This window comes from Tachypleus tridentatus, chromosome 10, assembly GCF_004210375.1.
Source record: "Tachypleus tridentatus isolate NWPU-2018 chromosome 10, ASM421037v1, whole genome shotgun sequence".
Taxonomy (NCBI): Eukaryota; Metazoa; Arthropoda; class Merostomata; order Xiphosura; family Limulidae; genus Tachypleus; species Tachypleus tridentatus.
The window spans coordinates 94,391,743-94,535,921 of NC_134834.1; the positions used below are offsets into that span (position 1 = coordinate 94,391,743).

At 36.1% G+C, this 144,179-nt stretch overlaps 2 protein-coding genes across 2 annotated transcripts; both read right to left on the reverse strand.

Moving 5' to 3' along the window:
- Positions 1-30,955: 30,955 nt before the first annotated feature.
- On the reverse strand, positions 30,956-105,962 carry LOC143228408 (uncharacterized). The gene is made up of 14 exons (XM_076459674.1): positions 105,875-105,962; positions 105,488-105,604; positions 93,066-93,205; positions 90,493-90,652; positions 87,664-87,764; positions 65,141-65,272; positions 63,383-63,471; positions 51,242-51,323; positions 45,693-45,755; positions 43,611-43,707; positions 42,419-42,499; positions 39,495-41,018; positions 37,828-38,769; positions 30,956-35,302 (listed from the first exon to the last, which is right to left on the reverse strand). The coding sequence occupies exons 1-14, from the start codon at positions 105,960-105,962 to the stop codon at positions 35,280-35,282; spliced, it is 3,639 nt and encodes a 1,212-aa protein (XP_076315789.1). The 3' UTR covers positions 30,956-35,279.
- On the reverse strand, positions 96,253-106,156 carry LOC143229903 (uncharacterized). The gene is made up of 2 exons (XM_076462769.1): positions 106,076-106,156; positions 96,253-97,669 (listed from the first exon to the last, which is right to left on the reverse strand). Exon 2 carries the CDS (start codon positions 97,653-97,655, stop codon positions 97,257-97,259), a length of 399 nt encoding a protein of 132 aa, XP_076318884.1. The 5' UTR covers positions 97,656-97,669; positions 106,076-106,156; the 3' UTR covers positions 96,253-97,256.
- Between the last annotated feature and the right edge of the window lie 38,023 nt (positions 106,157-144,179).

The following is a 144,179-nucleotide window of genomic DNA, read 5'->3' on the forward strand; positions in this document are numbered from 1 at the left end:
TTAGTTGAATTACCAAAGGTTTTTTTAGAGACATTTGGTTCATGTTTCCTTGTACTAAATCATGAACGTAATGAGTTTTTACTAACCACGAAAAAATAACCTCTCTCTTGATGCAATTATGTTTCAGTATACTGCTACTATTTTAATTACTAAGAAGAGTGTCCTATGTTTTTATACTTGAAACACTTTTAGGTTAGGATGTAAGTTTCTTATGTAGTATCTACTACATCATGTGGACTATTTAGGCATTTCTTTAATGAAGAGGTGAGGTGATATGCTATTTTGAGCAGATTCTTATCTGTTGATAGGTTCCATCACCACAGTTGTTTGAAGAAATTGCTCTAAAGTAGCAATTCTTTAGTTGTAGATGCTACTTGGATTGAATCTAATTAGGTTTTGTCAATACACCCTTGAGGATAGCTATTCCATACTCCTCAAACATAAAATAGTTGTATAAGTAATGTTAAAATCATCTTATTTAAATAAGGTAACAGATGATAACATATAAAAGGGATATGTAATCATAAGGTACAAAGTAAAAGTGGTTTCTTCACTGAATTGCACTCTGACAAAAGTGCTGCAATGGAACTCCATAAAATAGAGGGAGGAGGACAGACTGCTTTGGTCAGTGCTAAATTTCCATAGCATGTAAACTGATTAATGTCAGTCACATATACTTTTGAATCCATGGTCTTTGTGCACATTGTGTAGGACAAATTGGTAAAATCTTCAAGACCGTTTCCAAACTCAGATGACTATGAATAAACTAGTAACTATTAATAGATTATGCCCTTTTTTTGCATTAGATTTCTAACTTACTAGGTTTAGCACTTTTGGTTACTCAGTAAAATTGTTGGCTTTTCCTGAGTTGTTACTTTTATTTGCTTTAGATGTGCTATCATACTGGACCGGGTGTACTTGTACCTATAATATAATTTTTTTTTGTCTGAAAGGTGTATGTGATTTAATGATCTTGCATCTGGAAATGGGTGCAACAGTTAAGATTTTTGTTGGACTTGTTTTGTAGGCAGATCCAGCAATCAAAGTGATCTGTCTACGAATGGTCATACATGTTGCTCTAGGTCATTTAGTTGTGGTGTCTCGAACATTTTGTCTAAAATTCACGAGTACAAATTGAGAGAGATTCTGGTATGTTTGTCCACGTTGCTATTTGATCCAGTGAATGATCAGCTGTTATTAGTCTCAACCCAGATATTTTTTAAATCTGGTTCATTAAAAAACCTGTGGACTTGTATCATTATCTTTAACAAAAATGAATAACATAAACTAATTTTCTTTATGAATGACTTCCTCGGTCTTTCTTTATTTACTTCAAGCTTCTCTCTGAATGTCTTGTAATATTAATGGTTATTCTAAGACCTTATGAGTAAAATTACAGTAGATATACCATATCAAATGCCACTGAGGATTCATTGGACCGACTGGGATACGACAGACATTGTAATAGTCTAGGCGCTATTGATATGCTATTGAATTTGTTGGTAGATTAGAGAGAGTAGTTGAATTATATGTATATAAACACTAATTTCAGAATTTTTAAGATTCTTCTATTAATTTTGTCTATCGGTTTTGTGGCTTCAAAAGTGCCCAAAATAGCTTTAAGAATCCATTACAAAAAACATACAGACGTCGCTTCAAAAACAAAATTTAGTCAGTATACGAGGTGTGATAAAAAGAATTCTAAGACATCACGTTGAAGGGGATAGCATAAAAAAAATATGTATATTATTCTTCCGAAAATGGCAGGAATCCTTTACTGTTATGCGACTAAGTTCTGCTTTCACATTATTATGGATTGTTGGAATTTCATCAAATCGCTTTCAGGCCCAGTATAGCCAAGTGTGTTAAGGTGTTCGACTCGTAATCTGAGGGTCGCAGGTTCGAATCCCCGTCGCACCAAACATGCTCGCCCCTTTTAGCCGTGGGGGCGTTATAATGTGACGGTCAATCCCACTATTCGTTGGTAAGAGTAGTCCAAAAGTTGGCGGTGGGTGGTGATGACTAGCTGCCTTCCCTGTAGTCTTATACTGTTAAATTACGGATGGCTAGCGCAGATAGCCCTCGTGTAGCTTTGCGCAAAGTTCAAAAATAAACTTTCCTTTCAACTTACTTTTGATTTTTGGGAACAGAAGAAAAACAATCATACGAGGCAAGACCGGCAGAATACGGGGTGTATTGTATCAGGATTTTTTTTTCTGCCAAAAATTCTTGACCAGACGCAGCAGTGTGTGAAGGCACGTTGTCATTATGATGAAACCAGTGACCATTCTCTTGCAGCTCGCAGTGGTTTCTTCTTTCTGCCTCAAACGGATTAAGACCTCTCCATAAAAGGCCTGGTGAAATGTCTTTCACCTTAGTGACCGTTTCATCAGTGGACGATGCCGATATACTTTCTCCTAGGTTTAAGAATGAGTAATGAATGATGATGACCACAAAACCTTTACCATAAGCTTCTTAGGGTGAAGAGCTCGTTTTGGTGCTTTTGTTGTTTTTTTTATAGTAAGCCATTACCCTGATTGTCGTATGCATTTTTTTTTTTTATCGCAGGTGACAATTCTGTGAAGATACACGAGTCGTTTTTGTTGCGGGAAACAAATTTCACCTATTGTTTGAATGTTTTCAGTCAGTTTGTGATGTACCCGTTTATCAAGTTTTTCACCTTACCAGTTGCTTCAAGATGTCGATAAACTGTCATAATGAACACTTAGCTTGTGGTAAGTTCTTTTATGGTTTGGCGGGTATATGATTCAATTGAGACCTTCAGTTCTTCCTCATTGATGGTTGAGAACTGCTCCAAGACTCATTTGCAAGGCTTGTGTCACCAGAACGAAATATTCTGCACCTATGCTGTTATGTGCGCTCATTCGTTGTGCTATTACACTATGTAACAAAATTTTTACGTTTTCTTGTTCCTGGGCAGAAAGTGTTATTTCCCAATTGCTTATGCTTGAGGTAAATGGAAAAGACCTATTTTTCTCATCAAACTTTGCTTTTGTGATCTGGGTAATTAAATTTTCAAATTTACCCATTTTCCAGAACATTTCAGGTAGATTCAGGGCTGAGTAGCTGATTGAGAATTTTCTCGAACTTTCTAGAATGTTGTAGAGCTTATGAGAATTTTCCAGAACTTTCCGTAAAAATATATATACACACATATATTACTCACCACTAACCACTTCAGTTTAGCTCTTACTGCCTAAGTGAACACACAGACCTATCTGATTTTATCAGAGATGGCATCAAGAAACTGCAAGCGTTATCCAAACACATTCTGCTATGTACGAGGGCTGTTCAAAAAATACGCGGACTGTTTGAATTGCGCGGCTCCAGTTGGTTCCAGGGGAATCCGCTTGGTGTCGCTAGTTTTGCACAGATCAGATGATTACGACGCCATTTCCCTATTGCAGATATCTTTGTTTGTGTATTAGCTATGCGGTTTTAAGTGAAGTGCGATTTTTTCGTTTGGTGGATTTCAGAATGAATGACCTGAAGGAGCAACGACTTGCTGTGAAATTTTGTGTTAAACTTGGAAAATCTGCGACTGAAACTTTTGCTATGCTTAACACGGCTTACGGTGATGTTGCTATGAAGCGTACAGCATGTTTCAAGTGGCATGAACGTTTTAAGGATGGTCGACAGTCCATTGAAGATGATGAGCGTCATGGACGTCCTTCCACGTCGACAAAATCAACACCCTGGTGCGGGCAAATCGACGTCTGACTGTCAGGGAGCTTGCTGAAGAGTTGGGATATCAGTTGGATCTTGTTACGAGATTTTGACCGAAAAATTGAAGATACATCGCGTTACTGCGAAATTTGTGCCTCAGAACTCGTGAGTTTTTTGCCAAACATTCGATCACTGTTCTTTCCCACCCCCCTACTCATCTGACCTTGCTCCTTGCGATCTTTTCTTGTTCCCCAAACTCAAAAGACCCTTGAAAGGAAGAAGATTTGAGACGATTCCCGAGATTAAGGCAAATGCGACGAAGGAGCTGGAGGACATTACAAAAGAAGCGTACCAGGACTGTTTTAACAAGTGGAAACACCGTTGGGATACGTGTGTGCGTTGTGGAGGAGAGTACTTTGAAGGAGTCCCAGACCTGTAACTTCTAAATAAAGTACATTTTGTTTTATGACGTCAGTCCGCGTATTTTTTGAACAGACCTCGTATGTGGCCAATTTATCAAGACAAGAGCGAAAAAGTTCTCTGTGACAGCACCTGCTAAAATGTGTAAAGCCTACAAAGCATATTTCGGCATGCATGTCCGGGATCGAGACAAACCTTGGGCACCTCATTTTACCTGCGAGCACTGCAAAAAACTCGAAGGTGAGACGGACAATATTTGTTCCCCTGAATAGTAATATTTTATATTATACAAAGTTTAGACCTTTTAAAATTTAAATATCTTTATTTTTTAATTTCCAATAGTGTAAAAAATATCACATATAAAATATTTTGCATGAACGTCTTACACATTAGTTGTGGATGAAATAAATTTATTATTCATAATAATTTTATTTTGCCCTTTTGCAGGATGGTACAGCGGAGGAAAAGAGAGCCATGAAGTTCGCTATTCCAAGAATTTGGCGTGAACCCACTGACCACTCAAGCAATTGCTACTTCTGCATGGTGGACCATTCAAAGCGTCGGGCTGGCAAGAATGCATCTGCTGTCATGTATCCGGACCTTCCATCATCCATCGCCCCAGTGCTACACTGCCCTGAGCTTCCTGTACCCACTCCGCCAGAGATAAAGCAGCCATCCTCAAAAGAGAGCAGTAAATCAGAAGAGGAGATGGACGTTGAAGATCCAGATTACAATTTCAGAGGTGTAGCTTGAAAGAGAAACCCATACTTCCCCAACCAAAGAGACCTCGATGACTTTATCAGAGATTTTGATCTAACAAAGTCGAATCCCGGCTTTTAACATTTAGGCTCAAGGAGTGGGGCTTGTTAGATGAAAGTGTGCAAGTCGCAAGTCAGAGGAAGTGTCACGACATTTTCGAGCTTCTTCACTCATGAAGATGGGCTTTGCTTCTGCCACGATGTATCCAGTCTGGGCAAGGCAATTGGGAATTGCCTGTAACCCGAACGGGTGGCGCCTCTTCATTGATAGCTCATCCAGATGCCTCAAAGCTGTGCTGCTTCATAACGGGGATAAGTATCCATCTCTTCCATTGGCTCGTTCGGTGCACCTCAGAGAGCAAGGCGAGCGCTTCCACTAAGATATACTGGGCTTTGAACGCCGCTACCAAGGAGCGTATAAGGAAAACATGATGGGAGACTGTATTTGGGGGCTGATATATGAAAGTGATTTACATTACAGTCACAGATCTCCAAAAACTGCTCACTTCTAAACATTTTTATATATTTTTTATATAAATATATGTAATCTTGATTTATTTCATTTGTTGGATTATTCAGACCTTATGTAAATGAAAATGTGCAAATTTGCGCGTTTTTACATAGAAAATAAGTCAATTTCAAAATTTCATTATCCAGGTTACAAAAACAAAGTTTGAAGAGAATAATGGCCATTTTCTGTACTTTTACAACATAAGCAATTAAGATATAACACGTACTATCCAGGAATAAAATTTGTTTTACATAGTGTTATCAAATGCATGGTTGATTTTACGAGCTGCTGTCACCGCATTGTGACCAAGCTTGAACATGTGCAAGAAAGTTACACGAATATCGATTTTATCCATGGTGACAAAAATCAGTGTAAATATAAGTTAGTTTCTGAAATAAGAAAAATAAATTAAGCTTGAAATGAACCAGACAATATATTATATTATTCTGACAAATTTAGGTTAATGATTCTCTTTCAGCCACTAAAAATCGGGTTTCAAGTTTGCACATGAAAACCTGACATTTCATTTGCAACAGCCTGTATGTTATATACATAACCCATAACAATACAGGACTACTCTCTCACGGAAACAACTAAATATTCATAAAAGATGTAGCCCGGCATGGCCAGCTGGGTTAAGGCGTTCGACTCGTAATCTGAGGGTTGCAGGTTCGAATCTCGGTCGCACCAAACATGTTCACCCTTTCAGCAGTGAGGGCATTATTATGTGACGGTCAATCCCGCTATTCGTTGGTAAAAGAGTAGCCCAAGAGTTGTTGATGATGACCAGCTGCTTTCCTTCTGGTCTTACACTGCTATATTAGGGACGGCTATCGCAGATAGCCCTCGTGTAGCTTTGCGCGAAATTCGAAAACATAAAAGATGTATGGTTTAAATAGTATTTTACCAACTACTTCCCTTTAATTCTGCCTGATCCGAGTTCGAATTCATTAGCACTAACATACCGTGACGCACTTACATCCTTTATTCCTTTCTATATATAATTTCTGTAACATTCACACTAACTGTTTCAAACAGTTTCAAAATTATTATTTGTCCCAAATCTATATTGGTTATAATAATCAAAATATTAAAAGAATATCTTTAAAGTTACAAGCTAAATTTGTGACTTGTAAATTAATTAACGTATATTCATATCATATTATAATGGAACTCTTGCTTAAATGATACTGGAAAAACGTTTTTATTGCGCGATGTGCAATTCCCAAATTTCGCTAAATTTTTATCCTGTGTGCATCTAGATATGCAATAATGGTCTCGATTTTCCTGTTTCGCTTTTATTTCCCGTCACGAAGAACTTTTGTTTTTATCCATTCGAATGTACAGGAAAGATTTGACAGCTGAGTTTGCTGCGTGTGTAGTGGAGTGAAATGAAGGTGAAGAGGTCGCACGCAGATTCGACGTTTATGGAGTTATAAAACGACGAATCTCGTGAGAAACGTTCTGTAATACCAGACTTTCAAGTATGTACCGAGTATTCAAGCGAAAAACTCATTTGTGGCCAGAAATTCGGAAAAAAAATTGGGAAACTGTTCTAGAATCGGTGTTACTTGTTTTCAAACACGCGGAGTACAATATATGACATTGTGGATATAATTGTTTTTCACGAATTATAGAGTTACAAAACGAGTAATAACGTCATCACCATTAATTAGCACATTGCTGACGACCAATGGCTAAGTAAATGTCTTTTGTCTTTGAACAAGAAAAACAAAAATTAACGTGTTGCTATACAAGGCTGCAAATCGCTCACAGCCACCATGCACTATCATCCTTATGAATTTCTGTATTCTAAGTGAGCACTGGTGCCATGGATAATCAGCTACTTTTTAAATTCTACATTAATATTTTAACTTGGATGTTTGGTTACTGGTCATGACATAATGATGACGCATCTTGAAAATTTCTACAGGATATAGAGAACTAATAATGAATTAGAACTGGCAGGCTGCGCGAGTTCAAATTAATCGGTTCAGTGTCCATTAAGAGTTTGGATGAGTTAGTGAAAGTTAGAGCCTGCTCTCCAGTGATGAAGTTACTAAGTTAGCGTGCATGTTTTAGATCGATTTGCGAAGAAATTCTTCAAATAAGTGATATGAGCTTTAATGGCGAATTAGGTGTACTTTAGCTTCGAGATTCAAGTTAAAATGTTTGTGAAATTAGGCCTACTAATGAACGTTGAGCGTAGCCTGTATACACCATTACTGAAGTTAATGAATTAATTCGTTTTCGTTAAATGTAGTGGGTTTCGAATTATTTTCTTTTATAAATAACCTGCTTATTGACACATTTTATAACCATATTAAAGAACATAGAAGGGCCATGTCAACTTTTCTTGTGTCTTCTGGCCATGTTCCACGGTATTATTAACAAGAACAACTTTGTTGGTTATTCCACATATTTTAACAAACGCAACATAAACCCTAAACATGATTCCTAAAACAATTTTCCATTCGTAGTTATAAACTGGTCATTATTTGTAGAACGAAATTACGGTACTAGTAAGAGTGGGCTATAATTTCAGATATTGAATTTTGAGGTTGATATATATTTGAATAGTTATTGCTGTGAACATTGTATTACTTACCATGCATACTACCTGGTCTTCAGGGTTTCTTTTTGACGTACAATTAATGGCTACGTTTTCTAGTTTTGATAGCCTATCAGCAAACAAATTATTTACTTATAATTGGACTTGAAGTTATGATTACTCACGTCCATTTTACAAGAGAAAATTTGAATAAAAATTAAAATATTCCTACTCATGGGTTGAGTATTATCACTGATTTACATAAGATGAATTATGTTTTGTAGTTTAAAACGTTTTCCGATTTGGAAAAATATCGCCTGTTCTAGCAACATTGCGGCACGGCATGACCAGGTGGGTTAGGGCGTTCGACTCGCAATCTGAGGTTCGCGGGTTTGAATCCCCGTCGCACCAATAATGCTCGCCCTTTCAGCAGTAGGTACGTTATAATATGACGGTCAATCCCACTATTCGTTGGTAAAAGGGTAGCCCAAGAGTTGGCGGTGGATGGTGATGACTAGCTGCCTTCCCTCTAGTCTTACACTGGTAAATTAGGGACGGCTAGCACAGATAGCCCTCGAGTAGCTTTGTGCGAAATTCCAAAACAAACAAACAAGATAAGAAAATTTTATATTGGTTTATGAGTGTGCATTGAGATGAATGATTTTGTCGTTGTACTCTCATGTTGTAATATTGTTGTTGTTTTTTTCTCTGATACGTTCTTTTAAATTATCTGGTAAAAATAACTTTAGCGTCCAGTCCACGTACGATAACAAACTGGTTTTACGGACTCCATAATATTTTATTACAGACTTGTATACTTTGTGATTTATTATAGGCCTACATTTATAGCCATCCAAATTACACCATAGTTATGTAAAAAAATGAAATTACTTGTACAGAGTAACTTGATATGTACCATATCTAATACAGACCCAAAATGTAAACACACTAATTCACTTTACCAGCTGAAGAACAAGAAAAACCTATATTCTTAACACTTCAACATTTCTCCGCATGCTTGTTTACTTATTCGCTAGCTAACAGGTATATATATCTAATATTTGTTTTACTTATAGAAAATCTCATGATCATTAAGTTATTATTACGACCATAGCTTTCTCTAGCAAACAGATAATAACACATTAAAATATAGCTCACAATATTAAACTCCAAATTCTAGGGGCATGTCGCAAATCAACAAAAACTTGTAATTACATTTTACGAAGCCCGGCATGGCCAGGTGGTTAAGGCACTCGACTCGTAATCTGAGGGTCGCAGGTTCGAATTCCTGTCGAGCCCAACATGCTCGCTATTTCGGCCATGGGGGCGTTAACACACGAAGGTCAATCCCACTATTCGTTGGTAAAAGAGTAGTCCAAGATTTGGCGGTGGGTGGTGATGACGAGATGCCTTCCCTCTAGTCTTAGACTACTAAATTAGGGACGGCTAACCTAGGTAGCTCTCGTGTAGCTTTGCACGAAATTCAGAACAAACCAAAGATTTTACGGTTTTGTAAGAATTACGTATTAAAAATACTAGGTTGTTGACCTTTAGTTACAGGTGATGTTTTTGTTTCACTCTTAAAAACACCAGATATCGTATGAAATTTATTATTGTATTATTTTTCAGTGTAAAGTGTTTAAATATTTTTAGAAATGTAGATATATTAATATAATATAATATTTAGAATGAGATGCTGCCAAGAATTATTTTTAATTAATCGAGAAGTACTATCAGCTTTACTGTAGTAACGTCAGCTCAAATAATATGAATACCTCATTTTACTGAGTTCGAACTTCATTATAACACAACCCAAGTGCTAAACAAACGAGGCGAAGGACGTAATATGCGGGCGTAGTGTAAATATCCTACCTTCTATAACAATACAGAATTATTTTATATCATGGATTATTTAGTTGCGGTAACACATGGCCCATAGTTTCTAAAATCATTTTGCTTTAGTTTCTTCATTCTTTGCTCTGTAAGTAGGTTTTATCTCGTTTTCCCACAGGGACATTTGAATGTTGTGTATAAACCCTAGGTTGAACGAATCAAAAATATCTTTTGCTGGCCAAGCGTAACATTAACTGAAACTGACAACCGACCATGCTGTAAGGGATCATAAGTCACGAAATAATGCCGCCCACTAGAAACAAAGTGAGTTAATCTTCAAAATCTGGGCGCGCTTTTTTTTTTAGTTTAATTTTCCACTAGTCAATTTACCTTTCTCGTACATCGTGTTTGGTTTCGGGATTTACAATTTTGAGAGAAAAGATTAAACAAACCTAAACATCACGTAGAAGAGGAAGGGCTTCTTATTGTCTGTGAGGGTGTGGGGGTAATTACCGTTGTTTTCTTGTTGTTGCTGATACTAATGTAACAAAGATTTTTATTTATCTAACACGCATAGTTATGGCCCGGCATGGCCAGGTGGGTTAAGGCGTGCGACTCGTAATCTGAGGGTCGCGGGTTCGCATTCCGGTCGCATCAAACATGCTTGCTCTTTCAACCGTGGGGGCGTTATAATGTGACAAGCTAAGTTAGGGACAGCTAGAGCAGATAGCCCTCGAGTAGCTTTGCGCGAAATTCAAAAAACAAAAACAAACACATTGTCGTCTGGTTTCTTTAATTCACTCTTAAAGAAACAAAAAACAGTCATTACCCTCATAAAACTATCTCGATAGTCTTGAAGAAACCTGGTAATTTTGCGAGTTTTATTGTTAAAACTTCAAAGGAGATCTGTTTGATCCAACTCACGGCGCTATACTAAGATACCAATAAACAAATTCTTAGTATTATAAGTGGCTGGATCTGCTTTTACGGGCGTAGTCATAAACACTGCTAACTTCCTTAACTTATAACTTATGTTATAAACATCATAGCTATATTTCATAGCTATATTTCATAGCCAAGAGTGTTAAGGCGTGCGACTCGTAATCTGAGGGTCGCGGGTTTGCATCCCCGTCGCGTCAAACATGCTCGCCCTTTCAGCTGTGGGGGGGTTATTACGTGACGGTCAATCCCACTATTCTTTGGTAAAAGAGTAGGCGGTGGGTGGTGATGACTAGCTGCCTTCCCTCTAGTCTTACACTACAAAATTAGGGACGTCTAGCACAGATAGCCATCGAGTAGCTTTGTGCGAAATTCACAAACAAATTAATCACTACTGAGTTAGGCTCCAGATACATTCTCATATCATTGTACATGCCTGTTCTCTATAATCAGCTCGTCTATACAAAGATTGAAAAGTTATAACAATCAACAAAGAGACGTCCACCAAGGTTTCTGAACTTTTCATTACAAGAATATCAACCTTACGAAGTCTATTCAAAAATACGCAAACTGTTTGAATTGCGAGGCTCCAGTTGGTTCCAGAGGAATCCGCTTGGTGTCGCTAGGTTTGCACAGATCAGCTGATTACGACTCCATTTCCCGATTGCAGATATCTTCATTTGTGTATTAGCTACGCGGTTTTAAGTGAAGTGCGATTTTTTTCGTTTGGCGGATTTCAGAATGAATGACCTGAAGGGGCAACGACTTGCTGTGAAATTTTGTGTTAAACTTGGAAAATCTGCGACTGAAACTTTTGCTATGCTTAACACGGCTTACGGTGATGTTGCTATGAAGCGTACGGCATGTTTCAAGTAACATGAACGTTTTAAGGATGGTCGACAGTCCATTGAAGATGATGAGCGTCCTGGACGTCCTTCCACGTCAACTGACGACCCACACGTCGACAAAATCAACACCCTGGTGCGGGCAAATCGACGTCTGACTGTCAGGGAGCTTGCTAAAAAGTGTGGGATATCGGTTAGATCTTGTTACGAGATTTTGACCGAAAAATTGAAGATGCACCGCATTGCTGCAAAATTTGTGCCTCAGAACTCGTGAATTTTTGGCCAAACACTCGATCACTGTTCTTCCCACCCCCCCTACTCACCTGACCTTGCTCCTTGCGATTTTTTCTTGTTCCTCAAACTCAAAAGACCCTTGAAAGGAAGAAGATTTGAGACGATTCCCGAGATTAAGGCAAATGCGACGAAGGAGCTGGAGGACATTACAAAAGAAGCGTACCAGGACTGTTTCAACAAGTGGAAACATCGTTGGGATAAGTGTGTGCGTTGGGGAGGAGAGTACTTTGAAGGGGTCTCAGACCTGTAACTTCTAAATAAAGTACATTTTGTTTTATGACGTCAGTCCGCGTATTTTTTGAACAGCCCTCGTAAGTATAGCGATAAAGAGAACAAAAACCAGTCTGCTTACTGTGCAGCTACTTACTATACACTTCCATTTCACTTTTTGTTTTCACTACGCAAATAAAAGAAATTTTTATAAGTTTTCTTGAAACATATGAATAGAGTAATAGAAGGGGAACATTGTGTGAAAATCAGCAGTAAATGGCACATTGTCGAGAGTTCTTGTTATTGGAGAAACAAGGAAAAAATGATATTAATTTAGATTAACATGTTACACCTCTAAATATCACAGTTGTAGTACTGTATTTCCTGACAAACCAAAATTTTTTTAATGTTAGTTTTAAAGCGAATTATACCAGTTTGAAGCCACTCAGATCGATTTTATTTTAAGATATTTACCAATTTTAATTTTAACAACTGGTGTCATAAACACGGATAATCTTAAGTCTATAAGCTTTCACCAACGTGTTACAGTATAGTTTGAATTTCAGGCAAAGCTACGTGAGGGCTATCCGAGATAGCTGTTTCTAATTTATAACGGTGATAGACTAGAGGAAAGTTAGTTAGTCAACACCACCTACCAACAATTCATTAACTAATAGTAGGATTGACGGTTACATTATAATTCCCTTACAGTTGAAAGGGTAAGTATGTTCGGTGATGGGGATTCGAATCTGTGATCTTGACATTGCGAGGCGAGCGCCCTAACTACTAAGCTTTACGAGATCATGTGTAACACCAAATCTTTGCATAAAGACGGATCGCTCTTCTTACTTGCTCAGTTGAATGATATAGTTTTTGTTGATGTGTAATATTCTGCGAATAGCCTGTTTTGTTTTTAAGAGCCATAATATTAAATTAGTTATTAAAAAAACAAAGCTTTCAAAACGCAGCAAATGACAACAAAAGAACTCTGTATCTAATTATACCACTCTGATGCTTCCAAAAATTAAACGTCAGCTTAACTGGACTTCTTTAAGTTCAGTAATCAAATTTTCTCGCTACAGTTCATCTACAAGTGCAATACACCATGCAAGTAAGTTTGTATTTCTTTCGGAGTTCATAATGTCGTTATTGTCCAATACTGGATTTAACAGTAAAAACAAGCAGTCCATAATGTTCAGTGTATGCAGAACTAGGATTACAGACTGATGTAAAATGTATTATATAAGAGCTAATTAAAGCAGCTTTGTACTTCGGTCTATGCTTAAAGTCGGCAATAGAACTGAAACAGACACTGTTTGACAGCCAATGATAGTTTGAAATCCTTTAAATGCAACGCAAAAACGCGTTGCAGTTTTGTTAAATCTTTGCTTTTAGCTCATTTGATTACTTAATTATTAGAAACAAAAGAGTTGTTTTATGACAATAAACTGTTTTCAAGGTCAAAAGGTTACATAAAAAACAACGAGAATGTAAAAAAAAATATGAATAATCTTTCTCCTTTTGTTTTTCTATGCATAATAGAAAACGTGTCACGTGTTTCTCAATGATAAGTGTTTTATTTCAGAGTTGGGCTGGTTTTTATTAATACACTCAAATTTCACGCTGTTTCTTACAGTTTTTGTGCTTCACAAAAGGTGAGTTCCTAAATAAAAGAATGAGTTAAAAGTACGAAGAAAGAATGAAAATTGAGACGTGAGAAAACATATTCTGTTTCGTAACTTCCGGTGTTTTTGTGTCAGGAGCTTTGTTTAAAAATTATTGTGATCCTATTGGAAGCTCCTAATGAAGTCTTATAGCGAAATGTACACCATATAGAATACTTAAGTAAGAATAAAAGCACATAGTAGAACCATTGAGATTGTTTAGTGAAAATTGCAGTCTGTCAGACTTGGCGTTATGAACAGGCAATATATGCAGATACCTACGGTGTTAAGTTTTCTGAGGTTCCAGTGTTAGTAGAGGTTCAAGAATTATTACTGTCTAGAGAGCTTAGAGAATTCACGAATGAGAGGAAACTTTATATCTTTTATTAAGTTAGTAACGAGGTTTAGGTTTTGATATAAAATTACGTAAGCTGCTTACGTCATTTTTTTTTCCATATTCTTCTCAGTTTGTCCATTTAGGGTTACAAATCAGAGATATTTAAAATATTATTCCACATCTACCTTTCATCAACTATGGCCCGGCATGGCCAGGTGGTTAAGGCACTCTAGTAGTAATCTGAGAGTCACGGGTTTGAATCCTTGTCACACCAAACGTCCTCGCTCTTTCAGCCGTGAATGCGTTATAATGTGATCGTCAATCCCACTATTCGTTGGTAAAAGAGTAGCCCAAGAGTTGGCGGTCAGTGATGATAACTAACTGCCTTCCCTCTAGTCTTACACTTTTAAAGTAGTGGACGGGTAGCGCAGGTAGACCTCGTATATCTTTACGCGAATTTAAAAACAAACAAACAATTTATCAATTACAAACCGCTGAAACACCACAGCTCATTCGCTGGGCTGAACAATGAAAGATAACATTTTATTTTAATAATACTTAAATATGCATTTTAAAATAACTTGAACACTACAGCGCGAAGGTTCAAAATAGAATCATAGGTATTTTAAAACTCACCATCGACTGAATAGCTTAATAAATGCATATTTGTTCGAATCTGAAATTATATAAACACACTATATTATTCATTTTTGTAATTTTTGTAATTTTAGCTGCTACTTCAATACGAGGATATTTGTTGAATCAAGTAAAACTATATTAGCTTTGTAATATTTAAATAAAATACTTTTCAATAAAAAACAGATGCAACGATCCCATTAAATTGCGTAGTATCTTGTACCAGTAAAGTTCCTTGAAATATTCAATAAAGACTACAATTAATGATAGTTTTGTTTGTTGTTACGCACAATGGCCCGGCATGGCCAAGCGTGTTAAGGCGTTCGACTCGTAATCCGAGGGGCGCGGGTTCGAATCCCGGTCGCACCAAACATGCTCGTCCTTTCAACCGTGGGAGCATTATAATGTAACGGTCAATCCCACTATTCGTTGGTAAAAGAGTAGCCCAAGTGCTGGCGGTGGGTGGTGATGACTAGCTGCTTTTCCTCTAGTCTAGCACTGCTAAATCAGGGACGGCTAGCGCAGATAGCCCTGGAGTAGCTTTGCGCGAAATTCAAAAGAAACAGAAACAAACAGTTTCGCACAAAGTTACAGAGTGGGCAATCTGTCCTTTGCCCTCCAGGGGTATTGAAACTCTGTTTCTAGTAGTATAAGTCCACAGACATTCCACAGTGTCACTGGGAAGCACAGAGTGATGGTGTTACTTATGTGTGGCAATATAAACCACAAAAGGTCCTCTCACAGAGTGTCTTAGGACATGAATGGAGTTTATGTACTGTTAGTGACAGTTTTGAGTCCCCTAACTGCAAATTATCGATCTTTTGAGCTAAAACATTAAAATTCTTCAAACTTGAAGTTTAATGAACTTAAGTAAAGGTGTAAAGGACATTATAATTATTTATTGTATATTTTATTACACCATTAAGTATTTTTTGCTCATTTATGCATTTTGAAATCGATTAATTGTTTAATGATTTGCTCTTCGTGGAGTTAGCTGAGAAATTTAATTTTTTATTAAATTCTGAAGGTTAGGTTCTTTTCAAACATTAAACTAAAAAAACTAAAACAAGAAAAAATAATATATTTTAAATAATCAAAACTTATCCTGTCAAAACTAAATGTTAATTGTTTAACAGTTTTATGCTGTCATATTGAATAATACAAACTGTTGAAGAAAAAATATATATACGTATATCTGTATATGTTATTTTTTGTAACCGAATTATACTATTGCAGTGTTTTTTTAAGCCTACAAAAATAATTAACTAAAGCTTTCATTAATAAGACTTTAACGTATGAAAAACTAGGTTTAAACATTTACTGAACTTTCAGTATCGTGTTTTTATTTTTTTTTAATGAGAAATTAATGTTGGTACATATTTGTTATATCTTTATGTTGATGGAAATGGCTTATATTTGTGGTTTTTGGATAGTTCAACAGTGAAGAAATTGCCTTGATAGTCAGAAATCCTGTGTTCATGTCCCATTCCTCAAGCCTTTTTTCACTTGACTTTTTTTTTCATTAGGTGCTTATTTGTGGAAGTTTCCTTTCATTAATTAATAGCAGGATTTATCTTAATTACTTTCATAATGAGAACTTACAGTTAACTTATCCTGAACAAAGGATAACTGTTGGCTTAAGTTTCTTAAACTTATTTATTTACTGGGAGATTAATGAGGGTTGACGAAATGAAAATGTTTTGGAACATCATATATAAATGAACGTTATTTCTGCTAGAAATATTAATAATTGCAAATCTAACATTTTTCTTGCTTATTGTGGATGGAGACATGCAAAAGCCAACAGTTTATTTATTTAGTTCTGTTTTAATATCATGATATATATATTTATTTTTAATTTGAAAATACATGAAGCGTGTTTTATATTTTGTACACATTCAAATAGACATCTTGTCGTGTACAAAACTGTTGGGTCTTATTAGGTTTTTTTTATTTTTCGTTTTATCATTTAAATGGAAATATTCTGAGATTTTGTACGACAGTTTTTAGACTTCTCCGATTAATTAAATCCTGCTTTTAGAAAGTAAAAAATATATTAATTTTTAATTTACTGTGGTTATCAATTAAAAATAAGTAAACATATGTATAAATTTAAGAAATCTTTCTATGGGAAAAACCAACTTTGTCTTAACGATTCTTTTTACTTTATATCTTTTCTAACGTATCAACGTATTTTTATGAAGACGTTTTAATTCGATCTAAAATCAGAACGTTGTCAAATTTGCTTTTACTGTTTGATGTTGTTAAAACCAAAAAAAAAAAAAAAAACTTTTCTGATTGTTTAAGAAGAAATATTTAAGAGACAGTTAAGAGAATTCGGAATAGAGTAGAAATGAATGAAATTATGAGGATATTCTACAAGGTGGTCCGTAAGTCCCTACTCATCCATATATCTTATGTATCCAGTGTATCTGTGTGCTGTCCCTCATTCTCGCTGCATAATATTATGCGACACCATGTTCTGTGAGACATTTTCTTCAACATAGCAGGGGTTATTGTTCCAAATGCCGCGATAACAGCTGCCTTTAACTCATCATCAGTATTATAACGTTGTTTAGACACAATATGGATGGGTGGGGACTTACGAGCCACCCTGTATTAAATAATAAATACTGCGGGAATAAAAGAGGTAATTATTTCATTTACGTGTCTTTAAATGTGTTATTCCATATTTAAATAGAGACGATCGCACATCAGACTTATTGGGAACAACTCAGGGTTGTGCTAATCCAGAAGTCAGGGTATTTATATTGGTCGTCAATGTGTCTGCTGTTGTCTATGTTTTTATAACTACAGATATCGCACACTGCATGTTATAACAGATCTTGTCTCATGTTTGATAACCATACCTCTTGACAAATTTACCACAGATACTATATTGTAGGTGGTTGTTGACTTCAAAGGTCACAGGCACAAAAGCTCACTGGAGTGACGTCAGTTGATTAGCAGGTATGTGGTCAACCATTGTTGTCTTTATTCTGTTTTCTTTGATGAACACGGTTGTTAAGTTCGATGTGTGGTTAAAAGGTTATGAATCTTTGTCAACATCATATACGTGTTATTGTTTTGTTCATGGTAAAAAGCTATATTCTCAGTTTCATCCTAATGGCTTTTCAGGTTCACACTTCTTTTTACCCACCACAACCTTTATGTTGCAGGTAAAGCCATTGCTTCAATTGGTTCGAAGCGTAATTTGATAGCCCATTGGAATTATAAACTTTATGTTTTATTTTCCCCTCTTGCGCAGAGAATATTAAGAGTTTACTTCTTTCAAATGAGAAGTTTTATACCATTTTTACTTCTTTGTTGCAAGTTCGGAAAGGCTGTTACGTCATCTTCCAACCATGCATCTACTCACAGCGTTACTGCACGAGGGAGGGTCAAGAATACTCAGCGAAACAAAAGCACAGACGCTGAGCATGATCAATAGCGCCACCACCCATCTTATCTTTAGCGTAAACAAATCGATTAACCCATTGCAGAATGCAAATATCTTACGTTTACCAAGAAATTCCCAGCATCTATATATTTTAACAAGAAACTTAAAACCTCGCCTGTAGAACTGCACGAAGAAAGGAAATAATGTTGAGGAACGGAGTTAGGCCTACATTTTATTGAACTTGTATTTATCATGTATTCTCAAAACGGCTGGTATGGGTATTAACACTTTAATTAAAATGAAGTACAGAACAAAGTTTCGACTTTCTTACCTTCTTAGATCATCTTCAGGCTAACAAAAAGAGTTTTCAAGAGCTTGCAGTTACAAACTCGCTTTGTTAACCTGAAGATGACCTAGGAAAGTCGAAACGTTGCTCTGCACTTTATTTGAATTAAAATTTTAATAACCACACCGTCTTGAAAATACATTTTTACTTCAAGTGGATTTCTCTCATCGTAAATTACTTGTATTTAATGTGTTTTGTTAAATTTCTTTCTAGAATTTCGCGTAATGTTGCTGGTTAGAAAATTATGTTCCTTATTGAGGCTATTGTTGACACAGGTTTTGCTTAATACAGCGAGTGCTAACAAATAATACGCACGTTCTTGTTTCTGTGCTGTTATTTTGTTGCGTATTTTATTCAGTGTTGAAATAGATAATTAATAACAAGTACCTCGCTGGGGCCATTTTGAAGTGCATCTCACCTGATGTTGTCGATAAATATATCAAATGATCGTAGTTTTGATTGTCATTCGAAATGTGCTAGACATATCGTAATTTCACACATGTAGGCCTAACGTTATTAGAAATATATTACGATTTATTTATTTGGATATTCGCAGAAAAGCTACACATAGACCAACTACGCTAACCATCGTTAATTTTGGGCTGGGAGATCAGAGAGACAACTAATTCACAACATCACTTGCCAATACTTGAATTACTCAAGTCCAATGTCGGTATTTGCCCCTCACTCTTATAATGCACCCATAGTCTCAAATGTCGGAGGATTATTTTGTGGAAACAAGACGCGCACGACGAAACCTTGGATTCATAGCCTGACACGCTAACATTTAGACCACGCCTGGCCTCAGTATATTAGAAATAAAACAACAACAACTAATGCAATAAAAATAGTTTGTTTGCTTGTTTGTTATTAAACATAAAGATACACAATGGCTATCAATGCTGTGCCCACCACGAGTATCGAAACCGGAGTTAGCGTTTTAAGCCTTCAGATATATTTCCGAGCAACTGGGTGTCAAATAAAAAGGAAACAGTGTGGTATTTAAGGTATATTTTAACTAAAAATAAAAACTCGTTGTCACTTTTTATGCATGATAGTTTTATGTAAGTAGGCTTACGATGAACGTAAGAACTGTTTGAACCTTATAGTTAGTTTTTACTGAATTATGACTTTGTATGGCATTTAGTTTCTCGTAAGAGGAACGAAAAACTGAGCCAGTTTCAAGTTCGGCTCGATCCGAGTTAGATGAGAAAGAAAATTCTTTAGGTACAAATATTTCCGAGTTCAAACATCAAGAAATATTTTTAGGTCCGACCATGTTTGCTAAGACAAGGTCTATTCCCAATTGGCTCAGCATGGCCAGGTGGTTAGGGCGCTCGACTCGTAGTCTGAGGGTCGCAGGTTTGAATCACCGTCACACCAAACATGCTCGCCCTTTCAGCCGTGGGGGCGTTATAATGTGCGGTCAATTCCACTATTCTTTGGTAAAAGAGTAGCCCGAGAGTTAGCCTTCCCTTTAGTCTTACACTGCTAAATTAGGGACAGCTTTGCGCGAAATTTAAACAAACAAACCATTCCGAATTAAGCACGTGCACACAAATTAATGTATATATGATCTGATTAAAACTCGAGTCCGTATGTCGGGGAAAGTTCCTTCACATACAAAGCGCATTTTCATGTACAAATGGGCAAAACTTTAGTATTAAGTAGTGATGTATTTAAATCGAATATCTACAAATCAAAATTTTATTAACAATTTGCCCATCAAAGATTGATTGATTGAGTATTTGGAATTAAGCACAAACTTATACAATGGGTTATATGTGCTCTGCCCATCACGAGTGTCGAAATCCGGTTTCTAGTGGCGCCACCAAACTGATGAGACGATAGTCTCGGTTATATGTATGAGTTTGTATATTTTGTATACTTACAAGAAACGTGGTTCGTGCATAATTTGAATATTAACACTGTACATCAGCATTTCATCTCTGACAATGATCTTAAATAACTGATAACTCCCATGTGTTTAAAATTATGTTATTGTGGGTGTACATAAGATTTGAAGTACAAACAAAATCGATATTAGAAGCATTATAATGTTTCCTGTGTCCAGTTATTTTGTGTTCAAAACATTTGAATAATAAGACGATCTACGTTTTTATCGAAAATATTCACAAGTTTAACAAAAAGGCTTTGACACGAAGTATCCACAAATGATCTGATGGATAACATGAGACTAGAACAATCATAGGTCATTTTATTGGTTTATCATAGCTATGTAGCAATGATACATACATGTAGTTTACGCCTTAAGAGTTCACTGTTTGTTTTTGAAGTACAAAGCTACACGCTGCACCATGGGCTATCCGAACTTTTCCCAGCACAGGTATGGAACCCCAGTTGTTTAGTGTTGTAAGTTCGCAGACATACCGCTATGCCACTGGAGGGGGACTAGAATTTGTTGTTTTCTTTGCATGTACAGAGTGGCCCGTAAGTCCCTACCCATCCACATTGTGTCAAAACAACGTTATAATACTAATGATGAGTTGAAGGCAGCTGTTACCGCGGCATTTGGAACAATAACCCCTGTTATGTTGAGGAAAATGTCTCACAGAACATGGCGTCGCATAATATGATGCAGCGAGAAGGATGGACAGCACACAGATACACTGGATATATAGGATATATGGATGGGTAGGGGCTTACGGGCCACCTTGTAGTTTGGTTTCGATCTACTTGTTTTAAGCCAGTGAGACAGCGAAGGGAGGGAGTTACAGCTGTAAAGGATTTTTTTCTCAATGGATATTAAACTAATGGATTAAGTAGTGATATGTCGGTGTTTTCGTTCGAAACAAATACCTACAACATACTTTTATATTTAAATGGACATTTAGTGTGGTTTGGAATATCCTACATAATTACAGATCAAACTTTATTTGTCATATGCATGTCTCATATATTCTGATTTGGCAATACATTAATGTTTTGCAGTTTATTTTTGAATTTTGCGCAAAGCTACACGAGTTAGGTTATCTGCGCTAGCCGTCCCTGATTTAGCAGTGTAAGACTAGAGGGAAATCAGCTAGTCATCATCACCCATCGCCAACTCTTAGACTATTCTTTCACTAACAAATAATGTGATTGGCTGTCACATTAAAACGCCCCCACGACTAAAAGAACTAGCATGTTTGGTTCGACGGGGATTCGAATTCGCAACCCACAGATTACGAGTCGAGCGCCTTAACCACCTGGTCATGACTGGTTGCTTCTTTTATAGCATTCTGATGTTCTTAACTGGCCTGTTTATTGGCAAAATGATACGGGTATCTGCATGTATAAAAGAAAGGTGAAATCAAAAGTTGCTAAAGGGTATTTTTATTGCTTGGGAGCTCAAATGACGTAATATTTTCACTATGTAATGTTAGAGAAGGATAACTTCAATATATGCCACTAGGGGCTGTAGTTAGAAATTGTGTTACTATGTGTGGATACTTTCAAAGTAGCTTTCCAGTGGCACAGCGATATGCTTTTGGGCTTACAACGCTAACAACTGTATTTCGATATCTGTGATTGGCAAAGCACAAATAGTCAGTTGTGTAGCTTTGTGCTTAATGCTAAACAAACAAACAAATAGTTTCAAAATATGTTGCTAAGAGATGGGTAGTTCAAAATTGTGTTACTAAGGTTGGGCAATAAGATCAACACCATATAACAGTTTAATGTGTAATCTACGTAGAGCTCTATTTTTGTGTTAAAATATAAAACTAAACTGGATATGTATTGTAAATGTTACGAGAACACTTTTTTACTTTCTATAGTTCTAAATACGATGTTATATTTTGCATTATCACTGGGTTAACTCTATAGTTTTTTTCAATTATAGTAATAAAAAAGAATTTGACTGCACACAGTTAATTATCAATGGATATATACTGTTATAACTTACAATTATTCAGGATAGAGTGGAGAAAATAACAGATGGAATAGAAAGTTTTACTGAAAAAAACGTAAAAATGTATTTAGAAGGTTTGAGGGAACGCACAAAGAAAATTTGAAATTGTTAAAATGAGGAAAAGTATTTTTAATCTTACCATGAAAATTATTTTGCACGCATACTGTTTAAAACAATACACCATATACTCATGGACTTATTTTATTGTATTAAAAATATTTCATTATTAAGTATGATTTTTATGTGAAAGACTTACAATGTTAGCTAAAACACTGCTAAATTTTGTGAAGATATACTTACTATATCCGAAGTTAGAAGTATTAAATCTATAGATTTAAACAAGCACAAAGAGACACAATATCGGTCAACTCGACCGATCCCCTTTTGAGAGAGTTAACAATTATTGTTTTATTCCCTTTTATTGCTCTTCGAACAATGTTTAACTACTATCTGCTTCACAATAAGTTGTAAATTACTCGCAGCATGTGCAGGTCAAGTTATGCTATCGAATTACATTACCCACGTGCTATTTGTATAGAAATAATTTTGCTCCCACTAATTCTAGTAACACTTATATAGAACTTCGTAAAACTTTTTTTTTTTCAAACAAAGAACTTATAAAAGACGAAAATCTAATTATATTTGTAATTTTTGAGAATTTTTAATCTATAAACTAAGTGAAATAAATATCAATAATTACCATGTTATGGTTAATCATGAAGCACTACATTACTGAGGCAATTGGTAGGTATGATTTTTTTACATAAATAACTCATGTCACAGACTTAAAATTGACAGACTTTTTTAATGTTGCAGCGGAACCTAAATGATATAAAACAATATAGAAATGAATATGCAATATATGTAAAACAAACATGATACATATATACATTCAAGCTGTTTATGAAAATACTATTTAAGACAAACAAGAAACACGGATGATTCGTTTCCACACACATACATAGATACTATCCTGTTGAAGGATTCTTGCACAATGTTTCACATGGTTTTAAAGTTCTAAGTAGAGCAATTACTTAAATATTTAATGTATCCAATGATGTGTATATTTTATAACTTGCTGTCAGTGTCTAGCACATGATTAATGTTCAAAGGTCAGATAATTCTTGGTCGCGTTTAGATTCTTACCAACTTGAGAGACAAGAAGATTAAAAACATCTACATTAATAATGTTGCCAAAAGCAAAAGAGACAAACAGTTCTATATATAACTAGACACATTAAAAAAAAAACTTTTACATTAAAAATGTTAGCAAAGACAAAAGAGATGAACAGTTTTATAACTATTTATACATATTTTTCAACATCATTTGACATATAGATAATTGATAATGGCACTGATAAATATTAAATTAGCCATATTCTCTAACCCACAACTTGAATCAATAACCATTCTATATAGTCAGTTGAGATCGTAATATCAGTTAACTCTAAGATTTACATTCCGTTTTGTAAGTGTAAGAAAACACATCCGTGGAACTAAGTGTTATACTTTGAATTAAGTGCACCAATGTGGGTCATAAGAAACCTAATGTTAGAGAAAGAGATATAAAACAGACACTTGAAGCTCTGTAATACTAAAATTTCATTAATTAAAAACAAACATTTAAAGCAATAAAGAAATCTAGTATTGATTTACGGTATTTTCTCACAGATTATGGTGCATTTAATAGTCGTGATATTGATTATGCTTTCTGTGGAGTCAACGCCACTAGACGCTTGTACAATATAAAGGTTGGAAAATGCTTTAAATATGTCGATACCACATCATTGTTTCTTTGGATCAGTAGCTACTTTGCTGTGAGTACACTGTTGGACGTACAGTTATGTTTACTAATACGATTTCTGATTTAGACTTTTCAAACGCAAAGATTTACCCATAAGATTTACCATCCAGTTATCTCCTTAAGAAGCCATGAAAAAGTAGCTCTTGTTTTACGTAAAACGTGTAGAAAAGAAATCACGAACCACATGTCACAACTGAAATAACGAATGAGGGTCTATTGTCATCTAGGTGACGGAAGAAGTTAAAAAAGTTCTTGGGTATTGATACCAGGCCATGAGTATTTACAAAGCTTATAAATTTAATTCTAGGTTGTCTAATCTTTTCAGAGAATATATGAATATCTCTCTTTTTTTTTTACTCTTTTAAATAGGAAGTCCAGGATGATATGTGCACTACAACATGACAGAATCACAACAACCTAGTTTACATCCACGCTGAGCAAGAAGGTGTTTGCTTGAGTCTGGAACGTATCCATAGTAACCTGAAAGAAGGTCGCACCTGAGTCTATACATATAAGATGTCCATAGTACCCTGGAAGAAGGTCGCACCTGAGTCTGTACATATAACATGTCCATAGTACCCTGGAAGAAGGTCGCACCTGAGTCTGAAACATATTCATAGTACTCTGGAAGAAGATCTGTTTCCAAAGTATCCCTAAGTTCAAACAGGGGTCATAAAAGTGTAACTGAGACAAAAGTCAACTGAAGTATGCAGCCAGCTTTTGTAAAATAGTATTATACACGAATATTTGTCTTTTTTACTTTTCACTGGAAACACATACAAACATATTTGTTTGCAAGACCAGACACAGACAATTTTTTTTGTCCACTATTCACGCTTTCCTAAAAATATTTAGTTTTCATTCACAATATTTTTCATTCAAATACCTTAAGAGCTGTACAAAACAAAAGTCAGGTTTAAATAGATAATTCATGGAAATAACTACAATCAACCTGTTTCAGGTGTTTGACAATTAAAGGTTTTGATGAGGTGCACCTTCATTCGATACATGAAAGACATTGTTCGTACGAACCTTACATCAACATTTATAAACATACACAACACACACAAGTTTGTTTCTACTGTATAACATAAGATCAATTGAACATTTATATATATATATGTTACGTTAGGAAAAGTCGAAATACTTACGCCGTTTTTGTTTGAAAAAGAAAGAAACCTAACGCAATATTTTAAGTATGATTTCTTAAATATTTTTGTTTGTTTGTTTTTGAATTTCGCACAAAGCTACTCGAGGGCTATCTGTGCTAGCCGTCCCTAATTTAGCAGTGTAAGACTAAAGGGAAGGCAGCTAGTCATCACCACCCACCGCCAACTCTTGGGCTACTCTTTTACCAACGAATAGTGGGATTGGCCGTAACATTATAACGCCCCCACGGCTGAAAGGGCGAGCATGTTTGGCGCGACGTGGATGCGACTCAGATTACGAGTCGCACGCCTTAACGCGCTTGGCCATGCCGGGCCAAGATTTCTTAATCTGCGAAAGGTCAATCATAAATGACGACAGAAGGGCTACAATAGATGTGTGACTCAGGTGAAAAACATTTTGTTCGGCATACATCTGAACGTAGGATTGATGTACTCCTGTCCTGTTATAATATAAACGATATCCCAATCTTTCCTGTTTAAGTCTAAACAAATAATTATACATCATCTTAAAATATTAAAAAAACTTACTTGATACCTGATTTTAACAGTCAAGAGTGTTCTTAGCTTTTGCAACCTAGAATCGGCCATTCTTCAACCGAGTGCTGGCATTGGCAGGACAGCGTCGATCTTTGTTCTACACATATTTTATATAAATAAAAAGCTTATTTTTCATGACTCCTTAACAGGATAAATGGAGCATAGAGGTTTCTTGATGGTCAGGTCGACAGTAGTAGTAAACATAATTGTATGCAAACAGTATTTATTGACGTTAAGATAGAGTGATGTATCACGTTCTTTATATTGCACAAGAGACTGTCGGCACTTACTCTACCTCGAACGCAGAACAGATGTGAAATGATGAATTACGTCATAACCTGTAAGGACATATTGTAAACCAATGTTAATTATTTTTATTACATTTTACTTGTGTTCCCAGTTAAGAACAGTTTGGTATCCTAAAGCTTTAAGCTATCATTATCTCTCTTCTGGGTTCGTGTTCTATGATCCACGTGTATTGAAATCGATGTTTAACTGATAAAAGTTTATATATTTTATTTAACTGAAACAATTATCTGACTGTATAGTACAATTGTTGTTTTTAGCTGTGGGTTAGAAAATATGGCTAATTCAACACTTATCAGTGTCACCTTCATGGATCTACAGTTACGACAGAAAGTGTTCGTACCTCTGCGTCCCTAGTGTTGTTTTACTCATAACTTAAAAGGTATCACGATTAGGATAATAAAAGTAAGGTATATTATAAATATTATACTAACACACATCTACATAAATTTTTATGTAAATTAAAGACAAATAAACAGTTTATAAACAAATAACCAAAAATAGGTGGAGCAGAAAGTGTTCGTACGTTTCAGAACGTGTGAAAAACTGATATTCCCGTTAAAATTTTGTGTAGTTTGACGAATAAGCTACATTATACCATTCTAGAACTAGACATTGCATTCATAATTATTGAATAAAAACCGAATTATTGTAAAATACAAGTCTCGTGTGTCTCTTTCCAGTATTGCTACGCAACTTAATGTGCCGAAATCTACTGTTCAAAGCATAATTGCCAAGTTTAACCTTACAGAATCAACTGCTAACCTCCCTCGTTCCGAACGCCCCACCCAAATTCCAGAGAGAACCAAGAGGAAGGAAGGTTCTCAGAGAAGTTAGTAGGAACCCTCGTTTAACACGTAATGACATAAAGAAACTGATAAGGGAAACTGGGGTTGAAGTAAGCACCTCTACAGTTACGAACATGTTACGCTCTTCTGGATTCAAAGCATGCCGTTCTCGTAGAACTCCATATTTAAAGCCTGTTCATTTAGAAGCACAATTGAGGTATGCAAGAAAGCATGTAGATAAACCCTTTACCTATTAAAGTCAAACGAGACTAAAATCGATCTTTTCGACCACAATGATGTTCGCTATATTTTCCGTAAGAAGGGGGAACGAAATCTTCCAAAGAACACCGTCCCTACAGTTAAACACGGAGGTGGCTCGATCATGCTATGGAGTTCCTTCAGCTCTTCTGTTGTAGTCAGCCTTCACCGCGTCAACGGGATCATGAAAAAAGAAGAGTATGTTGATATATTAGGCACTTATATCAAGAATGATTCTCGGAACTTGGGGCTTGGGCGTCGTTGGATCTTCCAGTACGACAATGACCCTAAGCACACATCGAAATATGCGCAATCCTGGTTGCAGAGGAACCATATAAACGTTCTGGAGTGACCATCGCAGTCACCGATCTCAACCCAATTGAAAACGTTTGGCATGAGTTGAAGTCCAGGGATAATCAGCGTCATCCGAAAATCTTGCAAGAGTTTGGAGGCCTTCTGTAAAGAAGAATAGAAGAAAATACCAGTCGAGAACTTTCAAATGATCATGCAGGGTTATGAGGAGAGATTGCGCCAAGTAATTCACCTGAAAGGCTACACAACTGACCATTAAAGTTGACGCACGAACACTTTCTGCCCCTCCTATGTTTGGTTATTTGTTTATAAACAGTTTATTTATCGTTCAATTTACATAAACATTTATGTAGATGTGTGTTAGTATAATATTTATAATACACTCTACTTTCATTAATCTAATCGTGATACTTTTTAAGTTTTGAGGAAAAAACTACTCGCGACGCAGAGGTACCAACACTTTCTGTCGTATTTTGTTTGTTTGGAAATTTCGCACAAAGCTACTCGAGGGCTATCTGTGCTAGCCGTCCCTAATTTGGCAGTGTAAGACTAGAGGGAAGGCAGCTAGTCATCACCACCCACCGCCAACTCTTGGGCTACCAACGAATAGTGGGATTGACCGTCACATTATACACCCCCACGGCTGGGAGGGCGATCATGTTTAGCGCGACGCGGGCGCGAACCCGCGACCCTCGGATTACGAGTCGCACGCTTTACGCGCTAGGCCATGCCGGGCCTTTCTGTCGTAACTGTATGTGTTAAACGGTGCTCAAAAGTACATCTGGTTAGTTATGAAGTTGTTTGTATGTTTTATCATATATATACATATATATACACTGTAAAGCGTGGTGCCTGTCGGAGCGTTTGTCTGCCTTCTGTTTGAACACAAACAAAGCTCAACAATCACTTTTATAATAACAAGAGAACAGACACGAATAATGTTGATACCAAATTTTATTCTGCAAGCAGGATATTCTGCACTTACTAGTTAGGAATCAATCAAACTATTATTTACGTTTCAAACCGTGACGTAACTTCAAAAATAAAAATGTATATTTACCGTGTGCTACTGTTGAGTGGCTCTTAGCATGACTGGAATTCTCAGTTACTTTTCGTGGTGAACAGTATACGTGACTCATAGCTTTGGTTCTGAGAGAAACCAAGGGAGCAGCAGAATTAACCTTTCTAAGTAATTTGAAAACAATTAAATTATTTTCTCGTCAGTGGGGACGGAAAATTTTGCTTGTTATTTATAAAAACTATCGGTCTCTTTTATCTTTGAAAACATTGTTGATGAGGTGAATCTAGTTATTTATAAGACTGTCTCTCAAACGTATAAAAGGCTAAGCTTGACTCAGATTTATCTGACCTTAGAATAGTGCTCATATGATAGCCACTGTTAGCAAGTTGGAAAACATACACATCGCAGGACACATTGAATATGGCAGTATTTGTACTTTTTGGAATTTTAAATCTATGCAACGCAAAAACCTTGCAACAGGTTAGTATAAATGTGTGGAAAACGAGTTTTTAGTGTCTATCGTAATATTATTCCCCAGAAAGTATGACTGTATAATATTTAATGTTTGTTTTATGCGCGTTACATATTAGGTTTTTATTTATTTTACGCCATTTAGGTTTCCAGTGTTATATTATCCAAGTTTGTCAATCTTTAGAATGTGTCAAAAGGTTAGATTAGAAATAAATTACATTAGCAATCTAGTGATTCGTACTTTAAAATGAATGTTCTATGGATAAGTGTAGAAGCTATGAGGTCTTATCAGGTACTATAATTAAACATAACAAGGTAAGAAGGTTGATGTTTACTCTATTTAGTTATGTTAACAGCAAGACTTAAGTTGTAAAAGTGAATGATTATTCACCTCTATAAGGTATCTGATATGTTAACAAAGTATCATATCAGTGTTAATATATTTAGTTGATGTGATACATGTAATATTCATGTAGAATTTGAATATATTACGTATTAAACGAAAAGAAATGGCCCTTCTTTCACAACTACTTAAGGTTATAAGTTAGATATGTTTGGTGTATAGAACAAATATCTGCACTTTGAATATTTTATGTTAATATAAAAAGGAGGCCTCTATGTTGATGGTAAATTTTTTGTTTGCTGTTTTGTTTTGAATTAAGCACAAAGCTACACGATGGGCTATTTGTGCTCTACCCACTACGGGTATCGAAACCCGGGTTTTAGCGTTGGAAGTCTGCAGACATACCGCTGAGCCACTGTGGGGGGCAAGCACAAAGCTACACAATAGGCTAGCTGTGTTGTGCCCAACAGTTTTTAGCGTTATAAGCCGCCAAACTTACTGCTGAGACACCGGACCGATTAAGACGTACATGTGGATATTTATTTGATTAACACAATACATTTAGTGAGACTGTAATAATTGCAATATTAAGTTTATGCCTTAAGAATGGGTTTGGGATGTGCAGGCCATGACAAACTTAATACTGTCGTATTGTCGATTTTCAATTTGGACATACAGGACTACTTTTAGTCTCTATGATTATACCTATAGTTTGAGCATTTTAAGTATAAAGCAGCATTAAACAGATCTTTTCAGGGCTACTTAGATTATAAATTAAACTAATATATAATTACACCAGTGAATCAAGTATGCTATACAGTTAGTTTTATTGTAATAGCAATATGGAACAAAATTACACTACCCTAAAACATTAACGGTCTGGTTGTTGTAATTTGGACAAAATTACCCTCCTCCCTGAAAATAATGATAATGAACTGGTTGTCATAACCTGGAGCAATAACAAATCCACAAAATATGAGTGATTAATACTTGTGTATTGTCTAGAATTTAATAAATAATTAAAACCAACGTTTCATATTTGTTTGTTTTTAAATTTCGCGAAAAGCTACGCGAGGGCTATCTACGCTAACGGTCCCTAACGTTTCATATTTGCACAATAAAAAGAAATAAAGTAAATTCAATCCGTCAAATTTCTTAAGGGCTCTATGTAATATGTTTGGTTCAAATCATCTATGAACAGCTGCATATTTAATTAATGACAATTATTAAATTACATTTCCCTGTCTTCAACATGTATTTGGGCTATGTAAACATACAAATAAAGTGTAGATATTTTTATGTTTTTATATAACATGATTTTCAAAACACTACATGAAGAGTGTATGTTTATAGTGAGAGCCGTTTTAAAATTGTGTAAGTTTGAGATTTTTTAGTAAAACCCTAAAAACTTGGAACGTATGTCACACCGAGCATGAAGCTTGGAATTTATTCGACTTTCTGCCTTCGTAACTCTTAAGAATTAATATTATTTTTCTAACTTCTAAAGACAAATTTCTTTACAAAGTATTCGGATGTTTTCGTTGTTCATTATTTAAAATGACTGTTATGCCTTTAAGTATAATTCATTAACGACCAGTGATAATGGCACAGAAATATTCAGGTAGTATTTATTCCAACTGTACTTTGAATAAACATGAAAGACAACATAATTACGATTTCTTCACAGTACATACACAACCAATATGAATGGCGTAAAAATTGTGTCCGTGACTGAATGTCTTAGGGCAGTGTTACTTAACAATTAAGTATGGATCTCAAAATGTAAGTCAAAACTTTAAACAAAATGTTATACTAGATATTTGTTTGAAATGTTTATAATACTATTCGTAATCTAACTGGGTTTACCAAACATACAAAACAACTAATATCTCAACTGAATAAATCGTATTTCTAAGATTTTGTTTTAAAGCCCTGTATATTAATTTACAGCACACATAAAAAAAACGTCTTAATTTGGAAAAAAACAAAACAACAACTTGTCAAAAATGTTAAATACCCATTACTCTTGAATAATATAAACTTCGTAAAATTGAAAAGACAGAGAAAATGCAACAAATACGTTACGATTAAATTGTTGTATTTCCAATTTCAAGTTTCTCCCCCACATTCTATTCATCAATTTACAAAACTTTGATGAAAAAAATGTTTCAGAGAACTTATTTCAGCCATAAATATGCTATTTTGATAATAACATTATTTTAATGCGAGGAACGTATTGACTGAAATCACGAAAGAGAGAGAGAGAAAAAAAGACATTTAGATTCGACCACGGCGAGTGTGTGTTTTCTTATAGCAAAGCCACAGCGGGCTATCTGCTGAGTCCATCCAGGGGAATCGAACCCCTGATTTTAGGGTTGTAAATCCGGAGACTTACCGCTGTACTAGCGGGAGACAACACGGTGACGTATTTGGTCTTGAAGACAACTAGCATTAACTACGAAGAAATCAAACGTTTGCCAACTGTCACTCATAATCAACAACAACGACACACATTACTAAGCATATAAAGAAAACGTGTCAACAAATCAACTTTTAAGTAATATACAAAACAATACAGTATCTTAAGATACATTTAGTTGTTCGGAACCTTGTTATTTTACGATGTGTAGAACACATGTTCACTGCAATGTATCGTTGGATGGTACTATGTTTATAGATATATGTAGCATTTGCAGTAATTCTAGAGAGGGTGGGGGTAAGGAAAAGGTTTATTTAGTTTCAAATATTTGCGGAAGGCTTCTCGAGGTTATATGAGCTAGCCAATCGGAAATTTGGGCTTATAGAGTGAAATTAAGGCAGCTAGCCCACAACACCCAACGGCAACTCTTAGAACTTTCTTGTCTGATAAAATACTGGGATCTGATCGTTACTCTTATAATGCACCTAGAATCCCACAATGTGTAAAGAGTGACAACAACGTAACGTTAACAATGGACCTTTGTCACACAGTCCGTCATGCTAAACATAAGGCCACACCCGGTCATACCAAAGAGAAAAAGAATTAGGGAGATCCAGTGCTAAGCCTTTTGTTGCTACAACTGCATTATTTTGCATTTTAAAGTTACGTTCTTTGTTCTTAACAAAGACGAACGTATATTTACAAAATGTGACATAACTTTGAAATCGCTTTATGGAAATAAAAACAAAACAAATGTAACATACGTTTCTGTTATAAGCTAAATGGAGCGATATGACTGTGTTCACGAGTTTTTTTTACTTTTTTAACGAACACAGAGAATGTGGATCTCTGTTAAAACTCATAACTACCAAACTGATAAATCAGCCTTGAATTAATGCTTCGAACAAAATCAACACTTAATAAAGAACTCAATAGATTTTGTTTGTTTTGTTTTTTTTGAATTTCACGCAAAGCTACACGAGGACTATCTGCGCTAGCCGTCCCTAATTTAGCAGTGTAAGGCTAGAGGGAAGGCAGCTAGTCATCACCACCCACTGCCAACTCTTGGGCTACTCTTTTACCAACGAATAGTGGGATTGACCGTAACATTATAACGCCCCCACGGCTGAACGGGCGAGCATGTTTGATGCGACGGGAATTCGAACCCACGTCCTTCAGATTACGAGTCGAACGCCTTAACCCGCCGGATCCCAATAGACTTTGTATGAGTAAATAAGCTGTTCTTTATAATAACTTTTATTAGTATTGATTCAGTAGAAGTTTTCAACGCAATTAACGTGAAATAAACCGGAATAGTGAGTAAAATACGAATCAAATGACTTTTTAACAGTGGGCGAATGAAAGAATTCTTACAAGTGAACGTTTAGAAGAAAACAATATTGATTTGTTGTTGGATAAGGAAGTCGACAATATTGATTCATTGTTAGATATGAAAAGTTGGTATTTTTAAAGTTAGTGCCTTTTATCTTTCAGTTTAAGGAAATTGAAACTTTTCACTAATCTTAAGGTAGACTGGATAATAGCTAACATTACGAAAATGATAACAAATAAGGCTTATAACCAGAAGAAATAGGCCTAATTTTAGTACCAGTGTTTTACTGGATCAGTTTCATCGAGGGGTAGATAAGTTACCATGCGACTGGTGATGTGAAATTTTACTAGCAGAAGAAAAGCTTTAATTTTTCTTACTTTAATATAGTTTCCTTAAAGTGTTTAGTAATACCATCTAATTGGTGGTAACATTTAAATGCGTTTTGTAACATTCTTGCTTTAAATTCTATGATCACAGAATAAACAACAGTTGAAAATCGACTATTATAATAATTAATCTCGCATGCTACCTCGAGAGATTTTCCACGTACAATTCGTATTTCTTTTGTTTCAGAGGAAAGCCATATTGAGACTAGCTTCTAATTTCAGCGCTGAGAATCGAACCCCAGATTTTAACGTCATGAGTCTGTAGAATTATCGCTGCCCCACCCGGGAACACAGTATACGTAACGAGAGTTTTGGTGCAAATACTAAACATTCCTATACCTCTACACATCTACACGTGATGCACTATAATTCTAAATTGACTTATAATTTATGTGTATGCTATAGCAAAATTACTTAGGGCTATCTGCTGCTTCCAATGAGGAGAAGCGAATCCCTCAATTTAAAGTTATAAATCCGACGACTTACCGCTGTCTCACCAAGAACCGGTAAATTATGTAGCTTCTATATTGCTTGAGGTTTATAAAGCAACATTTGCATCCAAGATATACAATATCTATGGACAAATAACACAATGATATCTCCTCTTTCCGTTACAAAGACACCAGCATCATTTCCATAGGGCAAAATAAGAAAATGTCTTTAACTGATGCACATATAATTTATTATAGAATTGTTTCTATATGATACTTATTCAGTAATATCCTTTACACACGGTGCGAATATATCTTTAGTTTTCTACAGCATCATTTTTAGGGCACAATTACAGTAGCTTCTAGAGTAGAAACACAGTACGTTCATTGTTATGGTATAAATAGAATTTTATAATAGTAACCCCCCCATGGTATAAATATAATAGTAATCTTTGTCCGCAGTTCCAATATGATAGTGTATTTTCTGTACAGTACATTCAAGACACTGTCCTTTCTTTATAATGAAAAAAAACACGTCCATTTCCTTCCTTTCAGTGAAAATTGGTTGTCTTATCTCTACAGTACACATATAATAGTGTCTGTTCAATAAATTTTATACGTGTATATATATATATATATACATAGTACGCAGATACGAGGTTATCAAATTAAACCAAAGATGAGTTTAATATCATATATTTAACCTCACTTGATGTTGCAATTTTTTCAAATGTTTTAACTTCCACTAAACTAATGATCACCAATCGACAGTTATTTTAGCCTTCTACACTGTAGTACTACAACAAGATACACTGTGATGGAACATGCAAATAAACATAGGTTAATGGAATATAAGCAGACAGAAGTTCAGATACAAGTCCAGACCAGTTCTACAGCTAAACCTGATAATACTGAAGGTTTTCTTACTGACACTTCTCAAACAATAAATTAAACATTTCAAAAAAATAAATGACACGAAACACCAATTGGAACAGTGTATTGAAGCTTGCCAAACTGAACTTATTATGTAGAATACTTCTTGGGATGTTAATGTGTAGCACACCTTTACACATTACATCATCCATCAATCTCTTCTTCTCAGGATCTCACATATATACGTACAAACATATACAGTTACGTGCTACTTGATATGACAAAAACAGATACAATTCTGTTTATAGCGACATTCACGAAACTTTGCTCGTAGCTAAAAATGAAATAAAATGGAAAAAAATTCAAACACTGGGGACTCATTGCATAGTTTTAGATGTATATTATAAAACTGTGGATACTGTGGTACAGAACATTTTGAGCACAACAGCTAAGCCTCAGTGTTTGAAACAAAATGGCGTTTCCCTTAATCTTCCGAAGGAGTGTCACCTGTGGGAGAAAAAAAAATTCATTTGATAAAGATTTAACTAATAAATGTAGATAAATTAAAAATTACTTGTAATAGACTCACATGATTGATATTAACAAAATACAAAAGTTATGAAGACGTCAAATCAAACTGAGGAAGATGCCACTGGAAAAAAATTATGTTAATGACATAATCAGTAGTTATAACAAGCTAAAAACACAATAACCTGCCATATAGCGCCATCTCTAAAGACACATACACACTACTTGCTTGTCGAGTACAATACGTTTCCGGGTCGTATAGACAGTGGATATCTATTTTTTCTTTAGTTCCGAGGCCACTTACTGAAGTACCTTAGGTGCCAACACAACATTGATTTTCAAGCATGTTTACCCTGACGGTGTCCACCTTCATTTCACGTACCCATCCATAATTTAGCAGTAAAAGACTGGAAGGAAAGTAGTTAGCGAACAACTCATGCGCTATTCTTTTACCAACGAATTGTGGGATTGACTGATCCATTATCACGCCCCAAAGGCTGAAAGGACGAGCATGTTTGGCAACAGGGATTCGAACCCGCGGATTATGCGTCGAGCGACCTAACCACTAGATTATATATATTATAATTAGCAAAACTTTAAACATCTCTAGGGTCACGATCAAAAATAAAACAACAGATCAATGAAACAGTTTTATCAATCAGTGGAAATGTTCATCCACAAACAACCTGAGTGCTGGTTTATCGAATACATACAAACAAGAGAAAAAGCGTTGGAAAATGAAAACTGTTTTTTAAACTTTCTTTTGATTTATTTTATTTAAGTTTACAATTTTCAACGATCATAAATTTGTGTTTGGTTATTAAGTTTTTTTACAAGGGTAAGTACATTTTTCTTGATGACAGTTTTAAATCCTACATTTCACTCAGAGGTGGTAGTTTTTTTTTTTATCTCCATCTCAAGGCAAAAGTTCTAAATGCATGTTAAAAAACACGAAGATCTTCTAAACGTTTAGTTTCAGTTGGCTGCAAACAACCTACGTAAATCGGAAAAAAATAACGTAAGCCTTACATTTCAACTGTACACATGAAAGTTATACGAACGTTTTAATGGAAGACTAATCCAAAACTTACCTCCAAATTAACGAGTAAAACTGTATATACAGACATTTTAAAACAAGTATAACCTAAGTCTTAGTCATGAGCACAAGTCACCAGTATATTCCGAAAAAATGGGCAATCCAAATCCCTATTGAAACTAATAAATAAACACCACACGTATGGCTTTTGGGTCAAATGTACAAATATATTTTAAAACACATAATATTAGAACTTTAATTTTAAATATTAATGGTAGGTTTCCACAATGATTTTAAGAGAAGCAAGGAAAACGTGAAATTAATGCGGAAAATAAAAACAAGAGAGAATCCCCAAAAGCCACGGCACTTAAAATTATTTTAGTCTGGATTGGAGTAAATTAATATACGATCCTTTTTTCTTTTTAATTAGCTATATTTTTTTTTTTTTGCACTAGTGGCGCGCTTATACCCAATTAAATTTTATTACTCATTAGGATCTCTACCAGCCTACCATAAAATTGAAATTCTTTTTGGCAGAATTAGAGTAAATGGTCTATGAGACCTTGGGCAAAGTCAAATGTACCAATCGAAATAATTTGACTTCCTGAATCCAAAAGTGTAATCAAATTTCAAATCGATCAAGAGATGAAGAGCCGTTCTATGAGCCATAATGCCTCGGCTAAAAATTGAAACAAAATAATTTCTCTCATCTTCTTAATTAAGGGTATAGAAAGCTATGTCGATATCTCGAAAACTTAATATTTTATTTCCAATTAATAAATAAAAATATATTTTTTTAAATGAGTAATTATTTATATGCGATTTTTGAGGCAACTTCTGTAAATATATTTAAAAACAATGATAATATAAATATTTATTTCTAAGCAATAAGTCTAAACAGACGTTTAAAAATCTAATGTAATCCTTAAATAAATTAAAATTTAGAAATAAATTAATAAAGTCTTCATTTCCAACTAATGATAAATAGTATGTGGCATAGTGGTTAGCTTGCCGGGCTGCGGATCCACAGGTTCGACTAATATTAAAACCAGAAAATGCTGGTGAACATGCGTTTCTTTTTTCAGCTGTGTAGACTTTAAAAATTGAAAGTAAAACCTGCTATTCGTTTAAGAATGGCCGAATAACAAACTGCTGGCTGGTTGATCTGTTTTTGGTCAGCAGTTTGACATTAAATATATTAACGTCCGAACCCCAAGAATATGTGATCTAGCCGTTTAGCCATCGTGTCGTATAACTCTCCACTCACGTTCAAAATATCAATGTCAATCTAACTGATGCGAAGAAATTTATACAAAATGATTTATAGAAACATTAACATATATTTCTGACCAGTGATTGAGCGTCTATACAAAATACTACGACGCAAAATTATTTTGAGTTTTTCTATTAAATCAATAAGCCTGAACGACCATTATAAAACCAAAATAATCTAAGCCTTTAAACAAACCTGAGCTCAGCGAGAGAAGGCGAAAGTTTATGGGTACTGATCCCCGCCTTTGTTGGTACCTCGCGGTATTTAAGAATCCATCGGTGGTAACTGAAAATGTACCACTACTGCACACAGCGTGGTTAAGGGTGTCGGTAACTGAAGATTGGAAAAGCCATTCCGGATAGCCCGAGGAGTCGAGAGAGCACGACTGCCGAAGTAGTTTAACCCGTTGTTTATATGTGCACTGTTCTGGAGATTTCTCCTGAGCTTTTGAGTGCCAAAATCCTGAGAAGAGTTCCAGTCCTCCGGAGCGGCGACGAGAAAGGCCTTGAAATTCAGGATGACGAGAACTGATTATCATTCCCTGTTGCCCTCTGCTGGATCCTGCGTTCAATCCCTGAAACGTTAAGCGATTACCTGTGGGGCACAAAAGCACTTGCAAGATTTCCCCCACTGATTTTCTCCTACAAACCAAGTTCTCTGAACGAGCCTCCATCTCTAATTTCTGAAGCGGTTCCATTTCAAAAGCAGGTCGCGGGTGCGTAGGACTCAGTGCAGGCTTCAAACGGCTCATGAGAGGAACGTCCACGGGTAGGGAGCCTCGTCTTCTGGCTAATTGTTTTATAGATGGCAGAATGCTGGGAAGGAAGACATCTTGAGTTTCTGAGTTGAAGCTCCCTTCTTGATCATCAAAGAAGGCCCCTCGACTGGTGAAACTACGATGAATCGTTCCTGGCTGAACAGAACTATTTCTTCTCGTGCTGCAGGTGGTTCCAGTGCTGGTTGGAGCAGTGCTAGAGCCATCGTTTTCCGATTCCGAAGATGGTACGACAAGCAAGTTGTCGAGTAATCCGAAACTATGACGTCGAATTAGTTCTTTTTGTAGATATTGTCTACTGTAGCGACGGTTCTCGTCTTGTTTGTTTTTCAAGTTTGAAGAGAACGAATCGGGAAGAAAACCTTGAATATAAAATTACATTTGGATGTATAATACAATCGTATGTAAACTATACATAAGAAATAAGAAATTGTATTTTTATTTCAGAAAAAAAAAGGCTAGCTTCATATTCTTTTAACGATTCGTGCGCTTCATAAAGTAAATGTAAAGTCATTTAACAGAATGTTCTCTTTTTCACGATAGTGTTTGCTGTTCGATACAATTGAAGAGGAAATTCTCCAGTCAAAATTTCATAAATCAGTATGTTTAATGGTTTTAGACTCTCTACATGTAAAAACATTATTGCATTGCATACAATACTGACAAGTTTGTACACAAAAAATAGACCAATCAAAAGTTCTGATTGGGTTTTATTGCCTTACTCGTTCTAAATTTTGTGGAAGAATACTGTAAGTAATCGAGTAATGTTTCGTAGTTTTTCTCCTATATAAAAACAACGATAGTTTTGTTATCACTATTTTAATACCTTAACTGTTTTGAATGACAACTCGTTATTTAAAAATCGAGGAAAAATGTTTTTTCAAGAGCTATGAACTGATTGTTCAGCCAACTGAATAAACAGCAAAAGACAAATAGAAAGAAACAAAGAACCAAGTGTAATGTTTGACAAATAGGTAATTGTGTGAAAACCTGAGTTTTAAATTGTATAATTAAAATAGCAAAACAACAACAACATTATTAGGAGAATTAAATCGCGATATGAAAATATTTCAGAAAGAATACCTACCTATTACAGGTTCAGCTGGAATGGACCAACGGCGACCAAATGGTGAAGCGAGTGGACGTTCCTTCAAGTCATCGTAAGATTCACTCAGATCCTGGAATTCAGAGAGAGCGCTTCTCGTGACGACTACGGGAGCCGAACCTCTGCGAGAAGTCAGTCGAGAATTAGTTGAAGATAAACTATTCGTTGACACCCTGAGAGATGGGGCTGGAGAATCAAAGTCCTTACTAGGAGGTTCTGGACGTTCCTCCGATAAACTTCGACTAACGTGGGTGGACCAAGACGTCTGTTTCATGCGTGTGGTGAATTCTGTATTACGATGTCCACCTTCCTTAAAAACATAGCTTTCATCTCTTTGTTGAGCTAACCGAGCAGCACCAAGCCGAACAGTGGCGCTATTATGTTCACAACCTAGGAGGTTCAAGTATTGGTCACTAGTGTCTACAGAATTCCTACTACTGCTATCTTCTGACTGGTGCGAAGTCCAGTCGTTTTCTCTACATATACTACGTGCAGAATTACAAGTTATTATTTGATTACTACCCTGGTTTCTCGAAATTAAACTAGAATCTGATTGTCTAAAATATTCAGTTTGTTGAGCATTTTTTATAGCAGGTACAGGAGATTTAGGTGATGGGGTCCTTGTACAGCAACCATTGCTGCAATCAAGAACTGTGGCTTCATCTTCACCTCCTGAATCTCCCAAATCATCACGTTTTTCATCAGACACTTCCTCTTTTGTAAAACCAGCGACACCTTTTCCTGGAGAGCAACTTATCTGCTGAGCACACATCTGTTGAGGCACTCTCTCTTCTGATGTTCTGCTTCTCCTTCTAGAAATTTCTATCATTTCTGATCCTACATCTAAATCTTCTCCTATCTTTTCAGTCTTTATATCCTCAAGTTTTTCATTTGGTTTTCCAAGGCAAGAGATCGACAGATGCTGAAATGACGGTTCTCTCTTCCCTTCTGCTAACATCTGAAACCTGTCAAGGTACATTGAACCAATACCAGCTGAAAGTGTAGCTATACTTGTTCTAGGCTGGAGTAACCTCGATGCGGTGGTTCCTTCAGAAAGCATGCACAGATTAGGGCTAGGAACTCGAAATGACGTCAATGACGATGATCCGTTGTTACTCTTCCTGCGATACGCGAGAGCTCGAGGAGCACGTGTTTGACGGTTTGTATCTGTTGGTAGAATAGACACGATCTTTTCAGGCATACTGTACCGTCTTCTCTGGAAGGTCCCAAGAGCTTCTCCCAAGAAGAAGCTTTCACTAAGCAAACTTCCACATTCGTCAAGCGTATCCTCTTCGTCTGATGCTAATGGTGCGAACTCTTCCATGGCCATTGCAGCTACTCCAATAAACGTACTTGTCTCTTCTTTATCACATAATTCCTTCTCGAGGACTTTCTCCCATTCAGCCTGGTTGTATCTCAGGTTCTTCACTAACTGGTTTGACAGGGTTGTGTTCATGAACTGGTCCCAAATTTCAAACAAAGGAGACACCACAAAGGAGAAAAAATCTGAAACCCAGAAAAGAAATAACATACTTCGTAATCTTATGTTTTGATAATAATAATACTAAAAGTCTTATAAACACTGACATTTGTAAGCCTAAAAGATATATTAGGTTTTCATTCAAAGGAAGAAACTACTTCACACATTATTTTCCTGTTGTCAAGAATATTTCCTGTAATGAAACAAACTACACGTAGTTGATTGTGGGAAATGCTCGTATGGTCACATTTTTTTTCGGATACATGTTTGAAACATTGACGTTAAAGATTAATTAATAACGGTAGAATAATCAAAGCTGGCCTGAGGACGAGGCTACTGAGACAACTGCTGAGTCGATTGCATGTTTCTAGTATCCAAACACGAGACAATGATCTAGGGTACTCACTCAAGCTTGGCTGCCTCCTCAGGTCGGACCTGGATAGAACTGTTTCATTGTAGTTAAACTAATAAAGAACTGACATTCGATTACATATGGAAAATTAGTATAAAGTGATTTAAATAAAAACGTAATATCGATCTTTATTGAATATCGTCCTACCCAAATCAGTTGATATTTTTAAAGATCATTAGCAGACATTACGATTTTATATTTACGGTTCCAGTGATTTTGTTGGGCTAACTACTGCACATTTTTGGACAAGCATTAGTGTTGATATTATTGGTATGAAGGTTCAGATTTGTGCTCCTTTCTTAAATATGATAATGAATTGTTGGACAGAGGATGGTTACTAGAATGATATTTGGAATGGAACGGTTGTCATACGAGGACAGATTAGAATCATGTTTTTAAAGAGAAATATAGTTGCAGGGATATCTAATTAAGGTGTATAAGATTGTTATAGGAGTTAATAGTGCTGATGCGTTATTATTATTATTTTTTTTTTACATAATGGTGAGAAAGTAGGGGACGCAAATATAAACTGTCGCAGGATGGGAGTCATCTTCAGCTAAGGGCCCGGCATGGCCAGGTGGGTTAAGGCGTGCGACTCGTAATCTGAGGGTCGCGGATTCGCATCTCCGTCGCGCTAAACATGCTCGCCCTTTCAGCCGTGGTGGCGTTATAATGTAACGTTCAATCACACTATTCGTTGGTAAAAGAGTAGCCCAAGAGTTGGCGGTGGGTGATGATGACTAGCTGCCTTCCCTCTAGTCTTACACTGCAAAATTAGGGACGGCTAGCGCAGATAGCCCTTGAGTAGCTTTGCGCGAAATTAAAAAACAAACAAAACAATACAAGAGGTCATATTGTTGCCATGATCAACAGCCTAATTTCTTTTTTAATGTTAATAAAAATTTGCCAGTCTGAATTCTTGGTTAACTACGGCTTAACAATAAAGGAAATAAAACTGAACGCAGGAAGAAAGCTTTTCCTCCATTTCCGCTCATTCTAATGTTTTACACTCACCTGTTTGTATCCTAGCAACAGAGGTCCTTGTACGATCACACATAGGTGTTACAGGAAGACCGAGTTCTCGTTCGATATCACCTGGTTTCGAAATACAAATTTTCTCAGTCGTGTGTATTAACGTAACTATTTCAGTATTCAAAATTATGTCGAAACTATGTTATCAGAAACAAAAGTAAAATATTTATGTAAAACGATTAAAACACTGGTGTAGTGCTTCCCGCTAGTATAGCGGTTAGTCTACGGATTTACAACGCTAAAATCTGGGGTTCGATTACCCTCGGTGGGCTCAGCAGATAACCCGATGTGGCTTTGCTAAATAAAAACACACACACATACTGGTGTAGTTGAGATACCTGCTGATGAAAACCACACGTACCGTGTTTCTCCGAAAATAAGACAGGGCTTATATTAATTTTCACTCCAAAATATGACACTAGGGCTTATTTTCGGGGGATGTCTTATTTTGATATATTAAAAAAATGAAGTTACAAAGTAAAACTATTAAACTAACCATTTAAAATAAACTATTATTAAACTATTAAACTAACTGATTAATACTTAAACAAACTAATTAACTAACTATTAAACTAATTAATAAATTAATTTTTTAATTTCTTTCCTCTTCCTGCCACTCTTAACTAGGGCTTATTTTAAGGGTAGGGCTTATATTAAAACTATCCCCAAAAATCACACTAGGTCTTATTTTATGGGTAGGTCTTATTATCGGAGAAACACGGTAGCTAGCGGCTAGCATGCCGGACTCTACACCTGAGTGTCCAACATCAATGTCCATAAAATAAAAAAAAAGACGCTAGACTTTTCGGAGCTGTGTGTGTTATAAGGGTGACAGTTAAATAAAACTATTTGATTAGAGTAGGCCGGCGGCGGTTGCTGTTGATGAGCTCTATGTTTTGTAGATTCAAAGTTATGATTGGCTAGTGCTAATAGCCCTTATACAATTTTACACGAATATTTCAGAAATTCCATACACACTTTCCCGGCGGAATTATAAGTCGTCCAGACGTTTGAGGAGTTGTCAAGATTGTAGAGTTGTCTTAAGTAAATTATCTTACAGTTATCATGTGTAAGAAATAAGGTATTAAATTAGAACTTTGTTCAATTAATATCATTATTTTATTTCCATCTTGTGATTTTATAATAATGATTAACAGATAATAACTAGTCTTACCCTGGCGGTAAAACTCCTGGCACACCTGAAAACTCCATTGTTGGCTTATAGCCCACGGACGACATGGATTGCAGAGGTCAGCACATTTCAATCCCAACTGTAAGGAAAATGTAATAATGTTATTATTTTACGTGAATAAAATAGATCGATTTTTATCACTTATAATTAAAAACCCGGCAGTTTTTCTGTGCACTTCAAGAGAAAATAAAATCTTATAGGCTATTAACGAAACAGTCTCAAACTGTTACATAATGATAAAAATTTAAAGCTTTGTACAACAATTTGGAATGAATAATAAGTTTTAATTAATATTATAAGTGTCTTTATAAAACGAAGACTCGTACCACATTAAAACTGAAAGAAAGTCATTTGAGAAAAATGTAAGCAATTATATAACATACGATATACAGTTATCAAGTAAGAATATTCTGAATTCGTTTATTTTGAGATACCACTGATATAACAGTGAAGGAATAGAATGAACGTTAACATTCGTTAGTCTTAACTTTGTCTTCCTTCAGCAGTTTTATTTTTAGAATATTTAAACGTGAGGGAAATCTGAAATGATCTAAAACTGTCCGTTTACTGAATTCACTTCCTGTACATCTCAGTAGGTTTTTTGTTGACGTTGTTAATATAAGAATTCAAAACTGATACAAAATGTGATCGTTTTTTTGTGTTTTGAAGGTGCTGAAGTTCTCTCTGTACAAATGACATCGTGTTGTCAAAAGCTGTTTCACTGTACAAATGACATCGTGTTGTCAAAAGCTGTTTTACTGTACAAATGATATCGCGTTGTCAAAAGCGGTTTTACTGTACAAATGACATTGTGTTGTCAAAAGCGGTTTTACTGTACAAATGACATCGTGTTGTCAAAAGCGGTTTTACAAGCAACGATCTTTAAAGCAATGATGGTGTATGGATTAGCAAAATTAAGATACCAGAGTATGGATTAGTAGAAGTAAGGCAGGGAAATATGGATTAGTAAAAGTAAGACAGAGAGTAAGCATTAGCTACAGTAAGACATGGGAGTATAGGTTAGCAGAAGTAAGACAGAAGAGTATGGATTAGCAGAAGTAAGATATGAGAGTATGGATTAATAGAAATAAGGCATAGTCGTACGGATTAGTAGAAGTAAGTCATGTGAGTAAGGATTAGTAGAAGTAAGTCATGTGAGTAAGGATTAGTAGAAGTAAGTCAGGAGTAAGGATTAATAGAAGTCATAGGAGTAAGGATTAGTAGAAGTCATAGGAGTAAGGATTAGTAGAAGTCATGGGAGTAAGGATTAGTAGAAGTAAGTCATGAGTAAGGATTAGTAGAAGTAAGTCATGTGAGTAAGGATTAGTAGAAGTAAGTCATGTATGATTAGTAGAAGTAGAAGTAAGTCATGTATGTATTATTAGTAGAAATAGTCATAAGAGTAAGGATTAGTAGTCAGTAGAATGGTAGGATGTAAGGATAAATAGAAGTAGATGTAGTATGATTAGTAGAAGTAAGTCATGTAAGGATTAGTAGAAGTAAGTCATGTAAGGATTAGTAGAAGTAAGTCATAGGAGTAAGGATTAGTAAAAGTAAGTCATGTGAGTAAGGATTAGTAGAAGTAAGTCATGTAAGGATTAGTAGAAGTAAGTCATGTGAGTAAGGATTAGTAGAAGTAAGTCATGTGAGGATTAGTAGAAGTAAGTCATGTGAGTAAGGATTAGTAGAAGTAAGTCATGTAAGGATTAGTAGAAGTAAGTCATGTGAGTAAGGATTAGTAGAAGTCAGTCATGTGAGTAAGGATTAGTAGAAGTAAGTCATGTAAGGATTAGAAGTAAGTCATGTGAGTAAGGATTAGTAGAAGTAAGTCATGGGAGTATAGGTTGCAGATGTAAGACTGAGGATTATGGATTAGCTGAAGTAAGTCATTGGAGTAAGGATCACTAGAAGTAAGACTGAGGAGCATGGATAAGCTGAAGTAAGTCATGGGAGTAAGGATTAGCTGAAGTAATACAGGGGAACATGGTTCCATTTTCGTTTCTCTATTAATTTCTTCTAACGTTTCTTTTAACACACACACTACGACGTTTTTCTTACTCTTACCTGTAAAATAAAATGTCTGAACTCTTTCTTTGATAAATCGGGTGAACCTTCTTCCATGTATTTCTGTAAAAAAAAGGAATCGAAACTAAAAGATATAATTACACTATAAATCTGTTTACCTTTTGAGTATCACAGTAAATGATTGGAAACAAGCTAATGTCTTATATCAAACTTAAGAAACCCGCAGACATGAAAGATAAAACAGAAAACACAAGTTTTTATGCCTTTTAAAGAAGGGCAAACGGTAATAACACAACAGCACTAGTAATGTATAAATAATTAAAGAATTATGAAAACCGATTCAACAGGATAAGTGAAAAGGCGAAGCAGTTTTAGTCTTTCCGTTTCAGAATAACAAGTCTAGCCTCTCGGAATTAGTTGGACTTTTTATATGTTTTGTTAATAATTTATACATTATTATGGTGATGTGTCATTTGCGCTTTTTAAGCCCCCTAGTGGCACGGCGGTATGGCTGCGGAGTTACAATGCTAGAAACCGAGCTTCGATACCTGCGATAAGCAGACAACTACCGTGGCAAGTCCGAACGATTATAATGTTAACAACCAGGTTTTGATAGTCGTGGCGGGAACATCACAGATATACATTGTTTAGGTTTGTACTTGACGATGAATAAATAAATAAGTACATATTTAAAATTTATTATAGTTTTAAAGACAAGAAACGCGTCTTTAAATTTTATTTGAAGTTTGATTTTGAGCATACTAATTATATAAAAAAACCATAAAATAACAACACATTTCCATGTAACAAAAATTAGTCACGTAATATTACTTCAGAAATTCTACAGAAGCAAGTTTTAAAAATAAAATGTGCTAAGGGTATAAACGAAAAAAGAACAATAACCAATCAAAGAGTGGGTCTCATCTGTACTGTTCACCAGCAATATTTGCAATCCTGTAAATAATTAAGGCCCTCACTCTGGAAGCACGCACTGATTGGCTGCCTCAGGGTAATGGATCCAGTCATTGCCACCAGAAAGCATGGCGTATCTCGTCTTCGAATACGAAGACATTATAGTACCAAAAGTTGCCACTAGAAGACAGGTTGTTAAGGGCGAGATACTGAACGCCATGACAGGCAGCTATAATTAGTACAGTCGATGTCTTATTATGTCAGTAATTAATCATTAATTAATCAAATTATTTAAATTAAATAACAACAAAAAGGCGCTTAAAATTTACTCGTGAAATCCTTTATAATTAATTGAATCAATCATAACGAACTCGCTCTAAAAATAAAGCTTAACACAAATTCATCAGTTAGTTAACAGTCGACTAAAAGGACGATATTCTAATTATTAAACAAGTGTTTAACGATTTTCAGTGATATAATAAAACGTTAAAAACATTATTTCACGTAGCGTTATAATTCGACGGTCAATCCCACTTTTCGTTGGTAAAAGAGTAGCCCAAGAGTTGGCGGTGGGCGGTGATGACTAGCTGCCTTCCCTCTAGTCTTACACTGCTAAATTAGGGACGGCTAGCACAGATAGCCCTCGAGTGGCTTTGTGCGAAATTCCAAAACAAACAAACAAATCTATGTATTTACAATATATTTATTGTTTACAGGAAAGCATTTATTAAAACAAAAGTCAATTATAACACACTGATGCTATCTATGTATTTACAATATACTTTAAATGGATAGTTCACTGTAAATATGTAGTGACGAATATCAGTTAAATATTTATTTAAACTGTATATTTCTAAAATTTGATTAACAATCATGAAACATTATCGCTGTCTATGTAAGTTCATCACATAGTTATACAAGACACTGACTGTATGTTCTCAGTATATGATGGGTTAGAGTACAGTTACTGCATACTATGTCCAGCATACAGACTGTATCACTCACTTTAGAACAATATTTCAGAATGATAGATTGATTCTACTTATATATGTGAAACTTCAGTATTACTTTAGTCATCTCATCATGTTTAGAAACATTTTTGTAATATATTAAATAAACAATTCAAATCATTGACAATGACTAATTTTGGTTTATCTAATACCAGTTATAAGTTTACCACACTTTTTAAACCGCAGACACTGCCAATCAGTGTCATAACAATTATACACTGAACGTATTAATTGTCTAAAATATCTTGGAGAACACCAATCCCTATGTTAATTATACAAAAGACACACTCATTTTTATGTCATTTGTGGGGATTCATTATAAAAATAATAAATGTTCATAAAACATTGAAACCAGCTCTTAGAGCCATACAAACTCGAACCTTCAAAGATGATCAAGTTATCACACCCACATACGTATGATGCCAATGAAGGATGATTGGCTCATTATCTCAACACGTCATCATCGGTTTGATTGGTTTGGTTTATTTTGAATTTCGAGCAAAGCTACACGAGGAATATCTGCGCTAGCTTTCCCTAATTTAGCAGTATAAGACTAGAAGGAAGGCAGCTATTCATCAGCACCTGCCGCCAATTCTTGGGCTACGCTTTTACCAACAAATAGTGGGATTGATCATCACATAATATCCTCTCATAACTGAGAGAGTGAGCATGTTTGATGGGATGTGGATTTCCATCCGTCAGCTATTGTGAAATAGACTTGGTCATTGTATTCCTATAGTTTTTCCAAACCTTTATATTTCTTAACCAAGCCTGGATTACACTGCACAACAATTTTTTTTGAAAAGTTTTGCTTCCTGAAAACTCTGAGAAATAGACAGTTAACTGTTTACTGACAATAACACATTTATTTGCGTTTATGTTTCTAATATGCTATTAAGTTCAACATAATTAAAAGTGTTTTAGTTGCCCTGATATCGTTTTTCCATTGTAGCAATGTGCTAGTGAAACTGAAAATATCGATGAAACGGTACGTGATGGACAAGTTTGGATGTAATTTTCGTAATCAGCAGCCAAACATCTACAAGAAACACCTAACACTTTGTTGTGCAGTAATATCAAAACTGTCACGCTTTATTTCTTTTAACTGGTGTCAGACTCTGTTCTACTTCTACATTCCAACACAATCTATGCTTACTTTGTATCTTTACTAGGCTTGGTCAACTCAGAACTGACCATTGTCATTCTAACCAGATGGTTTTTTTCTGGCTTTTATATTTTCAAGCCAATCAGTTGTCTTCAGTGAACCAGACTTCATAAACTGCGCTGAGGTAAAGACTGGTGACGTAAGGATACCTAAGATACTGTAAAATAATGCTTGACATGCCTAGTATTTCTTCCTACAATAACTCTCTATATGCATGTAAAGTATTGTTAAACAGTGTCAAGGTTTGAAACCAGATAGCAGTTTGTTAGTTCTATAATAGAATCTCGTCCCTAACAACTCGTCCTATTGTGGCAAATTTTCGAACAATGTCGATTTCATCTTCGATGACATCTCACACACACACTGGGGTAATAATTGGAACAATGACTTCGCCATCTTTGAGGACATTGCCTTCTTCTTAGCTAATCAGCGGGCCCAAAATGAAGGGCTTACTACTATTTTATAGGTTTTTAAGAATCTGATATCCGCGAACTGATAAATTATTAATCTAAAAAAAAAACCAACAAGACACTAAACAAATAGAACTAGAAACTACGAGAAATATTTCTTCAATTACATAATAATTTACTTAATTTTCCAATATAGTGTAGATGTTGAAGTTTGTTACACTTAATTTCAGTATATTTCACTTTCAAATAATAACATACTAACGTTATTATGTCCTTAAATTTAAAGTTACTTTAATTGTGATGGTATGTTAGACTATGTCGCACACAATGTCTGTGAACTTGTATGGCTCCTAGATCTATGGTTGAGTAAAAATAAAGATTTCCATGGAAATGGAAATAAACAAGAGTGAAATTATTTAGTTCGAGTTCCTGTGGCCATCCTCAGCTATTTTAAGTGTTAGAATGACATTTGGGGATTCATGCTGTGTCAGGTTGACATTTGGAGATTCATGCTGTTTCCTTCTTAAAGGGAAAGAAAACTGTCATTATAACAATTAATACAGTGGCTTTTTGTTTGTTTGTTTGTTTGTTTTTGAATTTCGTGCAAAGCTACTCGAGGGCTATCTTCGCTAGCCGTCCCTAAGTTATCAGTGTAAGACTAGAGGGAAGGTAGCTAGTCATCACAACCCACCGCCAACTCTTGGGCTACTCTTTTACCAATGAATAGTGGGATTGACCGTCACATTATAACGCACTCACGGTTGAAAGGGCGAACATGTTTGGTGCGATCGGCATTCGAACTTGCGACCCTCAGATTACGAGTCAAACGCCTTAACCCACCTGGCCATGCCGGGCCACTTTTCACACTAAAGGGCGAGTAATAATGAACTGTCATATCATTTTTTCTGAAACTTGTTCATAACAAACTCGAGTTTGTGAGTCATGGTTTAACAGCTGCAGTATTGCACCTGTTTATGGAATAAATCACCAAGTTATTAGAATTCAATTAAAACCTTCGCTTAATATACAGGTGTTTGTAGTGGCAACGTTGAAATAACAAAACAACATACAATACCATTAGAAACGTAGGGTTGAAACTAAGTTGTTAGAAAAGAAAGCTCAGTAGGAAAAACTAGAGAAAAATCATATGTCGTCAGTTTTTCATAACAGACACCATTTGTCACTGATAACTGTGATAAGATATGCGTTTCTTTTAAGACATTCCTACCCACATCAGCAGTGTAAATGTTTGCACATGCTTGTTGACTTGTGACCTACTTTTGTCTACGTCTTGGGCAGAATTATTCTCTTATCTTAGCTACAAAAAATGTGGAAAATAATAAGATAACTGAGGTGCACATATCAACTTTGATATATATTTTTTCTTTTGAAAATAAACACTTCTTGTCACGTGACCGTAATTAAAAAAAAAAGCTGCTTGAAGGAAATCTTAGATAAATATGTAGACACTGACGTCTTTTGTTTGCATTATAAGTTTCCTCTTTATTGATTACATATTAATGATATTGCTTTTTAGGGTCCACTCGATAACAGTGTTTGATAAAATTCAGAAGGGAGATCTTCAGTTCGTATATAGTTTGTTAACGATTCTTACAGTTCAGTGACTTCTGTAATACATATAATATTCTTGTTCCATACAAAACCTAAGCCTACAAATGTGTATTTGTTTTGAACTTCGCGCAAAACCAGCTTCACGACTGCTATCTGCGCCAGCCGTCCTAAACTTAGCAGTGCAATACGAATAGTGGGATTGATCGTTACAGTTTAACGCTTCCATGGCTGAAAAGGCGAGCATATTTGGTGTGATGGGGATTCTAACCCGCGATCCTCAGATTACGCGTCGAGCGCCCTAACCACAGGCTGTGGTTGTTGAAAAGCACAAGCCTACACAATTGATTATCCCTACTCTGGTCTGCCCACCGCGCTATAAGCCCTGAAACCTAATCCCCAAAGAGGCCCTACATCTGCAACAGAATGTATATCGTATTTTATTTCTGAAGAAACAATTTAAAGCTAACCGCAATCTTACGTAACGTTGTCTGGCAGAGACTGATTGAAAACCAAACTTACCTTAAAACGAGATAGGAACTCTTGCTGACGAGCTATGTCAGTCGCTAGAATTAAGGATCTCATCTGACATTCCACGTCATCACTGAGAAACAACAACAAAAAAAAAAGGTATATAATATCATATATATGATTACACGTGTTTTTGCTTAAAAATATAAATTGTTGAGGTTCAAACTCATAACTGCAATCAATCGTCAGTTATCAAAAATGTTTCGTGTTACAATATTAGAAGGTTATTTATGAATGTTTATTTAGGCTTAAGATCACATCCTCCAAACATCTCATTGAAAGTATGATGACAGCTATTGGTCAAGCAGTAATATATTAATGTAGTCCTGACCCTTTACAGTGAATATACAATTATCAAGTAATTTGTAAGATAAGAAGACCGAAATTATTATTAGTGATTTTCATGGTTTATTTATCTTGCTCCAATTAAATCTGTAAAATATTGTGAACTATTCAAGAAACACGAATACGTGTTTACTCTTTCAGATTAGGGTAAAGGAGCTGCTTCCAATTTTACTTTAGAAAACAAAATATTTTTGAAACGTTAGTTCACTCTTTAAATTTTAAAACTGAGTTGGAATACCAATAGAGGTAATAAAACTTAGAAAACAGAATGCACTGCGTTTTGTTATGAGCTATTTGCCCAGCGTTTCTTCGGACAGCTGGAGAAGTTGTTCGTTTATTAAGGAACATTTCGTGCAAATCAACACGAGAGCTTTGTTTGTTGTTTTGTTTTTGAATTTCGCACGAAGCTACTCGAGGGCTATCTGCGCTATCCGTCCCTAATTTAGCAGTGTAAGACTAGAGGGAAGGCAGCTAGTCATCATCACCCACCGCCAACTCTTGGGCTACTCTTTTACCAACGAATAGTGGGATTGACTGTAACATTATAATGCCCCCACGGCTGAAAGGGAGAGCATGTTTGGCGCGACCGGGATGCGAACCCGCGACCCTCAGATTATGAGTCGCACGCCTTAACACGCTTGGCCATGCCGGGCCAACACGAGAACTACCTGTGTTAGCCTTCCTTAACTTTTGAAATGATGGTAGACTAGAGGGTAGACAGCAAATCAACGCCATCCGCCATCATTTCGTGGGCTACTTTAGTCTAATAGCGAGATTCGACTCTCATTCTTAAACACACACACAGCCTCAAATCGCGTAGTAACGGGACACGAACCACGGAACCTCGAATTCACAATTCAGATGGAATAAAATTGTTTTGTTAATAACGCAGAAAAGCTGTCGCTAATGTATTTTGTGCGTTTTATTTGCTTGAAGTATTTAAGGGAACCGTTAAAATAAATACCTATATTCTTCGATTGTATACAGCGTATATTAACAGTAGGGAAAAGGTAAATAAGATCATTTTGTTACATATATATATAATCAAAAACACCTTAGGTGTGAAAAAAAAGTGTAACCAAGGGAGATTTCAGTGCAGAATATACAGGAATGGAACAAAATTGTTTGTCAAACTGGCAGCTATACTTTTATCATTGATAATAATTATAAATATCCATTCACTCGTTAGGGTACCGGGCCTGGCATGGCCTAGCGCGTTAAGGCGTGCGCTTCGTAATCTGAGGGTCGCGGGTACGCGCCCGAGTCGTGCCAAACATGCTCGCCCTCCCAGCCGTGGGGGCGTTATAAAGTTACGGTCAATCCCACTATTCGTTGGTAAAAGAGTAGCCCAAGAGTTGGCGGTGGGTGATGATGACTAGCTGCCTTCCCTCTAGTCTTACACTGCTAAATTAGGGACGGCTAGCACAGATAGCCCTCGAGTAGCTTTGTGCGAATTTCCAAAAACAACAACAACGTTAGGGTACCCCGCTAGTACAGCGGTAAGTCTATGGATTTACAATGCTAAAATAAGGGGTTGGATTCCTCTCGGTGGACTCAGCAGATAGCCCAATGTGGCTTTGCTATAAGGAAAATAGAAATACAAAAAAAAAAAAAACACTAGTTAGCCAGGCTCGCATTTTTAGTTCAACTTTGGGCGTAATGGCTGGTAACATGAAATACGCGGTCTGGCTAAGTGTAAAATGAATATTTGCTGTGTAATTATTACCAATGCTACAAGTGTAGCTGTCAGTATGACCGCCAGTTTTGTTCCATTGCTTTAAGATCTACGGTAAGTCCTTTTTCGGTCACACTTTCATCAAACCTCAGGTGTTTTTTCATTAGATATCATAGTATTTTGTCAAAACACACCAACAAACCACAACAAGTAAGAAAGTGACACGCTATAGTAACACACATTAGTTTTAGGATCGCATTATTTAAAATATACGGTGGTAGTTTTCCCTCTCTAAAACAGTGTTAATAGCATCCTTTATAGAAACGCAATGGAACTTATATAAACATACATGTCATCACCCCAACTGCAAACCGTACAGCCATATCAAACATCATAATTTATAATAATAATTGCTAAAGCCAATATCATGGGGCACTAAACTCTCTTTTAATTAGGATTATTTTATAAAATTTAGTAAATTTATTCTAAAAGTTGGCAAATGATAATTAATAATAATCAATAATTGTCAATTTGTACAAGTCTTTCGAGAACTTGAGCTGAAGATTTAGCCTAACCAATAATTATGTGACTGCACGTCCTTTCACCTTGTTGTTTCGCTGATCTAAGTCAGCCGTAATTAATCCGAATGACAAACAATTAGAAATGGCCAACGTTACTCTTAGGTGTAACTCTAGTAAAAATGTTAGACGGATAGCTCACTTGACTGGCGCCGCCACTGCTTACGTGACTTTTTGCGTAGGCGTTCGCAGACATTTTCGTTAGTTTTGAACAGTTTCGATTAAATAACTTTGCACATGCGGCTCATATTAATACCAAATAAAACTCCTTATAGTATGTTGTAGAGATATATTAATGTACTAAAGTTGAACAAAATCCATAAAAGTTAAATATGTTTCCCTATCAAATAAACTCCTGTACTTTTGGTGTTATGTCTCGGGCATTTTTTAATGGATTGCCTTGAAAGATGTTATGTAAGGTAAGAGTTCAATAGATCACATACCCTCAAAAGGTGTTATAGTTTGGATCGCCACAGATCTGGCTAAAGTAGATGGAATATCGTTAAACTATTACTCCTGTTAAAACACAGTTGGTCCTGCAGATTGGCTTTTGTCCGAAAGACACAAACATGTGATTTTTCTACACATACATTTTACGGCTATTGTTTTAATAGATGTTTGGAAATAATGAATTTCCTGATGGGTCAGTCCCATGTTTACTGAGTTAGAATATTTAGTCCTCCGGTGGGACAGCGGTAAATCAACGGACTTCGAACGCTAAAATCCGGGGTTTGGCTATCTGGAATGGAAACAGCCAGTAGGCAAACGTGGCTTTGCCTTAAAACAAATGATCTTAGAACTTTAGAATCCGGAGACAGAGTACAGATAGCTCATTGTGTAGGTTTGCTCTAAAATAACAACACCAAACTGTATGGAATGATACGATTTCATGTAATAAATATTAGAGTTGTTGTACAGTAAACAGGACACCCAAATATTACCCAGCAATTTTAGGCATAGTTTACATATAATATCCGGTACTCAGGGAAAGAATGTTGAAACTGTTAGTAAGCATTCAAATAGTTCGCTGGAACAGCAATTATGAGCTGAATGTAAATAATTAAGACAAAGTCTTTTGAACGTTTTTTAATGTTCTATATAACGGATATAAGGGTTAATCTTCAGCACAGTTCCAGTAAGGATATAATTAAGTTATTGAGGTAATTTACTGCACAAGTATGTTAATAATGGGTCACTTTGACTTTTAAACTTTAGTCATTGAATGTAATCACTTATGGGAATAAAAAAGTATATAATAAATCTAAGCAAAGTAGTTCAAAAATCAAACAGCTCAAACATTACTTCGTTTCAAATAACTGAATATTCTACTACTGATAAAGTTCGGGAAATATTACCTCTCAGGTATTTAAGAATAATCGCTAAACTTAAGAGCTTTAGTACACTTAAATGAAAATTATAAAACAAGCTCTGTGTGAAACATAAGACACCATGTTAGGCTTAACACTGAAAATTATTTCACGTTTTAGAGATTCACTACTTCTACGTTTCAGCCGTTATATAAATTACAAAAAAGAATGTTACTTTAGATTTCTAACTAACCATTAAAGAGGACAGCCAACCGAGAATTGGACATACTTTCAATTATTTTCAAACTTACAAACAACTCAAAATCATTGAGTTCTAATTGAGTATTTCACAAACTCTCCAGACCTTGACAGATTTGACCTGTTACTTGCCAGATCAACGCAAAGGGAAAACATTTAACCAAGAGAAGATGTCCAGGTAGTTTTGAAAACACTTGAGCCATGGTAAAGTTTACTTATTAATTGGAGCTGATATATTTCACAACTCTGTAGATCCTAGTCGGAAACGTCTCTCAATTCGAAGTGTTCACCATTCCTCCCAGAAGAAAAGTGATTAACGCGCACTGAAATTAGGAAACTTGAATGTTATTCATTTTAAATAACTTCTTAATTACCAGTTCAAGGAAAATTATGAATATGGAATGAAGTGTCCTAATTATAAAGTGTTCTGCACAAATGTTGTGAAAAAAAGCGATTTCCAAAATTACATAAAGTAATATACACACGTGTATACGCTATTTACATACACGTTTACGTATGAAACATACATAGTAATTAGAAGTACCGCTAGGGCGCTAGACTCGTAATCTGAGGGTCGCGGGTTCGAATCCCCGTCACACCAAACATGTTCAGCCTTTGAGGTGTGGGGCCGTTGTAATGTGAGGTTCAATCCCATTATTCGTTGGTAAAAGAGTAGCCCAAGAGTTGGCGGTGGGTGGTGATGACTAGCTGCCTTTACTCTTGTTTTTCACTGCTAATTAAGGGACGGCTAGCGCAGATAGCCCTCGTGTAGCTTTGCACGAGATTCAAAACAAACAAACATGGCTACTTTCGTACCGTGTCAGGAGCGTGTTGTTATCCACCACGTCAAGTGGCGTGTATTTTATATCAAGACCCTTGTGGTGTGTGACGTCATAATAACACCAGTGGTAAGACGGCAACAAGAACTGAGAAACCAGTCCTTTCATTTGTGTAAAAATAATTTGATAAATCTGACAGAATAGAATTATGATGCTGTCAAAAAAATATAAAACTTTACAGTTTTGTCTCATAGAGTATGAGAAATCATTGTTTCTTTCATGTGAAGAAATGTGTGTTCGTGTGTTTCACGGAGAAATATGTCTTCACAATGACTCGTTCCTCACAATTCACAATGACTCGTTCCTCGCAATTCACAATGACTCGTTCCTCACAATTCACAATGACTCGTTCCTCGCAATTCACAATGACTCGTTCCTCGCAATTCGCAATGACTCGTTCCTCGCAATTCGCAATGACTCGTTCCTCACAATTCACAATAACTCGTTCCTCACAATTCACAATGACTCGTTCCTCGCAATTCACAATGACTCGTTCCTCACAATTAACAATGACTCGTTCCTCACAATTCGCAATGACTCGTTCCTCACAATTCACAATGACTCGTTCCTCGCAATTCACAATGACTCGTTCCTCGCAATTCACAATGACTCGTTCCTCGCAATCGCACGCTGTGATAACATATTTGGCACCGCTGACAAGGTGGTGTTTGAGAAGTTCTTGTAGAACCGATAAAACCTGAAACCGTTTTTGGATCAGTTATTATTAAATACTGTATTTTTAAAATACGCTGAACGAGAGATTGTTGTTTAAAAAGCGGCTATTCGTGGCTGTTCAAATTGGAAACATACGACCTATATCGCATTTTCAATTACCCCACAATATTAGTTGGGTTTCGTCAAGAAAAATCGGTTTTTATACAAAGTATGAAACGAATTAGATATTGCTGACTCCAAACAAACATATGTTTTTCCTTATGTGCACATCCCGGATTTTTGCTTTTGTTTTGTGTTCAATTTGGATTTAATGTTTCACATAAACTGGACTGAGGATCTACGATTTTGTACTTAAAGCCCCAAAAGTAACATTCTGTAGAAATAAATTGCGATTATGTTATTAACGTCGCAGTAAAACGTTAATAAAGTACTTGATGGGAGGTTTTGGCTGAACTTCTAAAGGTATTTTTTGTATTTGAGGCTGTCTGACACCATCCTGATTTTTAATTAGTGATCAGAACTAGCCAGCAATATCTTACCTCTTGACATCCACGCTAAGGTCTCGACTGCTACTACTATATCGCACCCACACCTTAAAGTGTGGGAAATGTTTCGTGGCACAGCACGGATTCGAACCTGGCTCGCCAGCTCCTAAATCCAAGGCCTACCCTCGCCCACAATGTTTTATATAAATTTAAACCCACTAATACACACAACCAGCGAAAAAGGAAATAGCAGGCTTTTCTAATTTAGCAAGACTTAAGTATCAATAAGAATATCTTTTGATTATATTTAATTTAAATTTGTTACAAAACAATATTAAAGATTTTTCGCTCCGTTTTTTTTTATATCTTTTGTTAGCTCACACCATTCAACTTTCCAGTATTTTCTCAAGACAGCCTCATCTGTGTTATAATAAGGAACTGCACATGATTAATGCTGAAGGTGTTGCCCTTACATTGTCTATAGATACACTCAGTGAAGTGAATATCTACGTTTATAAGTCAAAGCTATATACACCAAAGTTGTTTATGTAGATTATACTTTCTGGAGCACAGATAGCCCATTGTGTAGTTTTGTACTTAATTACTAACAATCAGTCAAGTTACATTTTACATTTCGCCTGTTGTATGTATCATTGACTGGGAGTAAACTGAAGCTTTTACGTAACATAAATAAACAAGATGTTTTTCCTTAGTTTCGTTCACATTATCTTACTGTTTATTTATTTGTCTAACATACCTTTAAAAAAGAAGACTGATTTTTTTTTACTATGTTAGGTTGTTATGTATATTTATGGGCCAGATTATTTACAGTAGGTGTCTGTGACTTGTTGACGATAAATTTCAACAATAAACAATCAGCACACAGTCGACTTGTTTTAAAATAATATATTAAAATAAGTCAAACGTATCTATATATACAAGTGTTAATTACTCTGTTGATTATCCTTGTTGAAACCAGAGCTTTAAATCATTGTCTCTTTTTTGTCAAAGTTTAAACAGGCTGGTTCAGTTATTTTAGAACACAATTTGACAACATAAATTATTGTTCCTTACAATACATAGTTGTATCCAGAGCTTTAAATAATCGTGTATTTTCGTCAGTTTTCACAAAATTATTCGGCTGCTTTAGAACACAGTTTGTAAAGACAAATTACAATACAGTTTGTGATAATTTCACTTTAAAAATATCCACTATGCGCTCTTTATGGTTAAACTCACAATTATGCAGTCTAGATCTAGCTACCTAACTTCCTATTCGAACTGTATTTTGCAGGTGTATTTAAAATCTGACCAAGGTCTAGAACGTTCTATACACCTCTAGATATTATGATTCAGTAATAACCATTCCAAACAAAGAAAAAAAAACTTAGAAGCTTCTAGTAAAATGGCGCAATAATACAACAAGACGGATTATGTCTTGATTTCTCCAAGCCCGTTCCCTTGGCTGTGGTTTCGCTAGAATAGTAGATAGGGAAAGAGGGAATCTTGTTAATTCTTTCATGCGCGTCACTAATTAGATGACGAGGCATTTGGCTATCGATATTATAAAATTACCCAATTTTACGTCAGGGTCGACGATATCGACAGATGCCGATAGTGAAAGCTCAAGGGATTACGACTCACGAGTCCGTTGATGTGTTACGGGTGGTATTTACCTTACTAGGCGAGGTGTGCTTCATTATTCGCCTTCCACAACACATCTAGGGTGTACAGCATCGTACGTCGGCACAAGAACTCTTCAAAATATTTTGATCTTATGTCCAGGTCCGCCAGCACTTCCGTGTTTCTAGGATGCCAGGCACCGCGGGCACCAATTGGTAAACCGTGGAAAACAATAGAAGTTGCACCAGTTAGATCTTTAATTTGTGGTGCAAGCTCTTCATAGCGGGCGACCTTGGAATTATATGCTTCCTCTAGGGAGCTGTACATGAGTTCATATCGGACCGTCACATCAACAACCACCGCTTTATCCTCACGGTGGAAGATCAGATCCAGTCTCCGACGTTCACCATTGCCTGCCTCAATGGTGGGTTCTTTGAGTACTTTCCACCCTTTACTTACACATTCGTTTACTAAATGGTCACAGATCTTATTGTGACGTCGTGTCCTCATAGATTTTAATTTAGGACATTGACCACTAAGATGACATATGGCTTCTCTCGGGGCCGAGAAACCCCGGCATTTAGCAGCTTCTTTGCTCGTACTCAAATTCCCTCGACTGAGGGCTTCCCGTGTGGGATATACATTTGCCCTTAGAGCAAGACACTTCACCCAGTGGTAGTCCTTCATTCCCACTGGTTTAGGTAACCAGTGGTTGGCAGATCTTGAGCCTTTGAAGAGACTTACACCGTGTCCTTGCAGGGCAAGACCTTCCCAGCGCTTCCTTTCCATATCTCTCCAATTAGAATGATATGTTCCAGAAGTCTGTTCGGGCTTAGGGATCGGAAGTCCCACTTTTAAGGCGATTCCTTGGATATTTTCAAATAAGTTATCAGTTTTGGCTATCTGAGCTATAGTTTTGTCCATTGAATGGACATGTCTTAATCCTGTCTTGATCTTAAGCGTTGGAACCAGAGATTCCAACTTGACAAGTGCTAGGCCACTGTCTTTGTAACGGGAATAAAGTAACCCATCGGCCGTGCAAGGCGGAAGATGACACCAGCTCTTCACAGCCTTTTTAATTAAGTTATCCAGATCTCTTAACATTTTACCACTCGACTCACCCAATTCGAGTTGGTAAAGGAGCCGGGGTACCGCAAATCTGTTGAGAATTTCAACACGTTGGTGTGGTTTTAGCGGTACCCTTGAGATGTTATCTATCCATTTCTCGAGGAGAGGAATTACAGGCTCGCTGTATACCCCGGTTCATGGACAGACATTGGCCCCTAAATAACGGTATGATTGTTCGGGTCCGATCATCGGGAGTTTATCGCCGTTAACTGTCCATGGTGGACAGTTGTTGACGGTAAAGGTCTTATTGGACCCCCTAATCAGCATTCTGGCACTCTTTGAGATGTTTAAGGAGAGGCCGTTACCCGAACAGTATTCGTTTACGATGTTTAACATGTCCTGGAGGCTAGCATGGTCTTTAGCCAGCACTGCCATATCATCGGCATATCCCAGGGTAGAAACTGGATCCAGCTTCTTGTCTAGCGATACGCCTCGGCCAACCTCTTCAAGCTTACGGATGAGAGGATCCGTAAAATTGGAGACATGGGGTCCCCTTGTTTCACGCCTCGGAGGAGGCAAATAGGTTTGGTATGTTGAATACCAACCCGGAACATCGTTGTACCATCTTGATACATGTCCTCCACAAGTCGGACGAAATGTGGATGGACATGAAATCTACCAAGGCTGGCAAGAAGATGTTGGTGGCCAACCGTGTCAAAGGCTTTGCACAGGTCTAGAAAGGCCATAGCCAGAGTCCCATGTCGCTTGGCTCTCCTCATGATGGAACGGAGCAGAAAGATGTTGTCTCTACAACCCGCTTGAGGAATGAAACCACGCTGTCTGGGATTTATCTGCACGGCCTGCTCGAGGCGACGGGTCATAATCCTGGAATATAGCCTAAACACGATAGAAGATATCGTGATAGGGCGCCAGTTTTTGACCTCGTGCAGATTACTCGATCCTTTCGGAAGGAGCACCGACTTATTGACCTTCATGCATCCTGGGATGCGGCCTGTGAAAAACCATATGTTGAACAGACTTGCCTAGGAGGCGCCGGTGCCAAACTTAAGGCGGTAGAGCAAGAACGGAAGAGTGATGTTATCGGGACCAGGGGTCCCTCTCTTCATGCCTCGAAGTGCTATCCTCACTTCGTCAGATGTTATCGATTCCAGAATATGGGTGTTGTCTGCCCTGGGTGGAAGTGGACAGTCTTCAAAATTGACGTTATTATTCGCAACACCGTAGACCTGATCGTAATGGTCTTTCACCTGATCTTTACTAAGGGGACATCTGACAGCATCCCGGCCGTCTAATATCTCCTTAGCTAGGCGTTGACGTTCGAAATCGAACATCCGCTGGAACCGTTTGAAACGTTCTACCCTGTGGAGCCGCCTCTTGTATGGCCTTCGAGCAGGATTAATGATTTTAAGAGCCTGCGTCGAAGATCTCTCGTTTCTCCATGACGTCTGTGAATGGGTGAGCTCGTCGACCCATTGTTTGGTCACAACTTCAACCTCCTGCCAAATTGCCTCGTCGAGTCCCTTCTGATCTCTCAGCTGACATATGTACGAACAGAATTTAGAGTTCAGGTCGGGGATATTGATCCCTTCCCAATTGAGCTCCTCATACTGAACGACGTCAACAGGATCTCCACGACTCTGGATGGTGTGTGAAGCAGTGCAGACGGGCGGTTGTTGTTTATTAAGATCTCGGCGTTTGTCAGAGATCTGTTTTGGAGTTTTGCCAGGTAGATGTTCTGCACAGAGAACTTTGATGTTCTTTTGGCCCGAGTATACTACTACCATCTCTCGGAGGGTTCGTATTTCTTCCTCGGACCAGACTACCTGGCGGAGGCGCTCCGATGGCGTCCGAACTCCAGTCATTTGAATGCGCTCGGCATTCCGGATCCTTGGATGTTTATGTCTCTTATGCTGAGACAGGCCTGATTTGGTTTTAAATTTCCGGCCGCAGACTTCGCAGCCGAAGCTGGAAGACTGGGTGGCGAACGCTACGAAACGCCGGTATGGACATTTCGGTACATGACATGCGATAGCATGATGGTGGCTATCGTCTTTTCCACAATATTTACATCGTGCCTGCGCCACCGAGTTATGTGCATTTGCCAGATGGTCTGCAAATTTAGGAAAAGCCGTAAACTCGAGTGGACACAGGTCACAAGCCATAAGTTTATTCTTTATGGGTAGGTTCACAAACACTGTTGTGCCCACCCTTTCGGTTGTCAGTTCTGTTTTGTCATTGTTCGGAAAATCTGTCTCTGATCCCTCCATTATTGAGGGATTGTAACTTAAGCCGTCCACCTCTGTGGTTCGGCTGTTCAATGTGTCTCTTTCCTCGTGTCCAGAGGAATTATAACTTTGGCCGTCCACCAAAGTGGTTCGGCATCTGCCTCCCGTGGCAGTTTGTCTAGTTGCAGCACAATCACCTTGGATATATGATTGGTTGTTGGAATAGGTTTCATTCAATACCTCTATTCCGGATGTTAGGCTATCCTTTCTCACGTTGCCGGGGAATCGCTCGTAAGCTACCATCCCCGGGTGGTGCCAAGTGGCTCGGGTTTGGCCGTCGCCCTGGCACCCCACGAACGCCAAACCATCGCTTTTATCATAATAATTTCTTTCCATATTTAAAATAACCAGCCTACCAGATGTACGGTAGGTCAGTCCCTACAAAATGCTAATACAGGGTAGGGCTGCAACCTCCTACCGGGTACCCAGATAGCTAGCGAGTTCGGTAAGTCCTCGCCACGGTTTAAAAAGGTTTTCCTTCCTGGAGCTGACTGCCCCTGCCTTTGGACATATGATGGTCGGCGAGCTCATCATAAGGGTTTTTAGTGTTCTCCTTCACGTGTGGAGGATTCAGTTACAGGTTACCCTGTATCCAGCCGCACTGCTGGGAGGTACCTCCATGGACAGTGCATCGGCAATGTTCTACGACTTCTTAAGTAGACGAGGCTTTTCTCTTAAGAGAATCATAGTTACTCCCGCAGTTTACCCGCGCTTGGTTGAATTTCTTCACTTTGACATTCAGAGCACTGGGCAGAAATCATCATTCAACAACATTTAAACTACGCAACGTATGATTGGTACACAGTTACGAAAACATCTTGCGTTAAACTATCACTTTCTAAAATAGCAAGCTTTAACACTTGCATCGAACTAAAACTGAAACATGTTTATGTCCAACATACGATATACCAGGATATTTTACTGTACTATAACATTTTGTTTTCCAGCTTGTAAGCAAGATATTTTAACTTACCGAACTTCCGATAGGTGATCCAGTAACTCTGATTCCCTCAGACAGGAGACAGCCGATCTCCAGTGATGATTCTCCAATACTGAGAAATTCTAATTGAAGGGAAAAAAATTAGTTTTAAATAACATAAAAATATCCCTAAAAACTTTATCTTATATAGAATATGTAAGAAACCAGAAATTCTCACGTATACATTCTTCATTTGTTATCTGCTGGATGTATATGTAATGTAACAATGATCAAAAGAACTATTTTTTGTGTTTATTTTAGATAGTAAAATAAGCAAGCAGTAACACTTGCGCTCTGGCTCAGTCCACTGTATTAAAATATGTTTGAAATAAAAAAATTAATTTGGATTGTATTTTACATATTATTTTCTGTGTTAATTACGTGTACAAATATTTAAAAATAATTCGTATTTGATCTTAAGTGGTCGGTCCATCAGTTCGTATTATTTGTATACTTTTAAAAAACGATGATATTCCAATAAAGTTTATTTGTTTGTTTAAAATTAAGCACAAAAATACAGAATGGGCTGTCTGTGGGTGGTGAAACCTGGTTTTTAGCAGAGTGAGTTCGAAAAACATACCGCTGTGCCAGTAAAGACGCCATGTTTTCCGCGTGCATGTAACTAGTTTCACTATCTCATCAATATTTTGAACTGATAGACTGGAGGGAAGGCAGCTATTCAACAGCATCCACCATTAACTCGTGATAAATTCTTATCTAGCCGAATAGTGGGACTTGACCGTTTCTCTGAAAACAAACCCACGTCTTCACGAAGTGGCGCGAGATCTTGCAGAAAGAAAACGTGAACCGTAAATTACAGGATTCAGACAGAATACAGAGAAGGCAGCTAGTCAACAGTATCCACCACCAACTTTTGAAAAACTCTTTCACTGAATAGTGGAACTTGACGGTTTCTCTTATAACGCACTTGAGTCTTCAAGACGTGGAGCGAGATTTTGCAGAAAGGAAACGTTAACCATAAATTATAGGGCATAAAGGGCAATTATGTTAATATACACTGATTTATAGCTCAAAGTGGAAGTGTACAATGGTCTATCCAAGTCATGCTTATCACGGATATCGAAACCCGGTTTCTAGCGTCTTATATCCAAAGATATGCCGCTGTGTCACTGAAGGGCACTTATGGTGGTGTTGGAAATAAACCAAAAGTCACGAGTTGATTGAACAAACGGAACCCGCGAATAAAAGTTTTGTGTTCATATTCAAAAATTGTCTGGATAATAAAGCATAAACACAGTTTTTACCTGGTTTCATTAACTGTAACACGTATTTCGGTAAAGAGCCCAATTTTTGTAATAAAATAAGATAAATATGTTAGCATTATATAAATAATATTGACTCACAATTTCTTGTGTTGATTTATAAAAAGGATAATCAGAAATTATTTTCTAATTTTAAGATTGTTATTATAATTTACTTGCCTTTAATGGTGATATTACTAAGTAATACAGTGTCCTTAAAAAAAAGTCATAGTCCATGCGTCACAATTTCATATTTCTTATAGAATAAAATTCAATCAATTTTTTAATCGTAAAATTCACTTTTCTATTTATAGGAGCAGCAGTAGCGCTACTTGTTCGTAAATGATCAACAGATTTATTAATTTACCACAAATAGCTGTGTGATGAATTAAAATACATAAAAAAAACACACGCTTGCAAAAGCAAAAACATATTAAGCGTTCTGCCCATAGATATTTGTAATTAATTTACCGAAACAATGAAGACTTACCTTATATAAAGCAGCCAAGTAGTTGGACGTTGCGATCAGAAATGGCTGGTTGACACCAGGGTGATCCAAATCATGGCAAACTGCACCCAATAAAGACGCCATGATTTCTGACGGTGTAACCTGTTGCGCTATCTAGTGAGTAAAAATACATCACATCAGTCAGTCCCATTTTTAAATAAACGTCTCCCAGCAGAAATTAAGTATTTTTATATGTACAGAGAAATTACCTCAGGACAGCTGGTATGGATATTAACACTTTCACCAAATTAAAGCAGAGAACAACGTTTCAATCTTCCTAGGTCATCTTCAGGTTAACAAAGAGAGAGTTTGCAACTGACCATTGCCAGACACATGTCTGAGGGACGAGAGTATAAACGGGTACAGGATTGTAGAGGGCGTTGCAGTTGGATGTTATGTTATTAAATAGTATAGGTACAAAGGTGTTCTTTTATATTAGTTTAATTTTGGTTTTAGTTGTGTAAGTAGGGCTTCTTTGATTTTACGTTTGTTTATAATTATTTCCCTACTTAGCATCTGGGTGTTTTCTACAGTCATGTTGTGTTTATTTGATTTGAACTGTTCAAAAACGCGTAAAGGTGTCTTTTTTTCTTGTTGTTTGAATCAAGTTTCCATTTTATTGCTTGTTTCTCCAATAAAGAAGTAGTGACAGTTATTGTATTGTATTTTATAAATTATGTTGGTGTTGTGTTTGTCAGTGTAGTTTTTTACATTGTATAGACTTTAGTTTTGTACTTAGTTTTTGAATAAATTTGGTGTTTACTGAAATGTTGCGTTTTGTAATACGTTTTTCCAAATGTTGGTTATTTTGTCGCTGATGTCGGAAACACATGGTATGCAGCAGTATATGGCTTTGTAGTTTGTTGTTTCTTGGGATTTATTGTTGTTTGTTGTTGGTATAGATGTGTGCTTATAATATTTTCTACGATTTTTGATGTTGATGATTTTTTTTATTTTAAAACAAATATAAACAAATACAAAATAAAAAAGCCCTACTTATACAACAACTAAAATCAAAATTAAACCAATTTTAAAGAACATCTTTACACCTATACTAATTAATAACCTAACATCCTTCTGAAACACCCGGCATGGCCAAGTGCGTAAGGCGTGCGACTCGTAATCCGAGGGTCGCTAAACACGCTCGCCCTCCCAGCCGTGGGGGCATTATAATGTGACGGTCAATCCCACTATTCGTTGGTAAAAGAGTAGCCCAAGAGTTGGCGGTGGGTGGTGATGACTAGCTGCCTTCCCTCTTGTCTTACACTGCTAAATTAGGGACGGCTAGCACAGATAGCCCTCAAGTAGCTTTGTGCGAAATTCCAAAACAAATCCTTCTGAAACGCCCCCTACAATCCCGTACCGTTTACACTCTTGTCCCTAAAACACGTGCCCGGCAACGGTCAGTTGCAAACTCTCTCTTTGTTAACCTGAAGATGACCTAAGAAGGTCGAAACGTTGTTCTCTGCTTTATTTTGGTAAAAGTATTAATACCCATAGCAGCCGTTGTGAGATACATTTTTACTTTAAGTGGGTTTCTCGTTATCACGAGAGAAATTACCTATTGTAATAAAATTGTCTGTGAAAACCCGAAATTAAATTGAAAATAAAGACATTAATATTTATAGTTGTTATAGTACAATAATTATTCACTACTGAGAGTCTCCTGGTAGGACAGCGGGTAAGTATACAGCCTTATATTGCATAAATTCAGAGTTCGATTCCCTGCGATGGACATAGCAGATAACCGAATGTCGCTTTATTCCATATGAAACAAATACTGCTGAGGCGATAGAATTGTATCATGGATATTCCGTAAATGTTTTACTAGTAGTTTGACTTGCTTCTTGTGGTGGCACAATGTTACATTTATGGACTCACAACGCTAAAGTCCGGGGTTCGATTGCCCGCGACGGACAGAGCACAGATAGCCTAATGTGTAGCTTAGCGCTATTATAAAAAAGCAATCATGAATTGAACTTGGATGTTATAATTTAAACTAACGTATCAAACGCTGTAAGAAAGTAACAGCTACTGGTCAAACGATACTGGGAACAAATAAAACAGATAAAAGTTTTTAATTCCTATCGAAACTAAAGGAAGAAAATAGATAGAGAAGTTTTAAATTCCCATTAAAACTGAAACTGAAGGAACAAAATGGATAAAAGTTTTCAAACTCCCATCGAAATTAAAAGAAGAAAATAGATAGATTTTAAAATTCCCATTGAAACTAATGGAACAAAACAGATGTTTGTTTTTGTTTGTTTGTTTTTTGAATTTCGCACAAAGCTACTCGAGGGCTATCTGTGCTAGCCGTACCTAATTCAGCAGTGTAAGACTAGAGGGAAGGCAGCTAGTCATCACCACCCACCGCCAACTCTTGGGCTACTCTTTTACCAACAAATAGTGGGATTGACCGTCACATTATAACGTCCCCACGGCTGAAAGGGTGAGCATTTTTGGTGCAATAGGGATTCGAACCCAAGACTCTCGGATTACGACTCATACGCCTTAACACGCTTGGCCATGCCGGGCCTAACAAAACAGATAAGTTTTCAAACTTCCATTAAAAGTAAGGGAACAAAATATATATAAAAAAAATTAAACTCACATTAAAACTATAGGATGCTGACAAGAAACAGGGTCTCATCGAAAATACAATGAATTTTATTGGATTTTCTCTGATTCTTTTAATTAGTCTTTAATATAATATAATATTAAAATCTCGACATTTTAAACAATTTTTAATATTAAAGTTATTATAAACACAATATGACAGCGATGATAAATCCTTCTTTGATGGATTTACTTAAGTGACTCTGCTTAACTCGTAGTTACGTAAGAGTGAAAAATCAAACTGATGTTTTAGCATGAAGTGTAGTTTTACACGAATCCGCTTTTAGTTTTATAAAATTAACTGATTTTTCTCATGTAAACAAGCACGTTGAAACAGAAAAAAAAATTACAATCTCATTTTAACATTTAACGTACATTACGAGGTTAAGCATCATAAACCTGATTGAGAAATTAAAATTATATACATATGCATGTACGTGGAGGCGACGTTTTAAGTTAAGAGTTATTACTGACGATAATGGATAAACATCCGCTATACAGATGTTTAAGCTAGTCATTATGTGGTAATTTTATGTCATAACTCCACCCTCATGAACTCGATATGCTCATTCAAGTTTTATTTTTCACTTCCTCTTTTCCTCCAAAAAGGTAAGAAAATCTGTTCTCGAGCTGTAGGTTTTATGGTGGTATCAATCGCACGTTAACTGAAACGCCAGCTGTCTCAGTTGTCAAAGGCAATATTCACTCTTTCCACGTTGTTCCTTGTACGGCTGTGACATAGGCTTGGGAAATAGTTCTGAGCAGTTTAGGCTTTGAGGGTTGATCAGCGTTTTGCTTTAGGAGTTCTTATTTAGGTTGCTTCTGTTATTTTGCTTTAAGAGTTCTTGTTTGGGTTCCTTCTGTTATTTTGCCTTAGGAATTCTTGTTTAGGTTCCTTCTGTTATTTTGCTTTAGAAGTTCTTGTTTCGGTTTCTTCTGTTATTTTGCTTTAGGAGTTCTTGTTTAGGTTTCTTCTGTTATTTTGCTTTAGGAGTTCTTGTTTGGGTTCCTTCTATTATTTTGCTTTAGAAGTTCTTGTTTAGGTTTCTTCTGTTATTTTGCTTTAGGAGTTCTTGTTTAGGTTTCTTCTGTTATTTTGCTTTAGGAGTTCTTGTTTGGGTTCCCTCTGTTATTTTGCTTTAGGAGTCCTTGTTTGGGTTCCTTCTGTTATTTTGTTTTAGGAGTTATTTTTTGGGTTCCCTCTGTTATTTTGCTTTAGGAGTTTTTGTTTGGGTTCCCTCTGTTATTTTGCTTTAGAAGTTCTTGTTTGGGTTTCCTCTATTATTTTGCTTTAGGAGTCCTTCTTTGGGTTCCCTCTGTTATTTTGTTTTAGGAGTTATTTTTTGGGTTCCATCTGTTATTTTGCTTTAGGAGTTTTTGTTTGGGTTCCCTCTGTTATTTTGCTTTAGGAGTCCTTGTTTGGGTTCCCTCTGTTACCTTGCTTCAGGAGTTATTGTTTGGGTTCCCTCTGTTATTTTGCTTTAGAAGTTCTTGTTTGGGTTTCCTCTATTATTTTGCTTTAGGAGTCCTTCTTTGGGTTCCCTCTGTTATTTTGTTTTAGGAGTTATTTTTTGGGTTCCATCTGTTATTTTGCTTTAGGAGTTTTTGTTTGGGTTCCCTCTGTTATTTTGCTTTAGGAGTCCTTGTTTGGGTTCCCTCTGTTACCTTGCTTTAGGAGTTATTGTTTGGGTTCCCTCTGTTATTTTGCTTTAGGAGTTCTTGTTTGGGTTCCCTCTGTTATTTTGCTTTAGGAGTCCTTGTTTGGGTTCCCTCTGTTATTTTGTTTTAGGAGTTATTGTTTGGGTTCCCTCTGTTATTTTGCTTTAGGAGTTCTTGTTTGGGTTCCCTCTGTTATTTTGCTTTAGGAGTTCTTGTTTGGGTTCCCTCTGTTACCTTGCTTTAGGAGTTCTTGTTTGGGTTCCTTCTGTTATTTTGCTTTAGGAGTTCTTGTTTGGGTTCCCTCTGTTATTTTGCTTTAAGAGTTCTTGTTTGGGTTCCTTCTGTTATTTTGCTTTAGGAGTTCTTGTTTAGGTTCCTTCTGTTATTTTGCTTTAGGAGTTCTTGTTTGGGTTCCTTCTGTTATTTTGCTTTAGGAGTTCTTGTTTGGGTTCCTTCTGTTATTTTGCTTTAGGAGTTCTTGTTTGGGTTCCTTCTGTTATTTTGCTTTAGGAGTTTTTGTTTGGGTTCCCTCTGTTATTTTGCTTTAGGAGTTTTTGTTTGGGTTCCCTCTGTTATTTTACTTTAGGAGTCGTTGTTTGGGTTCCCTCTATTATTTTGTTTTAGGAGTTCTTGTTATGGTTCCCTTTGTTATTTTGCTTTAGGAGTTCTTATTTGGGTTCCCTCTGTTATTTTGTTTTAAGAGTTCTTGTTAGGGTTTCCTCTGTTATTTTGCTTTAGGAGTTTTTGATCGGGTTCCCTCTGTTATTTTGTTTTAAGAGTTCTTGTTAGGGTTTCCTCTGTTATTTTGCTTTAGGAGTTTTTGATCGGGTTCCCTCTGTTATTCGTTTCGTTATGTTCCCACATCTTCTATCCTAAGTTTAAATACTCAAGTTCAATTTGATCTTATAGTTAACTTTCAAGTTTCGATCAGTTACTCTAATTAGTCTTTGAAATGTGTGTGTACTTGAAGTCCGTGTTTTATGAAACATGAAAACTCGAAAGTCTGGTTTCATCTCTCCAATTACATCTTTCAGTTTGTTTGAATCAATTATGCAATAGCTTTTACCAGAAGAGCTACTAGAAATCTTCAGTAGAAAGTGTAATTAATAATAATTAATATTAATTATAAGTAATAATCCTCCTGTTACCATGTGACTTCTAACTACCTTTTCCCTATTTCTTTTTTTCCAAATTAAGAGCAGCTTAGTTACAAATTAGCACTGACAGATGAAACCTAATATAATATATTTTCATTGCAGTCGTGCTGAAATCATGCACAAATACGACTCGATATATTCCCTTATAAGCTTCTAATAATAAATGATCACGTACATATGTTATTGCTTGTTCGGTGGAAACTTGGTAGTTTAACATTATGCAGTTTAAGAATTAAAATATCGGTTTAAATAAAAAAAAATCGCTTTTGTAAGAACTGCAAGATATTATTACTTATAGCAAATAAAAACCGTGCATTATCATGATCATTAGAACGAGAGTAAGAATGACGTATTTAATTAGCTATAACTTATTATGGAGTTGGGTTTTAATTAGCTATTACTTATTACCGGGTTGGGTTTTATTTTGTTTTTAAGTAGGTATCTTCCTATGTTGATAATGATGTTAAAAAAATGTTTTTAAGCAATTATACAGCTCACTAATTAAACAGTCTTAATAGCACGTCTTTCTACAAACTTAACCTCGAACGAGGATTATTTAAATATTAGACGCTGTGTATGATACTAATGATGGATATCAGACTAACTGTGTAAAACTTCTAAGTTATTTTGTTGAGAGTCTGAAAATGCTACGTTATTTGTTTAACGATCTTATAACTAAATACGTAAATATTTTGTTTTTGTTGTTAGCGATTGACAACGAAATTGTCTTTAATTGTATCTTACATTTAAAGCGAATTTGGTTAAATTTAGGGAAGAACAAAACGGAGTGAACGTTTTCATCAAGTAAGTTAAGTGATTAGATTCATTTCCGCCAAAGGGTACAAAAGACCGCCTGGAGGGGTCATCTAATTTAACCACTCGCTATACAGTAGTGAGTTGTCTGTCAGTCAGTCAATAAACACTAAAATGACGTCGTCACACAAGAGACGTTTAATGTTGCAATTTGTACTATCTATCCTTACGTCAGTAAAACGTGTGTATACTATGAATGACGAAAAGAATTATGCACTCTGAGGCCACAGCAAAGAATAAAATATAAACTTCAGACGCAGGAAATATAAATGTTAGTTACTTTTAGTTTTGTTTTTATTTACTCTTAAAGCAGAAAACTTTCGGGGGCTCTTTGGAAGTGGATCTAGCTAGGTTAGGCTTAAAACTGATATCTCTACACATGTAAACAAAGATGTACGTTCCGTTTGGGTTCACCAAACGATCTGTCAGATATGGCACCCGAAACAATGTCAGTAGTGGCCTCTGGTGGAGGAAACAGTAGAATTAGCACTGTATCAAATGCTGATTGGCAGAACGGAAAACAAACATCAGTAACTTCCAAACGAAATGGCATCATAACAAAGATTAAAAATTAATTAATTATCATAATGCCAATATACTATAAAACTAATTTAAACAGGATTGCAATATACTTTTGGTTTACGTTTTAACATATTACGCGTGATTTGTTATGAAAGAAATATATGAAAAAAAAACATCACGCTACAAAGCTACAGGTTAGTTGAATTATTTTTTTGTTTCAGAATTTCTTAGCAAAAAAGTGCTATTTGCCCACAGTTGTTAGCAATTTCAATGCTTAGAGGATGATGTTAACAAAGATAAATAATAACAGAATAATCCTTGAGAGGACAAAATTGCATCTATGAGCACAGTAAACGCTGATTGCTGAAGTTGAAGGCTCAGCATGGGCAATCTGAGCTTCACATGAAACATGCTAGCCCTTTCAGCTGTGGGGACGTTATAACGTTATGGTCAATCTCACTGTTTGCTGATAAAAGAGTAGCCCAAATGTTGGCGATGGGTAGTGATGACTAGCTGCATTCCCTCTAATCTTACACTGCTAAATTAAAGAGTGGGATTGATCGTAACGTTATAACACCCCCATGGCTGAAAGAGCGAGAATGTTTGGTGTGACAGGGATTCGAATCCGCGACCCTGAAATCCTGTAATAATAATCACAACTTCTTAATTCCTGGCAAGGCCCAGCATGGTCAGGTGGTTTAAGGCACTCGGTTCGTAATCCGTGAGTTCGAATCCCGGTCACACCAAACATGCTCGCCCTTTTAGCTGTGGGTACGTTACAATGTTACGGTCAATCCCACTATTTGCTGGTAAAAGTGTAGTCCAAGAGTTGGCGGTGAGTGGTGATGACTAGCTGCCTTCCCTCTAGTCTTACGTTACTAATTTAGTGACGGGCTAGCACAGATTGCCCTGTTGTAGCTTTCCGCTACAAACATACATACAGACAAGCAGGCCTTTCTTGCACCTGACCTTCCTGGGTATAAAATTTTCAACATGTCCAAACATCCACAAAGAAGAAGCGAAGCAGAAGTGGAAGAAATGTGCTGATCCAACTGAGCGGAATTAAGTTATCAGTGTTTGAAAACTACCCTTAAAACTATCGGATTTAGCGATCATCAAGTGACATGTCGCAACAAGACAGCCGATAAATATCGTTATAAAATCACTCACGGTGAACGTAGATACATTTCACTCTTTTCAGACTTTCTCATGCCTCACGAACATCCACCTGACTGAAACACAGAAGACTTCTTGAGGAGTATGACACGCTAGAGACATAGTGAAATAATGAACTATTTCAGAGTAAATTTAAGGCAAAGGGCTACACCCAGCTGCACTAAGACCACATCCTTCTCTGGGCAGTGCCTAAGAGGTAATGTGATTGCCTAAAAGATAATGGGATCAATATCGCTTATACAGATGACAAAACTATATGGTTACCTCTACAGTCCTGAGTAAGACCTTGCACGTGCTTATGGTCCACTAAGGAACATAGGAGAAAGAGAAGAAAAACTGATCGAATATTTAAAGAGGGATTCGTGCATTAACTATATAATGATGGATTTACAAAAGGACGAATGTGGCACATACAAGATATAACAGAGAATACGCTTTTTACTGGTTGTGGTCTGTGAATGATCCAGAGATCCTACTTGTATTTGTATTTATTTATATATATAAATATACTTTGGCTCAAACACAGTGTCGGTTGCAAGAACTTGTGTTAAGTTTGTTCTAAAGGCCTGCAATTTCAAATAAGTATGTGTTCCTGTTATTCACATTATCTTGTGAGACAGCCGTAAGTTTACAGATTTACATCACCAATAGCCGAGGATTCGATTACCGAAGTAGAGACAGCAAATAGTCCAATGTGGGTTTGCTTTACAAACAACGCCCTCCAGTGGAACAGCGATATGTCTGTAGAGTTACAACGTTATATATCGGCTTTAGTTACCCGTGGTGGGCAGAGCACAGATAGTCCATTGTGTAGCTTTGTGCTTAACTACAAATTTATTATTTACAAATCTTCTTTAAGAAAAACAGTTTTATTATCTAGTCTGCTAAATACTGTGTAGACCCATTAATAAATGAAACTGAAGTCATGTTACCATTATAAACTGATTTTGAAGTGTTAACTGATTTTTTTTCAATTTGTTGCAAAAAGCACGTGTTAACCATGATTTAGAATATTTATTGTGAAAGGGAAGTGTTAACTGATTTCGAACATTAGTTGTGAAAGTTGCAATGTAATGAGAAGCAACCACAGATTTTACTGCTATATCAAACAAAGTTAATGTGTATATAAGTTACCTTAGGCATACGAAGAGACTAAAATTAACACAAACATTAGAATGATTTTAAAATAAATGTAACCTAATGATTAACCTGTTCATTGCCATAGACGAGATAACTCGTCCAAGCCGATCGGTAACACAGTGCCACGGACGAGTTAATTCGTTCTCAATAATAACTAATTTCAACGCTAGATGTCAGCACCATACACGTATTTGATCTACTTACAAATTGTTTCACTTTCGATCCAAAATGGCGTCACGAAAATATTACAAAATGAAGAAGCATTAGAGTTTTATTGTAGCACTTGAAATACTTGGCAGTTAACAGGTTAATCGCGTTAAAGGATGGAATTTCTACGAAACTGACAATTTCTGTATTTCACGAGAGAATCCGGGTGTTTCCCTAAAACTATGAGAAAACTTCACATTTTGTTGGGTAATTTAAAATAAATAATAAACCAAGACGTTTCACTTCCTCAGTGAAGCTTTATTAGCTGGTAAAAGAGAAAGAGAATCGAATATTGTCCGGTTTTTAAATTGTCTAAACAGAAGCCTGGCCCGGCATGGCCACGTGGGTTAAGGCGTTTGACTCGTAATTTAAGGGTCGCAGGTTTGGATCCCCGTCGCACGAAACATGCTCGCTCTTTTAGCCGTTAGGGTGTTATAATGTGACGGTCAATCCCACTATTCGTTGGTAAAAAAGCAGCCCAAGAGTTGGCAGTGGTTGGTGATGACTAGCTGCCTTACCTCTAGTCTTATACTGCAAAATTAGGGACGGCTAGTGCAGATAGCCCTCGTGTAGCTTTGCACGAAATTCTAAAACAAACAAACAAAATAAACAGAAGCCATGCACGATAGAAGGCATTCAATTAAACTAAAGATGACATCCTTCAAAGTTTTTATACAAGGTTTGTATTAATAATGTTTAAGTTTATTGTGTACATCTTTACCTGATATATTTATGTTCTCGTAAGTTATGTCATCACTATTTTAATGTGTTTATTTCTATTTACGACTTATTACGCAGTATTAATAACCAATAACAACAAAACCACATTTTTAGACACATTAACTCCACCTATAGTAGCATAAAATTCACAACTGGAGAGGAAAAACAAACACAATTGTTGAAATATCGCACAACTTCATAACACATTTAACACAGGGATACATAGAACACATGAAACATGGATCCATAAGCAACCAAACACGACATCAACCAAAAAATTAGGTACATTAAAAGGCTTATACAACACCGCTTTCTGTCCTCGTTCATCTAACGAAATACGTGATGAAATATTTCTACTTGTTTCAACGGTGTAACTAATTTTCCAGGAAAAATACGTCACTGATAAACCACTAAATGTAGTAAGACAACAAATGACACCCATGAAGAACATGCAAAACAAGCCATATAATAAAGAAAAATGAATAAACAGCTGACCATATCATTAATCCCTACTTAAGAAACGCAGGAAAACAACCGTGTACGAGATGTATTTTTATTGTTGTGTGAGTTAAGTTCACTTCGAACCTCACACTTCTATTGTTCATTAACTCCCAAATGCAATATGTTTGCTCAAAAAATCGATGAACGATAGTGTCAGACACTACATTTGAATATTGATTTTACTTTCCTCGTCAGAGCTATGCCCGTAAATAGACAACATATAACATCTAGTTCTGTTTCACTATTACTCATAATCTGGTTGGATATACTCGCAAATAGTTTCAAAAGGTTGTAGCTATCATAGGGCGGGAGGGTCAGTTGCCTAGGTCGTGGCCGGATGGGGGTGCTTACTCCAAGCGCTAAGCCTATTCTTCAGTAATTCATACAAACGTATACAGATTGGAAGACTAAACGAATAATTTACCATTTGAACTTATCATCCGAATTAAACAATATACTTAAGTTCCCTTTCTCACTTCCTATTTTTTTGACTATGTCGTCTAGTTCTCAGGTTATAGCATACATCATAACTATGCTTATATTTCACAGTGTTGTTCTATTTACCATCTCAATTAGCCACATGCTTCTTTCGTAATATCTATATGGTTTTGGGAAAAGGAAAAACAGGTCTCGAGAAAGCATATCCAATGTTGTGGAACATTCTAAAAATTCTGCTATTTAACAAACATTAAAGGAAACAGGTTCGACAGGGTAAATGAGATTTTTAGTGTATCTGTCATTGTTTGGTTTGGTTTGAATTTCGCGCAAAGCTAGACGAGGGCTATCTGCGCTAGCCGTCCCTAATTTTGCAGTGTAAGACTAGAGGGAAGGCAGCTAGTCATCATCACCCACCGTCAACTCTTAGGTTACTCTTTTACCAACGAATAGTGGGATTGATCGTCACCTTATAACGTCCCGACAGCTGAAAGGGCAAGCATGTTTGTTGTGACCAGGATTCTAACCCGTGACTCTCAGATTACGAATCGAGTGCCTTAACCACCTGGCCATGCCGGGCCTCCTGTCATCGTTATAAAGCAAAGTAAAAACTGAGATTTGTTGAAATTAAATGCGGAACACTGATTTGTTCGGTAATACATCAGTGTTGTAGTAGTTATCTTTAAAATATATTTATTAACCATCCTATATTACGAAAGAAAGCTTGATTTTGATGGATTAGTGACAAATGTGTTGTGCAAGGACGTGTGCCGTGAAAAAGTTAGGTAGACGTCTCTAGAGTCCAGTACACAATATGGAAACTTCCCCAGCCTGATATGCACGAGCCATGGAAAAAAAAGAAGAGGGATGGACACTTCGTTAAATTGGCCTATGCGCAAAAATGACTAGTCATGTCTCTGTATTTCTACCAGTAATGTCACTGTATTTCCACTAGTCATGTCTCTGTATTTCCACTAGTCATGTCTCTGTATTTCCACTAGTCATGTCTCTGTACTTCCACTAGTCATGTCTCTGTACTTCCACTAGTCATGTCTCTGTACTTCCACTAGTCATGTCTCTGTACCTCCACTAGTCATGTCTCTGTATTTACACTAGTCATGTCTCTGTATTTACACTAGTCATGTCTCTGTATTTACACTAGTCATGTCTCTGTATTTACACTAGTCATGTCTCTGTATTTACACTAGTAATGTCTCTGTATTTACACTAGTAATGTCTCTGTATTTACACTAGTAATGTCTCTGTATTTACACTAGTAATGTCTCTGTATTTACACTAGTAATGTCTCTGTATTTACACTAGTAATGTCTCTGTATTTACACTAGTAATGTCTCTGTATTTCCACTAGTAATGTCTCTGTATTTCCACTAGTAATGTCTCTGTATTTCCACTAGTCATGTCTCTGTATTTCCACTAGTCATGTCTCTGTATTTCCACTAGTCATGTCTCTGTATTTCCACAAGAATATTTCTCTTTATTTGCTCGTATAAACTCGCAAAATGCCACTTTTTCACCAGAAATAATTATCAAGTCGCGTATTCTAAACGATATGTTAATGTTCAGTATAGGTGGTATTTTTCTAATAGTAAACATTCAGTGATGAGAAGTATTTTGGATCATCATCATTATGTATGATATATTGATCTAATGGGTTAACAAGCAACTTTTATATAAATTTTTATCAAAGTAATTGGACGAGCAGTCTTAAACGGTTCAATGTTTGGCTATTTATTCATGAAAGTAATGTCTCTGTATCTTGGTATTCCTGAGGTTGTGGTGAATATTCCACTCTGAATAGTCAGTAGTTTTGTCACGTGTGTTGGTGCTGTATTAGTTAAGGCATGACAAACATATTCCATGACTGGTCTAATGTATTGTTTGTAAATTTTGATCATATTTTATAATGTTGTTCTTGTGTTAATATTGTAATGTATGTATCTCGCTCGTGCCATACTTTATTCCTAACTTGGGTAATGTGTTTATACCACGTTCATTTTGAACCATATGTTACAACTTATAGTTTTGATGAAGGTATAACATTCAGAAAAGCTTTGTTTAAGTATAGTTCAGGAGGATTTCTTGATGCTTTCATAGATTTTGAAAAGAGAACAAGGTTTCTTTTAGGAACAATTTGATTCAGATCAGGCTGTAGATTTGGAAACTACCTTATGGTTTAATTCGGTTTATTTTTAAGTTCGAGCGAAACAACTCGAAAGCTATCTGCTCCAGCCGTCACTAATTTAGCAGTGATAAACAAACTAACTCCCGAGTTCCTCTTTATCAATGAATATGGAATTGAACGTTGTATTATAATGCCCCTACGGCTGAAAGGACAAGCATGCATGGCGACTAATATTGCGAGTCGAGCACCTTCATCATCAGGCTGTGCTAGGCCTACCAGCTTATGATAGTGCGGAACAAATTCACAAAAAACACAAGATAGATACTAAACAAAACACCTGCAAAATCTGAATTAGAATAAGGGATTTGTTCAATAAATTTTACAACAGTGAAGAGTATACAAATAGGTCTTCCTATCATATGAACTGTGAAGGCTGCGATCTATTGCATGTCAGTATAAATCTAAAAACATGATTTAACAACAGTCATAAGCAGATGAGTTTATAATTGTAGACATAACAATAAAGTTAATTACGAAAACAAAGATAGTGGACGACAGACATACACGGAAGAATAATCAAGGAGGCATTAATAACTGAAATACATAATACAAATATTTAATAAAGTTTATTGTTCTTGAGCGCAAAGCTACACAATGTACTATCTGTACTCTGCCCACCGCAAGCATCGAAACCGTTTTTCTTACGTTGTAAGTCCGCAGACATACCGTTATGTAACTGGACGAGCTTGTTTAAGAAGGACATCTGCCACACCTTTATTATATGCTCTCTATCACAATAGGCTTTTTTCAAAAACAATTTAGAAACCTACGAATACTCGACTTCAGGCCCGTACGAAGGATTTTGAAGGAGGGATTGTCTCTGGATGAGGGGGAATTATTTACTCTAACACTGGTTCTCATAATTTCAGCACAGAAATGAAACTGGTACTCATAACGTAGATTACTAGAATACTTTATAAATTGAGTTGACGCAATTGGAGAACGAGTTCGAGACGAAATTGTTCCTAATATTTTTTATTGATATCAATGAAAACATAATCAACTAATGTAATTGAAGAATGCTTTAGTTAAGGCAATAATTCAACTTACCAACTGACACTCACAAGTAATGAATTACTGTAAAATGAATAATGGATTGTAAAGAAATATAAACGTTGACAGGTGCAGTTCCATTAGTAGTTACGACTCGAATACAATGCGTCTATTGTAGCGACATAGAAATCAATGAATTATATCGACTGTGCGAGAACGATCAATAATGTACAAAGATTAAACAAATGTGTGAGCATACTAAAATTACCAAATATTTTCTATGATTTCCAATCAGGGTCTATACTTATTCATATACTATCAAGGGACCTTATTGTCTATTATTATACACTATATATATATATGTATACAGATTACACTATGTAACAAAATGTTTACTTTTTCTTGTTCCTGGGTAGAAAGTGTTATTTCTCAATTGCTTATGCTTAAAGTAAATAGAAAAGACCTATTTTTCTCTTCAAACTTCGCTTTCGTGACCTGGGAGCGTAAAACGAAAACATGTTTGGAGACTATATTTGGGGGCTGATACGTGAAAGTGATTTACATTACAGTCGCAAATCTCGAAAAACTACTCACTTCTAAACATTTTTTGTATAACTTTAGTATAAATGCATGTAAATCTTGATTCATATGTTGTTTTATTCAGACCTCATGTAAATGAAAATGTGCAAATTTGCCCGATTTTACATAGAAAATAGGTTAATTTATAAATTTCATTATCCAGGTTACAAGAGCAAAGTTTGAAGGTAATAATGGTCATTTTCTGTACTTTTACAACATACGCAATTAAAAAATAACACATACTATCCAGGAACAAAATTTGTGTTACATAATGTTAACAAGGGGCCTTGTTGTCGATTTACTAATAAAGGTACTCTTTGAAGATTTAGTATCATGGGACACGACAAGGTATGTGCCTATTTGTGAATATTGCACTGATATACATTTTTTATGTTTATAAAACATCTGTTATTTTCTTATTTTAAATCACAGTGGTTGGATAATGCAACTCAGTGCATCAGTACTATTCTGATGATGATCTTAAACTACTCGCTGTAACTATTATTAATATATTTTAATCGTTTCTTTTTACATCTATTTTTGCTATTCCAATAATACAATCTGCAAGCATTTTTTTTTCTATTGGTTGAACAAAGTATATTCTTAAGTGAAATATGTAAAATGTCTTGTAAGGAGCAAAACACAGAAAGAAAGGAGACTGGCCACCTGTGGTGTTTGTAGATACTGCTTATATTTGGATTCATGGCTCCAATAAAACAAATCATATTAACTGGAAGCGAAGAAATGATGCTAAAAGTGGAGAAAGAAGAGTACCGGGAAGTACAAGTGACCTGAGAGGTCAAAATGTAATTACATTAGAAGAAAACAAGGTGTATGATATTGATTCTAGAGATTATGGAAACGCTGAAACCTCTAAAACCATTACTGATATATACAGCTATATCGTTTTTCATATTTCGTGATTTTTAGATCTAGAAGGGTCTTACGTTTAATTATTTTTTACCCGATATCAGACACTATATTATAAATATGGTCATTCTAAACTGGTACCAGGACGTATGTTCCGTCTTGATATTCATTACAGAGACAATTAATAAGTCTCAAATGAAAAGCATTCGACGTAAAACACGAGACTTTTGTGAGATTTGGATTTCGAAACAACTGCATGTGAACTAATCACTTTACGTGAAATACCAATATTTAAAAATAATTGAAATGAAAGAGACCACGCTAGAAAAAGAAAAAAATTAAGTTGTTTGTAAAATAACTTCTATTTTGTAGATTTGTTGCACATCAGATGACTGAATGGGTAGCCAATCAGGACCCTTGTAACAACTGGGTATGTCAGATGACGTGTAGCGAAGAAAAATTACAGTAGCAATCAGTGTATGAGAGATTTACGATCAGTGGAGTGGATTCAATCCAGTTTATCTAAATTATCAAAGATTTATATCTATGCATTATGAGTAAGCTTTCGAAAACTATAATAATTTATTTTCTTCCACTTTATACGCGATTGCAAAGTAAATTCAGTCATTTTAAGGGTTTATATAGAATAAAATACAGAGTTCCATATATTCTGTCAGTTTGACAGACTACGAACACGAGACAACCTTTCGATTACGAACTTGAGTACAATATGTACTTATAGGGTTTGCATTAGATCACGTGCTACTAGCGAGGGTCTAGTTTGATAAAGCACTCTCTAATGATTAATTTCATCTTACAATTTTATGTTATTTATCCCCATAATAAAAAAAAAAAAAAGCAACAGAGGCATACTTGAATTAATTACACATCTATCTGATATTTTAACAACCAGAACGTTGTGTACAAAGAATTAGGAAAAACAGACTTATGAAAACAATGTGCTACGTAAATCATTTCTTAAGAGGAATATGCAAATATACAAAGTTTATACGTGGGAAATGAGTTTATAAACTTTAATTTTTTTCAAAAAAATGTTAAAGATTCTTCAGGTTATTAAACACCCGTGACTTTAATTATAAAATAACATTCATCCAGTTGTTTTATTCACGCGAAATACAATCTGTTTACCAAAAATGTTTTTATCATATATGTTTCTTTCATACGATAGTAAGTGAGATTTTGAACTTCATAATCTAGGTACTTGCTGAAGAGAGTTTATCATTACAATGACGGTAAGATCTAGAAAATTCATTAAAGTTGACATTCGTGCCATTTATAAAACAAAAGTATGATATGTCAGTAACCAGAGATCATTGAGTTAGTTGAGTCAATGGGTGAATCTGTTCAGTGCCATTTACGTTAGTATGATACACAGTCAATTTAGTGTCAGTAAAATTATTAGGCCTTCTAGCGTACATAGCCGAAAACAAATGCTTTCTGAAGGAATGTGTTACTTCACTATAGTCACATTGATTGGAATCGGCAACAATTTCACCAAGTTATCCAAAGGAATCCGTATTAACAATAGAATACGTTACAATACTGGTTTTAGAAGCGAGATTATTTGAAGGAGAATAAATTTGAGGTTTTGGTTTGTTGTGAATTTCGCGCAAAGCTACACGAGGGCTATCTGCGCTAGCCGTCCCTAATTTAGCAGTGTAAGACTAGAGGAAAGGCAACTAATCATCACCACCCACCGCCATCTCTTGGGCTACTCTTTTAACAACGAATAGTGGAATTTACCGTAACATTATGACGTCCCTACGGATTAAAGGGCGAGCATGTTTGGTGGTACGGGGATTCGAACCCGCGAACCTCGGATTGTGAATCGAGTGCCTTAACCACCTGGCCATGCCGGGACCTTAAGCTTTTGGTAAGCTTCAAGATTACTACAATACAGATATGAAGCGAGGTCGAAAATTCTGTGGAAAGGATGAAACCGTGAAAAGAGGAAAGAAACAAATACCAAAATGGTGTAGAAGTAAACAGGAGATTGAAATAAGATACAAAAAGGAGACAGAAAACTAAAAGAATAGCAAGAGCGAAGAGATATTAAAATAAAAGAAGGTTAATAGGTAAGAGACATGATTTTAAGAGTAGAGTTAAAAGAAAGAGATGTAATATTTAAAGAAGAATAAAAAATCCTATTGAATACAAAAATCGATAAATTTATTGGAAATGTTTAAGGATTACAACAACAAGACTGGAGAAATCCAGAAAGATTCTAACAGCAAGATCATTGAGGTAAAAAACACAGATGCCACAATTAATAAAAAATAAAGAAAACAAGAAGTTAATACAAAGATCAAACCAGTCCTACATTTTACCGTGCCTTTTATATAATATCAATCGAAGACAATTCCTACTATAAAATATGTAACAGCAGAAGCTGTTTGGTCTACATTTATTTTCATCACAGCTGGATCTGTATTCCACGTTTGCTGCTACTAAAAACTTTCCATATTTCCGCTGGCTAATTCAACAACGTTAACTAATCTAGAAGTAAACCGACTATGATGGAAAGGTACCATTAGAGGCATATTAGGCTTAGTCTGAAATCTCTTCCAGCGTAAACACATATAATAGTGAACAAGTTAGTCAATGTACTGTTTTTTTAAGAAGGGCTAGCTTTAACGAGAGTAAGTAAACTTTGAGTTGAGACTCGTAACAACTGCCAAACATCGGTAGCTATTTTATCCAAAAGGTTTAGTGTGACATAACACAACAGAAATGAGCATCCAGAGCAAGGACCTGAAACTGGTATGAAGAAAAAAAATACATTAGTCGAGTCTGCAAAAGATTTGAAATGGCTTACCCACCCTGGATGGTTCACATGAAATGATGGATTTGTTGCTACACGATCAATGTATTTCGATGCTACAACAGGCATGGATACGAGAATCAGGCTGAGGTAACGTAGGTGTACGTCTTTAAATGGAGATCTACAGTTAGAGATGGAACTTGAATCCATTAAAGTAACTAAAAGGTAAAGTAAATAAAGGCGCCATCTACAAGTTAAGTGATTTTCAGGTAGAGCAGTATTAAAATATTAAATGTCTAAAGTTATAGAATGGAGGAAATAAACTCCAAGAAAATAACTTTCCAACTATAACTTGAAAAAAAAAAACATTATCAGGAACAGCAGACATAAATCTATAGGGATTAACAACTCCTCTCAAATGATGTTAGTAAAAGATAACCATTATAAGTATGAGAAACATGGCCATTACAGCTAAGACTGTGAAGAATCATTACATGTTAATATACCACGGAGACAACAATCCTAAGAATGAGTAGTTGGGCCTAACCAGTTCAAAGAATCAACAAAAAAACTAATCAGGTATTAGAAACCGAGAATTAGCTAAACTTAAAAGGCAAAGTTCAGTTGAGAACACCTCAGTTGAGAAAACCACATTTGTTCCAAATGAGATACAAAAAAACTCATTATTTGAAGAAACCAGTCCACGATATCATGGATTTATTGATGGTAAGACTTACAGTACGTTGATCGACATTAGTTCTTTGGGTATAATTGTTCGACACAACTTCATAATGAAGAAAAAAGATGGATTTATGCAAACAGCATGTGGACATAAAGCTCCACAAGAAGTGAGTTGGAAACTATGCTTACTGTGGGAAGCTTCTTGGCACATCAAGAAACACAGGTAATTGACATCAAGGAGGCATTAATACTGTGAACTGAATTCACACAGGGACATAGAAGAAATGTTGGATTAGCTCCAAATGGCTTCATATTCTATAACTAGGTCGTCCCAATGACTACGTCCAGTGACAACAAGGAAAACAATTGTTGTAGCCACACGATGTGAAATATTCATGCCAAATTAGTTAGGAATAAAGCTACGCAAAACGACTAGGTTGTAATAGAACCAAATAATCCAGTGTGTTTGGGAAATTAATAATCGGAAGAATTCTCGTGGACATAAACAACTGTATATCATCACTAAAACCAAGAAAACACTGAAGAATAAAGCTCAAGTCAAGTTTTAATGGAGCATGGCACGATGTGTAGCTTGACAGGTAAGACTTCCCATCCAAATAATATTCCATAATAGTAAACTTTTAACAAAATGTAGCAAGTCATATGTCAAATCTTCATAAAAGAATCGTTCATCACCTTATTTCCAACAAATGTAGAGGTTGTACAGCCTGTTCATATTACAGATTACATGACTTTCTCATGAAATACTCAGATATTGCCTTCACGCAAAATTCAAGTTTGAGCTGAAGAAACAAAACATTTGATAATACTGGAGATGCAGCCCCAATTAGTCAGATCATCACCTCCCCCACTTTTAAGGCAGTTTAAGTCTTTGAAAAAATAGAAGCAATGAAGAAACAAGAAGAAAAACAACTTGGGAATCATCTATTATACTTGTAAAGAAGAAGGGTAGAACTGCAAGGTTCTGTCTGAGCTATCAGAAGATGAATGCCATAAGAAGAATACCTACACACTGCAGAGAATTGACCAAACTTCGGATGCTTTACTTGAATTTAAGTGGGTTTCAGTATTTGATCTAGAGAATACATACTGGCAGTTGCAAGTTGACAAGTATAGGGAAGACAACTTTTACTACAGGAAATAGATTGTGGCAGTTTGTTGTGTCATCATTTGGATTATGCAATGTGCTCTGTATTTCGATCACTAATAGAGTGTGCTCTCTTTACAAGGGATGTCTCACTCACCTACTTGAATGGCAAAAGCAAAATGATTGACAATGTTGAAGATGGACTAAGGAAAATTCAAGTTGAGGAAAGAGAACCTTAAGTTTAAATCCAAGAAATGCAAGTTTTTGCCAACATTTAGTTATTTTAGACACATATGCATGTGTTTTTCTGATAGCAAAGCCACATCGGGTTATCCGCTCAGCCCACCGAGGGGAATCGAACCCCTGATTTTAGCGTTGTAAATCCGGAGACATACCGCTGTACTAGCGGGGGGCAGACATATATGCAGCAAATTTGCAGTGGGAACAGTATTAGCACAAGTATGACATAAAAATAATGTATAATTTCAAAATAAGTCAAACATTTTTGATGTAACATTTTTTTTTATAAAATCTTAAGTGTAATGTTTTTGTTCAATACAGGAATATTTTATATTAATAACTGTGACGACCTGGCATAGCATGGCCAGGTGGTTAAGGCACTCGAATCGTAATTCGAGGGTCGCGGGTTCGAATCCCCGTCACACCAAACATGTTCGCCCTTTCAGCCATGTGGGCGTTATAAGGTGACGGTCAATCCCATTATTCGTTGGGGAAATAGTAGCCCAAGAATTGGCGGTGGGTGCTGATGATTAGCTGCCTTCCCTCTGCTAAATTAGGGACGGCTAGCGCAGATAGCCCTTGAGTAGCTTTGCGCGAAATTCAAAACAAACTAAAATCAAAATTGTGATGCTCCCCACCTCCAGTGGCACAGCGGCATATCTACGGATTTACAGCGCTAGAAAACGGATTTTGATACCCATGGCGGGCAGAGTACAGATAGATCATTGTGCTCAATTCAAAACAAACAGACAATAACCGTGACAATGGATGTATGTACAAGTACAGTGAGAAATCGTATGCTTCAACAGACGACATCTTACATTAAGATTACTTAAATAGAATTAAATATTTTATATTTCTCAGATGTTCGTAATTCAACTACGTAAAACCTTAACAAAATTTATACAGATTTGTATGTTGAATATCTAATTTTATAATTTTGAAGGGCATTTAATGTATGAGTGAGGAACGCTCATTGGTTAATCCCAATCGTGTAATACACTAGAAAACAACAATTTCTGAAATTAGTAAATAGCATGAAAATAACATAAAAACTGGATTATATTTACATTGATTAGAATTTCAGAAGTGACATACACAATGATGACGTCAATAACCTGTTTAATCTCGTCCCATATTCATCTTAATCCTTTAATTTACTCGAGAAGCAGAGAAATGTGCAATTTGTTTGTTTTTGAATTTCGCGCTAAGTTCCAAGAGGGATATCTGCTCAAGCCGTCCCTAATTTAGCAGTGTTAGGCTAGAGGGAGGGCACCTACCTACCGCCAACTATTGGATTATTCTTTTACCAATGAATAGTGGGATTGACCGTAAAATAATAACGCCCTCACGGCTGAAAGGGCGAACATGTTTGGTGTGATGGGGATTCGAAGCCGAGAGCCTCAGATGGCGAGTCGAGTGCCTTAACTACCTGGCCATGTCGGGCCATCAATCTGCAGACAACATTTGGAGTTTAATAATGATTCACTTAGTTGTTAAGCTCATTAAAATAGTTTAGTTTTGACTGCCATACTATTCTTATTGCATATAGCTCTGGAGTAACGCATGATAATTTATAAATTACGTATCTAGTGTCAAGCAAATGTTCACATTAACATTAAATTTCAAATACCCTGTTGAAGAATAAGACAAACATTCTTAGCACACACTATAACAGCCATCTCAACTCTGAAGAAACACATTAGGGACAAAATGAACAATTTTGACACACACACACATAATGAGCAGTTACCACAACTTTGACACACGCACTTCAGAGGCAATCATTCTAAATCTGACAACAAACTACGGACACTCAGAACAACTCTGACCCACATTTTAGGGACACTCACACATACATAATGGACACTCAGAACAACTCTGACACACACTTGAGTGACACACACACACACACGTAAGGGACAGTCATCACAAGTTTGATACACACACACACATTAGAGAAGGCCATCACAACTCTAACACAAACAAAGTAAAGATGGTCATCCCAAATCTCACATACATACTAGGGACAGCCATTCCAACTCTGACACATCCGCTGGGGACAGCCATCAAAAATCGAGAGTAGTATCTATGTTTACTTACAACTTCTTCTTGAAGGAAGCAGTGCATAGCCTGTGTCACGTCTGCGGCATGAACTGAGTTATGGTAAGGGTTATCCACGTGGTAATTCGATTCGATAAGATCTACAAAGTATGAAAAATATAATATAGATCTTATTCTCCTGTTCTATCATTAAAATAATCTTATACTTACGCGAGGTGTATTAAAACCAAGTGTGAATTCCTTAGCTATTTACGTGTATTCTATGATTTGACCAGTAGCTGTTAGGAACTAGCGAGGTGTTTCTCAGTATTTTAAACGTTGTTTATCATTAAAATAAATCCTATCCTAGATAAATTTTATGAAGAACAAATCTTTACGTAGGTCGAGGCTCACTTCTGTTCAACACGCTTTTTGACTGAAGACTCAAGACTCACGAAGTGGTTCCATCTACTTGGTAATTGTCGTTTGAAATATTCAGCCGTTTTCCATTACAAGGCTTGCCTTGGTTGGTTTTATAATTTCACTCAAAAGCTACACAAACGGCTACTTGCACTTAGCAGTCGAGAATTTTGAGCTGAGAAATTAAAGGAATATAAACAAATTATCAGTACCACCACCAGCTGTTGGTCACACTTATCTGACCTTACGTTGGAATTGGACCACCACTGTTATGGTGCACCCACGGTCAAAAGTGCAGAGCGAGAACTCGATATATACGTAGATGTAGATCTTCGATTTAAACGTTAGTGCCGGGAATTATTAATATTATACTAAAAAAGAAAGTGTTCAGTGTCAATGATCTACTTCAGAGATTAGAATTTATATATTTTTAAAATATAATGAATCTTATCAGCCGCTTCTACGTATCTACCAAGAACATGTAGTCACAAAGTTTACAATGTTTAAAAGATTCAAGCAATAACCTCAGCTGGTTCTATGTATATACCAAGAAAATGTAATCATAAAGTTTACATTCTTTAATAGATTCAAGCAATAACATTAGATGGTTCTATGTATACACCAAGATCATGTAATCACAAATTTTACATTGTTTAAAAGGTTCAAGCAATAACATTAGATGGTTCTATGTATACACCAAGATCATGTAATCTCAAATTTTACATTGTTTAAAAGATTCAAGCAATAACATTAGATGGTTCTATGTATACACCAAGATCATGTAATCTCAAATTTTACATTGTTTAAAAGATTCAAGCAATAACATTAGATGGTTCTATGTATACACCAAGATCATGTAATCACAAAGTTTACATTCTTTAATAGATTCAAGCAATAACATTAGCTGGTTCTAAGTATACACCAAGATCATGTAATCACAAAGTTTACATTCTTTAATAGATTCAAGCAATACCATCAGCTGGTTCTAAGTATATACCAAGGACGTGTAGAACATATTTTACATTATATGAACGCCTAGGATTCACTCAATAACATCAGCTGATCCTATGTATACATCAAGAACATAAATATATAGTAACACAAGTGAGAAAGTTGAGTGTGTCACCATGACGTCGTATACGTGCTTAAACGTTTTCTCAGTTTATATTATGAACGAATCCACCAATGTCCCTTCTTGTCATTAAACTACTATTAGTAAACAAGTACTGCTTTGTATGGTAACAAAGGAACTGCTCTGCAAAGTGAATGTAGTTTAAATGTTAAAATATAAGTTTATTTCACATGCCCGTATGACAGACCTTCGAAAAATTCACATCTTAACAAACATATATATATGTAAAATTAGAAATTTCACTCGATTTTATTACATAAAAAATAAAATGGTTCAGTGTAATGTAACTCAGATATAAATCGTGTCTTAGAGACAGTGTACGTTTCACTTTCGATTTTTGTGTGTGTGTGTATTCTTGTGCGAGAAAGAAAAGAATTTCTTGGAATTTCTTTGTAACGTATCAACGTGAAAGTTTTATTCCGAGTAAGATTAGGTACCAAAGACAAACTGTGTAAAGTCGATAGAACCTTATTTAAACTTTTCAGACACAGATAATTTGAACATAATGTGTATGGAACTTTATTGATTTGGTTTCTAACTGTAACCTCAAGCGCGCGTAATAATGGCGTTTTTATTTCGCTTCCTCGGAGCTTTCGTAGTCACAAGTGAATGGATTTATTTCTTGGTTTTTAAATTTCTTCTCTGCAAGTTTACCAATAAACAATTATCCAAGTGACAGGTTTGTGTTTAGATAAGGAAGAAAACAAGTATTTTAATGTCTCATTATTAATCTAAAACTTGAAATTGGCAAATTCTAGGAAGATTTAAAGGGAACCGCATTTCTTCATAGTGGTAAATAATTCGAAACACGTGGGTAATGGGTGAAAAGAGGGATTATACAATGGGTGTTCCAGACGTGTTGGAACTTAATTTGATGTTGTCACCAAAATGGTCTTTTGTATTGTAGCAGTTGTTTTAGACCAGAGTTGATTAGTTGTAAGTAGTTCTTCGAATTGTGGAAAGTATGATTAACAACACAAAGTATGAGTTACTTTTACAAAACAGCATGTAAATTATCCGAATACTGTGGGTTTGAAACAGTAAAGTATTCAGAAATAATTTTTATAACTGGAACTTTTTCTATTTTTTTTTCCTTTATAAGTTCAAAATTTAAAAGAATCCTTGACAGTTTCATCATTTGGGCTTACATCAATCTGGGGCGGGTCTACGGAAGAAAAACAACCCTCTTTGTCCTGTCAGCTTCAGGAACACCGATCAGTGATGGCGTTAAACAGCTAACATTGGTAAAAGTTACTGAATTACAAATAGATGCTGAATCATTGTCCTTTAAACACAAACACGCATAGAGAAAGAGAGATTAGTTAAGTCATACTCACTGAAACAGTTATAGACTTTGAGCACATCCAAATGGAACTTTGCGATTAGTCCGTATTGGTGGAATAAGTGGACCAACAACACTGATAAAGAGTGTCCTCCAGTAGCCACGTCAAGCGAAAAAGTGCTGAAGGCCCATTGCCCAGAACTTGCAATAAGACACTAAAAGGAAAGAAACAATAGGTGAAAAATAATGTGATTTCATACTTTATATATTAAAAACTCGTATTTAATTTTAATTTTGAAAAGGGTAGTAGGAAAATCCAAAATTTATAATATATCATTTATTTTGGTTTTTTTTGGCATATATACGTAATATGATGACAATATAAAACAAGATATTTTCTTTATAATAAATGTATCTAATCTGTGAAGCTGTGGTTTCTTTTGAATTTCGCGCAAAGCAATACGAGAGCTATCTGCGCTAGCCGCCCCAAATTTAGCAGTGATATACTAGAGGGAAGGCAGCTAGTCATCACCACCCATCGTCAACTCTTGGGCTACTCTTTTACCATGACCGTCACATAATAACGCCCTCACGGCTGAAGGGGCGACTGTATTTGGAAAGACAGGGATTTTTAACCCGCGATCCTCGAATTACGAATCGAGTACTTTAACCACCTGGCTATGCCGGGCCAATCAGTAACGTAACCCATTTCTTGATACATAAAATAATAAATAACGTTTCTTTTTTTTTTGTAAAAAAATGTATTTAAGCTGTAAATAAAATCATCTGGTAACAGTCATCTGGTATGACATGTTGTGGGTCTCTATAACATGAGTTTACATAAGTAAAGTAAGGCCACTTTACTTTTAATTTAGACAATTAAAACTGTTGTTGTAAGTCAATGCGCGAAAATTAAGTGCGCATTAGGTTGTTACAAATGTCTCCAGGCCCGGTATGACCAGGTGGTTAAGGTATTCCACTCGCAATTTGAGGGTTGCTGGTTTGAATCCCCTTCCAACCAAACATGCTCACCATTTCACCCATGGGTGCGTTATAATGTTAAGGTCAATTCCATTCATTGGTAAAAGAGTAGCCTAAGAGTTAGCAGTGGGTGGTGATGACTAGCTGCCTTCCCTCTAATCTTAAACTGCTAAATTAGGGACGGTTAGCACAGATAGTCCTAGTGTAGCTTTGCGCGAAATTCAAAACCAAACCACACAAATGCCACAATATATGTAGATTCTTTAACTTTGACGGGTGTTAAAATATTACAAAGTAAAAGGCAGACATTAATTATAATGTAAGCCACAACTATTATTAATCCCTGCCTGGTTTCATAAGGAAGTTATTGAGTTCTTTTAACAGAAAAACTTCAAATTATTCATCGTCAACGAAAAGGTATTTTGTTTATCTATTCAGTAGATTGAGAACCGGAAATTATGTCACATGGAGATGGTAGTACGGAGAATTACGTCACAGAGAAGATACTAGAAATATGCTTTAACTATAAAAGAGTGTATAAGTAACGACGTGACAACATAAGGGAATAAAAACCTCCAGTGTGGTTGACTACTCCCTTTATAGACGTACTTGTTATGGTGTAGTAATTATGTGATAGGAAACATATCCCAGTTCAAGTATAGGTTGATTAAATTACGTTTTATCAAGTAGTAGGCTAGCTTATATAAATTACAGTCAAAGTGGTTACTTGTTTAACAGTAACATGACACGACTATTAGTTGTAATACACAAGTGTTGTTAGTGTCTGTCGTCTACAAAAGCATCTCCATATCTCATTTTAACTGCTATTGCATGATGACTTCGACAGTATAAGTGATACTTTAATTCAGTGTGAAGATGTAGTGTTTCAAACGTAAGTTTGTTTGTTTTGTTTATTTTTTGAATTTTCCGCAAATCTACACGAGGGTTATCTGCGCTAGCCATCCCTAATTTAGCAGTGTGAGACTAGAGGGAAGGCAGCTAGTCATCATTACCCACCACCAACTCTTGGGCTACCCTTTTACCAACGAATAGTGGGATTGAACTTCATATTATAACGCCCCCACGGCTGAAAGGGCGAGCATGTTTGGTGTGACGGGGATTTGAACCCGCGACCCTCGGATAACGAATTGAGTGCCTTAACATAAGTAACATCATCTATGTTCTTACTGAATAATGCTAATACGTTTCATGTTTTTCAGCAAGACGACAGCAAAATAACAATAAAGTAATCGAGATGGTGAATTTCCTAATAGTAGCAATCATATTATCTTACTTTTATCTCGCTGAAATCGTATGTTTATAAATATACCCGCTTGCCAAGTTTATTACGTAAGGTTTGAATTTGTATTTCTTCAACAAGGCCATTTCATATTATACTAATATAAGTGGACGCATATGGTTTCGTTGTTATGTACATAGCTACACAAATCTGGCATCGAGACTCGCATCGAGACTCTAGCAGTTTAACTCTGCAGACATGCCACTATGCCACTGGAAGGCTACACGGCTTCTAACGACAAATGTATTTATGAGATCACATGAGGGATCATATGTTCATTAAAACTGAGCAGACATTTTGTTACTTTATTTTAGGCGATAGTATGGCATACTGAGATTAGAACATACCTGTACAACTCCGTTGTAAGCATCGTCAAGACCGTGCTGCTGACCAATGTGTGGTTTCAGTATTGGTTGGTGCCGTCTAGATCGCTGTAAAGTTCTAAACTGACCTTTGGGATAATAACCTCCGCCATCTAGGTTTAGATCTAAAGAAGAAAATCAGAAAAAAAAAAACCAACAACAATAACTTTTACACTTATAATTGGAATTTAAGTTTTGTGGCCATTACAGTAAACTTTACAGAGAAGTAAAACTTGCAAGAAGAAATAAACCAAAGCAGTAATTACTAGCAATATTAGTTGCAATATAGACATATTTCAAAAGCTTCCTTGAATAGCATTCTCTTCTGCTGAAGTAACTGGGATGAATTTGTTGTTGCTCAACTCATTCTTGGCTCTTATAGTTTCTCTTTATCATTTTCAATTTTATTTTATTTGCCTTCTATTAAACATTAAGTTCCAGAATGAGTTGCTGATACTCTCACCATTGCAGGAATTAAACATCGAAATTTAATGATAGAAGCTCTCAAGCTTACCGCCATTTTTAATTTAGAAAAAAATATATCTTTTCAATTCGTGATGAAATCCGACAGTGTTAGTTTGGTTTGTTTTTTTTGGAATTAAGCACAAAGCTACACAATGGGTTATCTGTGCTCTGCCCAGCACCCGAGTATTGAAATGTGGTTTCTAGAGGTGGGAGTCCGCAGATATACGGCTATGCCACTAGGGGCGAGGAAGCCTTAGAAAAAGCAAAGTAATTGTACACGTACACAGACTAATCCTGAAGACGTAACACAGCATTTCAAAATTGATAAATAAGAAAGCTTTGTAACAAAAGTTTCTTTAAAAGTCTCCTGATATAAATATCATAAGAAAGAGATTAGATATATGGTGAAGACAAGCAAGGAATGACTTTAAGTGCCTTTGAAACAGAACTTCTACCGTCGGGTTCGGTAATGGCCAGGTGGTTAAGGCATTCGAGTCGTTATCCGAAGGTCGCAGGTTCGAATTACCATCACACCAAAAATGCTCGCCCTTTCAGCCGTGGGAACGTTATAATGTGACGGTCAGTCCAACTATTCGTTAGTAAAAGAGTTGCCCAAGAGTTGGCGGTGGGTGGTGATGACTAGCAGCCCTCCCTCTAGTCATACACTGCTAAGTTAGAGATGGCTAGCGCAGATAGCCCTCGTGTAGCTTTTTGCGAAATTAAAAAAAAAACAACAACAAATTTTTACCGTCTTCACTACGTACGTATAAGTTGCTCACATACTAGGACTTGACTGGTTCAAGAAAACATTTTTGTGTGCAACCGAATTAAATTTTAAGTCAGTTGAAATGTTTAAGAGTTCTTCAACTGTCACTTTTGAGATAATTCACCAAAATGACGTTTTTACTAAGCCTAAACACTTGACTTTCAAATATGGTTTGATGCCCAATTTTTTGGAGATAACGATAACATCATATTTTGGCTTCACTGATGTATTTTCAAGTTGATGTGTGGCTCTCTGTATTTCTAAGGGTAAGAACTTTATTCAGCACATCAAGGAATTCCTTTATATTCTAATTTCGGTAAGGGCAGTTTTTTTCCAAATAATGTTCGGTATAGTACTTCAGTACGATTGGTAACAGGGCTCTAGGCCTGGTATGTCCTGGTGGTCAGGAAGCTCGACTCACTACTTGTGGATCGTGGGATTGAATTTCCGTCCTACCAGACATGTTCGTCCTTTCAGCCGTCGGGGCGTTATAATGTGACGATTATCCTATCACGCGTTGGTAAAAGCATAGCCTAAGAGTCGGAAATGGATGGTGTTGATTAGTTGCCATCCCACTAGTCCATCACAGTATAATTAAAGATAGCTAGCACAGATAGCCGTCGCGTAGATTTGTGCAAAACTGAAAAGAAGTAAATAGCGCTCTGATCTTTACTTTCAAAAACACCGAGGAAGCTATCAACATCATTCACTTTATTGGGCCTATCATTCATACACATAGTGAACCTGACATTGAATAAAATTTCACTGATTTATGTTTGAAATTTATTTATCCATGGAGTAAAATAGTGTGGGAATAGAGAAGAATACTTGAGTGATCTATTTTTGAAGTGTATTTATCCTTGGTAATAAAGTAACATTATGAGAACGTAGTAAAACACTTGACTGATCTATTTTTAAAATGTATTTACCCATCATGTGGCTTTAATGTTAGCCACAAGCTCACTTTCTAAGATATTTTATAAAACTTGGCATTTTGAGATTGAACTCTGTTTTCTTGCTTTTCTCAACAGTTAATACATTAGTATTGCTTTCTCCCTAAAGAAAGCAAAAGACCATAAAAGTTATCTCTCACGGACACATAAAGGCGACAATTTAAGGAAGGTTTCATCAAAAGTTCGCATAAAAAGCAACAAGAACCTAGAATCAAAATCACACACGAGGCCTGACTTTCTCAAATACAAGGGCGTAGGCGAAGGAAACTTCCTCTGTACCAGAATTGATCATGGAAACTATATGACCTCTTGTATTGTTTTTTTTTTGTTTTTTTAATTTCGCGCAAAGCTACTCGAGGGCTATCTGAGCTAGCCGTCACTAATTTAGCAGTGTAAGACTAGAGGGAAGGCAGCTAGTCATTACCACCCACCGCCAACTCTTGGGCTAACCTTTTATCAACGAATAGTGGGATTGACCGTCACATTATAACGCTCCAACTGCTAATAGGGCGAGCATATTTGGTGCGACCGGGATTCGAACCTGCGACCCTCAGATTACGAGTCGAACGCCTTAACCCACCTATAACTTCTTGTAATACAATTAAAAAAATAATAAAAAAGTACGTTATAGGAGATAATCTGTATAATAATACACATTTAACTAAAAATAGGCTAATGATAACAGTACTAGTGATAGGCTGACGATAACAGTACTAATGACAGGCTGACGATAACAGTACTAATGACAGGCTAACGATAACAGTACTAATGACAGGCTGACGATAACAGTACTAATGACAGGCTGACGATATCAGTACTAATGACAGGCTGACGATAACAGTACTAATGATAGGTTGACGATAACAGTACTAATGACAGGCTGACGATAACAGTACTAATGACAGGCTGACGATATCAGTACTAAATGACAGGCTGACGATATCAATGACAGTACGATAACAGTACAATGACAGGCTGACGATAACAGTACTAATGATAGGTTGACGATAACAGTACTAATGATAGGCTGACGATAACAGTACTAATGACAGGCTGACGATAACAGTACTAATGACAGGCTAACGATAACAGTACTAATGACAGGCTAACGATAACAGTACTAATGACAGGCTAACGATAACAGTACTAATGACAGGCTAACGATAACAGTACTAATGAGTGATTTTTTTGGCTTTTGTATTTCATCCCCCACGTTGATTAAATCATTAATCAACATAAATATAATAAAGCTATGTTTTTATTTATTTTATTATCAAAACTTTCAAATGAGTATAATTTATATTTCTTTGTGGAATTGATTCCAAATTCAGGGATCTATTGAGAAACTGGGTCCGGGATTCTTTTGTATAATGTCCACAAGCCTTATGGTTAAACACTGACAAATCAAGCCCCTTCTCACAAATCTAAAGTTCTATCAACGCCCCTGAATTATAGTTTAATGTCCTGAAAAAAAAACAAACCTTGGAATAATGGTACATTGATTAGATCTGAAATTTAGCTAGAATTGAACTTGTAAGGATAAAAAAAACACTTTTATTTCTGCTAATTGAAACATAGATTAGAAAACAACACCAGAAAGCTGCACATGTTACACATGAGAAACCGGAGGCAAACTACTTTCGAGAATTTCGGAACATGCGAAGGCTGTCCGTCGATGATGTCATACGGATTCGAGTGTTGGTGTGAAGGCTGTCCGTTAATATCATACTGTTTGTTTGTTTTTGAATTTGGCGCAAAGCTACACGAAGACTATCTGCGCTAGCCGTCCTTAATTTAGCAGTGTAAGACTAGAGGGAAGGCAGCTAGTCATCACCACCCACCGCCAACTCGTGGGCTACTCTTTTACCAACGAATAGTGGAATTGACTGTCACATATAATACCCCCACGGATGAAAGGGCGAGCATGTTTGGTGTGAGGGGCATTCGAACCCGCGACCCTCGAATTACGAGTCGAGCGCCTTAAATATCTGGTCATGTTGGGCCCGATGTCATACTGATCCGAGTGCTGGTGTGAAGGCTGTCTGTTGATGTCATACTGATCCGAGTGTTCGTGTGAAGGCTTCCCGTCGATGTCATACTGGTTCGAGTGCTGGTGTGAAGACTGTCTGTTGATGTCATACTGATTCGAAGGTTAGTGTGAAGGCTTCCCGTCGATGTCATACTGGTTCGAGTGTTGGTGTGAAGGCTTCCCGTCGATGTCATACTGATTCGAGTGCTGGTGTGAAGGCTTACCGTCGATGTCATACTGATCCGAGTGCTGGTGTGAAGGCTGTCTGTTGATGTCATACTGATTCGAAGGTTAGTGTGAAGGCTTCCCGTCGATGTCATACTGATTCGAATGTTGGTGTGAAGGCTGTCCGTCGATGTCATACTGATTGAGTGTTCTAGCAGAACATTACACGTAATACCAACTAAAAGATATACTGTCTTCGCAGAAATTCTCAAGTACAATATATATATTTTCTTCGAAAACATAGAATCATGTTATGATGCTAAACAAAACAAACTACACTACGGGAATAAGACTTGGTTTTGTAATGATACATATAACTGTAACTCTGAGTTTCTGAATTAACATTCGTGGGTAATTGTTAAGAACATACTTATATTTACTTAGCATATATTCTTTGCTAATCCATGCCGTTCAGAATCGTCAATAAAGTATGTTAAACTTTTCAATAGGGTTTAAACCTGAACTCGTTTGTTCTCTTATTTCTTCCACTGATGTTTTATTCAACGTCATTGTTATGGCACACTATTTATTATTACTTAGCATACACATTTGTATCAATCTTCCACAATAGCTCTTTATATAATTTTTAGTAACGACTTTATTATTATGATGTATAAAGCTTTAATTTGGTCGATAATAAAATCTAATAAAGAGTTAAGGCTCGACGTTACATACTTAAGCAGTTAGGATATATTTATTAAAGCCATCAGGGGCTTCCAAGGAATTTTAAACATAGGTGCAGATCATTTGATACTCAAGACTTATAAATATTTACAACAAATATCTCAATGTGCCAGCTAGGCCTAGGTGAGAGGAAATAGAATAACCGTTTCTCCCGATAAAGCCGTAATGAGGAGACATAAGGAAAACTTAACAGAATCAAAACGCAATAATGCCATTTTCTGAAGTATAATTAGGAATATGTGCTACAAACCCTACAAATCTCAACTTGTATGGGATGTTATCAAAGTAGAAGTTGTTAACAACTGCGAAAAGCAACATCAGGATAGGAATTTATAATTTTAAATGCAAATAAATTGTTTTGTGGCGAAAAATGAATGCACACACAAACATATATTTATGTGTGTGTATATATATATTGAAGCACCAATTCAACAATAACACTGGGTTAAATAACTTTATATTACAAGATGATTTAGATTATCATAATATGGCAAAAATATTTTCTGAAAACATATATGGACTTTATCTAAACGTTTGAAGTGTTCAAGGGTATTATCATCTCGGGTTTCGAGTCTTATAAAAAAGAATGTTTTTCTTTTACACTTATCACACACATATATCTTCGAACCAAGATGTGTTACTAGAACCGTAACCTGAATAATAAACAAAATAAAGTTACTCCATTCCGCTATGTGCATTGGTCGGTCCAGAAATGCAAAACACTATCCCACCTATCGTCATGCTATCAGCGTTCTACTTTATTTTCTCTTCAGTAAACCCACTCATCCACCCATCAGTCTGCCTTTAAAACTATTTATTGTAATTGTTATCAGAATTCGTCGTTTGTCCGACAGCAGACTGACTCTCCCTCCGATACTCATGGCCAGGTGGTTAGGGCGCTTGACTTGTAACCTGAGGATCACTGGTTCGAATCCCTGTCACACCAAACATGTTCGCCTAATCGGCTGTGGGGGCGCTATTAGATAACAACCAATATCAACATAAGTTGGTAAAAGAGTAGCCCAAGAGTTGGCGGTGGGTGGTGATGACTAGCTGCCTTTCTTCTAGTCTTACACTGCTAAATTAGGGACGGCTAGCTCCGATAGCCTTCGTGCAACTTTGCGTGAAATTCAAAAAAACAAACGAACAAACAAGTCCGCCATTCACCGTTGCTTATCAAGGACAACTGTCAAACTGCCATTTATTTAAAAAAAATTAATTTCTAAATAACATATAGCATACTAAACCGGAACTTGAAATAACTAGGTATTACAAAAATATTATTTCTAGACAGCATGTAGTACATTAACATGGAAGCTGAAATAACATAATATAGTCTTCTTTAATCCTTCCTCCAGTGGCTCAGTGATAATCCTGCGGGCTTACGACGCCAAAATTCGAGTTTCGATACTCGTGGATGGGCATAACATAGATTGCTAGATAACTCATTGTGTAGTTTTGCTCTCAACAACAGCCAATCAAACATTGTTTAAGTTAGTGAATAGCCAGCCACCTTGTGAGAGATCTGACATTTTTCTCAAACGAAAAAAAAAATTTACATTTAACACACCTGCTATGGGAAAGACAACGTTATTTTGGGAGTGAAAAACAAATATAAGCTCAACGCATGAATTATATCCTTTCATACAAAAAACATACACACTTGTAACACGTAATTTTTATTTACATAAAGATAATGTTGTGATTTTGTACTTAAAAATTACAGTTAGAATACTTAAAAACAATGTAATGTAAATGGAAGAGAGTAGCGAGTAGTTGAATTGTATGTTACTAGCCAGTGCATTAGATCCGTGCGTCATGTATTCATGACGTCATATCTGCACTTTGAGAATGGAAAAAAATAAAGCTATCAGTGACGGGAAACGGAGGCAAAACAGGAAAATTATGACCCTTATTGCAAACTTACATGCACACAGGATAAAATTTCGCGAATTTGGAGGTTGCAGATTGCGTAATAAAAAGGTTTTTTTCCACTATCATATAAGGAAGAGTCCATTACAGTATGTTTAGTCACCGGTTGTCATGATTAATAATCTATACAATTATCGCAAGCCTAATTGCTAGTTAACAGAGAAGCGAATGGTTGAAGTATCTGTAGGCTATGATATTAGTTACTGTCTGTCATGGCTAATAATTTTTACTATTCTCTTTTCATAAATCTAATTATGATTAATTACCATTAATTACTAATTAATACTAATTTCTACTTGGTTGTTTATGTCCTATTTGGCCTCTAACATGCTTTCGTTTTCAAGGAAGTTCTAAGAAAGATTAGTGGTTATGGTGGTTATAACTCGATCCTGGGTCCTTATAGAAGTGATAAAGTGCTGTGAAATTATGTTTTTAATTTTTTTACTGCTTAATTATCACATATTCGAGGTATCTGTAGTCTAAGAGGATTCTACGGATGTGTTTTTCTTCTTCAGTTCAAATCTAGTTCATTCGGGGAAATTAAAGTCTTCGAGTCTTGTCTTTAAACTGTTCGATATTCGAGGTATTCACCACATTTCTGTAAAAATCACGTACTACATAAGCTGTGTGTATCTTGGTGCCAATCACGTTTGTTTGTTTGTTTTTTTAATTTCGCGCAAAGCTACTCGAGGGCTATCTGCGCTAGCCGTCCCTAATTTAGCAGTGTAAGACTACAAGGAAGGCAGCTAGTCATCACCCCCCACCGCAAGCTCTTGCGCTACTCTTTTACCAACGAATAGTGGGCTTGACCGCACATTATAATGCCCCCACAACTGAAAAGGCGAGCATGTTTGGTGCGACAAGGATGCGAACCTGTGACCCTCAGATTACGAGTCGTACTCTTTAACCTACGTGGCCATGCCGGGCCATAACAATCACATACAAGAACAGTTTTTTATCATCTTTTATTTCTATCTAGAATTGTGTATCCCTAGACGTTCTTTGTTTAGGTGGTTCATCAATGCTAATTAATGGTGTCTGAGGTTGATTATGACACCTAGAGGGTGGCTTTCTTGAAAATTACGCCCTCAAAACGGCCAGATTTAGAACCCAGGATTTGGTTGAAATACGTTGAAGATGTATTCGTTATTTAGTCATACACTACACACAAGATTGTATAATTCATGAATCAACTGAATAAGACAACATCAAAATGGAAACAGAATAAGACAACAGGGATATATTCTTAGTCGCGATGATTGCCATGACACATAATTTATGCATCACAGAGGCTTACAAGAAATCTACAGATACTGGTAAATACATTTACCAATTGTCCAAAGACGGGCATCATGCCTAGTTTCCAAAATGAACACGAATTGTAATACAGAAAATTCTAAAGAGAAGTAAAAGCGGGAACAAAGAAACACGATATTATCATCCACCTTGAAAAAAGATACTAAAAACACTTGACAAAGAAATAATTAATACAGACAAGCATCAAAAGTATGCAAGAAGAAAAGAGCGCATCAGATCTCTCTGAGTAACAAATACACAATTACTCAGGCATGATAAAGTCAAAACAGTATTCAGAAACTAAAACACAATACGATTGAAGTTAGTACATACCAAACCACTCAGAGGCCCAGTGGAGAGCAAATACACCATTTACAACATGCATTGAAAATATAGTCACGAAGGCTTTGTAATCCATGAAAGATACAATGTAGGGGCATAACAGACAATCCAAACTTTGTTATTGCGACTTACCTGAAAGAACATGAAACATCACGCCAGAGAAGCCATACAATAAAATGTTTTAGTACGAAAATATTGGGGTATGAACCACACAAAGAAAAAAATAAAGATAAAAGAAATATTCTATATTCACCCAACTGATGATATATTCAGTGAATTTAACACAGAAGTCAACACAACCTTGATACTTATTTTGAAAACATTCATATAATTAGTTGATGGAAGTATTGATGAATTTAGTTTGGGATGAGTGAATAGCATACCAACCGTTCTATCAAGAAAATCTACGCTCGAACCCCGGCTACCGAATACAAAGTCCATCTCAGGACCTTCTAGAGGAAGGCAACAGATGGGCACTCGAGACGCATGTTATAAATTGGTAAGCAGTTAGTACCAAGTAATAGTAATAGTGATAAAAATATTAGTTAATTAATAATTAGGTTTATGTGATGGATAGGATACTAACTGTGACAATAACTGATATTAACGTTCCTTTTAATACGTTATTAGTTTCATTCACGTGTTTGTGACACAGTTCAATGAGACGTTTTATTCCATTCAAGTGATTAGCACATAACAGTGAAGAAACACCATAATATACAGAAAATTGTTAGATTATGATAAACATTGCCCTCAAAAACCTTTTGTTAACTGAACTGAAGTGTTGGAAGAATGGGTTAATCGTTAATTATTTTTAACTATGCGCTTTAGTACTTACCGTTAAACACTGCAACACTCTCTAACATGTTTTGAGTAAAACAAATGTAACAAATACAAATGATGCTTCATTAGCCACGGCGGAACGTCTTTTGATGGCAATACACTTCTTTAGAAATACAATAATTGTTTTTGTCATTAGTTGAACAGTTGACAATACAATGTTAATAATAAGTAGGTATGTTTTCTTATAGCAAAGCCAGATCGGGCTATCTGCTGATCCCACCGAGGGGAATCGAACCCCCGATTTTAGCGTTGTAAATCCGGTTTAATAATTAAACGTGAATGCACAAGAAAATGCGGCTCCTAATGTTGAACTCTCAGAAAATCAGCTGTGACTCTCAATGTTTAAGCTCACGAAAGATGGACCTTTTTTTCTTCATGGGTTGTCTCAGAAGAAGCTTGTCTTGAAGAAGGTTTACCTTTTGAAAGCGCTCGGATTTATAGGGTTTTCATTCATTTCTATCAAGACTGGCCTGGCATGGCCAGGTAGTTAGGGCGCTTGACTCCTAATCTTAGCGTCGCGGGTTCGACTCCCCATTACACCAAACATACGCCCCTTTCAGCCGTAAGGGCATTATAATGTAACGCACAATTATCATTATTCGTTGGTAAAAGAATAGCCCAAGAGTTGGCGAAGGGTAGTGATGACTAGCTGCCTTCTCTCTAGTCTTACACTGCTAAATTAGGGACGGCTAGCGCAGATAGCCCTCGTGTAGCTTTTCGCGAAATTCAAAACAAACAAACAAACACAAACACAAATTATCAAGACTTCTTAAACCTACATGTCTTTCTAACTTAATGAACGTTTAAATTTATATCATGATATTTTTCATATGTTGTTAATAGGTTTGTAGAGCTGAGAGAAAGACGCAATACTTTGTAGATTATTAGTAAAGTGAAGGCCCGGCATGGCCAAGCGTGTTAAGACGTCCGACTCGTAATACGAGGGCCGCGGGTTCGGTCGCACCAAACACGTTCGCCCTCCCAGCGTTGAGGGCATTATAATGTAACGGTCATTACCACTATTCGTTGGTAAAAGAGTAGCCCAAGAGTTGGCGGTGGGTGGTGATGACTAGCTGTCTTTCCTCAAGTCTTACACTGCTAAATTAGGGACGGCTAGCGCAGATAGCCCTCGTGTAGCTTTGCGCGAAAATCAAGAAAACAAACAATTAGCATATTAGAGCAACATATGCAAGTCAAGGTATGAAGAACAGTGCAGAAAAATCTGTCTTCACACAACAGATCCTTATTCCATTACGTCATCAGTAACAATCCGCTAGATGTCACCTACAACAAACAAACAAATTAATAAAGTGAAGAACATTTATTGGTCGTTTCTTAAATTGTTTTTACACGTAACTCTCCCCCTTTTACCACCACCAGACACATTGAAAGAGAGTCATAACAAGAGCTGGTATAGATTTCTGTAAGATTTGATCAACAGAATCACCACTGAGAACGAACGTGATTTTTTAACAGCAAATTACATTATCTAACAATATAAAACCTCATTCTATACAATAATTAATACTTTGCTTTCTCACATCCCATTGTGCAGTACCAGCTGTAGTGATTCAAAGTCAACAACTAACTTTCATAAAGAGAGTTCATCGAACTTTATAACAACGACTTGCATACGCTATTACACTGGCGTGACATTGAAGTTGCGAGACGTGGCGCCAAAGGCGGTATGTTTAGCATATATATACACTTCACGCATGAGCAATTCCCAACCATCCAACCTGCAGAGCTGTCAGGATAGACTTAGAGGAATGCGCTACAGTCTCCTCCGAAAAAACAACAAAGAAACCATAATTATATAACAAGATAGAGAGAGACAAAGGACACAACAACACGAAGAAAGGAGACTTGGGTACTCTTCCACGAAATAAATCAAATTGCACACGACTCCAATGCTGTCTTAAACGACCTGCTGTGCCCTTTGACTCTATCCTCATCTGTAAAGTCCATGAAGACTAGGTTTGTCTCCTGCTATTATTAGCAAGACGACGTCATCTTACAACCACAAATTTCAGACGTTTTCAGTTATGCTTCAAAATCAGTTATTGTTATTTGAATTCTTTGTTTGTTTCAGCGTAAAGCTACACAATAAGCTGTCCCCATTCTGTTGCCACGAGGAGTAGGATCCCGGATTTTATCGTTGCAGGTTCGTAAACTTACCCCTAACCTACTGAAGTTACAATATGAAAAAGATGACCAAAGAAAATGAAATCGCTATAACTCCCCCACTCGGCTTGAGGGATTGTGTGAATTTTTCACGAAGTAGTGTTCGTGATTAATCTCAAACTGTTTGTAGAAACTCGTTATCCTCATTGAAGGTTATGGTTTCACGCTATAGGACGTAACCGCTGGAATAATGATGTATGATGGAGGAAGTAGTTCTAAAGGCAGCACGGGAAGTATAACATCGTAAACTTATATTTGATTGTAGCTCGATAGATTATAGCCATACGTGTTCGTAAACTTACATTTGACTGTAACTCGATAGATTATAGCCATACGTGTTCGTAAACTTATATTTGACGGTAACTCGATAGATTATAATCATGACGTGGAAGATAAGCGGAACATATTACTTATGACTACAGCTACTTTATTAAACACCATTTGATCATTTTTTATCACACACCCTTTATGAGAATGGTTTGTCAATGATTGTTGTTGGGCTTCGAAAACGTAAAAAAGTAAGCTTTTAAACTTTAATGAATAACTATTATGGACATTAATAAATCGTGGGAACACTCATATCAATATAGAAATATTTTGCATGAAAATAATAATTATAAAAAAAGAACACAGTGTTTTAGGACACTTCATTAAATATCATGAAAATTACAGAAAACAAAAACCAAACCTTTCGACCTTCTTCGGCCATCGTCAGGTTCACAAAGAAAGAAAGGATTACCAACCGGTAGCTGATCACATGCTTGAAGGCGGTTGTGTAATTGAGTGTAGGAATGTAGAGGGCGTGCTTAGATGTTGGATTATATTTATTAATTTAATTCATACGTTTTCGAACACTGCCAATCAAATAAACACAACATAACCATAGAAAACACCCAGATTCTAAATAAATAAACAAACGTAAAATTAAAGAAGCCTTACTTATACAATAACTCAAGCCCAAAATAAACCAATACAAAGGAACACGTTTATATCTATATTAATAAGTATATCCAACATCTAACCACGCCCTCTACATTCCTACACTCGATTAGACAACCGCTTTTAAAAAACAAACCTTCCCCTAAATTCACGGACATTGAACGAAACTGAAAATATTCCTTCTTTCCTGGTTCTAGGTACACGAATTTTAAGTCATCATCCATCAGCAACCTGTCTTCTACATTAAACTACCTCTTTTTCCCTCTTAATCAATAATGAATGCATTCATTTGTAGGGCAAAAAACTCGAAACATTCCACACATATTCATATACTTACTTTGAAGTAGCACATTTTCTGAGTGAGAGATGTTGGAAGTTTTCTGTATATGTTTCACTATTGTAATTTCGTTTGTGCGTTCTGTAAAAAAAGAAGGAAGAAAAACGAAACGTGAAGAACATTTATTAAACTGCCTGTTGATTATATATAAATAGCGATTGTGGTAGTTAAAAGTACGTACCTCTCGTACACTACTAACATTAAATGTTTTCAGTGACAGATAGCTTTAAATGAGGATTGATAAATTATTATCTTTTCTTATAGAACAATAGTAGCAACCAGAATTAATTATAAAACAAGAGTAGCTACAGCAACCAGAATTAATTATAAAACAAGAGTAGCTACAGCAACCATAATTAATTGTAGAACAATAGTAGCAACCAGAATTAATTATAGAACAATAGTAGCAACCAGAATTAATTATAGAGCAATGGTAGCTACAGCAACCAGAATTAATTATAGAATAATAGAAGCTACAGCAACCAGAATTAATTACAGAACAATGGTAGCTACAGCAACCAGAATTAATTATAGAACAAGGTAGCTACAGCAACCAAAATTAATTATAGAACAATAGTAGGTACAGCAACCAGAATTAATTATAGAACAATAGTAGGTACAGCAACCAGAATTAATTATAGAACAATAGTAGGTACAGCAACCAGAATTAATTATAGAACAATAGTAGGTACAGCAACCAGAATTAATTATAGAACAATAGTAGGTACAGCAACCAGAATTAATTGTAGAACAATAGTAGGTACAGCACCCAGAATTAATTATAGAACAATAGTAGCTACAGCAACCAGAATTAATTATAGAACAATAGTAGCTACAGCAACCAGAATTAATTATAGAACAATAGTAGGTACAGCAACCAAAATTAATTATAGAACAATAGTAGGTACAGCAACCAGAATTAATTATAGAACAATAGTAGGTACAGCAACCAAAATTAATTATAGAACAATAGTAGGTACAGCAACCAGAATTAATTATAGAACAATAGTAGCTACAGCAACCAGAATTAATTATAGAACAATAGTAGGTACAGCAACCAGAATTAATTATAGAACAATAGTAGGTACAGCAACCAGAATTAATTATAGAACAATAGTAGGTACAGCAACCAGAATTAATTATAGAACAATAGTAGGTACAGCAACCAGAATTAATTATAGAACAATAGTAGCTACAGCAACCAGAATTATTTATAGAACAATAGTAGCTACAGCAACCAGAATTAATTCACGTTGAAAATGATGTAGAAACTCTGTTTCAGTTGCCACGAACTGAACCGCGCATGCGTGTACTCCAGAAACAAACAATATTAACTTCTGGTCAAAGAAAGTGACCTACGTTGGTAGAAACCGCCTCCCCCCGCTACTACAAAGGTAAGTCTACGAATTTACAAAGTTAAAATCAAGGGTTCAATTCCCGTCGGTGGGTTCAGCAGATAGCCTGATGTGGTTTTGCTATAAGAAAAACACAAACACACACAGGTAAAAACTGGTAAACAACCTAGTGACAAATACTACTATTAATACATAAGTATTCAAACGTATTGTTTTATCGGTGGTGTATTCTGCTTAAACGGTTTAGATTCTTATAAGCAAAACCAATGGCACAGCGGTATGTCTGTGGACTTACATCGCTTGAAACCGGGTTTCGATATCCGTGGTGAGCACAGATAGCCCACTGTGTAGCTTTATGTTTAACTTCATACAAAGAACGGTTTAGATTTTATTAAATTTTTCGCATTTTTAGGCGTATTTCATATACCTGAAATAAGTTGTCCATCTCCGTAATCTTCTTTGCAGCAAATTCATTCAACTGAGCACAATGCTAAGAGATATGGAGAATATTTCTATATAAAGTAATAATTTAAAGCCTTTTTGCGAGAAAAGAGAATATATCGTAAACACGTTGAGTTTGGTTTATTTTGAATTTCGCGCAAAGCTACACGAGGACTTTGCACTAGTCGTCCCTAATTCGGCAGTGTAAGACTAGAGGTAAGGCAGCTAGTCATCACCACTCACCGCCAACTCCTGGACTACTCTTTTATCAAGAAATAGTACGCCTCCACGGCTTAAAGGGCGAGCATGTTTGGTGTGACGAGGTTTCGAACCTGTTACCCTCAGACTACGAGTCGAGTGCCTTAAGCATCTGGCCATGCCAGGCCTAACACGTAATTATATGAACAAATAAAAAGTGCGGGAACTCGAGAGAATTCTTTTACTTGCGCATATTTTCGACTACGCCTTCATCAGGAACATAAAGTTTCTGTAATGGCTAGTTATTTGACGTTAAGTGCAAAGCTACGTAATTGGTAATCTGTGTCTTTCTACCACGCGTATCAAAACCCGGTTTCTAGCAGTGCAAGTCCGCAGGCATACCGTTCAGCTACTTGTGGGGTTTTTTTGTAATGAAATGTATCACTCAAACTAAGACCGTCGTGTTCAAAGGATTAAGTCCAACATGGTTACCGTCTGGGCAGACCACCCGGTAAAAACCTGAAACTTTGCACTCACAGTACGTGGGTTTCGGGGATTTAAATTTGGGTATTATTACTTATCCACGTGCGTGCGCATTTTTTTAATGAGGCAAACCAACGATAAACCACATAGAAAACAAGTGGTTCCTTGTGTGACAAATTCTCATATATAGAAAATCCAGTGCGTTTTTGTAACAATGCAAACCAGCAATGGCTTTTATGTCGTATTGCGTAGTAAAAAAGTACATAGGTCATCTTTTATGCTAAAATGGGTTCAGAATACGCAAACTTAAGTACATCAATGTAATAACCTGAGAGAAACCTGGTACTTTCGCTGGGTGTTATATACAGGAAGAATATTATAATAGACGAACTGAGAAAGTGTTATAAGTTATTATTTACAAGAAAAGTGTTTAAACTTTCGCTATGTTTATTCGTTTGGTTTTATATTTTTTTATTAAAAGCTATTTCTTAATTTTTCTCTAAGAAATTGTCTGCCCTTTTGAGAATTTTAAACATTTCTATCGAATCCATTCTTTCTGTATCATGACTCAACATATAGTGCACTACACCCGTAATTTAAACGTTACTATACAATCCATTCTTTCTGTATCATGACTCAACATATAGTGTACTACACCCGTAATTTAAACGTTACTATACAATCCATTCTTTCTGTATCATGATTCAACATATAGTGCACTACACCCTTTTCGATATCTACTTTGTTTTAGTCCAGAACGTGTCTTAATGGTACATTCATAGAATGATTTGTTTGTTTGTTGTTATGCTCAAAGTTACAACGCTAGACTATACGATATGCTATCGAACCCAATTTTTTTTTAGGCTTATATGTCTTTAGATTTACCGCGGAGCTCCAGAGTGGGAAGGGGTTGTTCCAGTTTCTCCAGTGTAAGTGGACTTACATGCTAGGTATTCTAATAGTTTGTGACAGTTTTTTTTTATGCAATATGTATTAATGCGGATCTAGTAAGTGTCTGTTTTGCAGTTAGGCCTGATGTCTGTATAATTCGTATTGAAAAACCGGACACTTTCACAACTCTGTGCGGTTACTTGTCTTGTTCATTAGTGACATATGATCTCACCCAAGGTGCTGAAGTATCTAGACTTTATGTTCATGATAGTATCTTATAAACAAAATAGTGTAAAGATTCCATTATCACGAACGTTTAACCAAAAGAAAACGTAGAGACATTATTTATCAGGAAACATTTTCTCAAAGAAACATAAATAACAAAATGGATCGTGTAGTAAAGTAAGTGTGTGTGTGTGTGTGTGTGTTTTCCTTATAGTAAAGCCACATCTGGCTATCTGCTGAGCACCCCGAGAGGAATCAAACCCCTAATTTTAGCGTTGTAAATCCAAAGACATACCGCTGTACCAGCGAGGGGCATGTAGTAAAATATCAAAAATGTGTTTTAAAAAGGAAATGTAATATAAAGAAAACTATAGAAATGGTTTTTATAACAGGAAAGTACATGCTAAAAAAAACTGAAGACAGAAAACAAGTGTAAAATAAAAGACATTGTGGAACCGTATCTCAAGTTATAAAGACAATGCCCTAAGAGAAATGTGTTTTAAAGCAAACTGTATATCCCCCAAAAGTTTGTAATTAAGACATTCTTATGTAAAAGCACTTTGTCAAGACACTGTAACAACGATGCTACTTGTCTGGTAAAAAGTTGAGAGAACAGTCGAACCAGAGAACCAAAGTTCTCTAAACTAAATAAAAATCAAACATTTTGTCGCTACAAACGTCTGCCTCATCGTCCCTAATTCTGAACTGGTCGAACTGAGGGAAGGTGGCCAGCCAGCTAATAGCATTCACAGCCAACTATAATTGAATAGTGGAGTTTGTTTGTCACCCCTATAACGCATTTATGACTCCAAACTGCGGATTGTGATTTTGGAACAGAAAGGTGTGAACCACCAACCTTGAGATTCAAATTCCGGTATGCTAAACAGAAGTGTGATATACGAAGTCTGGAAAACAGTTTAGCTATCTTATAGCTATAAGAATTTTGTGTTCGTCTTACTTTACCGTGTGGTAGCGTAAATTAATTTATATGGGGACGCAAAAAGAACACAAAATCCAATAGGTATTATATAATACACTTCACTACAATGAGAGGCCTAAGGGTATTTATTTGGTTTGCTGATCCAAGCTGTGCCGACGAGTCTTGAATAGGCTAAACTGCAGTCGAGAGTAGAGGGTACGACCAATCACGTAATGCACTGGGCCTCTACGTAAGATACACTCTGTTCGATTTCACCTCCGTCGAAAAAGAAGATAATTCTTTACTATGTATATAGTATATAGAATTTGTTAGCTATCTGATCTAAAATAAAATACATCTTAATATAATTAACTTTTGGTAAACGTATAAAGAGGGCGAATAATAACACAATATGAAAAACACAGCGAAACAAAGATGAAGCAATTTAAATGCCGAGTGCAAGCACATTAACACTAAATATATACTGAGGTTAAAATATGGTTAATTTTACCATAACCATTTAGAAAATTAACTAAAGTACTTTTAGATTTCAATTAATAGAGGTGCATTTCTTTTCAAGTTAACTGTAATTTAAGGAGTTTCACATTAACAGTGTAATTACATGTTTGTAACGAATACGATCAACATATCATACGGCCCCCCGCTAGTACAGCGGTATGTCTTCGGATTTACAACGCTAAGCTCAGGGGTTCGATTCCCCTCGGTGGGCTTAGCAGATAGCCCGATGTGGCTTTGTTATAAGAAAATACACACACATACAAACATCATATAATACACGATGAACTAGTTACTCACAATATAGTTAGCTAAGCTAAAATCTCTGTATTGTCACTTTGGATCAAGAGGTTCGTTGAAAATTCATTCACGTTTGTTTCATCAGTTAAACAAATAACAGTAAACCTATATAAGTATATATACATATAAATTAAGATATTAACCACAATGATTATGTTGATTTCACAGAAAATATATTATTGGTTTCTACACATATTCAAGATTATTTCATTTTAATAACTTTGAAGAAGGTTCCTTAGTTACACAAAGGGCTATCTTTTTTTTCTGCCCATAGCGAGAATCAAAACCTGATTTGTACCCTTACAAACCCGCAGACTTCCGCTGAGCCACTAGGGAACGTTTATTTGTTCTTGTATGAGGAAATTGAAATATAAATACATATTTTTTGGGGAAGAAACAGCAAGCGGGGGGTAGGTTGTTAGCTAAGTTGTTTTTGGCATAGTTACTAAGGCTATTTGTCTCCCAGCCCATAATTTTATATTTGCTAATCCCGGGAAAGGCAACTGAGCAGCAGACCCATCAGCAGAAAGCTTCTGGGGTGTTCTTTATTGATGAGATTAACTCTTATATTACAATGTAGTCATGGATGATAGCACCGGGTTTCGATCCCGAGCAGTATAGATTGAGAGTGCATTTTCCTAACCACTCGGCCATGACGGTCTATAATAGCGCAATATTATTATAAACTTTTCTTACTCGGAACCCATAGTAAGCTAGTAAAGAAATGTGTGACTTAAACAGTGGTGAATTTAAATACACAAACATATCTTTACTACATGAAACAAACAAAAAGAGTAAAATTTAACTCAACAGTTCCCCTAACAACAATACTTCCACATGTTTAAGTGTGGATTGAAGGCAGTGTTTGGCAAAATACACACCAAGGGCTAACTCCCTACCAGGACGTAATTAGACTTGTATTTCTCCCGGTTATTTATCATTATTCAGTTGCTGTAATACACAGACGAAAAGTCTGGGGGAAGAGAACGTTGACGAATGGACAACCTTAAGTCTCAGTATAACGTGTCCACTACTTAAGTCTCAGGGTAACGTGTCCGTTCCTTAAGTCTCAGTATAACGTGTCCGCTCCTTAAGTCTCAGGGTAACGTGTCCATTCCTTAAGTCTCAGTATAACGTGTCCGCTCCTTAAGTCTCAGTATAACGTGTCCACTCCTTAAGTCTCAGTATAACGTGTCCACTACTTAAGTCTCAGTATAACGTGTCCACTCCTTAAGTCTCAGTGTAACGTGTCCAATCCTTAAATCTCAGTGTAACGTATCCATTCCTTAAGTCTCAGTGTAACGTGTCCACTACTTCCTTTACAGTTTTTGTGTCCAGGTATTTTAACTTTGTACAATCCAATTTCCCCTTTTCGAAAGTAAAATCAACGTTATTCACTTGTTCATTAATATGGCATTTTTGTAGGCTCTCACTTGCTTCTGTCTCAAAAGGAACAAACAATGTGCAATATTTATTTTGATCAATATATGTACCCTAACTTTTATGGAGTTTCTTTAAGTAGTCAATAACTAGAGGAGATGCTTGTCGCATTTGTTGAATACAAATTCGATTAGAACAGAAGGGCTACTTTTGCTGAAACAAGTTCCAATTTTAAGAATATCTGTTTCAGAACATTCGCAGTGCCTCTGGTGCTGTGGTATGTTCACATATTTTTTTTTAATTACAATAAAAACAACTATTCATTGCATAACGTAATATAGCATTAAGGGACAACGAGGGACAATTTGGTCCCTCCAAATCCACTAAATTAAAATAAACCCTAAACATTCATTCAGCCGTTATCATTCAAATAGTTATCAAGCTTTCTCATTAATTTCCCTCAGATGACTTGTATCTACCACATCTGAAAGCAAGCCATTTCAAAGGCCAACCACCCCCTTAAAAAAATAAAGCCGTCTTAGCTGAATATTATACCTGTAATACTAAAATACTATTTTAACATTAGATACGAAAACAATGAGTCACCATAACTATAAATTTTCTTAACAACGTTAAACACGTGCACCCTTGTGCAAGTTTATTGAAACAATTGGTCATTTTACAATATTTTGAGCATGGCGGCCGGTGCAGACTCGCTGGACCCGCTGATTTCCTTTAATAGTCATTTTTTCACACAGACGGCGTCATTAGCTGTGTTTTGCAGTACGGTCGATGTAATTTGGGAATATATGACGAAATTTTGAGGAATATTACGTCATTCGAACTTACGTTAGAAGGGCAAGGAGACCAGTCAAAAAACAATTTCTTACCAATTCAATGAAGAAAAACCGGTATCAATGGGGTCTGAAATACAAGAACTGGATGCAAGAACAATGGAGGAAGATTTTATTCAGTGACGAAACTCATTTCTTCACACAGGGTCAAAGAAGTCTGCATGTTCGCAGATCTCCAGGTGAGAAACTTCGAGAATCTCACATCAATCAGTTCGTAAAACATCCCTTGAAGAGGATGCTTTGGGGCTTTTTCAGCCACTATGGCGTCGAAGGCTTACATATCGTAGATGGTATGATGCGAGGACCACAGTACATCGAAGTTTTGCAGAGAAGAGTCGTTCCAGAATTGAAAAAAAGATTTCCAGATGGATCTGGCATTTTTCAGCAAGATCTGGCTCCGTGCCACACATCGAAACTTGTGAAGAATTTTATGACTACAACGTGAATAAAGGTGCTGGACTGGCCTGGAAACTCTCCAGACTTAAATTCTACTGAAATTCTTTGGGAGATCTGTAAAGAAAGATTTCGGGGAAAATACTGTGCTACGAAAGATAAGCTAATTGAGGCCATAATTAAGGTGTGGTACCGCGATCCAAAAATTAGTAAAGATTGCAGTCAACTCGTGGACTCGATGCCAAAGCGGATTAATGATCTCCTGAAAACTAAAGGCGGCCATATCATGTATTAATTTGTGAATAATTTTTGGATTCTCAGAAATAAAACGCAAAAAATTGAAAAAATCGTAATTTTCCGTCTTGTTTCAATTAATTTGCAAAAGGGTGTAAATTAGATCCTCTCTAACGTTTCTTTGTTTCTCAAGAGAAAACAGATTATTATGTTTTAACCTGTCCTCGTATGATAAACTTTCCATCCCAAAAATAAACCTAGTGCAACAAATCTTTAAAACAATTCAATGTATTTTCCATCGTACGGAATTCAAGATCGAACAAAGTATATGATTACATGATGTTCCTTTTAAAACTGTATTCAATGTTTCCGTAGATACACAACCTGAAATTCTACTTGTCCTATCACCAACAACAACACATTACTTGGATCATTTAAGAAACTGCTGAATTAAAAAAACCAAGTTTTTGCTACAATACTGTATAGGTTATTCCCATCAAAATTACACTTATAATTAAAAGCCACCTGCCATTTATTTGCCTAGCTCATCAACTGATTTTGTTAAGCATTTTATCTTCGTCTCAACTAGCAACACCCAACTACCAAGCACTGTTAAAGGTCGAATCAGTGAGCCTCATCCATTAATATAATTTACTAACAGTGCTTTGTTTCATATGACTCCTACATGTTCTAATTAAGTGCAGCGAATGACCAGTAAGCTGCTAATATCATCCGGAGACTTTAGAAGTTTCAATGTACTTAAAGATGACAAAAAATAATTTAGAATTAAGCAAATGGGAAATTACTACATTTTACTGCTTCATGCAGTATAAAGAATTCTGTGTATATTTCTTATAAACTTAATGTTTAAAGGGTGCGGTTCCATGAGTGTCAATACGTTTTTACTGCAGCTATTAATTTAAAATGTATTAAGATGAAAAATGTTTCCTAGAAAACATCTAGAGGGAAGGATTTTGCTATTCAATTCATTTGAACATTGACTTGGTTCGAAACATTTCCCGAACTCATTGTAGAGAAAGAGATAAATATTTATTAAAGTCAGAATAAAACTTTTCAAAAGCAACTGAAAAACTCTGACTACAACAAAAATATTCAATTACCCCCCTAAAAAATACTTTATATGTAAATATGATGAAGTATTCAAGCGTGGAAAAGGTTAGAAATAACGAATGGAGAACCAACGAAAAAAATGTTTGGTTATTAAAAAAAACACATCCTGTAAGAAAAACACACTCTGTATATGTTTTTGTTTTTATTACAGGTGAAAAAAATATTGTATCACTTGATGGTAGTATTATGAAGAATAACAGTATCATAATATTATCGTAGTTTAAGTGCAATACATAGTGGTTAATGGCTGATAGGCTCTGTACTGAATTTGAGCAGAATAGTGACTCAAAACAATTTGCTGTACTGGTGGAGAAGAAAAGAGTTGGTGATTAATATTAACTAGTAATCAACCTAGTGCTAAGTATAATTGATTAATATACTGACTTCAATATAAGTATTTAAAAGTATTGTTTAGTCAGTAGTGCACCATCGTTATTAGCGGTATTTTCGGCCATAAACCCACTAATATCTCATAAACGATTTAGGCAGCTTGGGAGGTGTAACCTAGTCCTAAATAAACATGTTGAGCTAACAATGAAAAATAACTGTCATAATAAAAAATGCACATTAAATATTCTAATAAATGTGTTAGTGAAAGTAGCATTAATAAAATAATACAGTAAACCTAATTTAGGAAGCACGTGGACATAAATTGTTTACTTTATATCCTCCTGTAAATCTGATTTTTATTGAAAAAAAAAGAGAATTAGGTAGTAATGGTTTTATGAATGTAAATATAGTATCTTTTATTCTCGATGTTCCTACTACAGGTCTTCAGGAAACTATTGTAGTCGGAACGTCTAGAATAAAAGATACTATATTTACATTCGTAGTACCATTACTACCTAAGTTTCCATTTGTTAACATGAATAATATTAGTCAAACCAAACTTTTTAAGGGGCTAGTGAGAGTTACGACAGTAGTTCAGTTGAAAAATCGTTTAACAACAGTTTAAAGGTAATACTGTAAAAAACAATATGACAATTTGAAGGGTCTGTAGAAGGAAAATAGCCTAAATAAAACAACAAAAACTGGTAACATCTAAAACTAATAGAGTTATTTGTAAGGTTAATACTACAGTTATTCATACTGATTATTCAACGCCTTAATATTACATAATAATTATATTATATTAATCATAGAGTTCACACAACAAAACTCTTCCATACGATGTTCCATGAAACTGCTCCCCAGTGGCTCAGCGGTATATCAGCGGACTTGCAACACTAAAAACCGGGTTTCGATACCCGTGGTGGGAGGAGCACAGATAGCCCATTGAGTAGCTCAGCATTTAATTCAAAACAACAATCCATGAAGCTTCAGGTGATGAAGTGCTACAATTAGATTTATGACAGAACTAAATATTCATGACTTCTATGACTAAAACCTTAACGGGAATATAGCTCACATCATACCTAATTTCAAATTAATGTTGATAAATAAAATAACTTATAAAGTGAGGAACACCTTTCGTGTGTGTTTTTTTCTCATAGCAAAGTCACATCGGACTATCTGCTGAGCCCACCGAGGGGAATCGATCCCTTGATTTTAGCGTTGTAAATCCGTAGACTTACCGCTGTCCTAGCGGGGGTTGACATGGTCCGAAAATTGACGTCTGTAGGGAAGCAGTGACGTGTTTCATATAGAAAAGAAATATCTAAGCTTTTTAAAATTTTTATCAACTTTTGTTCTAAGTTTACTCTTTTGACAAAACAGTCACGATAAAGTGCTATCTTTACACGTATCTAGATTTCGATGAAAAGATAGACGCTTTAGTTTCGCAAGAAAGGCTACATCGGTACAACAATAACCTAGAAGTTATACAATAAAACTGCGTAGTAAACTTCCAATTTCTTTAAGAAACCTAATACAGAGTTGTGATAACAATTAGGCTCTCACATCTACTGTTTGTTATCTTATTTCATTCAACATAACTTTAAAATATTACGGACAGTTAGAGCACAAACAGTATTTAAAATTACCCATATTCGTTGTTTTTCAGGTCCGATCTTTTCAGGGAACTTACTTTAATTAAACGTCAATGTTAACTACACTCACGGTTCTATCTTTGTCTTGAAGCTAAACTTGCCTTACTCTTAATAAATATCATACAGAAGAAACAACCAAATAATATTGATTATAGTTGTACAAATTCAGTGAAATCAATAACGTTTCTAAAATCCAGCACGCCTAAATGAGGAGGTTAATAATTTCACATTTTTCAGAAGTTAATATCTCTCGCTTTGGGAGGTTATTTCTTCAGGTAATCAAACTGCAAGTGCCATTTGTATGTCTTATAGAGAGCGTGTGTGCACCCTGATTCAAAGTATTGAGATATTGGACATCCAATATTTTATACTTAAAAATCAGAATAAAAAAACAGTAAACTTCATAAATACGACACAATCGAAACTTGTCATTGATAATTTTGTATCTGATTTTTTTCGATAAAAAAACAAAGGTGATAGCAATTACCAATGGGAAAGAAAAAGGAAATAGGTTAAGGTAATAGCTTTCCTACGTTTAAAACTGAAGATGACATTATAACATAATGAAAACAAACAAACGAACGTTTTAATTAATTGAAAAAAACATTAAACAATAGATTTGGAACATTCTAATTCACATATATGCAAAAACGGCTCGTTTGGGTTGAGAAAATATTTTACATAGAAAAGCGAACAACGTTTCGACCTTCTTTGGTCATCGTCAGGTTCACAAAGAAAGAGGTAGCTGACCACATGTTTGTAAGGGGTTGTGTAACTGAGTGTCAGAATGTAGAGGGCGGTGTTAGATGTTTGAATATATAATTTATTTATTTTATTATATTAATATAGGTATAAAGGCGTTCCTTTATATTGGTTTATTTTGGGTTTAAGTTGTTGTATAAGTAAGGCTTCTTTAATTTTGCGTTTGTTTATGTTTGTTTCTTTATTTAGTATTTGAGTGTTTTCTATAGTTATGTTGTGTTTATTTGACTTGCAGTGTTCGAAAACGTGTGAAGGTGAATTTTTATGTTCTTTAAATCTGGTTTCCATTTTTCTACTTGTTTCTCCAATATAGAAGTCGTGGCAGTTATCACATTGTATTTTATAGATAATGTTGGTGTGGTGTTTGTCAGTGTAGTTTTACATAGTATAGACCTCAGTTTTGTGCCTGGTTTTGAATAAATTTGGTATTAACTGGAATGTCATATTTTGTTACTAGTTCTTGCCAAATGTTGGTTATTTGTCTGCTGATGTCAGGAATATATGGTATACAGCAGTAATGGTTTCGTGATTTTTTGATTCGTGAGATATATTTACTTTTGTTGGTTGATTTTCCTTTCTGTCTAGGTTTGTGCGTATAATGTTTTCTACGGTTTGTGGAGAAAACTTTTTGATGTTGATGAAGTATTGTTTTATTTTGTCTAATTCATCGCTAATTTCATCTGGTGAGCATAGTTTTATGGGTGTGTTTATTTGTTTTCTTAGTATGTTGAGTTTTTGTTTTGTTTCATGTGCTAAGTTCCAAGGAATGTATAGTCCAGTATGGGTGATTTTTCGGTGGATTTCTGTTTTAAATTGTGTATCGGTTCTTGTAATTTTGAGGTTAAGAAATGATATTTGATTGCTTTCTTCCTGTTTACATGTGAAGTTAATGTTGGGATGTATAGAGTTAATGTGATTAAAAAAAATTAAGTATGTGTTCTGTAGATCTGAATCCCACAACCGTGTCATCTACATATCTGTACCAGTATAGTGGTGGATGTAATGCTGTGTTAATTGCTTGTGTTTCAACTTGTGTCATAAAAAATATTGGCTAGAACTGGTGATATTGGGTTACCCATGCTTAGGCCATTTGTTTGTATACAGTTGTGGTTGTTGAACATGAAGTTTGTCTTCATCGTGGTGAATTCTATGAGGGTTGCTAATTGGTTGCTGGGAATGTTTATTGATGGGTTAGGGTCTTGAATATATAGTTCTAAGGCTATCTTGCAGGCTTCAGTGGTTGGAACTTCTGTAAAGAGGGATATAACATCGAAACTGGCCATTAAGGCTTTATGATTAAATTGATTTAGATTAGACTTGAAATTAAAAGAGTCTTTGATGAATGAGCTGGCTGATGTTACATATTTGGAGAATGCCCATGCTATGTATTTACCAAGATTGTAATTAAACGATTCATATGTGGACATTATTGGTCGTAATGGACAATCTGGTTTATGAGGTTTGGGAATGCCGTATATTTGTGGTGTGCGTGAGTCTGTTTTACGTAGGTAGGAATAAAGTGTTTGTGAAATTGTGTTGTCTTTTTTCATTTGTAGTAGTAACTTGTTCAGTTGCGCCTCGTGTGTCTTTGTTGGATTTGTGTGTATTGGTTTAAATTTGTTCGTGTCTGATAGGATGTTCTTCATTTTTTGGATGTATTCATTCGTGTTCATTATGACTAAAGCGATACCTTTATCTGCTTTTAGAATTTTTATGTTTTTGTCTTGTTTTAGGTTTTTTAATGAAATTAATGTCTCTTTTTGTAAGATTGTTTTTTAGTTTTCTGTTTTGTGAAATTATGTTGATGGTTTTGTGAGAAAACTATAATAAAATAAATAAATTATATATTCAAACATCTAACACCGCCCTCTACATTCCGACACTCAGTTACACAACCCCTTCCAAACATGTGGTCAACTACCTCTTTCTTTGTGAACCTGACGATGACCAAAGAAGGTCGAAACGTTGTTCGCTCTTCTATGTAAAATATTTTCTCAACCCAAACGAGCCGTTTTTGTATATAAATTAGGATAACATTTTGCATATAAATTTCTCTACAAGTGGGTTTTCTCGACATCACTGATTCTAATTTACAGCTCAACAAGATATTACAGTCTTACACTTATGTACTGATGTTCTGGATGTAATAAATACAGTGTAAACAGTTAAAAAACTGGACAATAAAAACGTTTAAAATATATCGACTTATCACTGATGTTAACCAAGCATTACCAGGACAAGACGGGCCCGGCATGGCCAGGTTGATAAGGCACTCCACTAGCAATACGAGGGTCGCCAGTTCGAATCCCCGTCCCACCAAACATGCTAGCCCTTTCAGCCGTGGGGTCGTTATAATGTGGCGGTCAATCCCACCATTCCTTGGTAAAAGAGTAGCCCAAGAGTTGGCAGTGGGTGGTGATGACTAGCCGCCCTCCCTCTAGTCTAACACTGCTAAAATAGGGATGGCCAGCGCAGATAGCCCTCGCGAAAGCTTTTCGCGAAATTAAAAAAAATAAACAGGACAAGACGATTATATGTTTGTATATATACAACTTAAGTAGGTGACACCGACAAAATGTTTAGTGGAACACCAGAATAAATAGAAAGACGAAATAGTTTGATTAATAAAGATTTTTAAAATTTTCCGTATAACCGGCCAGGTGGTTAAGGCACTCGACTCTTAATCCGAAGGTCGTGAGTTTGAATACCTGTGACACTAAACATACTTGCCTTTTTATCCGTGGAGCGTAATAACGTGACGGTCAATCCCACTATTCGTTGGTAAAAGAGTAGCCCAAGAGTCGGCGGTGGGTGGCGATGACTAGCTACCTTCCCTCTAGTCTTCCACTGCTTAATTAGGGACGACTAGCGCAGATAGCCCTGGAGTAGCTTTTCGCGAAATTCAAAACAAACCAAACCAAATACTTTAATGTTGTATTGCTCAACAACATGCGAAGCTGTTCTTGAAATCGATTTCCCTATTTCTTCCAGTTTCTTCTATCCTATAAAAAGGAAACTGTTCTGATACTTATTTTTAAACTGTGCCACTTGAGTTACCATACGAATATCAGGATGTCATTCTTTTACCTCGTTTAGAAGTAAATCTTACGTGGTTGATTTAAACAATTTGATTCTATAGCGTTAATCCTAGTATGTGTTATATCTGGGGAAACTTAAGATATACGTAACGTGATACAATAACTTATATTCGAGTTAGCTTTGCAGTTCAACTTATAATGTAAAAATTGTGTACCACTTTTATTTACTAACGTCTGTGGATAACGGTTGGCATTGATAACACAAGAACGTTGGTAGTGCATGTTTTAGAGTTCTAAACGCGTTCTTTAAAATTCCAGTGTCTGCGTGAGTTATCATAAGACAATTTAGTTAGTTTGGCGGGTTTACGAAGTGAATATATTATATCTTGTTATTTGAACATTAAGGAAATGGATTTGTTTATTATACTTGGTTTATTTTGTAAATATTTATTCAGGGATGGATATTATTAACATGGATAAACATTTCATTGGTTTCTGTTTCTTTCTTACAGTCACCTACACAGCAAAGCCAGAATTAGTATTATGGCGATTGTAATAATGGATATAAGACGATAGTGTCAATTCTTATAATAAGTAAATTACCCAAACTGGGTTTCCAATTCCTAATTCTAATATATTTCATTACTTTAGTTACTGACTTGCAATTTAGAATAGGTAGTCCAAGGATAAATAGGTCACACGGACCTCCGGTTCAAATATTATTTCAAAGGTCTGTGTCATTAGTATTACATTATAAGGTTAATTTTATAGCTTTATAGGCAGGAATTTGGATGCATAAAAAAACAGTATCACAACTGGTGAAATTAGGGTTAGGATCGAGTAATTTTGATTTTGGATCAGAATATATTAAATTTTAATACATGGAGGTGAATTAGTGATATATACATAATACTAATAATTCCAACCATAAAAAAATAATACATTATAACATTTTAAACTGATATCAATAAAGTGTACTGGAAGAGGGTAAGCTGGTTTTATAGCAGCTTCTTGTTTTCCTAACTTGTTTTTTGTTTGAAGTACAAAGCTACACAATAAGCTATCTGTGCTCTTCCCATCACTGGTATCGAAACTCGGTTTCCAGCAGCACGAGTCCGCAGACATTCCGATGTGCCAATAGGGGGCGTTTTCTTAACTCATGATACGCATTGAAAATTTAAAACATACATAATTAAATTAATCACCACTACATTTGATCAAAACTAGTTGGACGCTAGCTATATCTGTGTAATGATTGGATGGTTTTCTTTATCAACGCACGTGGTACAGCTATAAATAAACTTTGAAGATTCGAAAGTTCCACCTCTGTGTAAGATCTCTTGTATAAAATTTTAATACAAGCTTTCAGTAGGGTATTGTGCTCTGTCCTAAAACAATTATTCAATACAGATAAAAAAATCAATTTATTTTCTTTACTAACAGTGTCAACTTTGTTACATAATATATAAAAGATGAATAAAAATAAGGCTTACATTATACAACACTCAAGTCTCGTTTATCTATAACAGAAGAATATGTGTTGTGTCCATGAACTAAAACACGAGTTGATATTAAAAGTTAGGTTGGAGTATTAGAAATCTAACAGGCCGAAAATCTTGTGATTCCATCCCCTGGCTTTTAACCCCAAATGGACAAGCTAAGGTAAATATGACCTGCAATTTCCGTGTTACCACAAATACTGGGTTTGTTAAGATGTAACATTGTAGAAAAACAGGTTTTTTAAAATGTTGATTTTATTTCACATCACACATAAGATGAAACCTGTTCTAACACTTCAGTGTTTTATTTACAAACATGTAAGAAGACAGACAACTAAACAATTACAATATAATTAATCATTATAGAATTATTGCTATATACTTAATTATTGTTGCTAAATTATTGCTATATAGTTAATTATCGCTGAATTATTGTTACATATATAATTATTGCTATGTAATTGTTGCTAAATTATTGCTATATAATTTGTTTTAGAAACAAACCGCAATTTGCTAGTGTGCATCTTCAGTTGCTTCGTTTTTAAATTTTTCGAGACGCAGTTACAAATTTTGTCTATTATTTTGCAACATTTTGTTTCAGTGCTTTAAGCGGCTGTTGAAAAAAGAACATTCCAACTTGTATGTCTTGTGGCCCATACAAATCTACGTCGGTCACCCAGTGGTAAGTCTACGAATTTACAACGCTAAAATCAGGGGTTCGATTCCCCTCGGTAGGCTCAGAAGATAGCCCGATGTGGCTTTGCTGTAAGAAGACACACAGTCCACGTGAATTTGTAACCATAACTTTGAAAGTGGCGTCATCTGTTTTTATCTCTTAAGAACTTTTTATTTTAGAATTACTCATTATTTGTTCGTACAATAAAATGTATTCAAAATTTACTTGATAAAACAATTAAATTACTAAAGTTTCTCTTTCAAACTGTACGTTGTTTTAAACAAATCTGGTTTCCATATACACCGACTTTATAATAATATTATGTGCTTTCATGTATATGATCTTATATGTTCGACGACTCCACCTCCTCCCCGAGTCAAGGCCCGACATGGCCAGGTGGTTAAAGCACTTGACTCGTAATCCGAGGCTCTCGGGTTCGAATCCCCGTCGCACCACACATACTCGTCCTTTCAGCAGTGAGCGCACTATAATGTGACGGTAAATCCCACTATTCGTTGGTAAAAGAGTAGCCCTAGAGTTGGCGGTAGGTGGCGATGACTAATTGCCTTTTCTCTAGACTTACAATGCTAAATTACGGACGGCTAACGCAGATAGCTCTCATGTAGTTTTGCGAGAAATCCAAACCAAACCAACCCCACGAGTCGAAGCTACATAAAACGTACAAATGTAAATATATTTTTGTCTACAAAATAATTATAAAATAACAAACACTGAAGTTAAAACATTTAACAGTAAAGCTAACTTCACGCACAATACTGTCAAACATGCATTACAGAAAATATTCACGGTTTACACTTGACAGGTGTAATTTAACTTGAATCTAGATACAATTCTAATTACCTGTTTCATCATTGTAATCCATGTGACAAAATACACTTCACATCAGATGTCATTAAGACATCGCACTTAAGCAATAGGCAGTAGACCTCAAAAATAATGTGTTCAGACATATGTAACGCCATCTTTACACTTCTCTGATTTCGAACCTCTGATGGATTGTACGTACTGAGGACGTGAAGAAAACTGTGCGCAGTCAAGCGTGATTTTAATGACTTTAAGCGAGGCCTTTAGCTAATAAAGTGACGTCATTGGTGTGTGATTAAAACTATAACTATTTAGCTCTCCAAACAAAATTTCTTTTAAACATTCGACACATCTCTGCGCTCACAACGTGAAAAATATTAGTTTGATATTTTTTCTCGCTGGGTGAGTTATTTGAAATTATTGGTTAAAATAAAGTGGAAGCTAATTCCTGTAAAGATAACTAATTAGTTTACTTTCTAGTTAATTTTTCTACAGGCTACGTTCATTTCTACTCTGCGAAAGGCCTAACTCTACATATAATGATTCTCAGAAATACCTAGCCCGGCATGTCCATGTGATTAAGGCACTCGACTGAGGGTAATCTGAGGGTCGCGGGTTCGAATTCTCGTCACACCAAACATGCTCGCCCTTTTAGCCGTGGGGTCGTTACAACATAACGGTCAATCCCACTATTCGTTGGTAAAGGAGTAGCTCGATAGTTGGCGGTGGGTGGTGATGACTAACTGCCTTCACACTGCTAAATTAGAGACAGCTAACGCGGGTAGCCCTCGAGTGGCTTTGCGCGAAATTCAAAACAAACCAAATAAGCCTAGAAATACCTCGCTTATAACATGACAATTAACACATATGTAAACGTACTTTAAGATTGCCATTGAGAGTCAGTAGAATAACTTAATATACACAGTAACGCTGATGTAACTAGTTTACTAACTTCTCATTCAAGACTTCACTGAAATAACTTAACTGACTCAACAATTCTCTTATTTACAAATTATGTAAACATATGCAGTTGTCAGATTCTTGATATTCTAAATATTGCAGGAGAACGTTTTGAACTTACTTTATCTTAATGGCACGAGCTCTCTCGCAAACATCTAAATTTATGCAAGGAAAATATATAAATATTTTATGATATTGTTACCCAAGCTCAGGCACACTATAAGCCATTTAATACAGCAACAATTGTTACGAAGTATACGTTTTTTACAAGCTGGCGAAGAATTATTACAGTTACATTGTCATAAGTATGACGTATATGGTGTTCCGACCACTGCTGTGTTTATTCTTGTATCCCAGCCGGCCTTTTCAGAGCTGTGGATTGAGCGGAACGTTTTGCTTGCAATAGATATGACAAATGTGGTATGGTTGGAATACTGTTATTATACATTATTCTAATTCCCAATAATTGTTGTTGATAAAGATAAATCAGAATTTCTGAACAGTTTTCAACTTTTACATGAATATATATATATACATATTTATATTTACTATATAGGAATGGTGTCATAATTTATGGGAATTTGCTTTGTTTTACAGCAAAGCTATATTGAATTGTCTGATGAGCTCATCGTAGAGAATAGAACCTCGGATTTTAATGTTGTAAGTCCGTAACCTTATCGCTTTCGGATAGTTTTTTTTGGGAAGTAAAGGGTTAGATAAAGATAATATTGTTAAAAGTGTTTTTCCTGCCATGAACAATAACAGAAAACTATACAGGTTTGCTACTAGTAATATGATGAACCACAACAGAAGTCGTAAGGAATTGTACGTAACCCTAACAAAGTGTTCGAACAAAAAGCACATGAAACAGCAAAAGATTTATCTTAAACAGCAATTTAATAACCTTTTTTATTGACTGCTCAGGCTGAGGGCCTAACCATTGCCAGCTGGTTATGGCGTTCAACTCGTAATCTGAGGATCGCGGGTTCGAAACTCGGTGGCATCAAATATGCTTGCCCTGTCAGCCGTGACGGCGTTATAATGTGACGATCAATCCCACCATTCGTGGGTAAAAGAACAGCCCAAGATTTGGTGATGGGTTGCAATGACTAGCTGCTTCCCTCTAGTCTTACACTGCTAAATTAAGGACGGCTAGCGCAGATAGCCCTCGTGTACCTTTGCGCGGGATTCAAAAATCACACAAGCTAAAGCTGTGTGTATACAAAAATGCACAAACAAACACGTACGTTAGGCTTAAAATAAAATCCGTTAAAACGATTTGTTTGTGTTTTTTTCTTCTCTTCCCAGTCTACAACAAAAACAATTTGATATTTAGAACACAAACCTTTTGTAGAATACTAAACAAAGTAGTGAGAAGGTCGATTTGTTTCTTTTATATATTACGTAAACTAAAAACAAACTCTCAATTTCAGAGTTTGCAAACGACGTTATCATTACCCTTATAAGTTAGTTTTTTTACAGATATCTATTGTTCCTATAAAAACCTTTAAGCACAGTTTTGCATTAATACTCTTATTGGATCAAAGGTAAGTTTTCGGATTTACAACGGTAATATCAGGAATTTGATTCTTCGCGATGGGGAGAGTACATATAGCCCATTGTGTTGGCTTTTCGCTAATGCACATGGTGGGTCAGCGAGAAGTTTTCGGATTTACAACGTTACAACACGAGAATTGATTTTCTACCATAGAGTTTGTTTGTTTGGAATTAAGCGTAAAGCTACATAACAGACTATCTGTGTTTTGCTAACCACAGGTATCGAATCCCGGTTTTAACGATGAGAGTCCGGAGACATACTGCTGTGCTACTCGGGGGTCCGTGGTCGAGAGCGTGCAGATTGCCAATTGTATAGTTTTGCACTACAGTTCATAAAGCATTTAAATAAAGCACGATTCGCCCTTTGTATGAACCAACCAAGTAAGCGTTTCAGTCAGATGTTTCTTTTCGAGTTCTCAGTATTATTAAATCGTATTACAAAATGAGATACAAAGAAAAAAAAATCAAATTTATTGTATTTAACCTCCTTTGTTTTTAAAAGTCTCTGACAAAGCTGTATTGCAAATAAAATGCCAAATTATTTATAATATTCAATATTCCATTACTCAGGTACCTTACCTATAATCGAAATATTGATAAAAAATTTGAAAATAGAAAATAGATGGTAAAAAATAAAGAAATATACACTATCGATGTATCAATAAGAAGTGAATATAGCGTAGGTATTTTTAGAACTTTAATTTAACATAGATAGAACTCAATTCTACATTTCAAGAAAAACAAAACAAAAACGAAACTTCTGGCAAACATTTTGTAACTTCTTATATTTTCCGGTGTAGGGTTTAGGGTTCGTGTTTGCGTGTCATACAGCTGAAAAGACTGTTGACAACGAAATATGATCACGTGACTAAATCTGAACTTTGAAGGCACTTTTTTGTTTGAACATTAAATGTCAAAAATACTTTACAAAAAGTAACATATAGGCGTATCTATATACATGCCATTTTAAAGAGTTCTAAAGGAAATGTACTTTGGTGAATTATGCACGGACTTTTCTCTAAAGTGGAAATTTCATGGACAACTGTATATATTAACTTACTCACATTAACCATTTTACGAAACAAGTGAGGTATTTGTGAAGGCTGAATCATGATTCGAAGATGTGTGTTTTAAGCGCAAAAAAAAAAAAAACGCGCTCATTTCTTCATAAACCTAACTATTAATTATTTACATATTTGGTTAGAAACATAAATACTAACATATATATAATCTGTTATAAATCAAAACAAGCCCAAACAAAAATAAAAAAAAACGCTGCACTACTCGGAAGGGAACAGGCTGTAATGTGGAATATAAGATGCACCCTTGTTTCTGGAGGTGACTGGGAAGTAGGGCCCACATTGTGGTGGGGATACACCGTTTATCAGTTTTAGCCTCCGTTCGCCAGGAATAGAATAGAAATAGAAATTAGGAGAGCGAGATGTGGATGATCAAGCCCACGACTTATATATATATACATGTGTCTGTGTGTTTCAATGATGCGTAGCTGCATTTTTACAGACATACAGACAGATCTAGAAAAGCTATTGCTCGTTTACGTTTGTCCTAAAATCGCGTAGAGACAATGAGAAGCACTGTTGAAGTCTTGAGAGCAGAGACGGAACCAGATAGTGTTGTCAGAAATGGAACGAATACGTAAACATCTCTAAGAATGAAAGACATTGCATTATTAGAAAACGCAACACAACATTTGCTCCCACATAATCTAAAGCTTAAGAATAGACTAGCTCATCTGGAATGAAGCCAGGAATCGTTCATAGCCAACCACGGAAGGTTAGCAATATGCTTAAAACTCAGAACAAATATCTCATTACAATCATACTTTATAGTTTTTTGTTAATACTGATGAGACTTAGATTAAATGCCACACTGTCATAACTATAGTTTCTTTACAAAGTTAAGCTCAGTGTCGTTGTCGTTGTGAGAATTTTTTTCTAATGTCATACATATCGTAAATTAAAAGACGGTCCCCAATGTTTTGTGGTATAGTTCAGAGATATACAGAACTCTAATATATAGTTAAAAAAAAACCTATTCCAATTATTCGTGTGCCATCAATAGATTGATTTAAAGTTTAATTAAAGAGCAACCAAATTCAGATGTAAAACCCCAAACTTACTCCAAATATGCTTCCTTCTGTAGTTCAATGGTTAGCCGGAAGGTTTATACCGAATAAATTGGATTTCGATATCCACAGCGGGAAGAGCACAGATTGACCATTGTGTAGCATTGCGCTTAATGGAAAACAAATAAAACTTCAGCTATAAGTCTCATAATACAATCAAATACTTAATTTTTAATGGCCCTCAAGGTTATTATGCTGGATTTATAATATTTAAAGGCTGAGGTTGATACACCAGTAGTAAACGTCATTCACTATCAGTGTGGTTATTGAAAAAATATTTTTGCTTATAAATACAACTTCACAGAATCTCTCTCTTTGTTAACCGGAAGATGACCCAAGAAGGTCGAAACATTGTTTTCTGCTTTCTTATTAAAAGTGTTAATACCCACACCAGCAGTCCTGAGACACATTTTTACATCAAGTGGGTTTCTCGTCATCACGAATTATTTCACAGAAGCTTCAATACTGTAGATTCAGTTGTCATCTGTGGTGTTCAGTTAGAAAGATTTATTTTACTAGAAACTGGATACGAGTGAAGTTAATACGAAACGACATTAAGTATTTGTGAATGTACCCAACGAATGTGTGTGTTTTTCTTATAGCAAAGCCACATCGGGCTATCTGCTCAGCCCACCGAGGGGAATCGAACCCCTGATTTTAGCGTTTTAAACCCGGAGATATACCGCTGTACTAGCAGGGGGCATACCCAACGAACAAGAATATGAAACAAATAATGTCACCTATTTGATAAAACAATTTCAATTACCATGTTACAAACAGATGGAAGCACTGGTTTTTTTTCAACATTAGACAAAATTGTCAGAGTAGCTTGTGGTTCAACAAACACATCTGTGAGTCAGTTGTTTTATCTGATTGAAGGATGACTATTACTTTACCCACAGTTATTATACGTAAATGAGCAATATAACATACCTTATACCAGTATTCTATTTTACGTAAACGACTGTCGTATCTACTTGAACTTTGGTATCATTACGATGTGATTTTGTAGTCAATCTGTCAAATATTATTTGAATAATAAAAGAATAAATAAATGAAATCACATTTTAAAGCACGAATCAAATTATAATAAAACTTTTCATTTCAGTAACTTGTTTGATTGATTTGTGCACGAGGAACTTAAATATTAATGTGCGTATTTAGAAATATTAATTTTTATAGATGGAGCTTGTGTTCCTCTTCCTCTAAAACAAATCAATGACTGAACATTAATCTCAGATCAACATTTTGTTCTGATATTTTGAAAGGAGACAAAGTTTGTTAGTGTGTGATAGTTCTGCGAATGGATCCAATATTCTGATACAAACATCATTTAAACTAAACATGAATAATCTACGATTTATTATACTTTTAATAAAGATTTGTATGTAATTGTTTGTTTTTTGCATTTTATCGTTTTCTATTTATTTGTAGCCCTCGAGTAGCTTTGCGCGAAATTCAAAACAAACAAACAAACTATTTATTTGTTTAAAGTACTTTACGCAACTGTAAATGTAAGCGACTAAAGTTCTAAAATGTCAGATTTCTATGTATGTGGATGTCTATTGAATTCTTTACAGCAGGTGTCTGTGATTTTTGTCATAAATTTCAACAATAAACAAACAGCATGTAGTCTATTTGTTTCAAAGTTATATATTAAAAATGATAACATATATACAAATGCTCGTTACACTGTCAATCACAAAAGTTGTATACACAGCTTCAAATAATTGTCTCTTTTCGTCAGAGATGAAAAATTGTCCTTCTCTACTCTGTTGCTACAATACAGTCTGCGATAATTTCACTTACAAAAGAGCTTCTATATCCTTTTTACGGCTATACTCACAAACACAGTCTAGATTTATTTGATTAAACTTCTCAGAAACTTCTTATTTCTTACTTGAACTACATTTTGGACGTGTATTTATAAATAGTCCAACTGAAGCTTAGAACTTTCCACATACTACAAGATATTATGATGTACAAATACTCAATCAAAACAATAAGCAAAACTTATAAGGTTCTGTTAATACGACATTAACAGTTACATAAACAAACCTGCGATAAAGTATCGTTTCTAAACAAAACTAATTTTAACACTCACGCTATATTTAGAATAAAACAGTCATGTATATCTAACAGTAAGCTCCTATTCAAGATTGTTTGTTTGTTTGTTTTCGAATTTCACACAAAACTACTCGAGGGCTATCTGTGCTAGCCGTCCCTAATTTAGCAGTGTAAGACTAGAGGGAAGGCAGCTAATCATCCCCACCCACCGCCAACTTTTGGGCTACTCTTTTACCAACGAATAGTGAGATTGACCGTCACATTATAATGCCTCCACGGCTGAAAGGGCGAGCATGTTTGGCGCGACCGGGATGCGAACCCGCGACCCTCAGATTACGAGTCGCACGCCTTAACACGCTTGGCCATGCCGGGCCGGCCTATTCAAGAAAGATACTTACAATATTTTTGTGTGTTTTCTCATAGAAAAGTTACATTAGGTTATCTGCTGTGTCCACCAAGGACAATCGGATTCTTGATTTTAGTGTTATAAATCCGTAAACTTACCGCTGTCCCAGTGGGGGATTACAATATATATATATATAACAGACTGTTTTCAATTCATGTATAAAGTCTAATCATAGGCTTTCACACTAACATTTGCAGTCCCCTTGATGGCTTCTACGCAGAGCCTGTAGTTTTGGAGGTACAATACCTGCCTCATGATTCTTGCACTTCTAGATGTATGCAAATGGCTAAAGATCCATCTGAATGGCAAATTTCTTCCCATAGCGATGGTTCTGGAATTTCTGAAGAGCAAATATGGTGGACAGATACTCTGATTCAGTCGCAGAATAGTTCTTCCCATTATTTAACTACTTTTTATTTATGTACTTTATGGGAAACAATCCGTCTTCCTACTTTTGAATAAGTGCTGCTCCAATTTCAGCGTCTGATGCATCAGTCTGAATGATGCACAGTTTGCTTAGGTCTGATATTCTGAGAAATTGAACACTTCCTAACATGTTATTTAACTTTTGTAATACCATCTACATTCTTTGTTTGCTCGTCATGTTATTGGGTTAGCCTTTATTGGTCAGGTCAGTCAGTGAAGCAGCTAATTCAGCAAGTTTTGGATGTACTTGCTGCACTATTCAACTAATTTCAGGAAGCATTCAATTTGTTATTTAGTCTGACGTATACTGTATGTGGGTTAGCTTCTCTATTCCATGGCTACTTGTCAGTCACTTATCTTGTGTCTGACAAAGTCCAGCTCAGAATAGCTGATGTAGCACTTACATGGTGTGATAGTCAGATCTGCTGCCTTCACTTGCCTTAACTGCCCTCTGAATTTCTTCAGGTGAACTTCCTATATGGCTGCGTGGATCAGAATGTCATCCTCATAATGATCCATGTTAGTGGTTTTGAGCATTATCCTCTCTTTCATGTTCATGCTGAGTTGACCAATCCAAGTCGCATCCTCTTGAACTTGCAACTAGTAAAGATTGTCTTTTCTTTAAATTTTGGTTCCATTGGGATCTGCCAATAACATTTACTCTGGTAGATCTTAAAAAAGAACCTCGTTTAATTTCGCCATGATAGCATCTGGGTCGCCCATAGGTCTGGAGTTGACCTTTGTCATTAGGTTCAGCTTCTGGAAGTCTTATGCAAAAGCAATTTAAGCTATTCCTCTTCTTTACAGTTATGACTGGTGAAGAGTAGGCTGAATTAGAAAGCTTAATGATTGCAATTTTTATATCATTTCGACTACCTGCTTGATTAGGTTTTACATTGTATAGGACAACAGATAGGGCGTTACATTAACTGTATACCTGAATGTTGTCTTTAACTTGTGTTGCACAAGGTCTTTCTTCCTTGGTCTATCCGTTAAAATATTTATATATTGGTACAGTAGATTTTGTAGCTCTTTCTTCTGTATGCTAGTCAGTTTTTCACTGATGTTGATATTTTTGTACGTCTCATCTCCATCCAGCAGTTTTAGGTCCAATAGGTCTTCATCTTCTATGACAGTTACTGCCTTCTGGTTCTCCATGTATGACAGCCACATATGCAATTTCCACCTCTGATTCAGTAACTGCATCCATTAGGTCTTCCACCCTTCCAAAGTACCTCTTCAACAGATAAGTATGGTAGATCTTGTTCTTCCCATCCAATTTCCAATTTCACTTTACAGTCTATTCTGTTGACCACTTCTGGCACTTCAAAATGTTATTTCCTTTGTAGAATGAGTTTATTGTTGTCTATTGGTAGCAGAACCAAGATCTTCAGACCAACCTTGAAACGTAAATCCTTATACTAATTGTCACAGTAGTGCTTAGTCACAGAAGTGCTTTGAGCTACATACAAACTTTTTCGAGCAAGTTTACAGGTTTTCTCTAGTCGGTGTCTGAGGTCTAGTACGTACTGGTACATACTCCTCAGTTTGACTCTTCTTTTTTCCACAATTCGTTCAATATCTTTATTGAACCTTGCATTATTCTTCTGTCAATACCTCTAAGGTTGAAAATCCTGAACGTGCTTGTGGGATTTCTCTGTAGCTAGATAATACTGCCTGCGGGTATCTGTCACAGCCATGTAGTCTCTCTTGGCACATCTTCTTTAGCATGCTGTTTAAGAATCAGTTGGCTCTACCACAATGCTCACTATTCTGGAGTTTTATGGGGTGGTAATGAGCGGCATAGGTCTGAGGAATCTCGACACATCTTTTATTAGTTCTGAGGTAAACTGAGTATCTGTTTTTGCTACTTCCTTCATCTTGGCAATACTATGGTTTCTGGGTAATGTTACATTGTACGCTATTGCCAGCACACACCAGTTTCTCTTGTCAGATAGAGGTATTAGCGGTCCAATGACGTCCACAGCTACTCAAATGAATGGTTCTTGTATAAGAGGAATCTCATCCAGTGACACCTCGGTTATCTTCCCCCTAGGCATTGTCCTTTAGCAAATGTCACATGACCTGCAGAATCACGTCATATCGCTGATGAACCCTGGCCAATGGAAGTTGCTGAAGATTCTGTCTGCTATTTTCTTTGCTCCTTGGTGTCCTTGACCCCAGTTTTCTGTTAAAACTGTTATCTGTTTAACTTTCCCAGTAGAGCTGCCTTGATAGATCTGGTACAGCACTTCCTTTAGGTCCTCTTTCTGTAAACCGTTTTTTCTTTGTCTTTGTATTCATCTTTTTCCTAAACACTGCCCCAAAGTTTCTACAACAAAAGATCTTTATTATGTCCTTCTTTTAGTTCACTTAGACCTATGTTCGGAATGTCTCCTTTTGAGACAGCATTTATATCTTGTTTACTTTTCTTTTCTTGATATGTTGTGGTGCCTCATCAGCATCTTTCTGTCTGGTTCTTCTAAACTACACTTTTTGGTATAATGTCAATTACTAAGTCATAGATGGGTGTCTTCATATACACAGTCTCAAGCTCTCCCACAATCTCCCCAGTGGCACAGCAATATGTCTGAGGATTCACGCAGCTAAACTCCGAGTTTCAATACCCGTGGTGGGCAGAGCACAAATAGCCTATTGTGTAGCTAATTCAAAACAAACCAAAACCAAACTCTCCCACATATTATAGTGTCTGCTTTTATTATTGCTTTGGGAAACTTCATCACTGCCTCATCAATATGGGCACACAGGTGTACTTTGTCTGTCATATGGTCATCGTATAATAGACTGGTTCTCAATGCTGCACCCTGTGTCTTATAGGACGTTCTTGTCTTTGAAATAACCTCCACTTACTTGTATCTGTCGTTTGTTTGTCACAAACTTTGATCACCTCTGGCACTGTTGACCCTAAACTGAGCTGATCATCAATTATTCACTATTTAATCATGGTGAAAGCACTTCATTCTTGTGGTGAATTTGCCTCTTCTGGTAGCAGCATCTATGGTAACAGTAACTCTCTTCTTGTTTCTTGCCAGTACAACCTTTGTAGTTAACTACAGCTAATTTGTGCTGATGGAATTTATAAAGTTGCTTGTTGGTGACAGACTGGTACTTACTCGCAATGTGCCCCATTTTATATAAAAACGTAGTATCTCTTCTCCTTTTTGTCTATTTATTTCTTGTGATTTTTGGTGGCACTTCTGAGCAGTCACGCGTGACTTATCTCTTATACTTCCTCCATGAGCTTTCATATAATGTTCTGCTAGTTTAATCATCTCGCCCACGTTCTTCGTTGTTATTTTTTCCAAAAACAGTGATATTTCAGAACAGCACGTAACCATAAACTGTTCACGTATTAGCAGATCCGCCAGTCTTATAAAGCACTCTTTATACTTGGCCATGTTAGTCCATCTTGTGAAGTATCATTGTAAATATGCTATAAACTGAAATACAGTTTCTCCACTATCATGTTTGACTTCCCTGAACTTCCGTCGAAAATCTTTCTTGGTAAATTTGTAACATTTCAACAAAACTACTTTTAACTTGCCATAGTCCATAGCATTTTCTGACGTCACGCCATCATACACTTGCAGGACTTTTCCTATAGGACAGACTATCTAGTTGCCTTTGCCAAAGTTCTGAATTTGGGTAAGTCTTTCACACCTCCCTGAAAAAGCATTTTCATCTTTCTCTTCATTAATTTGGGCATCTTCGATCGGATGGCCCTGTCCCTATTATCATTTTTGGATAGTTTATCTTTCTCTTGGATGAGCTTAACAATCTCAAAGTATGCTTTTATTCTCTGCATTTCCAGTCTTTCCTCTCTCTTCCTCTTTTCTTTCTCAATCTTTTATTTCTATTCTCTCTTCTCAGTTGATGCTCTTCTCTTTAAATGTCTTGTTATTGTTGTTTGTTAACAAACATTTGTAAGATCACTGTCTTTGATCCCAAGTTTGTAACCTCTCTCTGTCCAATTATCAAAGTCAGAAGATATGCTACTACAGCTGTGGAAAATAAAACTCTATTTTCGTTACTATTCATGTCTTCTTTTACTGCCATTCACCTTTGTATCATCCTGGCTGGCTTGCCGATAGCAGGTTTTTTTATGTATAAGAATGTGGATTAGCTTCTTTACGGTAGGTGTCTGTGACTTTCTGGCAACAAATTTCCAGAATAAGAAAAACATTACACGGTCCAACTGTTTTAATATATTAAAACAAGTAAAATGTATAGTTTGTTTCTTTGTTTTGAATTTAGCGCAAGGCTACACGAGAGCTACCTGCACTAGCCATCTCTAAATTTCTAAATTAGCTTTGTTTATTCTTTAAATTTCGCGCAAGGCTATACGAGGGTTATATGCGCTAGCCGACCCTAATTTAGTAGTGTAAGACTAGAGGTGAGGCAGCTAGTCATCACCACCCACCGCCAGCTCATGGGCTACTCTTTTATCAACGAATAATGGGATGATTGTTACGTTATAACGCCCTCACGGCTAAAAGGGCGATATGTGTGGTGTGAAAGGGATTCAAATCCGTGGCTCTCAGATTATGAGTTGAGCACCTTGAACAACTGGCCATGCTGGGCCAGTAAAATGTACAGACAAATGTTTATTACACAGTTAATTACCACAGCTGTATACAGAGGTTTAAGCAATTGTCTTTTTTTTTTACATAAGTACTCACAGGCTGTTTCAGTTACTTCACAACACAGCTGACAAGTATAATTATTATCCTGTTGTTATAATATAAACAGGAATAATTTCATTTACGTTACACGTTGTTTACTACAGATGTATCCAGAACTGTACATATTTGTCTATTTGCGTCAAAGGTCCACCCAGATTTGTTAAATTACTTTCGAAAACAATTCAAAGGACATATTACTGTTCTATACTTTGTTGTTACAATACAATTTGTGATAACTTTATTTAAAAATACAGTACTATACACTTTTATAACTAAACTTACAAACAGTCTTGATCTATTTGACTACATCTTTTACTGATTTCGTCTTACTTAAACTAAATTTTGTAGACGTATTTATAAACATCCCAAATGAGGCTTTGAACTACGAGGTATGATTTAACAATACTTGATCAAAACAACGAGAAAACCTTGAAGGTTTTGGTAACATAATGCAATGATTTAAGAATCAAATTATAACAATGGAATTACACAAGGTATGATTCTTACATAGCCATGTACACTATGATCAACTATCACTTTTGAATACATTCAGTGGCCACTTTATTAGGTACACCTATCTATTACTGAGTAGGACCTCCCTTTTGTTTCCAGAACAGCTTGAATTCTTCACAACATGGATTCAACAAGGTGCTGGAAACATTTCTTAGGGATTTTGGTCCATGCTGACTTGATAGCATTATGCAGTTCTTGTAGGTTTGTCGGCCACAAATTCATGCTGCAAACCTTGAGGTGATGCTTGCTTTGCGGCATGGCGCATCATTCTGCTGGAAGTAGCCATTGGAAAACGGATCGATTGTGGCCATAAAGGGATATACATGTTCAGCAACAATGATCAGGTACGCTGTAGTATTCAAATAATGGTTAACAGGTATTAAGGAGCCTAATATGTGCCAAGAGAAACATCCTCACACCACCATTACACAACTACCACCACCAGGCTATACCGTTGACACAAGGCAGGATGGACCCATGGATTGATGCTGTTTACGCCAAATTCTGACCCAACTATCTGCATGTCGTTGTATAGGCTGAGATTCGTCAGACCAGGGGAAGTTTCTCCAATCTTCAATTGTCCAGTTTTTGGTGATCTCGTGCCAACTGTAAACTCATCTTCCTGTTCTTAGCTGACATGAGTAAAACCCGGCGTGGTCTTCTGCTGCTATAGCCCATCCACTTCACAATTCAACATGTTGTGCGTTCAGAAATGCCCTGCTGTACATCACTGCTATAGAGTGGTTATTTGAATATTTGTAGCCTTCCTGTCATCTTGAACGAGTCTGGTCAGTCTTCTCTGATCTCTCTCATCAAGAAAGTGTTTTTGCTCATAAAACTGCCGCTCATTGGATGATTTTTGTTTTTCGTACAATTTAAACTCTAGAGACTGTAGTGCGTGAAAATCTCAAGAGGTCAGCAGTTTCCGAGATGCCGGATCCACCAAGCCTGACACCAACAATCAATCCAGGTCAAAGTCACTCAGATCACGCATCTTCCCCATTCTAATATTTGGTCGAACAACAACTGAACCTCTTAACCATGTCTGCATGCTTTATATATATACTGAGTTTCAGGAACACGATTCTCTGTTTGATTATTTGCGTTAAAGTGAGTAATGAGTGTATAACTATATTTAACAATTAAAATAGTCCTTTTACACCTAATGTGAAACATGATAAAACCTTTTGTTACTCTTACTGGTTGATTCAGGAAAATGTGGATAATGATGCACCTATTAGTATATTTTTGTAGTTTACCGAACGCAGAAGAACGTCCATCATTTCCATTGTGCATTTGTGCGAGGTAATATGTAAGAATCATTTAGTGTCCATGTTAACAGTAGCACCTATTGAATTACATTTCTTACAATATTTGAAATAGATATGGAGACAGAGGACAAAGTGGGTATACAATGAATATTATATTAAGCAAATATGCACAAGGATAAGGACAATGCATTGTGACAGAATATATATATAAAGCAATGAATGCATTGTTCATAACATTTGGTATGTGAGCAGTTTACTTTGCATATAATTTGAAATTATGCTTTCATGCTCACGTGAAGTTGATCAATGAAGAACTGGAATGCTGCTACAAATATCCTGTAACACTTTCTACAAGTTATTTCGTTATCCCTAAATTTTCTCAATATCCATGTAACCACATATGGCTTCAATGATGTTGAAGTCTGAACTTTGTGAATGCATAACACCTTTGTGAGTGGTTCATTAGCCTCTTTAGGTTCCAAACAGGTTTTCACTACATTGGCTGCAAACTTGTTGTCATGTTGAAATATGAAACTCTTGCTAATTAAATGCGTTACTGATGGAATAGCACAGATAATTGGAATCTACTTTTATAGGTTGTCAGTCAGGGTATCTTCGTTTTTATGTAGGTCACCTACACACTTGACCAAGATGCAACCCCATAGTTGTGATGATCTATCCCCATGGTTTATTGTTCCTAATGTACAATGACTGTTGCACCACTATGTAGTCCGATTTCGAACAAATTGACACTGATTATTGCCAAGTTGATCAAACTTGGACTGGTATGTGGCAGCACTTTCTTCCAGTTTTGATCACCCGACTGTTACCAGTTTCACTCTTGTCATCAGCTTCTACTGCGACAGTCTTGGACTAATTTGTATGATATTGTTTCTGAAAAACAAACAAACCAGAAACACTTTAATATTTATATTTGTAATAAGGTTATTATTTCTACTGGAAGTTCGTTGCCCAACATGAAGGTAATTTTTCCTTTTTTTGACAATTTCATTGTCAATAATCCTCTTGCACATGGTACTGGATGTAACGTTAAGTTGAGCTGCGAACTGACTGATAGCAGTAGCCTTCTTTAGTCAAAACGTTCATTTATACTCCAAGTTGTGTGTAATTTCCTTCACAAGCGGAATGGTGTTCACCAAAAATTCCAAAGACTAGTTGTATCATTGATATCCAAACATGCTCGCCCTTTCAGCTGTGGGGGCGTTATAATGTTACGGTCAATCCCACTATTCGTTGGTAAAAGAGTAGCCCAAGAGTTTGCGGTGGGTGGTGATGACTAGCTGCCTTCCATCTAGTCTTACACTGCTAAATTAGGGTCGGCTAGCACAGATAGCCCTCGAGTGGCTTTGTGCGAAATTCAAAAAACAAACAAACAATCATTGATATAGGTGCTGCTTTGCCATTGTCTGATTGGTTGCCTGTCACCTTCTGTTTCCATAATTATTTCTAATACAGCAAGCACACTATAAGTTTGAATTCAGAAAAGTGGTATTATGGTTAAAGACATTTAGAGGTGTATAATTACTTTACCTGATGTTCTTAATACCAGTATCACGATTGAAATAAAGTATGTTGTTGATATGAAAATGTTTATTACCATTAAGTGAATTTAATGTCTGTAGTTTAATTGCAAACAAACACAACTTAATAAACCAACAATAAAATGGAGACTCTATATTTTTATATTAATTTTGTAAATTTATAACTTTTGTATTTATCTTGTAAAGAAGGAGCGTTTCATAATAATCCGTTTGCTATTTCTGAGTCATAGTTTGCTGTAACGCGCGACCCTCAGATTACGAGCCAAGCACCCTAACCACATGGCCACGTCGAGCCTGTAAAATATAAATTACATATAGAATTAGTTTTATAATAAAACAGCAAATTATTATACAAAATGAAAAATAAAATACCAAGAATAATTTCATACTTTGCTAAACGTATTGCAAATGAACACGTTTCTTATGAAAACCCATTTGCTCCTAATTATTGCCAATTATCACGACTGAAAACCAACAGTTAATAGCAATTGTAGAATTGTTTGTTTGTTTTTTGAATTTTGCACAAAGCTACTCGAGGGCTATCTGTGCTAGCCGACCCTAATTTAGCAGTGTAAGACTAGAGGGAAGGCAGGTAGTCATCACCACCCACCGCCAACTCTTGGGCTACTCTTTTACCAACGAATAGTGGGATTGACCGTAACATTATAACGTCCCCACGGTTGAAAGGGCGAGCATATTTGGTGTGACGGGATTCAAACCAGCGACCCTCGGATTACGAGTCGAACGCCTTAACCCACCTGGCCACGTCGGGCCTAATTGCAATATTAAAACAAGACTTTTATACTAACTAGAAAACAATTACCACTCATTATCATAATTTGCAAATAAAAAAGAATACCAAACAATTATTAAATATAATATTTATTAAAATTTTCATTACTCATTTACTACCTTTCCATCAGAGACATTTTTTTTTTATTAATAGCAAAAATGTTAAGTTTTATATAACTTCTCCTTTGGGACTTATGTTCTGAATTTTGTTTGACTTCGTAAGTGTTCTAAGGTTGTAGATATAACCATATAATCTTTTGTAAAAGTTTTTACTGTGAAACAAGCTGAAAGAAAAGTTTTTATTTTTATTTTGTATAAACGTTTTTGTTTGTTTGGAATTAACCACAAAGCTACACAATGGGCTATCTGTCTTCTGCCTACCACGGGTATCGAAACTCGGTTCCTAGTGATGTGAGTGCACATTCATTATGCTGTGCCACTGGCGGGTATTGAAGATGCCAGTGACGTATAAACATAGTACCTTCTTTTCGTTCGTAATAGCAGCATGTGTTGGAAAGATCAATTGTTTTCTATGCAACTTCTGTGGCTTGTGGATTACGTCTGTGGCATTTATCATGTGTTTCAGGAAAACTGTCTGAGGATATAATTAACAGATACACCACAATTCAATATCACAAAAAGATCCTATGTACAGTGTATCTGGAATCTCACCCCACGAAACTTCAGTAATCTTCTTAGATATTCAAAGCTTTTGTTGTATCTGATAATAATACACGTAAGTCATAAGGGGCCACATTGAAAGGTTTTAACTCTCAATCACGACACCAATGTCTTTGTGATAAGTTGTAAACTTATCCTTTCGCGTGCTTGTCATTATCACAGTGATCACCAAGATGGCGGCGTAAACAAAAGCACAATATGCTGGAGGACGTTTTTTCGCAACCTGATCACAGTGATCACCAAGATGGCGGCGTAAACAAAAGCACAGTATGCTGGAGGACGTTTTTTCGCAACCTGAGATAAAATGATGTCGTGTGAGGACAGTCATTCATTCAATCACCACTTGAATCCATCAAGGAACATAGGGCCGCAATCGCTTGCGGATTCTTCAACAGGTATTTAAGTGAGTAGGTTGTTAGCCCACTGCACCGAGCCGTCCCTAATTTAGTAGTGTAAGACTAGAGGGAAGGCAGCTAGTCATCACCACCCACCGCCAACTCTTGGGCTACTCTTTAACCAACGAATAGTGGGATTGACCGTCACATTATAACGCTCCCACGGCTGGGAGGGCGAGCATGTTTGGCGCGACGCGGGCGCGAACCCGCGACCCTCTGATTACGAGTCGCACGCCTTACGCGCTTGGCCATGCCGGGCCCGTGTGAGGACAACGTTTGAATAATTCGGAGGAGCCAGTCTTTCTTTCCATCTTTAAGACAGTTCACACTAGTAGCACTAACCTGGTCTGTGTGTGTGTGAATAATATTTTCAGAGAGGTAACAAATCTTTACATAGTTGGATACGTCATGTCTTTTGCAGATTAACATTGTAAGTGACTATTACTGAGAAGCGTCTGGTTGATCACATCCTCAGTCCGTTTCTCGAATGTTAACGAATGTCATTATCTTTATTTCAGAAAATATAACGAACTCTCGATTTCTAGCACTTCTTATAACTCATTTACAACGATTCCTAGTCTTTTAAAGGAATTTTGTTTCCCTGATTTCTTTAGCTACATAGGGGTTGTGACACCCCGCTAGTACAGCGGTATGTCTCCGGATTTACAACGCTAAAATCAGGGGTTAGATTCCCCACGGTGGGCTCAGCAGATAGCCTAATGTGGCTCTGCTCTAAGAAAACAAACAAGCTACATAGGGTATCGTTCCGTTGTACTTTTTAAAAATCATAAACGGGAAGTGAGGTTTGTATAGAACATTCTGTATAATTATAATCTTTGAACTCGCTATATACTGTGTAAACTCTAATTTATAAGTCAAGAAAAGCATAAGATGTTTTATAAAACTGTGTGAGTGGAAGAGGTAAGAAGATTCCCCCCCATTTCACACCAAATTGCGATAATTAGAGATGTTAAATTTAGGCAATATAGACAGTTGCCTAAGGCAGTAGTGCACAATGAGTTTGTTTTTTTAATGGTGTCTTCCCTTTTAAACATGCTTTTTTGTTTCCACTCCCTCACCCCCTCTAACCTGTTTGTGTATATACAGTACATGCTATTTACCTGTGTTAAAATTTGTTAGTTATTACTTACTAGTTGTTGTATTTCTATGAGAGAACTTCAAACTCTCGGAAAGACGAAGCCGAACGTGAGTAGTGGTTCAATATTTTTTCTACCCAGGGTTTCAGTTAATCTATCGCTATCGTTAATCTGAACGATTGTTGAAACGTTAAAAAGGCTTAAATTTTTATGTTACCCACGACGCTTTGTAATCTATAATGCATAAAACACAGCAATAGATCGATTACAATCTCGGTTTCGAGAAACAACAAGCACGGTCCATACGTAATATACAGTTTGATATGGTAGGTATATTTTACTTTAATAAGTACGTTTGTTTCTCCACATTTTTTTTTCAGACCAAGAATTTCCATTCTAACCATTAAACACGTGCCAGACTTAGCATTCATTTGTTATAATTTTACCATCGGTAGAATTAAAAAAAAAAATTATTTGTTTCTTTGAATTCCGAGCAAAGTTACACGAGGGGTATCTACGCTAGCAATTCCTAATTTAGGAGTGTAAGACTAGAGTGAAGGTAATTAGTCATTACCACCCACGGCTAATTGTTGGACTACTCTTTTATCAACGAATAGTAGGATTAACCTCACTTCGAACCCGCGACCATCAGATTACGAGTCGAACGCCTTAATCCACTTTGCCATGCCGGGCCGGCCCGAATAAAAAAGTAATCTTATGTTGTAGTAAGATCAAACATCCGATAAATCGGTTTCTTTCAATGATATTATCTTATATTTTATAAATCATGTCTTCTAAAAATATGTTTTACTTTATAACTGTTTAGGTTCTGAATTTAACAAGTCTTCAGGAACACAATTGTATATGTGGCCTATTAATTCAGTTTTAAACTTTCGGACTGAGGCTGCACTTACGTACTTAAGACGTTAAAATTCGGGGTTCGATTCCTGATAATGGACAGAGCACATATAGCCCATTATATATCTTAGTGCTAAAATAACGACGATAAGGGTAAGCTGTGTGTATGTGTTTCTATAGAAGGTCACATCAGGCTATCTGCTGCTTCCATCATAGGAAGAGAACAGATGATTTTTAGAAATGAAAGTCCTAAGACTTATCGCTGTCTCAAAAGGGGAACTCAGGTTAAGCAATTGAACGACAGACCTATGATGCCTAAAGTTTACAATTATAAGTTTTACATCTTTAAAAGCCTGCTCTAACCTTACTAAGCTCACTTGCATTCTCTAACGCAAACTTAAACAACTGATTGTCTGCTCTCTGAATATGCAAATAATCGAATCTCTGATATTATCATTGGTTTGGGTTGGTTTTGAATTTCGTGCAAAGTTATTCGAGTGCTGCCAGAGATAGTCGTCCCTAACTTAGTAGTGACAGACTAGCGGGAAGAAAGCTACTCAAC

What these genes read in the sequence shown, in the direction of transcription:
- LOC143229903 (XM_076462769.1), bottom strand. Translation starts at nt 97,655, where the DNA reads ATGACATCGACGGACAGCCTTCACACCAACATTCGAATCAGTATGACA.
- LOC143228408 (XM_076459674.1), bottom strand. Translation starts at nt 105,962, where the DNA reads ATGGATGATGACTTAAAATTCGTGTACCTAGAACCAGGAAAGAAGGAA. An exon ending in AGTTCCTATCTCGTTTTAAG is followed by an intron (nt 45,756 to 51,241) that starts GTAAGTTTGGTT and finishes TTTTTTTTACAG; the next exon opens with AAATACATGGAAGAAGGTTC. An exon ending in CCTTCTCTCGCTGAGCTCAG is followed by an intron (nt 35,303 to 37,827) that starts GTTTGTTTAAAG and finishes TTTCTCCCACAG; the next exon opens with GTGACACTCCTTCGGAAGAT.